A 144,179-nucleotide genomic window follows, 5' to 3' on the forward strand; every position below is an offset into this window, starting at 1 on the left:
TCATCCTGGGAGGGATAATACACTGCACTGCAATAGAAATAAAAATCCCTATCATCTATATCTCAATGGGTTCCATCTTTTCTTTTGTTCTTTTTTCTAATGCGGTTTTATAATCCCTGAGACAAGTAGTTCTGGCCCTAGAGTGTTATATATATTAGCTTCTGTAGCATGTATAAGGGACATGTTATCATACCTGTGTCTTTTTATAGGTGATTGATGCCCGGTGAGAGGGTGAAAGGGACCTATACCCCCGTCAGCTGCAGGAAAGGAACAAAGAGACAGGTAATTAATATTTATATTAATTACTGATAACAATCAGGCTAGATACAACATCTAAACCTGCAAAGATGTCATAGTCTCTACCTTATACATGAAGATATATGTGTTTTTAATAAGTATATCGTCTATAGACAGCTTCTTATATAACACAACCATGTCTCAGGTACAGAGATTGGGAACATTTATGATTTCTAATATCTGTTTTTTATTTGTAGTAATCCCTTTTTCAATAGACAGACAGCAGATTTAAGACATAACTGTACTGTAAAGAAAAATCTATAAGTTAATGTAATAAATCACATACTATAACTGATTATTGCCATTTAAAATTATGAAAAATACATTATGTTGATTATAAAACAGAAATACAGAATGGAGACAACCGTCTGTGGCTCAAGCTCGACTGCCCATTTCTTTGAGTGGCCCCTCAATGTTCTGGAAACGGGTGGAGGACATTGTCTCCATTAGAATGGGTCCCCCTACGATGCTTCGGCTGTTGATCTGAAGTGCATTCTGTGCTTTGGAATCTCAGGGGCAAACTGTATTTCTGTTATTAATTTTTAGTTTAGCAATTCCCACCGCAACATGGTTAACCTCTATCCTAAATTTCTGCACAAAATTGATAAAAGACATTCCAAGAAATATTTTGCCAAATAAAAATATATAAAATATTGATGAAATTGATGAATAATAATAACAACAAAAATAACAGTTTTTGATTAAAAAACAAATAAATAATAATAATTTATAAAATATTTTGCTCCTGCCCCCTTCCCCCAAAAATAAAAAACATATATTACCCTTAAAATTTATGAATAAAGAAACAAAAAATAACACATACCCCAAACATTGCAAACACTAAACCCCCAAAAACCTAACAATAGTGTCTGTCAACATCATCCTGGGAGGGATAATACACTGCACTACAATAGAAATAAAAATCCCTATCATCTATATCTCAATGGGTTCCATCTTTTCTTTTGTTCTTTTTTCTAATGCGGTTTTATAATCCCTGAGACAAGTAGTTCTGGCCCTAGAGTGTTATATATATTAGCGTCTGTAGCATGTATAAGGGACATGTTATCATACCTGTGTCTTTTTATAGGTGATTAATGCCCGGTGAGAGAGTGAAAGGGACCTATACCCCCGTCAGCTGCAGGAAAGGAACAAAGAGACAGGTAATTAATATTTATATTAATTACTGATAACAATCAGGCTAGATATAACATCTAGACCTGCAGAGATGTCATAGTCTCTACCTTATACATGAAGATATATGTGTTTTTAATAAGTATATCGTCTATAGACAGCTTCTTATATAACACAACTGTGTCTCAGGTACAGAGATTGGGAACATTTATGATTTCTAATATCTGTTTTTTATTTGTAGTAATCCCTTTTTCAATAGACAGACCGCAGATTTAAGACATAACTGTACTGTAAAAAAACATATCTATAAGTTAATGTAATAAATCACATACTATAACTGATTATTGCCATTTAAAACTATGAAAAATACATTATGTTGATTATAAAACAGAAATACAGAATGGAGACAACCGTCTGTGGCTCAAGCTCGACTGCCCCTTTCTTTGAGTGGCCCCTCAATGTTGTGGAAACGGGTGGAGGACATTGTCTCCATTAGAATGGGTCCCCCTACGATGCTTCGGCTGTTGATCTGAAGTGCATTCTGTGCTTTGGAACCTCGGGGGCAAACTGTATTTCTGTTATTAATTTTTAGTTTAGCAATTCCCACTGCAATATGGTTAACCTCTATCCTAAATTTCTGCCCAAAATTGATAAAAGACATTCCAAGAAATATTTTGCCAAATAAAAATATATAAAATATTGATTAAATTGATGAATAATAATAACAACAAAAATAACAGTTTTTGATTAAAAAACAAAAATAATTTATAAAATATTTTGCTCCTGCCCCCTTCCCCCAAAAATAAAAAAACATATATTACCCTTAAAATTTATGAATAAAGAAACAAAAAATAACACATACCCCAAACATTACAAACACAAAACCCCCCAAAACCTAACAATAGTCTCTGTCAACATCATCCTGAGAGGGATAATACACTGCACTGCAATAGAAATAAAAATCCCTATCATCTATATGTCAATGGGTTCCATCTTTTTTTTTGTTCTTTTTTCTAATGCGGTTTTATAATCCCTGAGACAAGTAAATCTGGCCCTAGAGTGTTATATATATTAGCGTCTGTAGCATGTATAAGGGACATGTTATCATACCTGTATCTTTTTATAGGTGATTAATGCCCGGTGAGAGGATGAAAGGGACGTATACCCCCGTCAGCTGCAGGAAAGGAACAAAGAGACAGGTAATTAATATTTATATTAATTACTGATAACAATCAGGCTAGATATAACATCTAGACCTGCAGAGATGTCATAGTCTCTACCTTATACATGAAGATATATGTGTTTTTAATAAGTATATCGTCTATAGACAGCTTCTTATATAACACAACCATGTCTCAGGTACAGAGATTAGGAACATTTATGATTTCTAATATCTGTTTTTTATTTGTAGTAATCCCTTTTTCAATAGATTGACCGCAGATTTAAGACATAACTGTACTGTAAAGAAAAATCTATAAGTTAATGTAATAAATCACATACTATAACTGATTGTTGCCATTTAAAACTATGAAAAATACATTATGTTGATTATAAAACAGAAATACAGAATGGAGACAACCGTCTGTGGCTCAAGCTCGACTGCCCATTTCTTTGAGTGGCCCCTCAATGTTCTGGAAACGGGTGGAGGACATTGTCTCCATTAGAATGGGTCCCCCTACGATGCTTGGGCTGTTGATCTGAAGTGCATTCTGTGCTTTGGAATCTCGGGGGCAAACTGTATTTCTGTTATTAATTTTTAGTTTAGCAATTCCCACCGCAACATGGTTAACCTCTATCCTAAATTTCTGCACAAAATTGATAAAAGACATTCCAAGAAATATTTAAATTTATGAATAAAGAAACAAAAAATAACACATACCCCAAACATTACAAACACAAAACCCCCAAAAACCTAACAATAGTCTCTGTCAACATCATCCTGGGAGGGATAATACACTGCACTGCAATAGAAATAAAAATCCCTATCATCTATATCTCAATGGGTTCCATCTTTTCTTTTGTTCTTTTTTCGAATGCGGTTTTATAATCCCTGAAACAAGTAGTTCTGGCCCTAGAGTGTTATATATATTAGCGTCTGTAGCATGTATAAGGGACATGTTATCATACCTGTGTCTTTTTATAGGTGATTAATGCCCGGTGAGAGGGTGAAAGGGACCTATACCCCCGTCAGATGCAGGAAAGGAACAAAGAGACAGGTAATTAATATTTATATTAATTACTGATAACAATCAGGCTAGATATAACATCTAGACCTGCAGAGATGTCATAGTCTCTACCTTATACATGAAGATAAATGTGTTTTTAATAAGTATATCGTCTATAGAGAGCTTCTTATATAACACAACTGTGTCTCAGGTACAGAGATTGGGAACATTTATGATTTCTAATATCTGTTTTTTATTTGTAGTAATCCCTTTTTCAATAGACAGACCGCAGATTTAAGACATAACTGTACTGTAAAGAAAAATCTCTAAGTTAATGTAATAAATCACATACTATAACTGATTATTGCCATTTAAAACTATGAAAAATACATTATGTTGATTATAAAACAGAAATACAGAATGGAGACAACCGTCTGTGGCTCAAGCTCGACTGCCCCTTTCTTTGAGTGGCCCCTCAATGTTGTGGAAACGGGTGGAGGACATTGTCTCCATTAGAATGGGTCCCCCTACGATGCTTCGGCTGTTGATCTGAAGTGCATTCTGTGCTTTGGAACCTCGGGGGCAAACTGTATTTCTGTTATTAATTTTTAGTTTAGCAATTCCCACTGCAACATGGTTAACCTATATCCTAAATTTCTGCACAAAATTGATAAAAGACATTCCAAGAAATATTTTACCAAACAAAAATATATAAAATATTGATGAAGTTGATGAATAATAATAACAGCAAAAATAACAGTTTTTGATTAAAAAACAAATAAACAATAATAATTTATAAAATATTTTGCTCCTGCCCCCTTCCCCAAAAATAAAAAAACATATATTACCCTTAAAATTTATGAATAAAGAAACAAAAATAACACATACCCCAAACATTGCAAACACAAAACCCCCAAAAACCTAACAATAGTGTCTGTCAACATCATCCTGGGAGGGATAATACACTGCACTGCAATAGAAATAAAAATCCCTATCATCTATATCTCAATGGGTTCCATCTTTTCTTTTGTTCTTTTTTCTAATGCGGTTTTATAATCCCTGAGACAAGTAAATCTGGCCCCAGAGTGTTATATATATTAGCGTCTGTAGCATGTATAAGGGACATGTTATAATACCTGTGTCTTTTTATAGGTGATTAATGCCCGGTGAGAGGGTGAAAGGGACCTATAACCCCGTCAGCTGCAGGAAAGGAACAAAGAGACAGGTAATTAATATTTATATTAATTACTGATAACAATCAGGCTAGATATAACATCTAGACCTGCAGAGATGTCATAGTCTCTACCTTATACATGAAGATATATGTGTTTTTAATAAGTATATCGTCTATAGACAGCTTCTTATATAACACAACTGTGTCTCAGGTACAGAGATTGGGAACATTTATGATTTCTAATATCTGTTTTTTATTTGTAGTAATCCCTTTTTCAATAGACAGACAGCAGATTTAAGACATAACTGTACTGTAAAGAAAAATCTCTAAGTTAATGTAATAAATCACATACTATAACTGATTATTGCCATTTAAAACTATGAAAAAATACATTATGTTGATTATAAAACAGAAATACGGAATGGAGACAACCGTCTGTGGCTCAAGCTCGACTGCCCCTTTCTTTGAGTGGCCCCTCAATGTTTTGGAAACGGGTGGAGGACATTGTCTCCATTAGAATGGGTCCCCCTACGATGCTTCGGCTGTTGATCTGAAGTGCATTCTGTGCTTTGGAACCTCGGGGGCAAACTGTATTTCTGTTATTAATTTTTAGTTTAGCAATTCCCACTGCAACATGGTTAACCTCTATCCTAAATTTCTGCACAAAATTGATAAAAGACATTCCAAGAAATATTTTGCCAAATAAAAATATAGAAAATATTGATGAAATTGATGAATAATAATAACAACAAAAATAACAGTTTTTGATTAAAAAACAAAAAACAAAAATAATTTATAAAATATTTTGCTCCTGCCCCCTTCCCCCAAAAATAAAAAAACATATATTACCCTTAAAATTTATGAATAAAGAAACAAAAAATAACACATACCCCAAACATTACAAACACAAAACCCCCAAAATCCTAACAATAGTCTCTGTCAACATCATCCTGGGATGGATAATACACTGCACTACAATAGAAATAAAAATCCCTATCATCTATATCTCAATGGGTTCCATCTTTTCTTTTGTTCTTTTTTCTAATGCGGTTTTATAATCCCTGAGACAAGTAGTTCTGGCCCTAGAGTGTTATATATATTAGCTTCTGTAGCATGTATAAGGGACATGTTATCATACCTGTGTCTTTTTATAGGTGATTGATGCCCGGTGAGAGGGTGAAAGGGACCTATACCCCCGTCAGCTGCAGGAAAGGAACAAAGAGACAGGTAATTAATATTTATATTAATTACTGATAACAATCAGGCTAGAAACAACATCTAAACCTGCAAAGATGTCATAGTCTCTACCTTATACATGAAGATATATGTGTTTTTAATAAGTATATCGTCTATAGACAGCTTCTTATATAACACAACCATGTCTCAGGTACAGAGATTGGGAACATTTATGATTTCTAATATCTGTTTTTTATTTGTAGTAATCCCTTTTTCATTAGACAGACAGCAGATTTAAGACATAACTGTACTGTAAAGAAAAATCTATAAGTTAATGTAATAAATCACATACTATAACTGATTATTGCCATTTAAAACTATGAAAAATACATTATGTTGATTATAAAACAGAAATACAGAATGGAGACAACCGTCTGTGGCTCAAGCTCGACTGCCCATTTGTTTGAGTGGCCCCTCAATGTTCTGGAAACGGGTGGAGGACATTGTCTCCATTAGAATGGGTCCCCCTACGATGCTTCGGCTGTTGATCTGAAGTGCATTCTGTGCTTTGGAATCTCAGGGGCAAACTGTATTTCTGTTATTAATTTTTAGTTTAGCAATTCCCACCGCAACATGGTTAACCTCTATCCTAAATTTCTGCACAAAATTGATAAAAGACATTCCAAGAAATATTTTGCCAAATAAAAATATATAAAATATTGATGAAATTGATGAATAATAATAACAACAAAAATAACAGTTTTTGATTAAAAACAAATAAATAATAATAATTTATAAAATATTTTGCTCCTGCCCCCTTCCCCCAAAAATAAAAAACATATATTACCCTTAAAATTTATGAATAAAGAAACAAAAAATAACACATACCCCAAACATTGCAAACACTAAACCCCCAAAAACCTAACAATAGTGTCTGTCAACATCATCCTGGGAGGGATAATACACTGCACTACAATAGAAATAAAAATCCCTATCATCTATATCTCAATGGGTTCCATCTTTTCTTTTGTTCTTTTTTCTAATGCGGTTTTATAATCCCTGAGACAAGTAGTTCTGGCCCTAGAGTGTTATATATATTAGCGTCTGTAGCATGTATAAGGGACATGTTATCATACCTGTGTCTTTTTATAGGTGATTAATGCCCGGTGAGAGGGTGAAAGGGACCTATACCCCCGTCAGCTGCAGGAAAGGAACAAAGAGACAGGTAATTAATATTTATATTAATTACTGATAACAATCAGGCTAGATATAACATCTAGACCTGCAGAGATGTCATAGTCTCTACCTTATACATGAAGATATATGTGTTTTTAATAAGTATATTGTCTATAGACAGCTTCTTATATAACACAACTGTGTCTCAGGTACAGAGATTGGGAACATTTATGATTTCTAATATCTGTTTTTTATTTGTAGTAATCCCTTTTTCAATAGACAGACCACAGATTTAAGACATAACTGTACTGTAAAAAAACATATCTATAAGTTAATGTAATAAATCACATACTATAACTGATTATTGCCATTTAAAACTATGAAAAATACATTATGTTGATTATAAAACAGAAATACAGAATGGAGACAACCGTCTGTGGCTCAAGCTCGACTGCCCCTTTCTTTGAGTGGCCCCTCAATGTTGTGGAAACGGGTGGAGGACATTGTCTCCATTAGAATGGGTCCCCCTACGATGCTTCGGCTGTTGATCTGAAGTGCATTCTGTGCTTTGGAACCTCGGGGGCAAACTGTATTTCTGTTATTAATTTTTAGTTTAGCAATTCCCACTGCAATATGGTTAACCTCTATCCTAAATTTCTGCCCAAAATTGATAAAAGACATTCCAAGAAATATTTTGCCAAATAAAAATATATAAAATATTGATGAAATTGATGAATAATAATAACAACAAAAATAACAGTTTTTGATTAAAAAACAAAAAAACAAAAATAATTTATAAAATATTTTGCTCCTGCCCCCTTCCCCCAAAAATAAAAAAACATATATTACCCTTAAAATTTATGAATAAAGAAACAAAAAATAACACATACCCCAAACATTACAAACACAAAACCCCCCAAAACCTAACAATAGTCTCTGTCAACATCATCCTGAGAGGGATAATACACTGCACTGCAATAGAAATAAAAATCCCTATCATCTATATCTCAATGGGTTCCATCTTTTCTTTTGTTCTTTTTTCTAATGCGGTTTTATAATCCCTGAGACAAGTAGTTCTGGCCCTAGAGTGTTATATATATTAGCGTCTGTAGCATGTATAAGGGACATGTTATCATACCTGTGTCTTTTTATAGGTGATTAATGCCCGGTGAGAGGGTGAAAGGGACCTATACCCCCGTCAGCTGCAGGAAAGGAACAAAGAGACAGGTAATTAATATTTATATTAATTACTGATAACAATCAGGCTAGATACAACATCTAGACCTGCAGAGATGTCATAGTCTCTACCTTATACATGAAGATATATGTGTTTTTAATAAGTATATCGTCTATAGACAGCTTCTTATATAACACAACTGTGTCTCAGGTACAGAGATTGGGAACATTTATGATTTCTAATATCTGTTTTTAATTTGTAGTAATCCCTTTTTCAATAGACAGACCGCAGATTTAAGACATAACTGTACTGTAAAGAAAAATCTATAAGTTAATGTAATAAATCACATACTATAACTGATTATTGCCATTTAAAACTATGAAAAATACATTATGTTGATTATAAAACAGAAATACAGAATGGAGACAACCGTCTGTGGCTCAAGCTCGACTGCCCATTTCTTTGAGTGGCCCCTCAATGTTCTGGAAACGGGTGGAGGACATTGTCTCCATTAGAATGGGTCGCCCTACGATGCTTCGGCTGTTGATCTGAAGTGCATTCTGTGCTTTGGAATCTCGGGGGCAAACTGTATTTCTGTTATTAATTTTTAGTTTAGCAATTCCCACCGCAACATGGTTAACCTCTATCCTAAATTTCTGCACAAAATTGATAAAAGACATTCCAAGAAATATTTTGCCAAATAAAAATATATAAAATATTGATGAAATTGATGAATAATAATAACAACAAAAATAACAGTTTTTGATTGAAAAACAAAAAAACAAAAATAATTTATAAAATATTTTGCTCCTGCCCCCTTCCCCCAAAAATAAAAAAACATAAATTACCCTTAAAATTTATGAATAAAGAAACAAAAAATAACACATACCCCAAACATTACAAACACAAAACCCCTAAAAACCCAACAATAGTCTCTGTCAACATCATCCTGGGAGGGATAATACACTGCACTGCAATAGAAATAAAAATCCCTATCATCTATATCTCAATGGGTTCCATCTTTTCTTTTGTTCTTTTTTCTAATGCGGTTTTATAATCCCTGAGACAAGTAGTTCTGGCCCTAGAGTGTTATATATATTAGCGTCTGTAGCATGTATAAGGGACATGTTATCATACCTGTGTCTTTTTATAGTTGATTGATGCCCGGTGAGAGGGTGAAAGGGACCTATACCCCCGTCAGCTGCAGGAAAGGAACAAAGAGACAGGTAATTAATATTTATATTAATTACTGATAACAATCAGGCTAGATACAACATCTAAACCTGCAAAGATGTCATAGTCTCTACCTTATACATGAAGATATATGTGTTTTTAATAAGTATATCGTCTATAGACAGCTTCTTATATAACACAACCATGTCTCAGGTACAGAGATTAGGAACATTTATGATTTCTAATATCTGTTTTTTATTTGTAGTAATCCCTTTTTCAATAGACTGACCGCAGATTTAAGACATAACTGTACTGTAAAGAAAAATCTATAAGTTAATGTAATAAATCACATACTATTACTGATTATTGCCATTTAAAACTATGAAAAATACATTATGTTGATTATAAAACAGAAATACAGAATGGAGACAACCGTCTGTGGCTCAAGCTCGACTGCCCCTTTCTTTGAGTGGCCCCTCAATGTTGTGGAAACGGGTGGAGGACATTGTCTCCATTAGAATGGGTCCCCCTACGATGCTTCGGCTGTTGATCTGAAGTGCATTCTGTGCTTTGGAACCTCGGGGGCAAACTGTATTTCTGTTATTAATTTTTAGTTTAGCAATTCCCACTGCAATATGGTTAACCTCTATCCTAAATTTCTGCCCAAAATTGATAAAAGACATTCCAAGAAATATTTTGCCAAATAAAAATATAGAAAATATTGATGAAATTGATGAATAAGAATAACAACAAAAATAACAGTTTTTGATTAAAAAACAAAAAAACAAAAATAATTTATAAAATATTTTGCTCCTGCCCCCTTCCCCCAAAAATAAAAAAACATATATTACCCTTAAAATTTATGAATAAAGAAACAAAAAATAACACATACCCCAAACATTACAAACACAAAACCCCCCAAAACCTAACAATATTCTCTGTCAACATCATCCTGAGAGGGATAATACACTGCACTGCAATAGAAATAAAAATCCCTATCATCTATATCTCAATGGGTTCCATCTTTTCTTTTGTTCTTTTTTCTAATGCGGTTTTATAATCCCTGAGACAAGTAGTTCTGGCCCTAGAGTGTTATATATATTAGCGTCTGTAGCATGTATAAGGGACATGTTATCATAACTGTGTCTTTTTATAGGTGATTAATGCCCGGTGAGAGGGTGAAAGGGACCTATACCCCCGTCAGCTGCAGGAAAGGAACAAAGAGACAGGTAATTAATATTTATATTAATTACTGATAACAATCAGGCTAGATACAACATCTAGACCTGCAGAGATGTCATAGTCTCTACCTTATACATGAAGATATATGTGTTTTTAATAAGTATATCGTCTATAGACAGCTTCTTATATAACACAACCATGTCTCAGGTACAGAGATTAGGAACATTTATGATTTCTAATATCTGTTTTTTATTTGTAGTAATCCCTTTTTCAATAGACAGACCGCAGATTTAAGACATAACTGTACTGTAAAGAAACATCTATAAGTTAATGTAATAAATCACATACTATAACTGATTATTGCCATTTAAAACTATGAAAAATACATTATGTTGATTATAAAACAGAAATACAGAATGGAGACAACCGTCTGTGGCTTAAGCTCGACTGCCCCTTTCTTTGAGTGGCCCCTCAATGTTCTGGAAACGGGTGGAGGACATTGTCTCCATTAGAATGGGTCCCCCTACGATACTTCGGCTGTTGATCTGAAGTGCATTCTGTGCTTTGGAATCTCGGGGGCAAACTGTATTTCTGTTATTAATTTTTAGTTTAGCAATTCCCACCGCAACATGGTTAACCTCTATCCTAAATTTCTGCACAAAATTGATAAAAGACATTCCAAGAAATATTTTGCCAAATAAAAATATATAAAATATTGATGAAATTGATGAATAATAATAACAACAAAAATAACAGTTTTTGATTGAAAAACAAAAAAACAAAAATAATTTATAAAATATTTTGCTCCTGCCCCCTTCCCCCAAAAATAAAAAAACATAAATTACCCTTAAAATTTATGAATAAAGAAACAAAAAATAACACATACCCCAAACATTACAAACACAAAACCCCTAAAAACCCAACAATAGTCTCTGTCAACATCATCCTGGGAGGGATAATACACTGCAATGCAATAGAAATAAAAATCCCTATCATCTATATCTCAATGGGTTCCATCTTTTCTTTTGTTCTTTTTTCTAATGCGGTTTTATAATCCCTGAGACAAGTAGTTCTGGCCCTAGAGTGTTATATATATTAGCGTCTGTAGCATGTATAAGGGACATGTTATCATACCTGTGTCTTTTTATAGGTGATTGATGCCCGGTGAGAGGGTGAAAGGGACCTATACCCCCGTCAGCTGCAGGAAAGGAACAAAGAGACAGGTAATTAATATTTATATTAATTACTGATAACAATCAGGCTAGATACAACATCTAAACCTGCAAAGATGTCATAGTCTCTACCTTATACATGAAGATATATGTGTTTTTAATAAGTATATCGTCTATAGACAGCTTCTTATATAACACAACCATGTCTCAGGTACAGAGATTAGGAACATTTATGATTTCTAATATCTGTTTTTTCTTTGTAGTAATCCCTTTTTCAATAGACTGACCGCAGATTTAAGACATAACTGTACTGTAAAGAAAAATCTATAAGTTAATGTAATAAATCACATACTATAACTGATTATTGCCATTTAAAACTATGAAAAATACATTATGTTGATTATAAAACAGAAATACAGAATGGAGACAACCGTCTGTGGCTCAAGCTCGACTGCCCCTTTCTTTGAGTGGCCCCTCAATGTTGTGGAAACGGGTGGAGGACATTGTCTCCATTAGAATGGGTCCCCCTACGATGCTTCGGCTGTTGATCTGAAGTGCATTCTGTGCTTTGGAACCTCGGGGGCAAACTGTATTTCTGTTATTAATTTTTAGTTTAGCAATTCCCACTGCAATATGGTTAACCTCTATCCTAAATTTCTGCCCAAAATTGATAAAAGACATTCCAAGAAATATTTTGCCAAATAAAAATATAGAAAATATTGATGAAATTGATGAATAAGAATAACAACAAAAATAACAGTTTTTGATTAAAAAACAAAAAAACAAAAATAATTTATAAAATATTTTGCTCCTGCCCCCTTCCCCCAAAAATAAAAAAACATATATTACCCTTAAAATTTATGAATAAAGAAACAAAAAATAACACATACCCCAAACATTACAAACACAAAACCCCCCAAAACCTAACAATAGTCTCTGTCAACATCATCCTGAGAGGGATAATACACTGCACTGCAATAGAAATAAAAATCCCTATCATCTATATCTCAATGGGTTCCATCTTTTCTTTTGTTCTTTTTTCTAATGCGGTTTTATAATCCCTGAGACAAGTAGTTCTGGCCCTAGAGTGTTATATATATTAGCGTCTGTAGCATGTATAAGGGACATGTTATCATACCTGTGTCTTTTTATAGGTGATTAATGCCCGGTGAGAGGGTGAAAGGGACCTATACCCCCGTCAGCTGCAGGAAAGGAACAAAGAGACAGGTAATTAATATTTATATTAATTACTGATAACAATCAGGCTAGATACAACATCTAGACCTGCAGAGATGTCATAGTCTCTACCTTATACATGAAGATATATGTGTTTTTAATAAGTATATCGTCTATAGACAGCTTCTTATATAACACAACTGTGTCTCAGGTACAGAGATTGGGAACATTTATGATTTCTAATATCTGTTTTTAATTTGTAGTAATCCCTTTTTCAATAGACAGACCGCAGATTTAAGACATAACTGTACTGTAAAGAAAAATCTATAAGTTAATGTAATAAATCACATACTATAACTGATTATTGCCATTTAAAACTATGAAAAATACATTATGTTGATTATAAAACAGAAATACAGAATGGAGACAACCGTCTGTGGCTCAAGCTCGACTGCCCATTTCTTTGAGTGGCCCCTCAATGTTCTGGAAACGGGTGGAGGACATTGTCTCCATTAGAATGGGTCGCCCTACGATGCTTCGGCTGTTGATCTGAAGTGCATTCTGTGCTTTGGAATCTCGGGGGCAAACTGTATTTCTGTTATTAATTTTTAGTTTAGCAATTCCCACCGCAACATGGTTAACCTCTATCCTAAATTTCTGCACAAAATTGATAAAAGACATTCCAAGAAATATTTTGCCAAATAAAAATATATAAAATATTGATGAAATTGATGAATAATAATAACAACAAAAATAACAGTTTTTGATTGAAAAACAAAAAAACAAAAATAATTTATAAAATATTTTGCTCCTGCCCCCTTCCCCCAAAAATAAAAAAACATAAATTACCCTTAAAATTTATGAATAAAGAAACAAAAAATAACACATACCCCAAACATTACAAACACAAAACCCCTAAAAACCCAACAATAGTCTCTGTCAACATCATCCTGGGAGGGATAATACACTGCACTGCAATAGAAATAAAAATCCCTATCATCTATATCTCAATGGGTTCCATCTTTTCTTTTGTTCTTTTTTCTAATGCGGTTTTATAATCCCTGAGACAAGTAGTTCTGGCCCTAGAGTGTTATATATATTAGCGTCTGTAGCATGTATAAGGGACATGTTATCATACCTGTGTCTTTTTATAGTTGATTGATGCCCGGTGAGAGGGTGAAAGGGACCTATACCCCCGTCAGCTGCAGGAAAGGAACAAAGAGACAGGTAATTAATATTTATATTAATTACTGATAACAATCAGGCTAGATACAACATCTAAACCTGCAAAGATGTCATAGTCTCTACCTTATACATGAAGATATATGTGTTTTTAATAAGTATATCGTCTATAGACAGCTTCTTATATAACACAACCATGTCTCAGGTACAGAGATTAGGAACATTTATGATTTCTAATATCTGTTTTTTATTTGTAGTAATCCCTTTTTCAATAGACTGACCGCAGATTTAAGACATAACTGTACTGTAAAGAAAAATCTATAAGTTAATGTAATAAATCACATACTATTACTGATTATTGCCATTTAAAACTATGAAAAATACATTATGTTGATTATAAAACAGAAATACAGAATGGAGACAACCGTCTGTGGCTCAAGCTCGACTGCCCCTTTCTTTGAGTGGCCCCTCAATGTTGTGGAAACGGGTGGAGGACATTGTCTCCATTAGAATGGGTCCCCCTACGATGCTTCGGCTGTTGATCTGAAGTGCATTCTGTGCTTTGGAACCTCGGGGGCAAACTGTATTTCTGTTATTAATTTTTAGTTTAGCAATTCCCACTGCAATATGGTTAACCTCTATCCTAAATTTCTGCCCAAAATTGATAAAAGACATTCCAAGAAATATTTTGCCAAATAAAAATATAGAAAATATTGATGAAATTGATGAATAAGAATAACAACAAAAATAACAGTTTTTGATTAAAAAACAAAAAAACAAAAATAATTTATAAAATATTTTGCTCCTGCCCCCTTCCCCCAAAAATAAAAAAACATATATTACCCTTAAAATTTATGAATAAAGAAACAAAAAATAACACATACCCCAAACATTACAAACACAAAACCCCCCAAAACCTAACAATATTCTCTGTCAACATCATCCTGAGAGGGATAATACACTGCACTGCAATAGAAATAAAAATCCCTATCATCTATATCTCAATGGGTTCCATCTTTTCTTTTGTTCTTTTTTCTAATGCGGTTTTATAATCCCTGAGACAAGTAGTTCTGGCCCTAGAGTGTTATATATATTAGCGTCTGTAGCATGTATAAGGGACATGTTATCATAACTGTGTCTTTTTATAGGTGATTAATGCCCGGTGAGAGGGTGAAAGGGACCTATACCCCCGTCAGCTGCAGGAAAGGAACAAAGAGACAGGTAATTAATATTTATATTAATTACTGATAACAATCAGGCTAGATACAACATCTAGACCTGCAGAGATGTCATAGTCTCTACCTTATACATGAAGATATATGTGTTTTTAATAAGTATATCGTCTATAGACAGCTTCTTAAATAACACAACCATGTCTCAGGTACAGAGATTAGGAACATTTATGATTTCTAATATCTGTTTTTTATTTGTAGTAATCCCTTTTTCAATAGACAGACCGCAGATTTAAGACATAACTGTACTGTAAAGAAACATCTATAAGTTAATGTAATAAATCACATACTATAACTGATTATTGCCATTTAAAACTATGAAAAATACATTATGTTGATTATAAAACAGAAATACAGAATGGAGACAACCGTCTGTGGCTTAAGCTCGACTGCCCCTTTCTTTGAGTGGCCCCTCAATGTTCTGGAAACGGGTGGAGGACATTGTCTCCATTAGAATGGGTCCCCCTACGATGCTTCGGCTGTTGATCTGAAGTGCATTCTGTGCTTTGGAATCTCGGGGGCAAACTGTATTTCTGTTATTAATTTTTAGTTTAGCAATTCCCACCGCAACATGGTTAACCTCTATCCTAAATTTCTGCACAAAATTGATAAAAGACATTCCAAGAAATATTTTGCCAAATAAAAATATATAAAATATTGATGAAATTGATGAATAATAATAACAACAAAAATAACAGTTTTTGATTGAAAAACAAAAAAACAAAAATAATTTATAAAATATTTTGCTCCTGCCCCCTTCCCCCAAAAATAAAAAAACATAAATTACCCTTAAAATTTATGAATAAAGAAACAAAAAATAACACATACCCCAAACATTACAAACACAAAACCCCTAAAAACCCAACAATAGTCTCTGTCAACATCATCCTGGGAGGGATAATACACTGCAATGCAATAGAAATAAAAATCCCTATCATCTATATCTCAATGGGTTCCATCTTTTCTTTTGTTCTTTTTTCTAATGCGGTTTTATAATCCCTGAGACAAGTAGTTCTGGCCCTAGAGTGTTATATATATTAGCGTCTGTAGCATGTATAAGGGACATGTTATCATACCTGTGTCTTTTTATAGGTGATTGATGCCCGGTGAGAGGGTGAAAGGGACCTATACCCCCGTCAGCTGCAGGAAAGGAACAAAGAGACAGGTAATTAATATTTATATTAATTACTGATAACAATCAGGCTAGATACAACATCTAAACCTGCAAAGATGTCATAGTCTCTACCTTATACATGAAGATATATGTGTTTTTAATAAGTATATCGTCTATAGACAGCTTCTTATATAACACAACCATGTCTCAGGTACAGAGATTAGGAACATTTATGATTTCTAATATCTGTTTTTTCTTTGTAGTAATCCCTTTTTCAATAGACTGACCGCAGATTTAAGACATAACTGTACTGTAAAGAAAACTCTATAAGTTAATGTAATAAATCACATACTATAACTGATTATTGCCATTTAAAACTATGAAAAATACATTATGTTGATTATAAAACAGAAATACAGAATGGAGACAACCGTCTGTGGCTCAAGCTCGACTGCCCCTTTCTTTGAGTGGCCCCTCAATGTTGTGGAAACGGGTGGAGGACATTGTCTCCATTAGAATGGGTCCCCCTACGATGCTTCGGCTGTTGATCTGAAGTGCATTCTGTGCTTTGGAACCTCGGGGGCAAACTGTATTTCTGTTATTAACCCCTTCCCGCAGAATGTCATATATAAACGCCGGGTTGTGCAGTGCGTTCGCGCATCCCGGCGTTTATAAATGACATGCAGTTAACCCGGCGATGCGCAGCATCGCACGGGTTAACTGGCAGAAGTCCCGCTGTTTCCAGCAGGGGACAACTTCTGCTTCACCCCCAGGACCATCAATTGATGGTCCTGGTCAGCGATCACTGTGATTGGTCCCTGTGGACCAATCACAGTTATCTGGGGTGAAAGTTCAGATCCCCCGCACTGCCCGCCCCTGGAAGTCGGGCAGAACGGGGGACGAAGGCTGCAGGGGCTCGCGGGGACCTGCGGCATTCGGGGGGAACACGTGGGGACCGGCGGACTTACCTGATCCAGCGGCGGGACCGAGGAGCAGCGGCAGGACCGGCCACGTGGACGAGCAGCGACGGGTAAGTATATGGTCCTCAGAGGCAGCAGTGAAGATCTTCACTGCTGCTTCTAGGAGTCTGAAAACTACAACTCCCAGCATGCCTAGACAGCTTTTGTAGTTTTGCAACATCTGGAGGGCCTCAGTTTGGAGACCATTGTATAATGGTCTCCAATCTGTGCTCTTCCAGCTGTTGCAAAACTACAACTCCCAGCATGCACTGACTGTCCAGGCATGCTGGGAGTTTTAGTTAAGCAACATCTGGCCCTTCAGATGTTGCCGAACTACAACTCCCAGCATGCCCTTCAGCTGTCTGGGCATGCTGGGAGTTGTAGTTTTGCAACAGCTGGAGACACACTGGTTGGGAAACATTGTTTCTAACTCAGTGTTTCCTAACCTGTGTGCCTCCAGCTGTTGCAAAACTATAACTCCCAGCATGCACTAAAAGACCATGCATGCTGGGAGTTGTAGTTTTGCAACATCTGGAGGGCCCCAGTTTGGAGACCATTGTATAATGGTCTCCAATCTGTGCTCTTCCAGCTGTTGCAAAACTACAACTCCCAGTATGCACTGACTGTCCAGGCATGCTGGGAGTTTTAGTTCAGCAACATCTGGCCCTTCAGATGTTGCCGAACTACAACTCCCAGCATGCCCTTCAGCTGTCTGGGCATGCTGGGAGTTGTAGTTTTGCAACAACTGGAGACACACTGGTTGGGAAACATTGTCTGTTTCTAACTCAGTGTTTCCTAACCTGTGTGCCTCCAGCTGTTGCAAAACTATGACTCCCAGCATGCACTAACAGACCATGCATGCTGGGAGTTGTGGTTTTGCAACAGCTGATGCAAGCCCCCCCCCCCCCCCGCCCCGCCACCCCCGTGAATGTACAGGGTACATTCACATGGGCGAGGCTTTTACAGTGGGTTTCTCGCATCTTGAGATGCAGTAAATTTTGCGCTGGGAAACTCGCTGTAATCCCCCGCCCATGTGACTGTACCCTAAAAACACTACACTACACTACACTAACACAAAATAAAATAAAAAGTTAAAAACACTACATATACACATACCCTTACACAGCCCCCCTCCTCCAATAAGAACGTCCGGTACACCACTGTTTCCAAAGCAGAGCCTCCAGCTGTTGAAAAACAACAACTTCCAGTATTGTCGGACAGCCGTTGACTGTCCAGGCATGCTGGGAGTTTTGCAACAGCTGGAGGCACCCTGTTTGGGAATCACTGGCGTAGAATACCCCTATGTCCACCCCTATGCAAATCCCTAATTTAGGCCTCAAATGCACATGGCGCTCTCACTTTGGAGCCCTGTCGTATTTCAGGGCAACAGTTTAGGGCGACATATGGGGTATCGCCGTACTCGGGAGAAATTGCGTTACAAGGTTTGGGGGGCTTTTTCTTCTTTAACCCTTCATGAAAAGGAAATGTTGGGGTCTACACCAGAATGTTAGTGTAAATTTTTTTTATTTTTTACATCAACATGCTGATGTTGCCCTATACTTTACATTTTCACAAGAGGTAAAAGGGAAAAAAGCCCCCCAAAATTTGTAACGCAATTTCTCCCGACTACAGAGATACCCCATATGTGAGCGCAAAGTGCTCTGGGGGCGCACAACAAGGCCCAGAAGGGAGAGTGCACCATGTACATTTGAGGTGATTTGCACAGGGGTGGCTGATTGTTACAGCGGTTTTGACAAACGCAAAAAAAACAAAACCCCACATGTGACCCCATTTCGGAAACGACACCCCTCACGGAATGTAATGAGGGGTGCAGTGAGAATTTACCCCCCACAGGTGTCTGACGGATCTTTGGAACAGTGGTCCATGAAAATGAAAACTTGTACAGCCCACTGTTCCAAAGATCTGTCAGACACCAGTGGGGGGCAAATGCTCACTGTACCCCTTGTTACGTTCCTCAAGGGGTCTAGTTTCCAAAATGGTATGCCATGTGTGTTTTTTTTTTGCTGTTCTGGCACCTTAGGGGCTTCCTAAATGCGACATGCCCCCCGAGCAAAATTTGCTTTCAAAAAGCCAAATATGACTCCTTCTCTTCTGAGCATTGTAGTTCGCCCATAGTGCACTTCAGGTCAACTTATGGGGTACCTCCATACTCAGAAGAGATGGGGTTACAAATTTTGGGGGGTATTTTCTGCTATTAACCCTTGCAAAAAGGTGAAATTAGGGGGGAAACACACATTATAGTGGAATTTTTTTTTTTTTTTTTTTACATATGCAAAAGTCATGAAACACCTGTGGGGTAATAAGGCTCACTTTATTCCTTATTACATTCCTCAAGGGGTCTAGTTTCCAAAATGGTATGCCATGTGGGTATTTTTTGCTGTTCTGGCACCATAGGGGCTTCCTAAATGCGACATGCCCCCCGAGCAAAATTTGCTCTCAAAAAGCCAAATATGACTCCTTCTCTTCTGAGCATTGTAGTTCACCCATAGTGCACTTCAGGTCAACTTATGGGGTACCTCCAAACTCAGAAGAGAAGGGGTTACAAATATTGGGGGGTATTTTCTGCTATTAACCCTTGGAAAAATGTGAAATTTTGGGGGGAAACACACATTTTAGTGAAAAAAAAAAAATTTTTTTACATATGCAAAAGTCGTGAAACACCTGTGGGGTATTAAGGCTCACTTTATTCCTTGTTACGTACCTCAAGCGGTCTAGTTTCCAAAATGGTATGCCATGTGAGGGTTTTTTGCTGTTCTGGCACCATAAGGGCTTCCTAAATGCAACATGCCCCCAAAAACCATTTCAGAAAAACGTACTCTCCAAAATCCCCTTATCGCTCTTTCCCTTCTGAGCCCTCTACTGTGCCCGCCGAACACTTTACATAGACATATGAGGTATGTGCTTACTCGAGAGAAATTGGGCTACAAATATAAGTATACATTTTCTCCTTTTACCCCTTGTAAAAATAAAAAAATTGGGCCTACAAGAACATGCGAGTGTAAAAAATGAAGATTGTGAATTTTCTCCTTCACTTTGCTTCTATTCCTGTGAAACACCTAAAGGGTTAAAATGATGACTGAATGTCATTTTAAATACTTTGGGGGGGTGCAGTTTTTATAATGGGGTCATTTGTGGGGTATTTCTAATAAGAAGACCCTTCAAATCCACTTCAAACCTGAACTGGTCCCTGAAAAATAGTGAGTTTGAAAATTTTGTGAAAAATTGGAAAATTGCTGCTGAACTTTGAAGCCCTCTGGTGTCTTCCAAAAGTAAAAACTTGTCACTTTTATGATGCAGACATAAAGTAGACATATTGTATATGTGAATAAAAATTTTTTTTATTTGTAATATACATTTTCCTTACAAGCAGAGAGCTTCAAAGTTAGAAAAATGCAAAATTTTCAAATTTTTCATCAAATTTTAGGATTTTTCACAAGGAAAGGATGCAAGTTACCACAAAAATTTACCACCATGTTAAAGTAGAATATGTCACAAAAAAACAATCTCGGAATCAGAATGATAACTAAAAGCATTCCAGAGTTATTAATGTTTAAAGTGACAGTGGTCAGATGTGCAAAAAACGCTCTGGTCCTTAAGGCCAAAATGGGCTTGGTCCTGAAGGGGTTAATTTTTAGTTTAGCAATTCCCACTGCAACATGGTTAACCTCTATCCTAAATTTCTGCACAAAATTGATAAAAGACATTCCAAGAAATATTTTGCCAAATAAAAATATAGAAAATATTGATGAAATTGATGAATAAGAATAACAACAAAAATAACAGGTTTTGATTAAAAAACAAAAAAACAAAAATAATTTATAAAATATTTTGCTCCTGCCCCCTTCCCCCAAAAATAAAAAAACATATATTACCCTTAAAATTTATGAATAAAGAAAAAAAAAATAACACATACCCCTAAACATTACAAACACAAAACCCCCAAAAACCTAACAATAGTCTCTGTCAACATCATCCTGGGTGGGATAATACACTGAACTGCAATAGAAATAAAAATCCCTATCATCTATATCTCAATGGGTTCCATCTTTTCTTTTGTTCTTTTTTATAATGCGGTTTTATAATCCCTGAAACAAGTAGTTCTGGCCCTAGAGTGTTATATATATTAGCATCTGTAGCATGTATAAGGGACATGTTATCATACCTGTGTCTTTTTATAGGTGATTGATGCCCGGTGAGAGGGTGAAAGGGACCTATACCCCCGTCAGCTGCAGGATAGGAACAAAGAGACAGGTAATTAATATTTATATTAATTACTGATAACAATCAGGCTAGATACAACATCTAAACCTGCAAAGATGTCATAGTCTCTACCTTATACATGAAGATATGTGTGTTTTTAATAAGTATATCGTCTATAGACAGCTTCTTATATAACACAACCATGTCTCAGGTACAGAGATTAGGAACATTTATGATTTCTAATATCTGTTTTTTATTTGTAGTAATCCCTTTTTCAATAGACTGACCGCAGATTTAAGACATAACTGTACTGTTAAGAAAAATCTATAAGTTAATGTAATAAATCACATACTATAACTGATTATTGCCATTTAAAACTATGAAAAATACATTATGTTGATTATAAAACAGAAATACAAAATGGAGACAACCGTCTGTGGCTCAAGCTCGACTGCCCATTTCTTTGAGTGGCCCCTCAATGTTCTGGAAACGGGTGGAGGACATTGTCTCCATTAGAATGGGTCCCCCTACGATGCTTCGGCTGTTGATCTGAAGTGCATTCTGTGCTTTGGAATCTCGGGGGCAAACTGTATTTCTGTTATTAATTTTTAGTTTAGCAATTCCCACCGCAACATGGTTAACCTCTATCCTAAATTTCTGCACAAAATTGATAAAAGACATTCCAAGAAATATTTTGCCAAATAAAAATATATAAAATATTGATGAAATTGATGAATAATAATAACAACAAAAATAACAGTTTTTGATTGAAAAACAAAAAAACAAAAATAATTTATAAAATATTTTGCTCCTGCCCCCTTCCCCCAAAAATAAAAAAACATATATTACCCTTAAAATTTATGAATAAAGAAACAAAAAATAACACATACCCCAAACATTACAAACACAAAACCCCCCAAAACCTAACAATAGTCTCTGTCAACATCATCCTGAGAGGGATAATACACTGCACTGCAATAGAAATAAAAATCCTTATCATCTATATCTCAATGGGTTCCATCTTTTCTTTTGTTCTTTTTTCTAATGCGGTTTTATAATCCCTGAGACAAGTAGTTCTGGCCCTAGAGTGTTATATATATTAGCGTCTGTAGCATGTATAAGGGACATGTTATCATACCTGTGTCTTTTTATAGGTGATTAATGCCCGGTGAGAGGGTGAAAGGGACCTATACCCCCGTCAGCTGCAGGAAAGGAACAAAGAGACAGGTAATTAATATTTATATTAATTACTGATAACAATCAGGCTAGATACAACATCTAGACCTGCAGAGATGTCATAGTCTCTACCTTATACATGAAGATATATGTGTTTTTAATAAGTATATCGTCTATAGACAGCTTCTTATATAACACAACTGTGTCTCAGGTACAGAGATTGGGAACATTTATGATTTCTAATATCTGTTTTTAATTTGTAGTAATCCCTTTTTCAATAGACAGACCGCAGATTTAAGACATAACTGTACTGTAAAGAAAAATCTATAAGTTAATGTAATAAATCACATACTATAACTGATTATTGCCATTTAAAACTATGAAAAATACATTATGTTGATTATAAAACAGAAATACAGAATGGAGACAACCGTCTGTGGCTCAAGCTCGACTGCCCATTTCTTTGAGTGGCCCCTCAATGTTCTGGAAACGGGTGGAGGACATTGTCTCCATTAGAATGGGTCCCCCTACGATGCTTCGGCTGTTGATCTGAAGTGCATTCTGTGCTTTGGAACCTCGGGGGCAAACTGTATTTCTGTTATTAACCCCTTCCCGCAGAATGTCATATATAAACGCCGGGTTGTGCAGTGCGTTCGCGCATCCCGGCGTTTATAAATGACGTGCAGTTAACCCGGCGATGCGCAGCATCGCACGGGTTAACTGGCAGAAGTCCCGCTGTTTCCAGCAGGGGACAACTTCTGCTTCACCCCCAGGACCATCAATTGATGGTCCTGGTCAGCGATCACTGTGATTGGTCCCTGTGGACCAATCACAGTGATCTGGGGTGAAAGTTCAGATCCCCCGCACTGCCCGCCCCTGGAAGTCGGGCAGAACGGGGGACGAAGGCTGCAGGGGCTCGCGGGGACCTGCGGCATTCGGGGGGAACACGTGGGGACCGGCGGACTTACCTGATCCAGCGGCGGGACCGAGGAGCAGCGGCAGGACCGGCCACGTGGACGAGCAGCGACGGGTAAGTATATGGTCCTCAGAGGCAGCAGTGAAGATCTTCACTGCTGCTTCTAGGAGTCTGAAAACTACAACTCCCAGCATGCCTAGACAGCCTTTGGCTGTCTGGGCATGCTGGGAGTTGTAGTTTTGCAACATCTGGAGGGCCTCAGTTTGGAGACCATTGTATAATGGTCTCCAATCTGTGCTCTTCCAGCTGTTGCAAAACTACAACTCCCAGCATGCACTGACTGTCCAGGCATGCTGGGAGTTTTAGTTAAGCAACATCTGGCCCTTCAGATGTTGCCGAACTACAACTCCCAGCATGCCCTTCAGCTGTCTGGGCATGCTGGGAGTTGTAGTTTTGCAACAGCTGGAGACACACTGGTTGGGAAACATTGTTTCTAACTCAGTGTTTCCTAACCTGTGTGCCTCCAGCTGTTGCAAAACTATAACTCCCAGCATGCACTAAAAGACCATGCATGCTGGGAGTTGTAGTTTTGCAACATCTGGAGGGCCCCAGTTTGGAGACCATTGTATAATGGTCTCCAATCTGTGCTCTTCCAGCTGTTGCAAAACTACAACTCCCAGTATGCACTGACTGTCCAGGCATGCTGGGAGTTTTAGTTCAGCAACATCTGGCCCTTCAGATGTTGCCGAACTACAACTCCCAGCATGCCCTTCAGCTGTCTGGGCATGCTGGGAGTTGTAGTTTTGCAACAACTGGAGACACACTGGTTGGGAAACATTGTCTGTTTCTAACTCAGTGTTTCCTAACCTGTGTGCCTCCAGCTGTTGCAAAACTATGACTCCCAGCATGCACTAACAGACCATGCATGCTGGGAGTTGTGGTTTTGCAACAGCTGATGCAAGCCCCCCCCCCCCCCCGCCCCGCCACCCCCGTGAATGTACAGGGTACATTCACATGGGCGAGGCTTTTACAGTGGGTTTCTCGCATCTTGAGATGCAGCAAATTTTGCGCTGGGAAACTCGCTGTAATCCCCCGCCCATGTGACTGTACCCTAAAAACACTACACTACACTACACTAACACAAAATAAAATAAAAAGTTAAAAACACTACATATACACATACCCTTACACAGCCCCCCTCCTCCAATAAGAACGTCCGGTACACCACTGTTTCCAAAGCAGAGCCTCCAGCTGTTGAAAAACAACAACTTCCAGTATTGTCGGACAGCCGTTGACTGTCCAGGCATGCTGGGAGTTTTGCAACAGCTGGAGGCACCCTGTTTGGGAATCACTGGCGTAGAATACCCCTATGTCCACCCCTATGCAAATCCCTAATTTAGGCCTCAAATGCACATGGCGCTCTCACTTTGGAGCCCTGTCGTATTTCAGGGCAACAGTTTAGGGCGACATATGGGGTATCGCCGTACTCGGGAGAAATTGCGTTACAAGGTTTGGGGGGCTTTTTCTTCTTTAACCCTTCATGAAAAGGAAATGTTGGGGTCTACACCAGAATGTTAGTGTAAATGTTTTTTATTTTTTACACCAACATGCTGATGTTGCCCTATACTTTACATTTTCACAAGAGGTAAAAGGGAAAAAAGCCCCCCAAAATTTGTAACGCAATTTCTCCCGACTACAGAGATACCCCATATGTGAGCGCAAAGTGCTCTGGGGGCGCACAACAAGGCCCAGAAGGGAGAGTGCACCATGTACATTTGAGGTGATTTGCACAGGGGTGGCTGATTGTTACAGCGGTTTTGACAAACGCAAAAAAAACAAAACCCCACATGTGACCCCATTTCGGAAACGACACCCCTCACGGAATGTAATGAGGGGTGCAGTGAGAATTTACCCCCCACAGGTGTCTGACGGATCTTTGGAACAGTGGTCCATGAAAATGAAAACTTGTACAGCCCACTGTTCCAAAGATCTGTCAGACACCAGTGGGGGGCAAATGCTCACTGTACCCCTTGTTACGTTCCTCAAGGGGTCTAGTTTCCAAAATGGTATGCCATGTGTGTTTTTTTTTTGCTGTTCTGGCACCTTAGGGGCTTCCTAAATGCGACATGCCCCCCGAGCAAAATTTGCTTTCAAAAAGCCAAATATGACTCCTTCTCTTCTGAGCATTGTAGTTCGCCCATAGTGCACTTCAGGTCAACTTATGGGGTACCTCCATACTCAGAAGAGATGGGGTTACAAATTTTGGGGGGTATTTTCTGCTATTAACCCTTGCAAAAAGGTGAAATTAGGGGGGAAACACACATTTTAGTGGAAATTTTTTATTTTTTTTTTACATATGCAAAAGTCATGAAACACCTGTGGGGCAATAAGGCTCACTTTATTCCTTATTACATTCCTCAAGGGGTCTAGTTTCCAAAATGGTATGCCATGTGGGTATTTTTTGCTGTTCTGGCACCATAGGGGCTTCCTAAATGCGACATGCCGCCCGAGCAAAATTTGCTCTCAAAAAGCCAAATATGACTCCTTCTCTTCTGAGCATTGTAGTTCACCCATAGTGCACTTCAGGTCAACTTATGGGGTACCTCCATACTCAGAAGAGAAGGGGTTACAAATATTGGGGGGTATTTTCTGCTATTAACCCTTGGAAAAATGTGAAATTTTGGGGGGAAACACACATTTTAGTGAAAAAAAAAAATTTTTTTACATATGCAAAAGTCGTGAAACACCTGTGGGGTATTAAGGCTCACTTTATTCCTTGTTACGTACCTCAAGGGGTCTAGTTTCCAAAATGGTATGCCATGTGAGGGTTTTTTGCTGTTCTGGCACCATAAGGGCTTCCTAAATGCAACATGCCCCCAAAAACCATTTCAGAAAAACGTACTCTCCAAAATCCCCTTATCGCTCTTTCCCTTCTGAGCCCTCTACTGTGCCCGCCGAACACTTTACATAGACATATGAGGTATGTGCTTACTCGAGAGAAATTGGGCTACAAATATAAGTATACATTTTCTCCTTTTACCCCTTGTAAAAATAAAAAAATTGGGCCTACAAGAACATGCGAGTGTAAAAAATGAAGATTGTGAATTTTCTCCTTCACTTTGCTTCTATTCCTGTGAAACACCTAAAGGGTTAAAATGATGACTGAATGTCATTTTAAATACTTTGGGGGGGGGTGCAGTTTTTATAATGGGGTCATTTGTGGGGTATTTCTAATAAGAAGACCCTTCAAATCCACTTCAAACCTGAACTGGTCCCTGAAAAATAGTGAGTTTGAAAATTTTGTGAAAAATTGGAAAATTGCTGCTGAACTTTGAAGCCCTCTGGTGTCTTCCAAAAGTAAAAACTTGTCACTTTTATGATGCAGACATAAAGTAGACATATTGTATATGTGAATAAAAATTTTTTTTATTTGTAATATACATTTTCCTTACAAGCAGAGAGCTTCAAAGTTAGAAAAATGCAAAATTTTCAAATTTTTCATCAAATTTTAGGATTTTTCACAAGGAAAGGATGCAAGTTACCACAAAAATTTACCACCATGTTAAAGTAGAATATGTCACGAAAAAACAATCTCGGAATCAGAATGATAACTAAAAGCATTCCAGAGTTATTAATGTTTAAAGTGACAGTGGTCAGATGTGCAAAAAACGCTCTGGTCCTTAAGGCCAAAATGGGCTTGGTCCTGAAGGGGTTAATTTTTAGTTTAGCAATTCCCACTGCAACATGGTTAACCTCTATCCTAAATTTCTGCACAAAATTGATAAAAGACATTCCAAGAAATATTTTGCCAAATAAAAATATAGAAAATATTGATGAAATTGATGAATAAGAATAACAACAAAAATAACAGGTTTTGATTAAAAAACAAAAAAACAAAAATAATTTATAAAATATTTTGCTCCTGCCCCCTTCCCCCAAAAATAAAAAAACATATATTACCCTTAAAATTTATGAATAAAGAAAAAAAAAATAACACATACCCCTAAACATTACAAACACAAAACCCCCAAAAACCTAACAATAGTCTCTGTCAACATCATCCTGGGTGGGATAATACACTGAACTGCAATAGAAATAAAAATCCCTATCATCTATATCTCAATGGGTTCCATCTTTTCTTTTGTTCTTTTTTCTAATGCGGTTTTATAATCCCTGAGACAAGTAGTTCTGGCCCTAAAGTGTTATATATATTAGCATCTGTAGCATGTATAAGGGACATGTTATCATACCTGTGTCTTTTTATAGGTGATTGATGCCCGGTGAGAGGGTGAAAGGGACCTATACACCCGTCAGCTGCAGGAAAGGAACAAAGAGACAGGTAATTAATATTTATATTAATTACTGATAACAATCAGGCTAGATACAACATCTAAACCTGCAAAGATGTCATAGTCTCTACCTTATACATGAAGATATGTGTGTTTTTAATAAGTATATGGTCTATAGACAGCTTCTTATATAACACAACCATGTCTCAGGTACAGAGATTAGGAACATTTATGATTTCTAATATCTGTTTTTTATTTGTAGTAATCCCTTTTTCAATAGACTGACCGCAGATTTAAGACATAACTGTACTGTTAAGAAAAATCTATAAGTTAATGTAATAAATCACATACTATAACTGATTATTGCCATTTAAAACTATGAAAAATACATTATGTTGATTATAAAACAGAAATACAAAATGGAGACAACCGTCTGTGGCTCAAGCTCGACTGCCCATTTCTTTGAGTGGCCCCTCAATGTTCTGGAAACGGGTGGAGGACATTGTCTCCATTAGAATGGGTCCCCCTACGATGCTTCGGCTGTTGATCTGAAGTGCATTCTGTGCTTTGGAACCTCGGGGGCAAACTGTATTTCTGTTATTAATTTTTAGTTTAGCAATTCCCACCGCAACATGGTTAACCTCTATCCTAAATTTCTGCACAAAATTGATAAAAGACATTCCAAGAAATATTTTGCCAAATAAAAATATATAAAATATTGATGAAATTGATGAATAATAAGAACAACAAAAATAACAGTTTTTGATTAAAAAACAAATAAATAATAATAATTTATAAAATATTTTGCTCCTGCCCCCTTCCCCCAAAAATAAAAAACATATATTACCCTTAAAATTTATGAATAAAGAAACAAAAAATAACACATACCCCAAACATTGCAAACACTAAACCCCCAAAAACCTAACAATAGTGTCTGTCAACATCATCCTGGGAGGGATATTACACTGCACTACAATAGAAATAAAAATCCCTATCATCTATATCTCAATGGGTTCCATCTTTTCTTTTGTTCTTTTTTCTAATGCGGTTTTATAATCCCTGAGACAAGTAGTTCTGGCCCTAGAGTGTTATATATATTAGCGTCTGTAGCATGTATAAGGGACATGTTATCATACCTGTGTCTTTTTATAGGTGATTAATGCCCGGTGAGAGGGTGAAAGGGACCTATACCCCCGTCAGATGCAGGAAAGGAACAAAGAGACAGGTAATTAATATTTATATTAATTACTGATAACAATCAGGCTAGATATAACATCTAGACCTGCAGAGATGTCATAGTCTCTACCTTATACATGAAGATATATGTGTTTTTAATAAGTATATCGTCTATAGACAGCTTCTTATATAACACAACTGTGTCTCAGGTACAGAGATTGGGAACATTTATGATTTCTAATATCTGTTTTTTATTTGTAGTAATCCCTTTTTCAATAGACAGACCGCAGATTTAAGACATAACTGTACTGTAAAAAAACATATCTATAAGTTAATGTAATAAATCACATACTATAACTGATTATTGCCATTTAAAACTATGAAAAATACATTATGTTGATTATAAAACAGAAATACAGAATGGAGACAACCGTCTGTGGCTCAAGCTCGACTGCCCCTTTCTTTGAGTGGCCCCTCAATGTTTTGGAAACGGGTGGAGGACATTGTCTCCATTAGAATGGGCCCCCCTACGATGCTTCGGCTGTTGATCTGAAGTGCATTCTGTGCTTTGGAACCTCGGGGGCAAACTGTATTTCTGTTATTAATTTTTAGTTTAGCAATTCCCACCGCAACATGGTTAACCTCTATCCTAAATTTCTGCCCAAAATTGATAAAAGACATTCCAAGAAATATTTTGCCAAATAAAAATATATAAAATATTGATGAAATTGATGAATAATAATAACAACAAAAATAACAGTTTTTGATTAAAAAACAAAAAAACAAAAATAATTTATAAAATATTTTGCTCCTGCCCCCTTCCCCCAAAAATAAAAAAACATATATTACCCTTAAAATTTATGAATAAAGAAACAAAAAATAACACATACCCCAAACATTACAAACACAAAACCCCCCAAAACCTAACAATAGTCTCTGTCAACATCATCCTGGGAGGGATAATACACTGCACTGCAATAGAAATAAAAATCCCTATCATCTATATCTCAATGGGTTCCATCTTTTCTTTTGTTCTTTTTTCTAATGCGATTTTATAATCCCTGAGACAAGTAGTTCTGGCCCTAGAGGGTTATATATATTAGCGTCTGTAGCATGTATAAGGGACATGTTATCATACCTGTGTCTTTTTATAGGTGATTAATGCCCGGTGAGAGGGTGAAAGGGACCTATACCCCCGTCAGCTGCAGGAAAGGAACAAAGAGACAGGTAATTAATATTTATATTAATTACTGATAACAATCAGGCTAGATATAACATCTAGACCTGCAGAGATGTCATAGTCTCTACCTTATACATGAAGATATATGTGTTTTTAATAAGTATATCGTCTATAGACAGCTTCTTATATAACACAACCATGTCTCAGGTACAGAGATTAGGAACATTTATGATTTCTAATATCTGTTTTTTATTTGTAGTAATCGCTTTTTCAATAGACTGACCGCAGATTTAAGACATAACTGTACTGTAAAGAAAAATCTATAAGTTAATGTAATAAATCACATACTATAACTGATTATTGCCATTTAAAACTATGAAAAATACATTATGTTGATTATAAAACAGAAATACAGAATGGAGACAACCGTACGTGGCTCAAGCTCAAGCATATGTTCAATGAATCTAGGGACTCCTTTCCTGGATCTAATAGAGTAAACGTGTTCCCTGAAGCCAGTGTTCATCGCTCGCTTTGTGCTTCCTACATAGAATCTCCCACAGGTACAGTTCATTGCATAAACCACCCACTGAGTTCTGCAAGTTATTAACATTTTAATAGGAATTTCTTCTCCTCCTACAAAGGCTGTCTTAAGGTGTGGGCACCAAATGCAAGAGCAACACCTGTGGTTACCCACAGGGCCGGCTCCAGTCAACGAATCTTTCTTTACAGATTTTGAAGTGAAGTTGCTACTAGTAACGACATCTTTCAAATTTTTGCAACGTCAGAATGTTACCAATGGTTTCTCATTCAAAATTTTACACAAATCATTATCATTCATAATAAGTGGCCAGTTCTTATGCACAGCAGATCTGATGATTTTCTCAAGGGGGCTAAATTTAAATGAAAAAGAAAAGCGAGGTCATTATTTTTGTATTCTACTTTTTTTAACGTTTTTTTTAAAAGGAGATTTCTCCTATCCTGAGCGAAAGCTCTCTCAAGGGCTTCATTCAACAATTTCTCAGGATACCCACGAGCCTCCATTCTCCTCTTCAGATCTCCAGTTTGTTTGTCATCAGTATTATTAATTCTCCGTAGGTGCAAAAATTGCCCATACGGCAGTGAAGTTTTTACGTGTTCAGGATGATAGCTGGAGAACTGAAGAAGGGAGTTGGAGGCTGTGGGCTTTCTAAATCCAGAGGTGCAGATATTACCATCCTTTAACTCCACCAATACATCTAGAAATTCCATTTCTTTTTTGTCAGCCTTACTAGTAAATTTGAGATTCATGTCATTGCTTGTGTTAAGATAATCCACAAACTTCCCGAAGTCCGCCAGTGTGCCATCCCAGGCTATGAAGACATCGTCAACGAACCTAAGATAGCACCTGATGGACTTGAGGAAGGGATTCTGATCAGAAAAAACAAATTTGTTTTCGAATGCAGCAACATACAGATTTGCAAAGGTACAGGCGATGGGGGTGCCCATGGCCACACCCCCGATCTGCCTGTACCACACTTCATCAAACTGGAATGTGTTGTTCTCCAAAATAAAGGAAAGGGATTCACATATAAAGTCAATAGTACTTTCTGTTTTATTTGTGTGTGTTAGTATCTCACGTATGCACTCTACACCTCTTTTTTGTGGTATACTAGTGTATAGGCTCTCTATATCGATCGAGGCTAAAATGATATTCTCAGAACAGGGTAGGTCTTGAATGCATACAAGGAACTGATTTGTATCCTTCACCAGCGATGGCACTTCTTGCAGAAGGGGTCGCAGCAGCCACTCCAGGTATTTAGAGAGTGGCTCTGTGACCGACCCCCTCCCCGAGACAATGGGGTGCCCGGGGGGGGTTCTGCAAGGTCTTGTGCACCGTCGGCAAGAAGTACCATCGCGGGTAGGATGGAAAAGATGGTATAAGATTCTCTGCTCTCCTTTTTGAAAGAATCCCTTTCTCTACATTTTTCCGCAACAAAGTTTGTAGATTTGTTTTAATTTTGGGGATGGAATTTGTGTGCAATCTCTGATATGTGAGGGGATCGCTCAGCTGACGCAGAGCTTCTTTTTGATAATATTCACTGGACATTACAACTACATGTCCGCCTTTGTCGGATTTTTTAATCACGACATCATTCATTTTTTTAAGGCGTTCAAGAGCAGTCCTCTCACCATATCTGAGATTGCAAACATCTTTTTTGTAAATAAGTGATTTTACATCATTTAACATTCGGTTATGAAACATATCCAAATTACTACCAGGAGTAACCTGGGGACAGCATGTAGATTTTATCCCTCCCTTAAATTCTTCCAACATTATCACATCCCTATCACCCTCTGGATTGTTCTCAAATCCTTCCTGCAAATCAATTAAGTAGTCTAAACATTCCAATTCTGTAGCAGTAGCATTCTGCAAGACACTAAAACCTAACGGTCCTATGACTATGGGAATTTTTCCCTCCAGTTGACTTTGATGGGTGTTTTTACTAGCATATATTTTCTTAAGATTTAACTTTCTAATGGATTTGAAAAGATCAACTTCAAAGTCCACCACATCAAAGTTCTCCGTCATGCAGAAGTTAAGGCCTCTTGACAAAAATGTAAGGGTGTCACTGTCCAAAATTTTATCTGTTAAATTAATTACTGCACACAGATCACTTGAATGTCACTTTACTTGTGCCATGTCACCTTCTTCTTGTCCTTCTTTACTTTCAACTTCTTTTGTTGGTTTTCCTCTTTTCTTTCTTCTTGGTCCCCGCTGGGGTTTCCTCCTAAAGGGTATCCTGCTTGTTGTTTATCATCATTTTTATTTTTAAATCTTGTTGTAACCTTGATTATTAAAAAAAATTTCAGATCTCTTTGGCTGCTGTTCATCGTAACTTTTTGTTTAAAATTATTGTTACGATTGCTTCTTGTTCGCTGTCTCCTCTGACTACTCGTTTGAAACACTCTGTCTGTGTTGTAATCAAGTTTGTCACAAATTAATTTATCTTTCTTTTGATCTTTTATTATAGCTTGCAATCCCACAATCTTTTTCTCTAATTTCTTTGTGAAAGACTGATATTGGTCTTCGGTCAGACGTGCCCGAAGCTCGGTTTTAGCTCTCATTAAGTCCTCGGTAGTTTTTGAATATTCATGTTCGTTTTTATCAATGATGGCCCTGAGCATTTGTAGGGAGTATTCTTGATGTATATTTTTCCACGTTTGTACAAAATCTGGATCGTCTGCGAACTACGAGGGTTCCTTATAGTTCCTCAGTCCCCTAGGGACACGTTCACACTCATTGTACAATCTCGGGGAATTCACAGTCCAAAAAAGCCTTGTTTCTTTCTCGGCTAAAGATGTCACTTTAAATTCCAGATTTTTAACACTGATAACTTGTAGCATATCTTTTGTGTTGCATTGACTGAAAAAGCTGATGGCCTCTTTCCGTCCGGCTCCCACTGCACTATCCGATCTATCCATTAGACTGCTTGCGGAATCATCTGAATCCATGATCACAATTCAATTTGTATTCTTATTCCTTTTCTTATTTGGGCTAATAGGTGTGCTCTGACCGCATGCAAGACTTCAATTATACAACAGGTGCAAGAAAACAGATTGGCCGGCACAGCTACCTCTAAAAAGCCTCTCAACTGGGTAACTCCAATAGCTGGCACGCATGGAGTTAAATTATGAAGCAGTCTTAGGCAACAATGAATACTGCAATCCTCTGGGTTCCCAGTCCCCCGGAGCAAGACTTTCAATCATCAAAGGCAAAGAAATAACGGGGACGTCACTCACCGGGATGCAGTGAAAACGTCTTTATTTCAAAAGTGCAGACATGCGGGCAGCACGGACATCCAGAGCCACAGCAGAACAGTCGTAAGCTGGGTTACAGCTGTATCGCGTGTGTTCACACGCTTCTTCAGACCCTACCTGTTCCGGTTACACGTCACCATTATAGCTACTCCTACCTTGTGACGTGTGTGGAACAGGTGTACAATTAAAGACATAAAATTCAAAATGTAAAAACAAATACAAAAAGCATTAGGCTGCAGCAATGCAACATGGATCCTTATACAAAATGGTACAATACTTGGATGTACGTATGCGGTATGCACTGCTGAGGGCAGTAATATGCGCAACTATACGCAGAAAAAACTCTATTTTTTTGTAAAACACCAGCCAGTGAATACTATTGTTTGGACTTTGACAGTATGTAGCCCCTTGACAGACTAACAAGTACAAAATGGTACAATACTTGGATGTACGTATGCAGTATGCACTGATGAGGGCAGTATATGCGCAACAATACGCAGAAAAAATAAGTATTTTTTAAAAACACCAGCATGTGATTACTTTTGCCAGGAGTCAGGACTTTCCCTCGATCTAGACTTGTTACAGATAAAGAATAGTAGACTGCTTTGATGTAGGCATGTGTTATGCACGTATGAGGGCAGACAAATGCAGTACAGTCCGCTGAAAAATAACGTATTTGTGAACAGCAGCAGGACCCAACAGTGCAGCACCACAAAAAAAAAATACAGGGATTAAACCCTAAATTGCACTCTGTCACACAATTCTGAACAGCAGATGATTTGTGGAGCAAAAAAAAACACTGAATTGCGCTGAAAAGATAAGGAGATAAGATGGTTGATAAAGTTCAGGCAGCCTGTTGATCTGTATGAGGCAGCTAACAGCTATCTGCCCCTCTTTGCTGCAATGCTCAATAACGTGAATAGGAGGTTTAACTATCAATGACCCTTCTCAGTGAGAACAGTAAAGCACTCTGCACTCCTGTCTTTTCCTAATGCTCATGTGACTAGCAGTTGCAGTGGTACGCTGTGGTATAAGCTAGTCACACACACGCAGTCCCGTTCTCTCTATCTCTGAGTGTATAGACGAAATGAAGAGAGGCAAGATGGCTGCCGATTATATAGGGCTGTGACATCACAGGGGTCAATGAATACTGATAGGCTGCATCTCACATGTGATTCAGGGTCTTCCCGCCTACCTTCATTCCTGCCGCTGTTTCCCGCCCTCCCATAATGCCCTGCCCCATGTACTCACATGTAAATTCGCCATTTTAGGTCTCCAATAGCTTGGAACACTGTAAAATGAAGTTTAATTAAATCAAATATTTTATGAAATTCGTAACGAATTCGGGTTCGTCAGCTTCGATTCGCTCATCTCTAGTTATAATGTATTATATTATGATCACTATTTCCCAGGTGTCCTTTTACCTGCACATTAGTTAATCTTTCAGCTCTGTTGGTTAATATTAAGTCTAGGAGGGCGCCCCCTCTGGTCGGGCTCTGCACCATTTGGGACAAATAATTGTATTTAGTTATAGTCAGAATCCTGTTTCCTTTATGAGATTCACAGGTCTCAGTCTCTCAGTTTATATCAGGATAGTTAAAGTCCCCCATTCTTATCACATCATTTTGATTTTCTCCCTTGTTTATTTGCCTCAGTGATAATGTGATAATTTTCCTCAGACATCAACCACTCCAGTTCGTCAGTTTTATTGGACAGACTTCTGGCATTAGTCATCATGCAATTAAGTGGTGTATGTTTTTTCTTCCTATGAAGCCTATCCCTATTAACTATTCTAACCCCCCCCCTCTACTCCACCCCAGGTACATTACTAAGTCCGTAGTGGATATCTGGTACAAATACTAATAAAGCCAGTTACGAATCAATGCATTGTTTAATATACAATATTAAAATATTAATCTAAAATATCTCTAAAGTTATGCCTCCGCAGGGCCCTTGCGGCATATAGGCTCACTTAAGAGAATATACTGACACAATTCTTCACAAATTATGTATTCAGTTCTTTGTATGCACCACTGAGGAAGGGGTCAGGATACCATCCAGGATACCCCGAAATGCGTTTGGTATTGCTACAAGTTCGCACCCGATGCAGTTCACCTGCGTTTTTATCTTAACTTTTTATTTTTTCACTATTTGCATTTTTTGCATTATTTCTTTATATGTTATAAAGGGACTATATTGGATCGATTGTCGGTTCATTTATATTACTGTCCGGGATAACTAGTAAATAAGGACTATAACCATCACCACCAGAAGGACTATAATCACCAGCAGACCTTTTGTGATCCACCAGCAAACTTCTGTGATTCAGCGTTAGCTACTGGACTCAACAACCATGTCCAGATTTTTCAGCCACTCTAAAACCTCCCGTCCGAAGTCAGGGTAAACTCCAACTTACGGGACATACTGGGATTGAGTGCAACCGAGGTCAGCTGACCTGCAATCAGCTGACCGATTACATCACACGCCGCTGCCTGTACACGCCGCTTACATCGGGCGGTATTCATCTCCACGCCTAAGCGAGCATTGCTATCATCTGTCGGCAGCGGTATTAGACTGTGAGAAGGGGCCTGACTCCATTACTGGTTGTCGCCACCTCCAGTCATAAAGTCACAACCCCGGGGAGATATACATCAAGACCTTGAGATCATCTAACCAAAGGGCGGTGAGTGGCACAGTTCGCCAAAACTTCTCTTCAACAGAATATTTACAAAGACATATTTACAACTAAAGATACAGTGTCTGCTGGGGAAAAACTATAAACTATATTGTATCAATTATTTAGAGAGTCAAAACAGGACACAATATTATTTATTCACAGGATGTGAATCAATAGGAATCATTGAAAAGACCCATATTTCTTTTTCAGGATACATTAATTGGATTCCATATTGTACATTTTGGATTTATTTTGCAACATATTTTTCAGGACTTTACTTCCACAGGATAATACATTACAGGACTTCATTTTTTTGGCAACATTATTATATTTATTTTTTACAGGTTTTTCTATGTAGTTTCATTTATTTACATTCCTTGAGTGAAGGAATTCAGTTAACCTCGTGTCCCTTAGTGTGAGCTCCACATACCATTTCTCCTTTCTTTCTACATTACTAAGTCCCCCTCTCTATCTACACTGTCTTCCCCCTCTATGTTATAGGTTCCCTCCCCCCCAGTCCCTAGTTTAAACACTCCTCCACCGTTGTAGCCATCTTCTCCCCGATCACAGCTGCACCCTCCCCATTGAGGTGCAGCCCGTCCCTACGGTAGAGCCGGTAACCAACAGCGAAGTCAGCCCAGTTCTCCATGAACCCGAACCCCTCCTTCCTACACCAGCTTCTGAGCAACTTGTTTACCTCCCTGATCTCCCGCTGCCTCTCTGGTGTGGCTCGTGGTACAGGTAATATTTCAGAAAATATTACCTTGGAGGTCCTTGCCTTAAGCTTGTGGCCTAAGTCCTGAAATCATTTTTTAGGACACTCCACCTACCTCTTACTTTGTCATTGGTGCCAATATGTACCATGACAGCTGGGTCTTCTCCAGCCCCACCCAGCAACCTGTCAACCCGATCCGCATTGTGCCGAACTCGAGCGCCCGGAAGACAACACACTGTTTGGCGATCCCGGTCTTTGTGACAGATCGCCCTGTCTGTCCCCCTAATAATTGAGTCCTCCACTACCAGTACTTGTCTAGCCTGCCCTGCACTCCTCCCTCTCTCCTTACTGGAGCAGACACCCCCCTGGTGGTCAGAGGCTGCTGTACTGCTAGCTCTGAAATGGCATCCCCCTCATCCGCCAACAGGGTAAACTTGTTGGGGTGTGCCAGTTCAGGACTAGCCTCCCTGACACTTTTCCCTCTACCCCGTTTTCTAACTGTAACCCAGCTAACTGCCTGACTGTCCTGAACCTCTGACCCACTCAGAGGTGGGTCACTCAGTATGCTTAATTCAGTATGCTTAATTGTTATCTAGATCAAGAGTTCTAGGGGTAAGTGTGTAGTACCGATAGACCCTAGTAGCTAAAGCATTGGGCAGAAAGCTTCAGGCAACCCAATCTGCAACCAGTGTATAACAAGGTAAATAATATGTGGTATTATATCAAATGTATGTCAAGGATAAAAAAGTAACAGTGAGATTGATTTCAGTATGTAGAAGCCTTACAGTCATTATACATACTTCATGTCAAGATATCAGTCAGAGATTTCATAGTCAAATATCTTTATGTCAGTCAAATGTCAAATGTCAGACATAAATCAAAAATCAAATGTTATGTGTTGATAAAATTTTCATCTATAGACGGATGTTACAGCTAGGATGTATTAATTAAATTTCATGCATAGTCAGTAGATGCATAAACTAAAGAAAAGTGGAGATACCAAAAGTACAATATAACAGGACAATTAGTATTGCTAGTACTATCCTGTTCATCCAGTTCGTTAATAAGTTCCAGCCATCCTGTTCGCGAATAAGCTCCATAGCATGTATGGACATTATTTAAATGCACAGAGACTCTCTATATATTTTTTCATCATTTTTGTTATCTTCAGCCTGAACTTGGACATTTGGATTAATGCTTCAGGACTGAATCTGGCCCTCTGGCCATTTCGACTCTTTTTAAGTAAGGGGGTTTGTAAGGGGGTTTGTGTTGTCCCGGTACAGAACCTTGTCCTGTTCCTCCCTTAGGTCCCCTCAGGAAGAGTCCCTGCAGTCCATAGGGCTCTCCTGCAGAGCTCACCCCTTGCTCACCTCATGTAAATATATTGTAAATGTATGGTGTATATTGTTCAGGGTATATAAAGTTGTACAAGTGTATAGGACCTTCCTGGGTCATGTGATACTGTCATGTGATGTACCCAGAGTTCCCTGGGTACAGGACCTACAGGCTTTGCAACCAATGTGCTGTAATCCAGCCTCCTTAGAATATAAGGGTCTGCAGTCTCTAAATTCACTTAATTCCTGGCACTCAAGCAAGCACAATCAGCATATACTACTCAATTCATCTCAGCTAGGCCAAAGCCTAAAGAACCTGCAGCCACTTCAAAACGTGAGTTATCAAGCTATATCTACAAATTCCTAGTGACTACTATTCAACTCAAGCATACAATTAGTAGCACAGTGGCCGGCAGAAATCTCAATACTACAAGTCCCAGCAAGCCTGCAAGGTATCTTGCATCCCGGTTGCCTCTAGGGAAACTGCATCATTGTAAAGACTGTTCCATGAGAAGTTTAAGTAAAAGTTCCAGTTATCTCATAATTCCTGCTGTGGACATTCCATTATTTCCTGCCGTTTTTGGGCTGGTTGTCGGCAGGGCCTTCTACAGAAAACAACCGCACCCTGGTGTCATGACAAAATAGGGGTTAATACCACCTTACCCCACAGGGTTAATACCACCAGACCCTGCAACACCATTGCCTCACCCCGCTTACCACACTTTACTTTTTTGAGACTTTATTGGTTTGGGTCTCACTTGCTTCTCTCCGCTCGCTGTAGTCGACCATTTTTCATTTTATTTGGGATGTCCTAGGTGTTTGCCAAGTTTTTGTTACAGTGGGTCGTAAAAATTAAAAATTTAAATTCTATTGTAACTCCTGATTTTTTATTTTTACAAGGGGTTAACGCAGAAAAAGCACCATAAAATTTGTTACCCAATTTCTCTTGATTCTGGAAATACCCCATATGTGGATGTAAGTTGGAGGCCATGTTGCCTTTACACAGCCCCCATGGTGTCAGAACAGCGGTAACCCCCCCACAAGTCACCCCAGTTTGGAAACTGCACCACTGCAATTAACATTTATACCCCACTTGCATTTGACAGATTTTTGGAAGATTGCTTTGCGTCCACATAAGGGGTATATCTGTACTTGGAAAAAATAGGGTTACAAATTTTGGGGGACTTTTTTCCTTTTGTCCCCTTATGAAAAAGAAAAGTTGGGGGTTGCACTAGCATGTTAGTGTAAAAAAAACATTTTTTTTACACTAATATGCTGCAGTTGACCCATACTTTTAATTACCACAAGCAGTAAAAGAAGAAAAAGACCCCCAAAATTTGTAACACAATTTCTCTCAAGTACGGATATACCTCATATGTGGACGTAAAGCGATCTGTGGGCACACAACAGGGCTCAGGAGTGAGAGAGCACCATGTTCATTTGAGGCCTAAATTAATGATTTGCACATGCATCCTTGCAGAGGTTCTAAAATAAACGCAATAGTAAAAACAACCACATTTGACCCCATTTCGGAAACCACACCCCTCAAGAAATGCAACAAGGGGTGCAGTGAGTATTTACACCGCACTGGTGTTCAACAGATTTTAAGAACAGTAGGCTGTGCATATGTAAAATTTTATTTTTCATATTACGGACCACCGTTCCAAAAATCTTTCAGACACCTGTGGGGCGTAAATGCTCACTGCACCCCTTGTAATATTCCTTGAGGGGTGTAGTTTCCAAAATGTGGTCACATATGGTATTCCACCCAAATCTCACACAAAATAAACTAAAATTTATTTATGTAAGAAACACTTTAAAGTAGGTAAATTTCCATGACCAATAATACTGGTATACAAGGAGTAAATATATACCACAACACAAAAACTGGATATTTTCTGATCTGCGGCGTCCTCTTTCCTTTTCTTCTTTGTCTGGATCAGACCACCATGTCGATCTCTTACCATCTACAGGGCAAACATGTCAGACTCTACATTTTTTCAGTGTCCTCCCATCTATAGGCCCACAAACTGTAATAATCCCCTTCAGGTAGGTAGGTAGCCAGGTAAATAGGTAACTAGGTAGGTAGATCAGGAAGCCAGATATGTAGGTAAGTGACTAGCCAGGTAGGTAGATAGGTAGGTAGGGGGCTAGCAAGGTAGTTAGGCAGCCATGTATGAAGGCCATGCATGTAGTTAGGTAGCCAGGTATGTAGGTAAGTAGTTAGGCATCCAGGTATAAAGTTAGGTAGCCCCCCCTTCCCTGTTGGTATAGACAGCGGAGTTAACCTCCCCTTACCTGTAGATATAGACAGCAGAGTTAACTCCCCTTCCTTGTAGGCATAGGCAGCAGAGTTAACCCCCTTCCCCATAGGTGTAGGCAGCAGATTTAACCCCCCTCCCCTGTAGGTATAGGAACAGAGTAGATCCCTCCCCCTTTCCCCACAGGTATAGGCATCAGTTAACTCCCCCTTTCCCCATAGGTATAGGCAGCTGTTCAAACCCCCCCCCCCCTCTTTCTCCATAGGAATAGACAGCAGTTAGTTCCCCCCCCCTCTCCCCATAGGTACAGGCATCAGTTAACACCCCTCCCCTTTCCCCATAGGTATAGGTAGCAGTTAACCCCCCTTTCCCCATAGGTATAGGTAGCAGTTATTTTTTTCCCCTTCAATATTTCTTTATTGAAAAAATTTATAATTTACATTTTAATAAATAACATTTTATACATTGAATTTCAAGATGTTATCTTTTTTCCCACCCCCCTCCCCTACCCTCACCTTTCTCCCCCATGACATATCTCCCCTTACTGGGTGGACGGGAGGCAGAGGGACAACACATTCCCATTCTATTAATATTTCCATTATACTATATCAATTCATTTTCTTTTCTCTTTGCTTTCCCTTCCCTTTCTCTCTCTTTTCTTTTCTTTTTATTTCCATTTTAGATCTTTTATTTGTATCTTCCCAATTATTTCTACCCGCTTTTATTCTTGTGTCCCCCTGATTCCCATCCCCCTCACATAATAATAATGAAATAATAATAATAAAAAAAACTCTAATTTCTTTCTTTTAACCAAATAACCTTCCTGTCACCTCCCTCCACTCCCATACCTCTGGTTTAGTTGGGGTCAGCCATCTCCTGATTATTAACCCCTTCATGACCCAGCCCATTTTCACCTTCATGACCTGGGCATTTTTTGAAAATCTGACCACTGTCACTTTAAACATTAATATCTCTGGAATGCTTTTACTTATCATTCTGGTTCCGAGATTGTTTTTTCGTGACATATTCTACTTTATGTTATCGGTAAAATCTCACTGATATTTGCATCCTTTCTTGGTAAAAAATCTAAAAATTTCATGAAAATTTTGAAAATTTAGCATTTTTCTAACTTTGAAAGTCTCTGCTTGAAAGGAAAATGGATATTCCAAATAAATTACATATTGATTCACATATACAATATGTCTACTTTGTGTTTGCATTAAAAAATTGACAAGTTTTTACTTTTGGAATACACCAGAGGGCTTCAAAGTTCCGCAGCAATTTTCCAATTTTTCTCAAGATTTTCAAAATCGTAATTTTTCAGGGCCCAGTTCAGGTTGGAAGTGGATTTTAAGGATCTTCATATTAGAAATACCCCATAAATGACCCCATTATAAAAACTGCACCCCCCAAAGTATTCAAAATGACATTCAGTAAGTGTTTTAACCCTTTAGGTGTTTCACAGGAATAGCAGCAAAGTGAAGGAGAAAATTCTAAATCTTCATTTTTTACACTCGCATTTTCTTGTAGACCCAATTTTTGAATTTTTACAAGGGGTAAAAGGAGAGAAATCACCCTAAAATTGGTAACCCAATTTCTCTTGAGTAAGGAAATACCTCATATGCGTATGTAAAGTGTTGGGCGGGCGCAGTAGAGGGCTCAGAAGGGAAGGAGCGACAATGGGATTTTGGAGAGTGAGTTTTTCTGAAAGGGTTTTTGGGGGGCATGTCCCATTTAGGAAGCCCCTATGGTGCCAGAACAGTGGACCCCCCCCCCACATGTGACCCCATTTTGGAAACTATACCCCTCATGGAATTTAATAAGGGGTGCAGTGAGCATTTACACCCCACTGGCATTTGACAGATATTTGAAACAGTGGACTGTGCAAATCAAAAATTTTATTTTTCATTTTCACAGACCACTGTTCCAAAAATCTGTCATACACCAGTGGGGTGTAAATGCTCACTGCACCTCTTATTACATTCCGTGAGGGGTGTAGTTTCCAAAATGGGGTCACATGTGGATATTTATTGTTTTGCGTTTGTCAGAACTGCTGTAACAATCAGCCACCCCTGTGCAAATCACCTCAAATGTACATGGTGCACTCTCCTTCTGGGCCTTGTTGTGCGCCCCCAGAGCACTTTGCGCCCACATATGGGGTATCTCCGTACTCAGGAGAAATTGCGTTACAAATTTAGAGGGTCTTTTTTCCCTTTTACCTCTTGTGAAAATGAAAAGTATAGGGCAACACCAGCATGTCAGTGTAAAAAATTTATTTTTTTACACTAACATGCTGGTGTAGACCCCAACTTCACCTTTTCATAAGGGGTTAAAGAAGAAAAAGCCCCCCAAAATTTGTAAGGCAATTTCTCCCGAGTACGGAGATACCCCATATGTGGCCCTAAACTGTTGCCTTGAAATACGACAGGGCTCCAAAGTGAGAGAGCGCCATGCGCATTTGAGGCCTGAATTAGGGATTTGCATAGGGGTGGACATAGGGGTATTCTATGCCAATGATTCCCAAACAGGGTGCCTCCAGCTGTTGCAAAACTCCCAGCATGCCTGGACAGTCAATGGCTGTCCGGCAATACTGGGAGTTATTATTTTGCAACGGCTGGAGGCTCCGTTTTGGAAACAGTAGCGTACCAGACGTTTTTCATTTTTTTGGGGAGGGGGGCTGTGTAGGGATATGTGTATATGTAGTGTTTTTTACTTTTTATTTTAGGTTAGTGTTAGTGTAGTGTTTTTAGGGTACAGTCACATGGGCAGAGGTTCACAGAAAGTTTGCCGCTGGAAGTTTGAGCTGCAGCGCAAAATTTGCGCCATCTCAAACTTGCAGCACTCACTGTAAACCTCCGCCCATGTGAGTGTACCCTGTACATTCACATTGGGGGGAGGGGGCAAACATCTAGCTGTTGCAAACTCCGAGCATGCCCTTTGGCTGTCCGTGCATGCTGGGAGTTGTAGTTTTGCAACAGCTGGAGGAACACTGGTTTGGAAACACTAAGTTAAGTAATAAACTTTCAAGTGTTTTTCAACCAAACTTAGTGTTTCCAAACCAGTGTGCCTCCAGCTGTTGCAAAACTACAACTCCCAGCATGCATGGTCTGTCAGTGCATGCTGGGAGTTATAGTTTTGCAACAATTGCAACAGCTGGAGGCACTGAGGTAGGAAACGGACAATGTTTCCCAACTAGTGTGCCTCCAGTTGTTGCAAAACTACAACTCCCAGCATGCCCAGACTGCCCAGGCATGCTGGAAGTTGTAGTTCGGCAATATCTGAAGGATCAGATGTTGCCGAACTACAACTTCCAGCATGCTTGGGCAGTCTGGGCATGCTGGGAGTTGTAGTTTTGCAACATCTGGAGGTCCACAGTTTGGAGACCACTGTATAATGGTCTCCAATCTGTGCTCTTCCAGATGTTAGAGAACTACAACTCCCAGCATGCCTGGACAGACTGAGCATGCTGAGATTTGTAGTTTTGCAACATCTGGAAGAGCACAGATTGGAGACCATTATACAGTGGTCTCCAAACTGTGGACCTCCAGATGTTGCAAAACTACAACTCCCAGCATGCCCAGAAAGCCAAAGGCTGTCTGGGCATGCTGGGAGTTGCAGTTTTGAAACTCTCAGAGGCAGCAGTGAGATCGCTTTACGGCGATCTCACTGCTGCCAATGAAGATGCCGCACTGCTGCCGGAAACTCACCTCCGGGACGCAGCGCAGCCAGGACCGCATGGAGGACGCCGGGACCGCACGGAGGACGCCGGGACCGCTCGGGACACCGCTCCGACGGGTAAGTGACGCCGGGGGACGGGTCAGGGACACTTAGCAGAGCAGTGTGGGTCCCGATCCCCATGATCCGGACTCACACACCGCGCTGCTAAGTATTCTGATAGCGAAACGCTGCTATCAGCTAGTCAGATTTGACCAGCTGATAGCAGCGATCGCTGGGGGGGGGGTGGGGGACGAAACCCCCCGTGGTCGCACGGTAAGATGGCTGGCTATCAGTGATAGCCACCATCTTTCCGGGCGCTGCAGGATGCCGCGAGTAGCGGAAGTAATGTCCATGACGTACCTGTATGTCATGGGTCGGGAACACCTTGCCACCCATGACGTACAGGTATGTCATAGGTCGGGAAGGGGTTAATAATCTAGCATAAAAGAGCATCATCAGTAGTGCCTTTCTTTCTTTTGTTGTTTTATTTACTTTTCTATCATCACCCAAGATAATCAAAGCTATATCATCTTTTATCGCATATTTAATTTTTCTCTCAATATCATCAATTATTGACACCAAATATTCTTGTATTTTTTTCACATTCCCATATAATATGCAGGAATCCCGCGTTTTTCATTTTATATCTTAGACAGTTGCCATTTTCCCTCCCACCAATCCTGAAGAGGAATTTTGGTGTATAATAAATTCTATATACTATGTTCCATTGTATCACTTGATGGTCTAAACTTGGGGAAATTCTTTTTATATTCCTGAATACAATCATCCAACCGCATTTATTTCTCTCACCTAATTCTTCGTCCCATTGTAGGAAGCATTTATCTTTTAAGTTATTTTTTTTATTTTCCATTATTTTGGTATAAATTACTGCCATAACTTTCTTTACAATTTTTCCCTCCTCCATTTTTCTTATAGTTTCAGTTACTTCCACTATCCGATTACCACTGTCTCTTAGTGACCCGCATATGGCACTTTTTAAACCCTGAAATTCCAACCACATACCTTTTCCTAATTTAAATTCTTCCTCTCTCCACTTTCTTAACTCTCCTTTTCTCCACACGTCTCTCAAAATGTTACATCCCCTACTTTGCAAGTTGTTAGCTTCCATCTTAGCTACCTCTTTCAAGTTTACATTATGCCAAATTGGCGCTGTCTCTAATATTCCCGTTTTTTTCATTTATTTTTTAAAGTTTTCCCAGGTTTTACAAATCCCTACTATTATAGCATTTTCCTTCCACCTCCCTTCTTTTAACTGGCCTGACTCAAGAACCTGATAACATTTTCGTATTTACCTTTTGTTTTTTCTTTGATATTTTTAAAGATTCCAAATCTCCTCCACTCCACCACATAGTACATCTGACTTTCTAAAAAATATCCCTGTATATCAGGAAATTTAAGTCCTCCTTTCTCTCTTCCTTTGCTTAAGTATTCTATTTTTATCCTCGTTCTTTTCCTTCCCCATATTAGGGTGTTTAGCATAGCTATTATCCTTCTAAAAATTCCTTTCTCGCACCAGATAGGGGCCGCTACAAAGATGTATAATAGTTTTGGTAGAATTACTGTTTTAATTAAGACTATCCTCTCTGCTCTCGTAAGATTCAGCTTATTCCATGTTCTTACCTTGTTTTCCAATTTTTTTTTTATCAATGGGGATGTGTTTATTTTGTGATATTCTCCTATTTTCCCAGATATCTGTACACCTAAATAAGAAAAACGTTCTCCTTTATCCAGGATTCTAAGCTCCTTAATGATTCCAAGTTCTACTTTACCTAATGGAAGTAGCACTGATTTCTCCCAGTTTATAACCAAACCTGCATAGTTCCCATATTCCCCAATCACTTCCATAACCTTCTCTATGGAGTTTTCAAGCTTTTTCAAATATAATAATAAGTCGCCTGCGTATATTGATATTTTATCCCCATTCCCCTCCACTCCAAATCCTTTTATTTGCTGATCTTCTCTGACTTTAACCGCTAGGGGTTCGAACACTAGCGCAAAAAGTAGAGGAGATAAGGGGCATCACTGTCTTGTACCCCGGGTCACTAAAAAACTCTCTGATCTTTTCCCTTCTATATTTATTCTAGCTTCCGCTCCATTATATAGCATCTTGATAATTTCTATATAATCCTTCTGACACCCATATTTTTCCAGTACTCCCCATAGGAACTCCCACTCCACCCTGTCAAACGCTTTACTTGCGTCAAGTGACATGATGGAGTGGGTTCCCTCTCTTCTCTCCACCGACTGTACTCCAGTAAGGGTCCTGTAGATATTATGCTTGGTCATCCTACCTGGGATAAATCCGCATTGATCTTCATGCACCAGTTCCCCTACCTTTTTTTCCAAACGCAATGCCAGAGCCTTCGCCAGGATCTTTACATCCGTGTTCAATAATGATATTGGACGATGTGATTCCATTTCTTTCTTAACTTTATTTGGTTTCAACAGTAATATTGTTTCTGCTTCTTTCATTGTTTCGGGTAAGGTTCCTGTTTTTAAAGAACTATTTATAGTTCTAGCAGGGCTGGGATAAGGATTCTCCTAAATTTCCTATATATTTCAAACGGGAACCCCTCCGTGCTGGGACTTGTGTTCCCTTTGATCTCATTTAAGCTTCTTCTAACTCCCTAAGGGTCATTGGGCCCCCCGTTTCTTTCTCTTGTTGTATTGATGTCACAGCGAGCCCTCTGGTCCCCGCCTCCGGACAAGAGCGCCCGCGTTCTCGCCTCCTCTCTCCGGGATCCCGGCGTCTCCCACTTGGACATACCGACCGGGAGCAGGGGATTCCTTGTGTCGGGGATGCGGCTGCCGTGGCGGCTAGTCCCCACTCACGCGCCGCGTCCCTGTCTAACTCACCCAGCACCTCGCTCCATACGCCGACTCGCTCTGCTTCTCGGCACGTGCGTCCCCGCTCTCTAGGGCGCGCGCACGCCGCCTTCAGTAAATTTAAATGGCCAGCGCACCATTGATTGGTGCGCTGGCTAATTGTTCCCTGCTCCTTCCCCATAAAAGTTACCTGCCCCTTCCTGCCCTTGCCAGATCTTTGTGCCCTAGTGCCTCTGAGAAAGCTTTCCATATTGTGTGTATTGCCTTGCCTGTTGCCGAACCCGTTGCTACCGCCTACTCGCCTTTGAACCCTTGCCGCCTGCCCTGACCTCTGCTTCGTCCGACTACGCTCCTGCCTGCTCCCTGTGTACCACGCCATATCAGCTGCCAGAGAGGTTGAGTTGCTACTGGAGGATACGACCTGGTGGTTACCGCTGCAGCAAGTCCATCCTGCCTTGCGGCGGGCTCTGGTGAAAACCAGTAACCACTTAAAACCGGTCCTCTGGTACAACCCGCACCTTCGCCTCTCTGGTCAAGAGGATCCACTACCAGTCCTGCCGGTAAGATCCGGCCATGGATCCCGCTGATGTTCCTCTGCCAAACCTAGCGGACCTCACCTTCATTGTGGCCCAGCAAGGTCAGCAGCTAGCCCAGCTAACCGCCATGCTGCAGCAGCTCCTGCCGTCTCAGCAACAGCCAGCTCCTCCGCTTGCATCTGCTGTATCTCCTCCGCCCGCAGTTGCCACCGGTTCCAGAGTCCGCCTATCCCTGCTGGACAAGTGTGACGGAGATCCTAAGCAGTGCCGAGGGTTCCTGTCACAGTGCTCTCTCCACCTCGAGATACTGTCTGACCAGTTTCCTTCCGAGCGAGCCAAGGTAGCCTTTATCCTCAGTCTGCTCTCCGGGAAGGCCCTGGCCTGGGCTACACCGCTATGGGACCGCGCTGATCCTGCCACCTCCTCCGTCCAGAGCTTCTACCAAGAGTTCCGGAATGTTTTCGAGGAACCTGCCCGGGTTACCTCCACAGAGACTGCCTTACTAAATTTGTCCCAGGGAGGCTCTACTGTGGGTGACTACGCCATTCAGTTTCGCACCCTAGCCTCAGAACTGAACTGGAACAATGATACCCTTTGTGCCACATTTAAAAAGGGACTTAACAGTGAAGTAAAGGACGGCCTGGCTGCACGTGAACTACCTTCCACCCTTAGTGACCTCATCTTGTTGGCCACTAGAATCGACAAGCGTTTCGCCGATAGGAACTCCTTCTTGAAAAAGGAAACGCTCAACCTAGACGCTACCCTCGTCTGGCTCCCGTTTTTCAGCGTCTACCTCAACCTCTCTCCGGGCCTCCAGCCGTGGAAGCCATGCAGGTGGATTGTTCACGCCTGACTCCGCAAGAACGAAGCCATCGCAGATACGAGAACCTGTGTATGTACTGCGCCAGTACTGAGCACTTCCTGCGAGACTGTCCTCTTCGTCCACCGCGTTCCAGAAAAGCTTGCACCTAATAAACATGGGAGAGGCGTTGCTAGGTGTGGATTCCTCCTCTCCACATCTCATCATATCCGTGCAGTTGTTCCTCTTGGATTCCGGTTCAACTTCATTCACGCCTCCTTGGTTGACAAGTACCGCATTCCGGTTGTCCGCCTAACTAAGCCTCTTTTTATTTCTACGGTTAATGGTGAGAGACTCTCTGTCACTGTGCAGTTCCGTACCCTGCCACTGCAGATGGATATTGGAATTTTTCATACAGAGACTCTAGAGTTCCTAGTCCTTCCCTTCTGCTCCTCCGAACTCCTCCTGGGTCTGCCATGGCTACAACGTCACAGTCTTGTTCTGAACTGGTCATCCGGTGAAATCCTGCATTGGGGCCCCTGATGTTCGGACCAGTGTCTCAAGCCTGCTCCTGTCAAGCGACTTTCGCAAGTTTCTCCGCCTCCAGGACTGCCTAAACCATATCATTGCTTTGCGGATGTCTTCTGCATAAAACAAGCCGAGGTCCTTCCTCCTCACAGACCCTATGATTGTCATATCGACCTTATGCCTGGTTCTACGCCATCCCGGGGTAGAATTTATCCTCTCTCACCTCCTGAGACTCTTGCCATGTCCGAATATATTCGTGAAAACCTACAGAGAGGATTCATAAGGAAGTCTTCTTCTCCTGCTGGGGCTGGTTTCTTCTTCGTGACCAAGAAGGACGGTTCCCTCCTCCCTTGCATAGACTACAGAGGACTCAATAAAATCACCATTAAGAACCGTTACCCTCTGCCCCTAATCTCAGAGTTATTTGATCGCCTACGTGGGGCAAAGATTTTCACCAAATTGGATCTTCGAGGGGCCTATAATTTGGTTCGTATCCGGGAGGGCGACGAGTGGAAGACCGCCTTTAACACAAGAGACGGTCACTTTGAGTACCTGGTGATGCCCTTCGGCCTCTGTAATGCACCAGCCGTCTTCCAGGAATTCGTCAACGATATCTTCAGGGACTTACTCTACTCCTGTGTGGTCGTATACTTGGATGACATCCTTGTCTTCTCCTCCGACCTGGACCAACACCGGGTCCATGTGCGACAAGTGCTTACCCGCCTGAGGAGAAATCGTCTATACGCCAAGATCGAAAAATGTCTTTTTGAGCAGTCCTCGTTGCCTTTTCTTGGGTTACATTATTTCTACTCAAGGACTTCAAATGGACCCCGCCAAGCTCTCTGCGGTTTTGGATTGGCCACGCCCCTCTGGACTCCGAGCCATACAAAGGTTTTTGCGCTTCGCTAATTATTACAGACAATTCATCCCTCACTATTCCACTCTGGTGTCCCCAATTGTGGCCTTGACTAAAAAGGGCGCTAACCCTAAATCCTGGCCTTCCCAAGCTGAAGAAGCCTTCCAGTCCCTGAAGGTCACCTTTGCCTCAGCACCGGTTCTCTCTAGACCTGATTCCACCAAGCCCTTCTCTCCCAAAGTGGATGCCTCCTTGGTGGGAGCCGGAGCCGGAGCCGTGCTCACACAGAAATCTTCCAAGGGCAAGATCCTTAACTTGTGGCTTCCTTTCTAAAACATTCTCTCCCGCGGAGAGAAATTATTCCATAGGGGACAGAGAACTGTTGGCTATTAAATTAGCACTGGAGGAATGGAGACATCTTCTTGAGGGAGCCACCCATCCTGTGAATATCTTTACGGACCACAAGAACCTGGCCTATCTCCAGTCTGCTCAAAGACTAAATCCTCGTCAGGCTCGCTGGTCTCTGTTCTTCGCCCGTTTTAATTTTGAGATCCATTTCCGTCCGGCTTCTAAGAACATTAGGGCAGACGCTCTGTCTCGCTCTTCTGATGTGGCGGGCGACGAGTTAACACCTCAACACATTATCCCACCAGAACGCCTGATTGCAGTCGCTCCTGCGGAACTGAGCCATCTTCCTCCTGGCAAATCCTACGTAGTTCCACATCACCGGTGCAAATTCTCAAGTGGGGCCACGCTTCTCATGTCGCTGGTCATCCCAAAGGTATTGGTGGCCTTCTCTTGAAAAGGATGTCTCGGACTTCGTCCAAGCCTGTATGATTTGTGCCCGAGATAAGTCGCCTGGAATGAGACCTGCAGGCCTCTTCTTACCTCTTCCTGTTACAGAGATTCCCTGGTCTCATATCGCTATGGACTTTGTTACTGATCTTCCCACCTCCCATAGCAACTCCGTTATTTGGGTCGTGGTAGACCGCTTCTCCAAGATGGCTCACTTTGTGCCCTTGCCCGGTCTTCCCTCTGCACCCGTGTTGGCCAAACAGTTCATTCAACACATCTTCCGCCTCCATGGCCTCCCTAAACATATTGTCTCTGATCGTGGCGTGCAGTTTGTCTCCAAGTTCTGGAGAGCCCTATGTGGTCTGCTCGGGATCAAGTTGGACTTTTCCTCTTCATACCATCCACAGTCTAACGGCCAAGTGGAACGGGTGAACCAAATTTTGGGGAACTATCTGCGTCACTTTGTATCCTCACGCCATGACGATTGGGCGGATCTACTTCCATGGGCGGAGTTCTCCTACAACTACAAACAATCTTCTGCTTCCAACAAGTCTCATTTCTTTGTAGTTTTTGGCCATCATGCTCTTCCTCCTCTGCCACGATATCCCACTCCTTCTTCCGTGCCTGCCGTTAACACTCTGGTACAGGATTTTTCCTCCATCTGGCGAGAGACTCACGTTGCCCTCCTCATGTCTTCCTCCCGTCTGAAACTTCAAGCAGACAAGAAACGCAGAGCTCCTCCGGATTTCCGCCCAGGCGACAAAGTATGGCTGTCCTCCAAGTACATTCGTTTTAGGGTCCCGAGTTACAAATTGGGTCCACGCCATATCAGCTGCCAGAGAGGTCGAGTTGCTACTGGAGGATACGACCTGGTGGTTACCGCCGCATTAAGTCCATCACCTCTCTGGTCAAGAGGATCCACTACCAGTCCTGCCGGTACGTGACAACCTCTCATTCTTAACCGCTTTTCCCCCAAGGTCACCGCTCCTGCTCCTGTCACTGGGTCCTCTGACGTCTTCTCGGTAAAAGAAATCCTCGCCTCCTAGGTCATCAGAGATAAAAAAAAAATTTGTTGACTGGGAGAATTGTGGCTCCGAAGAGAGGTCTTGGGAGCCTGATAACAATATCTTCAACAAGGAGCTCATCCATAGGTTCCTGGGCTCCAAAAAGAGGGAGAGACCTAAGGGGGGGGGGTACTGTAACACCGAGCGCTCCGGGTCCCGCGGCTTCCCCGGAGCGCTCACGGTGTTCGGCTTGTAGCAGCGCTCTGGTCACTGTCCCTGACCGGGAGCGCTGTCCCCCTGCCTGCGGCGGGGATGCGATCCGCTTGGTGGTCTGTCCCCGCCCGCAGGTCGCATCCCAAGTGACTTACCAGTCGGGTCCTGCTGTGTCTTCCTCTAATTGTGTCTTCCACTAATTGGTGCCTGGCCCAATTAAGTTAAATGCATAAATACTCACTTCCTTTTCCTCCCCTTGCCGGATCTTGTTACCTTGTGCCAGAGAAAGCGTTTCTTGTGTCCCTTTGCCTGTGTATCCAGACCCTTTGCCGTTGCCCCTGACTACGAAACGTTGCTGCCTGCCTTGACCTTCTGCTACGTCTGACCTCGCCTTGCCTTGTCCCTTTGTACCGCGCCTGTCTCAGCTCTCAGTGAGGTTGAGTCGCTATTGGGTAGAATGACCTGGGGGTTACCTGCCGCAGCGAGTCCATCCCGCTTTGCGGCGGGCTCTGGTGAAAACCAGTAACCTCTTAGATTCCGTTCCCCTGGTATGGCCCACGCCATCGCCTCACTGACACAGGGGATCCACTCCTGAGTCCTTCCTGCATACCAGTCCGGATCCTGACACCTGGCTACCCTGTGGGAAGCCCATAAATTTGTAGTCATTGCATTGCTCTGGGATCCCGCCTCAAGAAGGATGCTTTGGCTCTCTCCCGGGATCTTAAGGCAGAGATTCGTAGATTAGAGGCATTGTTACTATCCTCGCCCTCCCTCGCCCTCCCTTTCCCTCGCCCTCCATTACCGTGCTGCTGCCCAGTCTCCCTCGGCTCTCAGGAACTCTTCTGGCACTCTTCACTATCACCCGGATGATGTCTTCCTTCTCTCTATTACCTCCCCTCTCAACTCCAGTCTGACCTGGTGGAGTGTGATCTCTCCTTTCTGTGGGCCTGTGACCTGCCATTCCTGTCAGCTAATGATGGAGCCTCCTTAAATGCTCCAATCACCTTGCAGGAGCTTCAGGAGGTGGTTCAGTCCCTTCCTTCAGGGCAATCTCCTGGGCCAGACGGGTTCACTTATCTCTACTATCGGACGTTTGCTTCTCAACTTCTTCCTGGATGGGTGAGAGGTCCTGCAGTCGTTTTTATATTCCCTGATCACTCTCATTCCTAAACTGGACAAGGATCCTCATGATTGTTCAAGCTATCGGACTATCGCTCTCCTTAATGCTGATTTAAAGGTGTTTGCCAAGGTTTTTGCTAACTGTCTGTGCTGTTTTCTTCCCTCCCTTATCCATAAGCACCAGGTGGGTTTCATCCCCAGTCGTCAGGGTGCGGACAACACTAGGAGAGTGGTGGGTCTAATAGACTTGGTCAATCGGTGCTCGGAGCAGGCTTTGGTGCGGAAAAGGCCTTAAATAGGCTAGGTTGCGCCGAGGGGCCTCTACTCCTGCCCTACTGCCACTATCAAACTTCCTCATGTCACTTCCTCTAGCTTTCCTCTTTATAATGGCACTCGACAGGGGTGTCCGCTGTCTCCCCTGATTTTTGCTCTTTGTATTGAGCTTCTGGCTGCTCTAATCCGGGAGACCTGGATATCTCGGATTTGTAGCTGCATGATTTCAAAAGCTCTCTTTTCACTACAATGCTAGTTTTCCCCCAAATTTTAAATTTTTACATGGGATAATAGGACAAAATGACCCCGAAAATGTGTAACCCCATCTCTTCTGAGTATGGAAATACCCCATGTGTGGACGTCAAGTGCTCTGCTGGCGCACTACAATGCTCAGAAGAGAAGGAGTCACATTTGGCTTTTGAAAAGCGAATTTAGCTGAAATGGTTTTTTGAGGGCATGTAGCATTTAGGAAGCCCCTATGGTGCCAGGAGAGCAAAAAAAAAAAAAAACATGGCATGCTATTTTGGAAACTACACCCCTCAAGGAATGCAACAAGGGGTACGGTGAGCCTAAACACTTCACAGGTGTTTAACGACTTTTTGTTAAAGTCGGATGTGTCAATGAAAAAAACCATTTTTTTTCACTAAAATGCTGTTTTTCCCCCCAAATTTTACATTTTTACAAGTGGTAATAGGAGAAAATGACCCTCAAAATTTATAACCCCATTTCTTCTGAGTATGGAAATACCCAATGTGTGGATGTCAAGTGCTCTGCTGGTGCACTACAATGCTCAGAAGAGGAGGAGCACCATAGAGCTTTTAGAGAATTTGGTTGGAATAGAAGCTGGGGGCCATGTGCGTTTACAAAGCCCCCCGTGGGGCCAGAACAGTGGAACCCCCCCACATGTGACCCCATTTTGCAAACTACACCCCTCACAGAATTTAATAAGGGGTGCAGTGAGTATTTACACCCCACTGGCATTTGACAGATCTGTGGAACAGTGGGATGTGCAAATGAAAAATTAAATTTTTCATTTTCACGGACCACTGTTCCAAAAATCTGTCAGACACCTGTGGGGCGTAAATGCTCACTGTACCCCTTATTACATTACGTGAGGGATTTAATTTCCAAAATGGGGTCAAATGTGAGAGCCAGAACAATGGACCAGAGCCAGAACAATGGACCCCCCCCCCCCTTCCATTGTTCTGGCTCTATGGGGGCTTTGTAAACACACGTGTCCTTCAATTCCGGACAAATCCTAATGGCGCTCCTTCTCTTCTGAGCATTGTAGTGCACCAGCAGAGCACTTTACATCCACATATGTGGTATGTTCTTACTCAGAAGAGATGGGGTTGCAAATTTTGGTGGGCTTTTTATCCTATTTTTCCTTGTGAAAATGAAAAATTTAGGGTAACACCAGCATTCTAGTGAAACAAATTTTTTTTTTCATTTTTCCATCCAACTTTGAAGAATTTTCATTAAACACCTGTGGGGTGTTTAGGCTCACTATACCCCTTGTTACGTTCCGTGAAGGGTGTAGTTTCCAAAATGGGGTCACATGTGGGTATTTCTTTTTTTGCGTTTATGGCAGAACCACTCTAAAATCAGCCACCCCTGTGCAAATCACCAATTTAGGCTTCAAATGTACATAGTGTGCTCTCACTCCTGAGCCTTGTTGTGCACCCGCAGAGCATTTTACGCCCACATCTGGGGTATTTCCGTACTCAGGAAAAATTGTGTTACAATTTTTTTTTTTTTCCTTTTAACACTTGTGATAATAAAAAGTATGGGGCAACATCAGCATGTCAGTGGAATTTTTATTTATTTTTTTACACTAACAGGCTGGCGCATTACAATGCTCAGGCACACTACACCGATGGGTAAGTGGATCTTCGGCGCCCGGTCCCCTTTGGTTTCCCGTTCTGCCCAGCCTATTGTGGGTAGCCCAACTTTTCCTTTTCATAAGGGGTTAAAGGAGAAAAAGCCCCCCAAAATTTGTAGTGCAATTTCTCCCGAGTACGGAAATACCCCATATGTGGCCCTAAACTGTTTCCTTGAAATACGGCAGGGCTCCGAAGTGAGAGAGCGCCATGCGCATTTGAGGACTAAATTAGGGATTGCATAGGGGTGGACATAGGGGTATTCTACACCAGTGATTCCCAAACAGGGTGCCTCCAGCTGTTGCTAAACTCCCAGCATGCCTGGACAGAAAGTGGCTGTCCAGAAATGCTGGGAGTTGTTGTTTTGCAACAGCTGGAGGCTCCATTTTGGAAACACTGATGTACAATAAGTTTTTCATTTTTATTGGGGGGGGGGCAGTGTAAGGGGGTGTATATGTAGTGTTTTCCCTTTATTATGTGTTAGTGTATTGTAGTGTTTTTAGGGTACGTTCGCACTGGCAAAGGTTTACATTGAGCTTCCCGGGGACCGAAATTCCCATGGGCGTACAGGTACGCCCTGGGTCCTTAAGACCCAGGTACAGAAGGCGTATCCATACACCCTGGGTCCTGTACGGGTTAAGTATCTAAGTGTCCTCCTTACCCCTTGATAGTCTTCCTTTTATTCCACTAACTTCCCTCCTTTGTTCAGTGCCCTTAGGACGTTAATTATTTCGTTAATTAGGACGTTATATTTCATTTTTTGTCCGTATTGCAGCAGTTAAAATGATGGTCCTTCCCATGCTACTTTACATTTTTGAGACTTTATCGGTCTGGGTCCCACTTGCTGCTCTCCGCTCGCTGTACTCAACCATTTTTTATTTTATTTGGGATGTCAAGCGGGACCGTTTGCTTATGTCCTAGTTGTTTGCCAAGTTTTTGTTACAGTGGGTCGTAAAAATAAAAAAATTTAATTCTGTTGTAACCCCTGATTTTTTATTTTTACAAGGGGTTAATGCAGAAAAAGCTCCATAAAATTTGTTACCTAATTTCTCTTGATTCTGGAAATACCCATATCTGGATGTAAGTCGGGGGGCCATGTCGCCTTTACACAGCCCCCATGGTGCCAGAACAGTGGAAACTCCCCACAAGTCACCCCAGTTTGGAAACTGCACCCCTGCAGTGAGCATTTACACCCCACTTGCATTTGACAGATTTTTGGAAGATTGCTTTGCGTCCACATATGGGGTATATCTGTAAAAGTTGGGGGCTGCACTAGTTGGGGGCAACACCACCATGTTAGTGTAAACATTTTTTTTTTTTACACTAACATGCTGTTGTTGCCCCATACTTTTAATTTTCATAAGCAGTAAAAGAAGAAAAAGACTCCCAAATTTTGTAACACAATTTCTCTCAAGTACTGATATACCCCATATGTGGACGCAAAGCGTTCTGCGGGCACACAACAGGGCTCAGGAGTGAGAGAGCACCATGTTCATTTGAGGCCTAAATTAGTGATTTCCACATGGATCCTTGCAGAGGTTCTAAAATAAACGCAATAGAATAAACAACCACATGTGACCCCATTTTGGAAACCACACCCCTCAAGAAATGTAACAAGGGGTGCAGTGAGCATTTACACCACACTGGTGTTCAACAGATTTTTTGGAACAGTAGGCTGTGCATATGTAAATTACATTTTTGATACTACAGACCACTGTTCCAAAAATCTTTAGTTTCGAAAATGGGGTCACATATGCTTTTTTTTTTTATTGTTTTTTTTTTTTTTTTGCGCTTATGTCAGAAGCCACCCCTGAGCAAATCACCAATTTAGGCCTCAAATGTACATTTGCTGTCTCCTGAGGCATGTTGTGCACCCACACAGGGACGTGCACAGACATTTTGAAGGGCAGGGGCTCAAGTAAAAAAAAGAGGGCACTTTTCATAAATTAAAAAACATCTGCCAGACTTAATGGGCAGATGTACTGCGGCCCAGGGACACAGTGGACTCCCGCCGGGCCTCCTCGACATTCCTATGCCCATAAAAGTTGGTATTTTTGTAAAATCGAGTCAAGAACAGTTTCTATGAAGGTCTGCCATGTGTATATACACTTTGGCTGTGCTGTCAGTCTTATTTACAGAAAACATGTGACAGCTGCCCTATAATATACTGTATTATAGATTAGATTTCAAACAAAGAAGTGTATAGTCCAGCTCACTCCCTCAGCCCGTCGCGCCAGGACCGGCGTGGGCAACGCCGACTGGAATTGACAAGAAGAAGCAGAATGTCCAGCGCGAATGAAAAGGAACTGGATGTTTATTCCAATAGCCAAAAAGACACGTAGAACATGACAAGGTGACGCGTTTCGGTCCTAAGGTTGGACCTTAGTCATACACTAGTATACAGTGAGTACAAACCTTATATAGGTGGCCCTTCAAACGCCGACCAGTAATCCGGCCGCATCTGAATAGGGTCCTCCTCCTCTCTCCGTGACGTGGGGGGGATGAGTAAAGCCCGGAGAGAAGAATGAAAAAGTGAAAAGAAAAAAGCGGAGACAAAAAAGCAAGGAAAAGAAAAAGAAAAAGAAGGTGGAACAAGAAAAGGAAGAAGAAGAAGAAGAAAAAGGACCATACGTAATCGCCCCCACGTGACGGAGAAAGGTTACAATCTTAGACAATACAAAAGGTCAATAAAAACAATAACGTTTTATTACATGTAAATGAAATATTTTTTAAAAAAAAAGATCAATAATACAACACATAATCTTATTCTAAGACTACTCCCAAAAGGGAGAGAAGAAATGAAAGGAATGTACTATGTTTGGGGTTTCATGAGGAAAAGAAATGGAAAAAGAAATTATTAAACGATAAACAGTAAATTAAATGGTATTACTAATTTTTTTATATATAATAAAAAGATGTAATTCACTATATATAAGTAAACACATGATATAATGAAATAGTATATACCAATAACTTTCTCACAAGAGAAAGAATACTGTATCCTATGAAACCCTGACATAGATACTCGTACAGAATCAGCAAGTAGCTAGACTAGTCTGGGGTACTGGAACCGGTCAGGGAAAAGGATTGGGGGAGGGGACAGGGGAAAAAGACAAAAGAGATAAGAAAGCCCATGGTAAAATGGTCATGAGCATCCTGATTGAGAGGAACAAGGGAAATTTAAATAGGAAAGGCAACACCAATTAAATGGAGGGAGCAAAACATAAATAAACTTGAGTATGGGGTACCCGTACAAAAATGAGTATTTCAATAAAGCAAATAGGAGGAACAGAGCTAAATGAATCTCCAGCCAAAAATCACTAATAATGGAGAATGGTGTCCATCCTTTTATTAAGGCCCCGAGGGACGCGACTGTCCAATCTCAAAATCCAATAGACCTCTCGGTCCAGGAGTTTGAGCTTGACATTACCACCCCTCACAGGTGGGCTGACTCGTTCTAGCCCCTGTAGTATAAGGGATGACGTATTGCCGGCATGCACCTCGGCTATATGTCTCGAGACCATAGAGATATGTCTTGAATTAAAATGGGGTATATCCGAGATGTGTTTTCGGATACGGACTTTCAGTGGGGTGGAAGTGCACCCCACGTATTGTAAATTACAGTCTCTGCAGGTAAGGACATAAACAACGTACGGTGTGTTGCAGTTGATATAAGCATTAATTTTATGGGTGTCGCCCGTAGTAGTTGAAACCACCGAATTTGAATTTTGCATAAAGCCGCAACACACGCACCTGTTGTGTCCACACCTGTAGGACCCCATATAGCGTAACCAGGTTGGTTGTGATTTCTGCTGTGTGGAAAATAGACTGGGTGAAATGCTCTGACCGATAGTCGGGGCCCTTCTGGATATACATTTATATCCTGTAGGGAATACCCCTTGAAAGGCAGGATCACATAAGACAATGGGCATATATTTGTGTATGATGTTACAGATCCGTTTATATTCAAGACTATACTTGGTGCAGAAGACCACCGGAGAATCAGGGGTCTTCTGGGTACCTCGTGTCTTATTGTAGGAAGGAGAAATCAACAGCGCCCTATTTTTATTAGAGGCAATATTAATGCCCCTCTCTATGTCCCGAGACTGGTACCCACGGGCTTGGAGACGGGAAGAGATTTCACATATATCCCGTCTAAAATCTGGGTCGGCCGAGCAGTTTCGGCGGGCTCTCACCATCTCACCCGTGGGCAAGTTACGAGTTACATGTGATGGGTGGCACGAGGACGCGTGTAATATTGAATTTACTGCAGTTTTTTTACGAAATGTAGCAGTTTTCACACAGCATCCCTCATTGTCACCCATCAAATGCAAGTCAAGAAAACTAACCATGGATACCTCCTGATTAAGAGTGAACCTCAAGTTAAGAAAATTCTCATTGATGTACGTGCAGAAATCCGGTATGGCCGCCACATCGGAACTCCAGATGATAAGAATATCATCTATGTAGCGGCCATACCAGATCATGCACGACAAAAATGGGTTGGATGGGGAGAAGATTGTCCCCCTCTCCCACCAACACATATAAATGTTAGCGAGAGAGGGGGAGAACTTCGCCCCCATAGATGCTCCCGTCACCTGCAAAAAGAAATGGTGATCAAACATAAAGAAATTATGGTGTAACAGGTAGTCCACCGCCTGAATGATATACTCTTGTACTGTATGAGAATAATCAGAGTATGTGATAAGGAACCATGTTAGAGCCTGAAGAGCCAGGGAGTGGGGGATAACAGAATATAGTGAGACAACATCAGTTGTAATCCATCGGTATGAATCACTCCACTTTATCTGGTTCATCATATGTAGAACATGGCCGCTGTCCTTGATGTATCCCGGCATATGTGCAATCAAAGGCTGCAGGGAAACATCAACCCAAGCGCAAAGGCGTTCGTTGAGGGAAGATATCCCCGCAACGATAGGCCTCATAGGGGGAGGAAAAATACACTTGTGGATCTTGGGTAAGGAGTGGAAAATGGGGACCACGGGGTCCTCCACAATCATATATTCCGCCTGCTTTTTGGAAAAAATATTATGCTTAACTCCAAGATCCACAAGTGCACCTAGTTCACGTTTATAGATTTGAGTGGGGTCACTCCGGAGTGGCCTGTATGTATCAATGTCAGATAGCATAGACATATTGACTTTAGCATACAGACCAGCATCCAGAATGACCACAGCTCCCCCCTTGTCCGCCTGGCGGACAATTATGTCTCCCATATCTGTTAATTGTGATAGAGCTGTTCTCTCCCTGTGAGTGAGATTGTGGTTAAATTTCCCTGTATTAGCCTGTCTGGCCAATTTAGTAAGATCCCTCTCCACAGCTTCCTGGAATAAATCCAGTGAAGCGGTACGAGAGCCAATGGGGTAGAAGTCCGGATTCGGTGTCGGAAATGCAGGAGGTCCGGACCGAAATTCGGAAGACCGGAGCTCCTGCAGCTCAGAGACCGAAACCAGATCCCTAAAGGTAAGTGCAACCCCCCCACTATTGCAAACAGGCGAGGGCAAACATGGGGGAATGGATGACACAAAACTAGGATCATCATGCATAGATAATATATTGGAGGTCTCACAATCAGATTCTACAGGGGTAGGTTGCATGTCATTATACAGGTCCGTGCTGGCATCGACCCACGTATCAGGATTACTTTTAGAGATATTATAAAAATGTCTCTTGACGGTAATGTTACGGACAAACTTATTGATGTCCAAGAGAGTCCGATATAGATCAAAGTGTACCGAGGGAGCAAACGTCAGTCCTTTAGACATAACAGATAGTTGATCGGCCGTGAACACCTTTGCAGACAAGTTGTAAATAGGTATGGTGGTTACCTCTTGTTCCTTTGTGATCTCCGGACGTCTTGACCTGTGTTTCTTCCCCGCCCTCCGGCGTTTTTTGGACGGACAGATGCATACTGGTCCCGGGTCGTTATGGGTGCTGGTGTGCTCTGTGAGGCTTGTTGCATATCCTTATGTTGCTGGAATGAATCCTCAGCCTCAGATGCGGAGGTGATAGACTCGGCGTCTGTGTCACAGAAGCTAACTTTTCTGGCACGAGCTTTACGCCCACGTTTCTTGTTCCTATTATTATTTTTAAGGATAGAGCGTGGCGTTGATTGACCCATCTGTGTATTCGGCCATAGAAAAACACTGTCCGTTTTGTAGTCTTGTAGATCGCGAAGAAATTTTTTGTGTTTAATGTCCGTAATACTTTCCTCCATCTGTGCCAAATTAGCAGTGATTTTGGCGTTTAATTCAGCATACAGAGGATGTTGTTCAAATGGGGTAAGTTCCTGCTTCAGGGCTTGGATTTGATCATTAACCCCTTGTAGAGCGGTTTCCTCATGTGCTATAATCAAGCGCATAAACCGTAGAGAAAAGTCCGATAACAACTGGTTCCATTCGGACCGGAATTGTTCCGAAAATATTGTTGTAGGAAATTTTCTTATACGGAGCCCTCTAGGGATCATCTGTTGCTCTTCGTATTTTTTAAGAGTAGACAGGTCCCACCAGATCCTGGTTTCAGTGGAGAGGGCTTCCTCTAGCTTATTCATGCTGATCCGTAAGTCAATGTTCTCACATGTGCTTTGATCTGTGGCGTTAAAAATCTTCATCATCCGTTCCGATCTTGTCGGGCGGACCTCTGGTGGTACATGGTCTAATTCTTCGGCCATGACGCTAGTAATTCGAATCTCCAGAGGTCGGGAGGAGCAAGGGCTAGGCCCCACGTGTGACTGCAAACAAAGAAGTGTATAGTCCAGCTCACTCCCTCAGCCCGTCGCGCCAGGACCGGCGTGGGCAACGCCGACTGGAATTGACAAGAAGAAGCAGAATGTCCAGCGCGAATGAAAAGGAACTGGATGTTTATTCCAATAGCCAAAAAGACACGTAGAACATGACAAGGTGACGCGTTTCGGTCCTAAGGTTGGACCTTAGTCATACACTAGTATACAGTGAGTACAAACCTTATATAGGTGGCCCTTCAAACGCCGACCAGTAATCCGGCCGCATCTGAATAGGGTCCTCCTCCTCTCTCCGTGACGTGGGGGGGATGAGTAAAGCCCGGAGAGAAGAATGAAAAAGTGAAAAGAAAAAAGCGGAGACAAAAAAGCAAGGAAAAGAAAAAGAAAAAGAAGGTGGAACAAGAAAAGGAAGAAGAAGAAGAAGAAAAAGGACCATACGTAATCGCCCCCACGTGACGGAGAAAGGTTACAATCTTAGACAATACAAAAGGTCAATAAAAACAATAACGTTTTATTACATGTAAATGAAATATTTAAAAAAAAAAAAAGATCAATAATACAACACGTATTTATGTCCTTACCTGCAGAGACTGTAATTTACAATACGTGGGGTGCACTTCCACCCCACTGAAAGTCCGTATCCGAAAACACATCTCGGATATACCCCATTTTAATTCAAGACATATCTCTATGGTCTCGAGACATATAGCCGAGGTGCATGCCGGCAATACGTCATCCCTTATACTACAGGGGCTAGAACGAGTCAGCCCACCTGTGAGGGGTGGTAATGTCAAGCTCAAACTCCTGGACCGAGAGGTCTATTGGATTTTGAGATTGGACAGTCGCGTCCCTCGGGGCCTTAATAAAAGGATGGACACCATTCTCCATTATTAGTGATTTTTGGCTGGAGATTCATTTAGCTCTGTTCCTCCTATTTGCTTTATTGAAATACTCATTTTTGTACGGGTACCCCATACTCAAGTTTATTTATGTTTTGCTCCCTCCATTTAATTGGTGTTGCCTTTCCTATTTAAATTTCCCTTGTTCCTCTCAATCAGGATGCTCATGACCATTTTACCATGGGCTTTCTTATCTCTTTTGTCTTTTTCCCCTGTCCCCTCCCCCAATCCTTTTCCCTGACCGGTTCCAGTACCCCAGACTAGTCTAGCTACTTGCTGATCCTGTACGAGTATCTATGTCAGGGTTTCATAGGATACAGTATTCTTTCTCTTGTGAGAAAGTTATTGGTATATACTATTTCATTATATCATGTGTTTACTTATATATAGTGAATTACATCTTTTTATTATATATAAAAAAATTAGTAATACCATTTAATTTACTGTTTATCGTTTAATAATTTCTTTTTCCATTTCTTTTCCTCATGAAACCCCAAACATAGTACATTCCTTTCATTTCTTCTCTCCCTTTTGGGAGTAGTCTTAGAATAAGATTATGTGTTGTATTATTGATCTTTTTTTTTAAAAAATATTTCATTTACATGTAATAAAACGTTATTGTTTTTATTGACCTTTTGTATTGTCTAAGATTGTAACCTTTCTCCGTCACGTGGGGGCGATTACGTATGGTCCTTTTTCTTCTTCTTCTTCTTCCTTTTCTTGTTCCACCTTCTTTTTCTTTTTCTTTTCCTTGCTTTTTTGTCTCCGCTTTTTTCTTTTCACTTTTTCATTCTTCTCTCCGGGCTTTACTCATCCCCCCCACGTCACGGAGAGAGGAGGAGGACCCTATTCAGATGCGGCCGGATTACTGGTCGGCGTTTGAAGGGCCACCTATATAAGGTTTGTACTCACTGTATACTAGTGTATGACTAAGGTCCAACCTTAGGACCGAAACGCGTCACCTTGTCATGTTCTACGTGTCTTTTTGGCTATTGGAATAAACATCCAGTTCCTTTTCATTCGCGCTGGACATTCTGCTTCTTCTTATAGATTAGATTTATACAAAACCTGTGCAGAGAAAGAGCGGTGCAGTCGCCCATAGCAACCAATCAGATCGTTTTGCAGAGGGCTTTTCCTCTGCAAAGGTTTTAATAAATCTCCCCCTATATGCCCCCACCTGAGCTCTATATGACAGAACCCATCACCAATCACCCAGGACCCATCACCAATCACCCAGCACCAATCACCCAGCACCCATCCCCAATCACTCAGCACCCATCAACAATCACCCAGCACCCATCACCAATCACCCAGCACCCATCACTCAGCACCAATCACCCAGCACCAATCACCCAGCACCAATCACCCAGCACCAATCACCCAGCACCCATCACCAATCACCCATCACCAATCACCCATCACCAATCACCCAGCACCCATCACCAATCACCCAGCACCCATCACCAATCACCCAGCACCAATCACCCAGCACTTATCACCAATCATCCAGCACCAATCACCCAGCACGCAGCACCAATCACCCAGCACCAATCACCCAGCACCCAGCACCAATCACCCAGCACCAATCACCCAACACCCATCACCCAGCACCAATCACCCAGCACCAATCACCCAGCACCCATCACCCAGCACCCATCCCCAATCACCCAGCACCCATCTTATGCAGGAATCTTCTCACAGCCCTGGTTCTTACACTGAAGAGATGGACACCTCACTAATATATACGTACAGTCTACAATATATTAGAGTTGGCAAAAAAAGAATTATAAATATACAAAGACGTCCATGCATAGCACAGCATACAGGATGGAGGCAGGGAAGCTCCGCCTCCATTGCGCACAAGACTGACTTCGCATACTAGCAATGTGGGGCAATATCTAGAAAATGGAAAGACCAATTTTTGTATACTGCACTGTAACCTAGTGCATTGGGTTTAGTGCGAATAAACAGCCTGTCAGTTTCCCTTTAATTATATACCTTACCCCCCTTAATGATCTATATACTGTGCCACCAATCATCTATTGATTCCCTATATACTATGCCACCATTAATGAACTATATACTGTGCCACCATTAATGAACTATATACTGTGCCACCATTAATGAACTATATACTGTGCCACCATTCATCTATTAATTCCCTATATACTGTGCCACCATTAATGAACTATATACTGTGCCAGCATTAATGAACTATATACTGTGCCACCATTAATGAATTATATACTGTGCCACCATTCATCTATTAATTCCCTATATACTGTGCCACCATTAATGAACTATATACTGTGCCACCATTAATGAATTATATACTGTGCCACCATTCATCTATTAATTCCCTATATACTGTGCCACCATTAGTTAACTATATACTGTGCCACCATTAATGAATTATATACTGTGCCACCATTTATCTATTAATTCCCTATATACTGTGCCACCATTAATGAACTATATACTGTGCCACCATTAATGAACTATATACTGTGCCAGCATTAATGAACTATATACTGTGCCACCATCAATTAACTATATACTGTGCCACCATTAATGAACTATATACTGTGCCACCATTAATGAACTATATACTGTGCCAGCATTAATGAACTATATACTGTGCCACCATTAATGAACTATATACTGTGCCACCATTAATGAACTATATACTGTGCCACCATTAATGAACTATATACTGTGCCACCATTAATGAACTATATACTGTGCCACCATTAATGAACTATATACTGTGCCACTATTATTTAACTATACTGTGCCACCACTAAGGGTGCGTTCACACGTGCATATTTTCTGCTGCAGATCTGCTGCAGATTTGCTTTAGCAGATTTCTCTACCCATTGTCAATGGGAAGGCACATACATTACATAGGTCATATACACACATACAGTACATAGGTAATATACACACATACAGTACATAGGTAATATACACACATACAAAGAGACACTGACACATACATACAGGTACAAATATACATTAAGAAACATAAATACACAGACACACATATAACATGGAATATATACTAAAAGATACAGCCGATAAGCACATCATACATACAGGTACACACATACAATCACTCACAGATATATACACACATACATACATACACACACAAACACATACATACACACATACAGATTCACTTGCTCATATACATTCACACATACATAGATTCACTTGCTCATATATATACACACACACACATATACATACATACACACATACATAGATTCACTTGCTCATATATATATACACACACACATACATAGATAGATTCACTTGCTCACATATACACACACATATACATACCAGTGGCGTTGCGACCCGGGTGCGGGGGGTGCGGCCCTAACCTAATAGGGTGACACCAAGACGCTCCGCAGCACCCCCCTCCCCAGCTACACTGACACCCCCCTACTGTGCCCGACCGGCCTCCCATCCGTCAGCACCCCCCCCCCCCCGCCTTCACCTGCGCTGTATGTGTGCGGTGCGCCCGTCCATCAGCAACCCCCCCCTTTCAGTGCGCCCGTCCATCATCACACCACCCCTCTCACCTTCACCAGCACTGTGCCCGGCCTCCGCTCCCACGTCTGCGCCGGCCTGACGTCACACCGCATGGCCGCGCAGGGGGACGTCAGTTACGTCACTCGCAGGGCGCCCAGTGAGAAGGATCGCTGCGCTGGATGGGTGAGTGTGTGTGTCTGTCTCTCTGTCTGTCTGTCTCTATCTATGTTTGTGTGTGTGACTCTGTGTGTGTGTGTGACTGTGTGACTCTCTGAGTGTGTGTGTGTGACTGTGTGTGTGTGTGTTTGTGCGACTCTGTGTGTTTGTGTGACTGTGTGTGTGACTGTGTGTTTGTGTGACTCTCTGAGTGTGTGTGTGACTTTGTGTGTGTGTGTGTGTGACTGTGTTTGTGTGACTGTGTGTGTGACTATGTGTGTGTCTGTCTGTGAGTGTGTGTGTCTCTGACTGTGTGTGTGTTTGTGTGTGTGTCTCTCTGTGTTGTATGTGTTTTTTTTTTGTGTGTGCGTGTGTGTGTGTGTGGGGGGGGGGGGGGGGTTGAACCAGCGATCTAATGTGGGGAGAATTTGACCCATTGTGGGGAACCTGCAAGGGAACATGCGGCCTAATGTGGGGAAACTACTACCTAATGTGGGGAGTCTTTTCTACCTAATGTGGGGAGTCTATTCTACCTAATGTGGGGAATCTGTGCTACCGAATGTGGGGAATCTATGCTACCTAATGTGGGGAAACTGCTACCTAATGTGGGGAATCTGTGCTACCTAATGTGTGGAAATTGCTACCTAATGTGGGGTAACTGGTACCTACCCAATGTGGGGGAACTGGTACCAAATGTGGAGAATCTATGCTGCCTAATGTGGGGAAAAGATGCTACCTAATGTGGGGAAACTGCTACCTACCTAATGTGGGGGAACTGCTGCCTACCTAATGCTTCCCCCTGGCAGTAGCACCCTCATCATCCACCAGCAACACCCCCCCCCCCCCCAGCAGCACCTCCATCAGCAGATCCAGTCAGGAGGATGATCCTGCCGATGGATGATGGGGGTAATACTGCCAGGGGGGATGGCCAGTAGCACCCTAATCATCCTCCAGCAACACCCCCCCCCCAGTAGTAGCACCCCCATCATCCACCAGCAACACCACCAATACCTCCCTCCCGTGGTAATAGCATCAGCTAACGGATGTTGAGGGGTGTTACTGCTGTTGTGGTATTATATTTAGAGGGTGCACTGTATGGCAACGTTATATTCAGAGGGCGCAGTTTGTGGTAGTATTATATTCAGAGGGCGCAGTTTGTGGTAGTATTATTAGAGATGAGCGAACGTACAGTAAATTCGATTTGTCACGAACTTCTCGGCTCGGCAGTTGATGTCTTATCCTGCGTAAATTAGTTCAGCCTTCAGGTGCTCCGGTGGGCTTGAAAAGGTGCATACAGTCCTAGGAAAGAGTCTCCTAGGACTGTATCCACCTTTTCCAGCCCACCGAAGCACCTGAAAGCTGAACTAATTTATGCAGGAACTGCATCAACTGCCGAGCTGAGAAGTTTGTGACGAGTTGAATTTACTGTAGTTCGCTCATCTCTAAGTATTATATTCAGAGGGCGCAGGGGGTGGTAGTATTATATTCAGAGTGTACAGTATGTGTTGGTATTATATTCAGAGGGTACAGTATGTGGTAGTATTATATTCAGTGGGTACAGTATGTGGCTGTATTATATTCAGGGGTAAAGTATGTGGCAGATTTATATTCAGAGTGTACAGTGTCTGTTGGCATTATATTCAGAATGTACAGTGTGTGGTAGTATTATATTCAGTGGGTATGGTGTATGGAAGGTTTATAATCAAAGAGTATAGTGTATAGTAGTATTATATTTAGAGGATACAATGTCTGGCAGGTTTATAATAATAATTTTTTTCATATAGAGGATGAGAATGCGCTGACATAGTGAGGAGACGTCTGGGCGTCACATTCTACAGACAGAAGTTTTAGCTGGACCAGGCGTTATGTACCATCTGAATTAGATAAGGGAAGACTATAGAGAAGACGTCACCTGTAGTCACTGATATCATTGTTCATTGTCCTCTCTATGTCCTATCAGACCTGTAGTCCCTTGTCAGTTCTACAGTTAGGTCAGTGAAACTACAACTCCCAGCATAACCTCACCACTGCTCAAAGGGGTACTCTACTGGAAAACATTTTTTTTAATTAACTGGTGCTACAAAGTTAAACAGATTTGTAAATTACTTCTATTTAAAAATCTTAATCCTTCCAGTACTTATTAGCTGCTGTATAAGCGATTCACAGGAAGTTATTTTCTTTTTTAATTTATTTTCTGTCTGACCACAGTGCTCGGTGCTGACACCTCTGTCCATGTCAAGAACTGTCCATAGTAGGAGCAAATCCCCATAGCAAACCTCTCCTGCTCTGGACAGTTCCTGACATGGACAGAGGTGTCAGCAAATAGCACTGTGGTCAGACTGGAAATAACTACACAACTTCCTGTGGAGCATACACCAGCTTATAAGTACTGTAAGTATTAAGATTTTAAATAGAAGTAATTTAAAAATCTGTTTAACTTTCTGGCACCAGTTGATATAAAAGTAAATGTTTTCCAGTGGAGTACCCCTTTAAGTAATTCTGGGAGCAGTATATTTAAAGGACAACTGTAGTGGTCAAAAATCCCTGCCCAAATGTTCCCCAAACAAAAGTTATACAATTCAGTTAATTAGTCCTATTTACCTATATGCAGCCGTTTCTGAGATATTAGAGTTGCCAGCATAGCCCAGTAGTCCTGCGTCCGTCCCCTATTCATTACATTGCAGCTGCCATCTTGGGGACGGAGATCTCTTCCTCCCAGCAGTGTTTGTGCTCCCCCTAGCCTCTGTCAGCTCCTCCCTCTTATGCATATGCATGAGCGGGTGCTTTCTGAGGCAGCCATAGGCTCATCCTCAGAAACGCCCCTATCTGTAAGATTCAAGCAGGGGGAGAATGAGGACGTCCACAGCTCCTCCCCCCTCCCCTGCTCTGTCTACATAGGACCTCACTTCTCACGGGGAGGTTTCAAGTTTTCATGGGGGAAACACAGAGCAGGGAGGGGACGACGTGTGTGTGAAGGAGACATATTATACTGCACGGGCTGGTGGTGTATAGACTACAGGGAATAAATATCATACTGATTCTGTGTGTGAGAGGGGGGGAGGGGGACTACTGAGTGACACATGCTGGGAGTTGTAGTCCCTGTTGTGGGTGTGTATGCCAGTGTTTCCCAACCAGGGAATGCTGGGAGTAGTAGTTTTGCAACATCTGGAGGCACCCTGGTTGGGAAACACTGGTGTATGAACTACAACTCCCAGGAGATTACAGAGATACAATAGAGGTGTTGGTGAACTACAACCCCCAGGAAACTACAGAGATACAATAGAGGTGTTGGTGAACTACAACTCCCAGGAGACTCCTGATACAATAGAGGTGTTGGTGAACTACAACACCCAGGAGACTACAGAGATACAATACAGGTGTTGGTAAACTACAACTCCCAGGAGACTACAGAGATACAATAGAGTTGTTGGTGAACTACAACTCCCAGGAGACTACAGAGATACAATATAGGTGTTGATGAACTACAACCCCCAGGAGACTACAGAGATACAATATAGGTGTTGATGAACTACAACCCCCAGGAGACTACAGAGATACAATAGAGGTGTTGGTGAACTACAACCCCCAGGAGACTACAGAGATACAATATAGGTGTTGGTGAACTACAACACCCAGGAGACTACAGAGATACAATATAGGTGTTGGTGAACTACAACCCCCAGGAGACTACAGAGGTACAATAGAGGTGTTGGTGAACTACAACACCCAGGAGACTACAGAGATACAATAGAGGTGTTGGTGAACTACAACCCCCAGGAGACTACAGAGGTACAATAGAGGTGTTGGTAAACTACAACTCCCAGGAGACTACAGAGATACAATAGAGGTGTTGGTGAACTACAACTCCCAGGAGACTACAGAGATACAATATAGGTGTTGATGAACTACAACCCCCAGGAGACTACAGAGATACAATATAGGTGTTGGTGAACTACAACCCCCAGGAGACTACAGAGATACAATATAGGTGTTGGTGAACTACAACCCCCAGGAGACTATAGAGATACAATAGAGGTGTTGGTGAACTACAACTCCCAGGAGTCTCCTGATACAGTAGAGGTGTTGGTGAACTACAACTCCCAGGAGTCTCCAGATACAGTAGAGGTGTTGGTGAACTACAACTCCCAGGAGTCTCCTGATACAGTAGAGGTGTTGGTGAACTACAACTCCTTTATACACTCAAACAGCAGAAAGCTGACACGGCATGCTTGGATGTATAGTCTTACAACAGCTGGAGTCACCTCTGCAACTCCAAGCATGCACATACAGCAGAAAGCTGACAGGGCATGCTGGGATTTGTAGTCTTGCAACAGCTGGAGGCACCACTGGAATTCCCAGCATGCCCGAACAGCATATAAAATAACTGGGCATGCTTGGAGTTGTAGTTGTGAAAAAGATGGAGGGACCCCTATCAGGACAGTTTTATAGACAAACAATTATGTTTTTTTTTTACCATTTTTACTTTCACTCTCCACTCTCCAGTGTCCACACTACAGTGAGCACGGAGGCAGCTGCTTCATCACTGGACAGGAGCAGCATGGGGAGGGGGAGATGAGCAGAAGGGGAGGGTGTATGCATAGGGAAGGGAGATGTGGGCGTTACAATATAATAATTTGCTCGGGGGGATAGAACAGGGGGAGGGCAGCAGCTTACAGGAAGTAAGCACAAGGCATGATGGGAGATGTAGTTTTATTTTCACTTCTCCTCCGTAATTCGTGTGCTGATAACGGGAGAAAGACTGGGCCAATTTTGATGGGGGAGACATCGTTGGAAAGGTCTTTCAAAGACCTATTAAATGAGGTAAAAAAAAAAGTTTTTTTGCCCAGCACTGCAGATGTCCTTTAAATGATGAAAACTTCTTTAACTCTTTCCCATTCTGTGGCAACTGGTATATCTGATTATTATACTGGAATTTCTCACAATGCACTACAACAGTGGTGTCTGTCACAACAGGCTAAAAACTTACTGGGGGGAGGAGGGAGGTATGGGAGGGACACCATTTTCTACCGCACCGGGTGACACCAACCCTAGCAATGCCACTGTATACATACATACATATACATAGATTCACTTGCTCATATATATATATATATATACACATATACATAGATTCACTTGCTCACATATATATATATATATATATATATACACACACACACACACACACACACACACACACACATACGCACACATACATACATACACATATACATAGATTCACTTGCTCACATATATAGGCACATACATAGAGATAGACACACACACAAACACACATATATATGCACCTCACACTGACATACAGTCACTCACATATATACACAGTCACTTACACTAAGGCCCCAGCCATCCCTCTCTGCACAGGCACATACATAGAGATACACACAAACACATACACACAAATATATATACATACACACACACACTGACATACAATCACTCACATATACACACACACACTTAGACACAATCACTCACATATATTTACAGTCACTTACAGTAAGGGCTGCATAGACTGAATTTTGTGTCTGGACATGCAGTGGGCGGGGCTTCTCTCTGCCTCCGCTGCTCCTGTCTCCTCCATGTGGAGAGAAGCAGAGAAATGGCAGATAATGACAGGGTGAGTGGCGCCCCTTGCTGCAGGGAGGGCACAGCACCCTCCATTAAACCACATACAAATCTCCCCAGCAATGGATCCTTTTTACTTCACCTGTCACCCTGCAGCTCTTTTTGTGAGGGCACTAGAGGGGCAGGTGAGGAAAAGGGCAGGGGCTCCAGCCCCCCTTTCACTCCTATGTGTGCACGTCCCTGCACCCACACATTGCTTTGTGTTCACATATGGAGTCAGGGGTGGACTGACAACACTTGGGGCCCCTGGACCAAAAAAAGGAAGGGCCCACTGCCTCCTCAGTCTTCTACCACGTCCCTTTTCCACCCAAATCTCCCACATAATAAACTAAAATGTATTTATATAAGAAACACTTTAACGTAGGCAAATTTCCATGACCAATAATACTGGTATACAAGGAGTAAATATATACCACTGATCTGCAGCGTCCTCTTTCCTTTTCTTCTCTGTCTGGATCAGACCACCATGTCAATCTCTTACCATCTGCAGGGCAAACATGTCAGACTCTGCATTTTTTCAGTGTCCACCCATCTATAGACCCACAAACTGTAATAATCCCCTTCAGGTAGATAGGTATCCACGTAAATAAGTAACTAGGTAGGCGGATCAGGAATCCAGATATGTAGGTAGGTGACTAGCCAGGTAGGTAGGTAGGGGGCAAGCAAGGTAGTTAGGCAGCCATGTATGAAGGCCAGACATGTACATAGTTAGGTAGCCAGGTATGTAGGTAGTTAGATAGCCCGGTATGTAGGTAAGTATTTAGGCATACATATAAAGTTAGGTAGCCCCCCCCCCTTCCCTGTTGGTATAGACAGCAGAATTACCCCCCCCCCTCTTCCTTGTAGGTATAGGCAGCAGAGTTAACCCCCCTTCCCTGTAGGCATAGGCGGTAGAGTTAACCCCCCTTCCCCATAGGTTTAGGAAGCAGAGTTAACCCTCCCCCCTGTAGGTATAGGAACAGAGTAGACCCCTCCCCCTTTCCCCATAGGTATAGGCAGCAGTTAACCCCCCCCCTCTCCTCATAGGTATAGGCAGCAGTTAACCTCCCTTTCCCCATAGGAATAGACAGCAGTTAGCCCCCCCCCCTTTCCCATAGGTATAGGCATCAGTCAACACCCCCCCCTTTCCCCATAGATATAGGCAGCAGTCAACCCCCCTTTCTCCATAGGTATAGGTAGCAGTTAACACCTCCCCCCCCTTTCCCCATAGGTATAGGCAGCAGTTAACCCCCCCCCCCCCCGCTTTCCACATAGGTATAGGTAGCAGTTAACCCCTCTTTCCCCATAGGTATTGGCAGAAGTTAATTCGCCCCCCCCCCCCTTTCCCCATAAGTATAAGCAGCAGTTAACACCCCCCATTTCCCCATGGGTATAGGCAGCAGTTAAACTCCCCACCCCTTTCCCCATATCGTTAAGCCCCCTAACCCTTTGCCCATATAGGCAGCAATTAAACCCCCACCCTTTCCGCTACGATGGTTAAGAAAAAATGATGCTCACCTGATATCCCACGCAGCGATCTCCTCAGCAGCAGGGCCCATGTCTTCTCTCCTTCACAGTGCAGGCACCGATGAGTGACGTCATCGGCGCCTGCACTGCATGTTGCATGGGGGGGGGGGGGCGGAGGTCACGTCTCCTCCGTGTGTAGGCCGCAGATACGGCTCGCACAGAGGAGATGCGTTCTGTTGTATGTGCGTGTACCGCACATACAGGTGTGGTGGCCCAGTACGGGAGGTGTTTCTCCAGGCTTCCCCAGGTCCCCCTGCATTAGTTTCTCAATGGTAAATATGTTGTACTGTATAAAATGTGTTATCACCTTAAGAGTTATACCATGTGATATGCCATGTGCTTGTTACCCAGGAGGTACCAGTTACCAGGTGATTCCAGGGGTGACCTATGGGCTCCCTGCTAGTCTCCCCCATATAAGCCCTGGGTGGAGCTAGCCTCTCTCTCTGCTCTTCTGCTAAGCTGAGGTCCACTGCAGTCGTGCCTAGTGTGTGTGTCCAGAGGGTTGGTAACCTCAAAGTCAAGTCCTGCAGCCACCATCAAGTCAAGTAAGCTAAAGTTACAGCTTTATGAGTCAAGTCAGTCCCTGTCATTTGTCAATTCAGCGTGGTTTGCATTTAATTGTCCTGTCCTACTACGAGTCCTAGCAAGCCCTTAAGGTCTCTGCGTCACTGGTCAACTCCTTGTGCCGTGGCTGAACTGTATAGACTTTACCAACTGTCTACCCTCAGTAAAGCTACCGTTGTCAGTAACTTGGCGTCGGAGTCTTTATTGCCCCCGTGCCTAGCCCAGGATCCAGCAGTATACCTTTGGTTGGTTTTAGGCTAAACCACGCACTGGCATCATGAATACAAGGGGTTAATGCCATCTGCCCCTAGGGTAACAATATCTGCCCTTATCACACCCCGCTACCACACAGGAGAAAGCAGCGCTGTCTGCCGGGATGAGTGTCTCGGATCCTTAGTAGCGGCGGGCCCTTTACCCGGCCGGGCCCTCAGACAACGTCTGATCCGACCATCCGGTCAGTCCTCCCCTGTATGGAGTATTTCCGTATTCAGGGGAAATTGTGTTATAAATTTTGGGGGTCTTTTTCTCCTTTTACCTCCTTGTGAAAATGAAAGGTATTGGGGAACACCAGCATGTGAGTGTAAAAAGTGAATTTCTCTTACACTAACATGCTGGTGTAGCCCCCAACTTTTCTTTTTCATAAGGAGTAAAAGTAGCAAAACTCCAAAATTTGTAACACAAATTTTCCTGAGTATGTAAATACCCCATTTGTGGCCCTAAACTGATGCTTTGAAATACGACAGGGCTCCAGAGAGAGCTCCATGCGCATTTTAGGCATAAATTAGGGATTTGCATAGGAGTGGACTCCTATGCAACCATTGTGCTTGCCTCTTCCACTAAAAGTACCCTACAGCAGTGTTTCCCAAACAGGATGCCTCCAGCTGTTGCAACACTACAACTCCCAGCATGTTTGGACAGTCAATGGCAGTTCGGCCACGCTGTGGAGTTGTTCATTTGCAATAGCTGGAGGCTGCATTTAGTAAACAGTGCCGTATGAGCTGTTATTAATTTTTATTGGGGGGTTGGGTCGGGAGGTAATGATGCAAAGGTGTGTGTCTATGTAGTGTTTTACTCTTTATTTTTGTGTTAGTGAAGTGTAGGTGATTTTTCTGTACGAACACACAGTCGGGTTTACAACAAGTTTTCCGCTACAAGTTTGATCCACGGCAAATTTCTCACAACTCAAACTCGGAACGGGGAACTTACGGCACCGATCTCTTTTTTTTCCAGGCCATTGGGTCACCAGAGATCCGAATGGCCTGGAAATGTCATATGGAAGGTCACAGTTTAGAGACCACTGCACAGTGGTCACCAAACTGTGGCCCTCCAGATGTTGCAAAACTACAACTTTCAGCATCCCCAGACAGCCAACCCCATGTTTCCTGCTGTGAGTTTGAAGAGGAGCAGGCTCTCTGTGCCAAATTTTTGGCAGCAAATTTCTGCTGATGAAAATCCACCTCAACCCCTATTTTATAATGCAGATCTGTCACAAATATGCAGCAAAATGAGCATAATGAGCGGCTGTTCTGACTCGGATTTAACTAAGGTTCATTATTTTTCTCTAGGATACAGCATGGCGGCAGCAGCTACATCATAAGTATTTAAAATATTTTTAATGCTGCCCCCCAGGTTCCTGGTTGAAAATATAGCCCAGTGTGTCTGAAATGTGACAGACCCTATTTAACTCTTCCCATTTCATTTATTTTCTTTTTTTTTTTCTTCTTCCCTGCCTTCTAAGATAACTTTTTATTTTTCCACCAACAGAGTCGTATAATGGGGATTTTTTTTATTTATAGCACAACATTCTTTAATATTTTGTCTTGTAAAATGTTAGATATCACAATGGAAGCCTAACAGATCCCATTAAAAATAACACTATAAAATCATACAGTGGCCTTACCAGCTTTCTTTCTTAACCTTCCCTTATGACATCACACATGTGACATCAGTCTTTGGTTGATACCTTTACCAGCCACTAGTACAGTTCAGGCCTTAGGTATCAGAGGGAGCGCACACAAAGAGCAGGAGATGAGGAAGAGGACAAGATGACACAGGAGAGGTACATCAATCCTAAATATTGATCAGAATACATCTAGAGTTCTAGACTTGCAAATAATGACTAGATCTTTTAAATATAATGTGTCACAATAATAGTGTTAATTGTATTAAATCTAGTTATTTAACTATACACTTTGCTGATGATCACAAATGACCAAGTATATACTGTTTATATTCAATTCTATTATACAAAGAGTTGGGGGGGTGTATGTCCTGTATGGGTATATTAAGTCTATGGGGGAGAATCATCAAAACCTGTGGAGAGGAAGAGTGGAGCATCAGATCAGATCGCTTCTTTCAGTTTTTAGAGGCCTTTTTAAAATGAAAGAATCAATCTTATTGGTTTCTACGGGCAACTGGTCAACATTTCCTCTGCGCTGGTGTTGATAAATCTCCCCCTATATGTATAGTTTTCTATACTAAGAAAGTCAAAAGCACCTAAATGTCTAAAACACACCTATATGTTCAGTGTATGTGACCTACTAATGGGGGTGACAGGGAAGTAATGTAAGAGATGTCTGACCTTAAACATGACCTCCTGTTATAACCTAAAACAAGAAATTAGGCTGAAATAACGTATATTTCACTATTATAATGCTGGATTTCTTGTATGACTATTAGTACTGAATCATAAAAAGAAATGCATACATTGAATTTTCTTTAACATGATTGTCCCACAGAGCAAATTTGGTAAAATCAGATGTGTGCCCCATACATATATGTAAAGGGGTACAAAAATAATTGATATCCCTGTAGAGTTCTTCTCCCTCATGGATCTGATCCCCTAGTATCCTCTCTGAGCTGTAACCCTACCGTTGCCAGGCAACTTTCCCCCAATCCCCCTTGCTTATAAGCACAGTGGAAACAAACTGCCATTACCTTCAGGACACTGCAGTTGAACTGAGCATGTGTTAGGGTGCATTCACACCACGTTTTAGCTATACAGGGACCTGATTTGGCTGGGGGCAGTGAAAACCAGGTGCTCCCTTATCCCAGCCGGACCTGGCCCCCTTCTCATTCATTTGAATGATCTGACCAGAGTCAAACTGCGGTTTTCAGTTGGTTCAGAAAAACGGATATGGGGCAAAAATGAGCCGACCGGAGACATTGTTTGACTCCGGTTGGCTCATTTAAATGAATGAGAAGGGGGCCGGGACCGGCTGGGATATGGGAGCGCCCGGTTTTCACTCCCCCCAGCTGGATCCGGTCCCCATATAGCTAAAACGTGGTGTGAACCCACCCTTACCCCGACTTAGTGGGTCGTAACCAACAGTTATCAATACAATGCAGGTACATGGAGAATTAGTAATCTTATATCTCTCAAACAATATTGTAATCCTGGTAAATTTAAATATGTTAAATGTCACATAATGCATTAGTATAGAACTTTTTTTTGTTGGTATTTTTTTTTTTTAATGAGGCAACTTCTTTAACCCCTTAAGGACCCAGCCATTTTACACCTTAGGACCAGGCCATATTTTGCACATCTGACCACTGTCACTTTAAACATTAATGACTCTGGAATGCTTTTAGTTATCATTCTGATTCCGAGATTGTTTATTCATGACATATTCTACTTTAACATAGTGGTAACATTTTGTGGTAACTTGCATCCTTTCTTGGGGAAAAATTCCAAAATTTGATGAAAAATTTGAAAATTTAGCATTTTTCTAACTTTGAAGCTCTCTGCTTGTAAGGAAAATGGATATTCCAAATATTTTTTTTATATTCACATATGCAATATGTCCACTTTATGTTTGCATCATAAAATTTACGTGTTTTCACTTTTGGAAGACACCAGAGGGCTTCAAAGTTCCAAACTCACAATTTTTCAGGGACCAGTTCAGGTTTGAAGTGGATTTGAAGGGTCTTCATCTTAGAAATACCCCACAAATGACCCCATTATAAAAACTGCAACCCCCAAAGTATTCAAAATGACATTCAGACAGCGTTTTAACCCCTTTAGGTGTTTCACAGGAATAGCAGCAAAGGGAAGGAGAAAATTCACAATTTTAATTTTTTACACTCGCATGTTCTTGTAGACCCAATTTTTGAATTTTTACAAGGGGTAAAAGGAAAAAATGTATACTTATATTTGTAGCCCAATTTCTCTCGAGTAAGCACATACCTCATATGTCTATGTAAAGTGTTCGACGAGCGCAGTAGAGGGCTCAGAAGCGAAGAAGGGGGTTTTGGAGAGTACGTTTTTCTGAAATGGTTTTTGGGGGGCATGTTGCATTTAGGAAGCCCCTATGGTGCCAGAACAGCAAAAAAAAAAAAACACATGCCATACCATTTTGGAAACTAGACCCCTTGAGGAGCGTAACAAGGAATTAAGTGAGCCTTAATACCCCACAGGTTTTTCACCACTTTTGCATATGTAAAAAAATAAATAAAAAATTCACTAAAATGTGGGTTTCCCCCCAAATTTCACATTTTTGCAAGGGTTAATAGCAGAAAATACCCCCCAAAATTTGTAACCCCATCTCTTCTGAGTATGGAGGTACTCCATAAGTTGACCTGAAGTGCACTACGGGTGAGAAGAGAAGGAGTCATATTTGGCTTTTTGAGAGCAAATTTTGCTCGGGGGGCATGTCGCATTTAGGAAGCCCCTATGGTGCCAGGACAGCAAAAGAAAAAACACATGGCATACCATTTTGGAAACTAGACCCCTTGAGAAATGTAACAAGGAATCAAGTGAGCCTTAATACCCCACAGGGGTTTCACGACTTTTGCATACGTAAAAAAAAAAAATTTCACTAAAATGTGTGTTTCTCCCCCAAAATTTCACATTTTTGCAAGGGTTAATAGGGGAAGCCCCTATGGTGCAAGGACAGCAAAATAACCCTCACATAGCATACCATTTTGGAAACTAGACCCCTTGAGGAACGTAACAAGGGGTACAGTGAGCACTTACCCCCCCCCCCCCCCCCCCACTGGTGTCTGTCAGATCTTTGGAACAGAGGGCTGTGTACAAAATGTTTTATTTGCACAACCCACTGTTCCAAAGATCTGTCAGACACCAGTGGGGTGTAAATTCTCACTGCACCCCTCATTACATTCCGTGAGGGGTGTAGTTTCCGAAATTGGGTCACATGTGGGGTTTTATTTTTTTTGCGTTTGTCAAAACCGCTGTAACAATCAGCCACCTCTGTGCAAATCACATCAAATGTACATGGTGCACTCTCCCTTCTGGGCCTTGTTGTGCGCCCCCAGAGCACTTCACGCGCACATATGGGGTATCTCCGTAGTCGGGAGAAATTGGTTTACAAATTTTGCGGGGCTTTTTTCCCTTTTACCTCCTGTCAAAATGAAAAGAATAGGGCAACATCAGCATGTTAGTGTAAAAAATTTATTTTTTTACACTAACATGCTGGTGTAGACCCCAGCTTCACCTTTTCATAAGGGGTGAAAGGAGAAAAAGCCCCCCAAAATTTGTTAGGCAATTTCTCCCGAGTACGGTGATACCCCATATGTGGCCCTAAACTGTTGCCTTGAAATACGACAGGGCTCCGAAGTGAGAGAGCGCCATGTGCATTTGAGGCCTGAATTAGGGATTTGCATAGGGGTGGACATAGGGGTATTCTACGCCAGTGATTCCCAAACAGGGTGCCTCCAGCTGTTGCAAAACTCCCAGCATGCTTGGACAGTCAACGGCTGTCTGGCAATACTGGGAGTTGTTATTTTGCTACAGCTGGAGGCTCCATTTTGGAAACAGTGGCGCACCAGACGTTTTTCATTTTTATTGGGGAGGGGAGGGGGGCTGTGTAGGGGTATGTGTATATGTAGTGTTTTTACTTTTTATTTTATTTTGTGATAGTATAGTGTAGTGTAGTGTTTTTAGGGTACAGTCACATGGGCGGGGGATTACAGCGAGTTTCCCGCTGCGAGTTTGAGCTGCCAGGCAAAATTTGCTGCATTGCAAACTTGCAGCCTGATACTCACTGTAAGCCCCCTGCCCATGTGAATGTACCCTGTACATTCACAGGGGGGCCTCCAGCTGTTGCAAAACTACAACTCCCAGCATGCACTGTCTATCAGTGCATGCTGGTAGGTATAGTTTTGCAACAGCTGGAGGCACACGGGTTGGGAAACACTGAGTTAGGAAACAGACAATGTTTCCCAACCAGTGTGCCTCCAGTTGTTGCAAAACCACTACTCCCAAACATTCTCAGGCATGCTGGAAGTAGATGTTCTGCAACATCTTTAGAGCCAGATGTTGCCGAACTACAACTCCCAGCATGCTTGGAGTTGTAGTTTTGCAACATTTGGAGGACTACAGTTTGCAGACCACTAATACAGTGGTTCCCAATCTGTGCCCTTCCAGATGTTGCAAAACTACAACTTCCAGTATGCCAAAACTGTCCAGGCATGCTGGGAGTTGTAGTTCTGCAACATCTGAAGGGCCAGATGTTACAGAACTACAACTCCCAGCATGCCTGGACAGTAATGGCATGCTGAGGATGTGTAGTTTTGCAACATCTGGAAGGGCACAGTGGTCTCCAAACTGTGGACCTCCAGATGTTGCAAAACTGCAACTCCCAGCATGCCCAGGGCATTTGCCCTGGATGCCTGCTGAAGCATTTCAGCAGGCATCTGCTTCTGATCTCAGCCCGGCGCGCGGCAGGGACCGGAAAACGCCAGGACGTACGGGGACGTCCTGGGTCCTTAAAGCCCAGGGTGCGGGGACGTCCCCGTACGTCCTGGGTCCTTAAGGGGCTAAAGGTGTACTCCGCCCATAGACATCTTATCCCTTATCCAAAACATTGTGGATGAGATGTCTGATCCTGGAGTGGGTCTGGCCACTGGGACCCCCCACGATATCTGGGCCGACTCTTCGGAATCTGTGGCAATCCATATCGCCAAACCACACCCCCTCTATTCATGTCTATGGGAGGGGGCGTGACGGCACAGAGATCGCGGGGGTTCCCAGTGGCAAGACACCTGCCATCAGACATCTTATTCCCTATCCTTTCTATAGCGGATAAGATGTTCAGGGGCAGAGTACCACTTTAAAGGGAATTTATCAACTCTATTTGCTCCAAAGAACTTCAGACCCTATTGTACCTTTTTTTTTTTTTTTAGCTGATAATTGTTGCCTAATTTGTAAAATCAGTGTTCAATTTTTCAGCCAAGTTCCAAAGAGGTGGGGTTAATCTGCTGAAGTGCCGAAGCTTGGCACACCTCCTCGCTTGCTCCCACCTCCCAGGCCCTCCTTGATTGATGTTCTGAGCCCGGTTTTTCAATCAAGAAGGAGCTGGAGGGGAGAGCAAGTAAGTGGATGTGCCGGGATGAGACACTTGAGCAGCTTAGATCAGCCTCTTTGCACCCTACATTTGTGTATTACACCTGAATATTAGACAATACTGGATTAAACTATGTGGAATGTTGATTTAGGGATCTATCCAATTGCTAGCAGGCCATAGACACAAGATTACATATAAGATAAGGTTATATGCCGACCAGGTATTATATTGTAGTTCCCAGCGAATTGAATCTAACTTTGAAGGGGAAGTGCCTTTAGGCACTTCCCCCTTCAAAGTTAGCGGGTCATGTAGAAATTTTTCTGTACCATGTCTATGACAATCATGGGTGCTTTTTGCCTTCCTTAGGTTGTAGGGCTATTGTTACCATTAAAATTGTCAGAACCCTAAAATAAACCCTAACAGACCCAACTAAACTAAGGAATACATGTTCATAGTTATTAAAAAGAGGAAACACACCCTTCAAGGAACATAACAAGGGGTACAGTGAGCCTTAACACCCCACAGGTGTTTGATGACTTTTTGTAAAATTTGGATGAGTAAATAAAAAAAATAGGAGGAAATACGAGAAAATGCCCCTCAAAATTTGTAACCCCATTTCTTCTGGGTTTGGAAGTCTTCCATGTATGGATGTAAAGTGCTCTGCTATCAAACTACAATGATCAGAAGAGAAGAAGCGCCATTGGGCTTTTGGAGAGAGAATTCGTCTGGAATTCAAGTCAGGGGACATGTGCGTTTACAAAGCCCCCATGGTGCCAGAACAGTGGACCCCCACCACATGTGACTGTATTTCGGAAACAACACCCCTCACAGAATGTAACAATGGGTGCAGTGAGCATTTACACCCCACTGACGTTTGACAGACTTTTGGAACAGTGGGCTGTGCAAATGAAAACTTAAATTTTTCATTTTCATGGACCCCTGTTCCAAAAATCTGTCAGACACCAGTAGGGCATAAATGCTCACTGCACCCCTTATTACATTCCATGAGGGGTGTAGTTTCCAAAATGGGGTCACATGTTGGAGGGGGTTCCGCTGTTCTGGCACCATAGGGGCTTTGTAAACGCACATGGCCTTCAATTTTAGCCAAATTCTCTCTCCAAAAGTCCAATAGCGCTCCTTCTCTTCTGAGCCCTGTAGTGAGCCAGCAGAGCACTTTATGTCCACACATGGGGTATTTATATATTCAGAAGAAATGGTGATACAAATTATGGGGGGCTTTTTCTCAATTACCCCTTGTGAAAATGAAAAATTTGGGATAACATTAGAAATTAGAAATATTAGCAATAAATTCATCATAAAATATACTTACTGTTAAATACTTTAACTCAATATAAAATAAAAATAAAAACAATAAAAATTAATAAAATTTAAAAATATATATATATAAAAAATATGTATAGAAAAATCTAAAATCACTAACTAAAAAATAAAATACACAAAATACATAAAAAATACAAATAATAACATAAATAAATATAACAAAAATAAAATATAGCACCAATCACTAATAATAAATAAAGATTATACAAGCAAGTACTTTCTGAATAAGATAACGTTTTTTCACTTCCATCTACTGTATATATATATATATATATATATATATATATATAATTCCCTCTGCTTCCCTTCTCCCTTCCTTATTACCCCACCCCTCCCTTGCAACTTACATGCTACTCAAGAAATCCATATCTTAGGACATCATATATCCCAGACTACCATAGCTTATTACATAACAAACAGAATAAATAGCAGTCTATACCGATTCACAGAATATAAATAAATAAAATATTTTTTTCTTTTAAAATTGCATGAGTTACAAGATAATTTACATGAGAATATAATTACTCATGTTAATAACACACTTTTACATACTCCATGGTCTGCACTATGGATAATTTGGAACATACCCTACACAGTCTAAGTCCCATAACATGCGCAGTAGTACTCTAGAAGTGAAATACAGACAAAGTCCGAAGTCATGCGCACAGGTCCAGCAATATGTAGATATCGCGAAAAGTGAATCATCCATCATGAGGCTTGCGCATTGATTACCAATGCGCGGACATGCGTACCTACTGTGACATCACATGTAAACAAAGGTGGTGATAGGCGCAGACGCTAAACACATGCCAGACCATAACAAACTGTATGATTAGTTGCGACTTTTCGCAGGATTGGTACACAACTATTGCGGGACACAAGATTGTGATGTGCGGCCATCTGATTGGCGATAGCACGTCACAGGAAATGAACGCAATGTGAGATTATATAAAGCCTACCTAGCGTCCGGGGCACCATTAGCCTCAAAGCCCTTGACCAAGCTGGTTTATTGAGCGAAACGTCGAGGAGGCTAGCCATGTTTTAATACAGCGTGTGTTCACTGTTAGTAATGTTAATGCAGCATGCATACTCACCTACTAGTGCACAGATCATAGTGCACAATATATATTAATTGTTGAGCACTAACAGAAACTTAGTAGCTAGGAGAGGTTTTCCTTTCCCATAAAAAATTCTGTGACACCGCCGATAATTTTAAACCGTGTGTTTCATAAGGGTAGCTTTTTAGTTTGTGAATTGAATAAAGTTTAAAAGTTTTAGGGGGGCTTCTAGTAAGGGTTTTCCCCAGAAGGGGTAGCCCCTTTAAGGTTGATATTGCACTATTACCCTGGAACCTTCAGGGATCCTTTTTTGTTTAATTCACTGACCATAGAAGGAAAGTAAACATTGCTGGTTAGCTCAATGGTGCTGATCGGGACCTCCGCGATAAAATCGTGGCGTCCCGAACAGCTTGCAGGACGCGAGGAGGATCCCTACCTGCCTCCTCGTTGTCCGATCGCCAAATGACTGCTCCATGCCTGAGATCCAGGCAGGAGCAGTTGAGTGGCAATAACACTGATCAATGCCATGCTAAAAGAAACAAAAAATAACACATACCCCAAACATTGCAAACACAAAACCTCCAAAAACCTGTCAATAGTCTCTGTCAACATCATCCTGAGAGGGATAATACACTGCACTACAATAGAAATAAAAATCCCTATCATCTATATGTCAATGGGTTCCATCTTTTCTTTTGTTCTTTTTTCTAATGCGGTTTTATAATCCCTGAGACAAGTAGTTCTGGCCCTAGAGTGTTATATATATTAGCGTCTGTAGCATGTATAAGGGACATGTTATCATACCTGTGTCTTTTTATAGGTTATTGATGCCCGGTGAGAGGGTGAAAGGGACCTATACCCCCGTCAGCTGCAGGAAAGGAACAAAGAGACAGGTAATTAATATTTATATTAATTACTGATAACAATCAGGCTAGATATAACATCTAGACCTGCAGAGATGTCATAGTCTCTACCTTATACATGAAGATATATGTGTTTTTAATAAGTATATCGTCTATAGACAGCTTCTTATATAACACAACCATGTCTCAGGTACAGAGATTAGGAACATTTATGATTTCTAATATCTGTTTTTTATTTGTAGTAATCCCTTTTTCAATACACTGACCGCATATTTAAGACATAACTGTACTGTAAAGAAAAATCTATAAGTTAATGTAATAAATCACATACTATAACTGATTATTGCCATTTAAAACTATGAAAAATACATTATGTTGATTATAAAACAGAAATACAGAATGGAGACAACCGTCTGTGGCTCAAGCTCGACTGCCCATTTCTTTGAGTGGCCCCTCAATGTTCTGGAAACGGGTGGAGGACATTGTCTCCATTAGAATGGGTCCCCCTACGATGCTTCGGCTGTTGATCTGAAGTGCATTCTGTGCTTTGGAATCTAGGGGGCAAACTGTATTTCTGTTATTAATTTTTTGTTTAGCAATTCCCACCGCAACATGGTTAACCTCTATCCTAAATTTCTGCAAAAAAATTGATAAGACATTCCAAGAAATATTTTGCCAAATAAAAATATATAAAATATTGATGAAGTTGATGAATAATAACAGCAAAAATAACAGTTTTTGATTAAAAAACAAATAAACAATAATAATTTATAAAATATTTTGCTCCTGCCCCCTTCCCCAAAAATAAAAAAACATATATTACCCTTAAAATTTATGAATAAAGAAAAAAAAATAACACATACCCCAAACATTGCAAACACAAAACCCCCAAAAACCTAACAATAGTGTCTGTCAACATCATCCTGGGAGGGATAATACACTGCAACTACAATAGAAATAAAAATCCCTATCATCTATATCTCAATGGGTTCCATCTTTTCTTTTGTTCTTTTTTCTAATGCGGTTTTATAATCCCTGAGACAAGTAGTTCTGGCCCTAGAGTGTTATATATATTAGCGTCTGTAGCATGTATAAGGGACATGTTATCATACCTGTGTCTTTTTAAAGGTGATTTATGCCCGGTGAGAGGGTGAAAGGGACCTATACCCCCGTCAGATGCAGGAAAGGAACAAAGAGACAGGTAATTAATATTTATATTAATTACTGATAACAATCAGGCTAGATATAACATCTAGACCTGCAGAGATGTCATAGTCTCTACCTTATACATGAAGATATATGTGTTTTTAATAAGTATATCGTCTATAGACAGCTTCTTATATAACACAACTGTGTCTCAGGTACAGAGATTGGGAACATTTATGATTTCTAATATCTGTTTTTTATTTGTAGTAATCCCTTTTTCAATAGACAGACCGCAGATTTAAGACATAACTGTACTGTAAAGAAAAATCTCTAAGTTAATGTAATAAATCACATACTATAACTGATTATTGCCATTTAAAACTATGAAAAATACATTATGTTGATTATAAAACAGAAATACAGAATGGAGACAACCGTCTGTGGCTCAAGCTCGACTGCCCATTTCTTTGAGTGGCCCCTCAATGTTGTGGAAACGGGTGGAGGACATTGTCTCCATTAGAATGGGTCCCCCTACGATGCTTCGGCTGTTGATCTGAAGTGCATTCTGTGCTTTGGAACCTCGGGGGCAAACTGTTTTTCTGTTATTAATTTTTAGTTTAGCAATTCCCACTGCAACATGGTTAACCTCTATCCTAAATTTCTGCACAAAATTGATAAAAGACATTCCAAGAAATATTTTACCAAACAAAAATATATAAAATATTGATGAAGTTGATGAATAATAATAACAGCAAAAATAACAGTTTTTGATTAAAAAACAAATAAACAATAATAATTTATAAAAAATTTTGATCCTGCCCCCTTCCCCAAAAATAAAAAACATATATTACCCTTAAAATTTATGAATAAAGAAACAAAAAATAACACATACCCCAAACATTACAAACACAAAAAAAACCAAAACCTAACAATAGTCTCTGTCAACATCATCCTGAGAGGGATAATACACTGCACTGCAATAGAAATAAAAATCCCTATCATCTATATCTCAATGGGTTCCATCTTTTCTTTTGTTCTTTTTTCTAATGCGGTTTTATAATCCCTGAGACAAGTAAATCTGGCCCTAGAGTGTTATATATATTAGCGTCTGTAGCATGTATAAGGGACATGTTATCATACCTGTGTCTTTTTATAGGTGATTAATGCCCGGTGAGAGGGTGAAAGGGACCTATACCCCCGTCAGCTGCAGGAAAGGAACAAAGAGACAGGTAATTAATATTTATATTAATTACTGATAACAATCAGGCTAGATATAACATCTAGACCTGCAGAGATGTCATAGTCTCTACCTTATACATGAAGATATATGTGTTTTTAATAAGTATATCGTCTATAGACAGCTTCTTATATAACACAACCATGTCTCAGGTACAGAGATTAGGAACATTTATGATTTCTAATATCTGTTTTTTATTTGTAGTAATCCCTTTTTCAATAGACAGACCGCAGATTTAAGACATAACTGTACTGTAAAGAAAAATCTATAAGTTAATGTAATAAATCACATACTATAACTGATTGTTGCCATTTAAAACTATGAAAAATACATTATGTTGATTATAAAACAGAAATACAGAATGGAGACAACCGTCTGTGGCTCAAGCTCGACTGCCCATTTCTTTGAGTGGCCCCTCAATGTTCTGGAAACGGGTGGAGGACATTGTCTCCATTAGAATGGGTCCCCCTACGATGCTTCGGCTGTTGATCTGAAGTGCATTCTGTGCTTTGGAATCTCGGGGGCAAACTGTATTTCTGTTATTAATTTTTAGTTTAGCAATTCCCACCGCAACATGGTTAACCTCTATCCTAAATTTCTGCACAAAATTGATAAAAGACATTCCAAGAAATATTTAAATTTATGAATAAAGAAACAAAAAATAACACATACCCCAAACATTACAAACACAAAACCCCCCAAAACCTAACAATAGTCTCTGTCAACATCATCCTGGGAGGGATAATACACTGCACTGCATTAGAAATAAAAATCCCTATCATCTATATCTCAATGGGTTCCATCTTTTCTTTTGTTCTTTTTTCTAATGCGGTTTTATAATCCCTGAGACAAGTAGTTCTGGCCCTAGAGTGTTATATATATTAGCGTCTGTAGCATGTATAAGGGACATGTTATCATACCTGTGTCTTTTTATAGGTGATTAATGCCCGGTGAGAGGGTGAAAGGGACCTATACCCCCGTCAGATGCAGGAAAGGAACAAAGAGACAGGTAATTAATATTTATATTAATTACTGATAACAATCAGGCTAGATATAACATCTAGAACTGCAGAGATGTCATAGTCTCTACCTTATACATGAAGATATATGTGTTTTTAATAAGTATATCGTCTATAGACAGCTTCTTATATAACACAACTGTGTCTCAGGTACAGAGATTGGGAACATTTATGATTTCTAATATCTGTTTTTTATTTGTAGTAATCCCTTTTTCAATAGACAGACCGCAGATTTAAGACATAACTGTACTGTAAAGAAAAATCTCTAAGTTAATGTAATAAATCACATACTATAACTGATTATTGCCATTTAAAACTATGAAAAATACATTCTGTTGTTTATAAAACAGAAATACAGAATGGAGACAACCGTCTGTGGCTCAAGCTCGACTGCCCCTTTCTTTGAGTGGCCCCTCAATGTTTTTGAAACGGGTGGAGGACATTGTCTCCATTAGAATGGGTCCCCCTACGATGCTTCGGCTGTTGATCTGAAGTGCATTCTGTGCTTTGGAACCTCGGGGGCAAACTGTATTTCTGTTATTAATTTTTAGTTTAGCAATTCCCACTGCAACATGGTTAACCTCTATCCTAAATTTCTGCACAAAATTGATAAAAGACATTCCAAGAAATATTTTGCCAAATAAAAATATAGAAAATATTGATGAAATTGATGAATAATAATAACAACAAAAATAACAGTTTTTGATTAAAAAACAAAAAAACAAAAATAATTTATAAAATATTTTGCTCCTGCCCCCTTCCCCCAAAAATAAAAAAACATATATTACCCTTAAAATTTATGAATAAAGAAACAAAAAATAACACATACCCCAAACATTACAAACACAAAACCCCCAAAAACCTAACAATAGTCTCTGTCAACATCATCCTGGGAGGGATAATACACTGCACTGCAATAGAAATAAAAATCCCTATCATCTATATCTCAATGGGTTCCATCTTTTCTTTTGTTCTTTTTTCTAATGCGGTTTTATAATCCCTGAGACAAGTAGTTCTGGCCCTAGAGTGTTATATATATTAGCGTCTGTAGCATGTATAAGGGACATGTTATCATACCTGTGTCTTTTTATAGGTGATTGATGCCCGGTGAGAGGGTGAAAGGGACCTATACCCCCGTCAGCTGCAGGAAAGGAACAAAGAGACAGGTAATTAATATTTATATTAATTACTGATAACAATCAGGCTAGATACAACATCTAAACCTGCAAAGATGTCATAGTCTCTACCTTATACATGAAGATATATGTGTTTTTAATAAGTATATCGTCTATAGACAGCTTCTTATATAACACAACCATGTCTCAGGTACAGAGATTGGGAACATTTATGATTTCTAATATCTGTTTTTTATTTGTAGTAATCCCTTTTTCAATAGACAGACAGCAGATTTAAGACATAACTGTACTGTAAAGAAAAATCTATAAGTTAATGTAATAAATCACATACTATAACTGATTATTGCCATTTAAAACTATGAAAAATACATTATGTTGATTATAAAACAGAAATACAGAATGGAGACAACCGTCTGTGGCTCAAGCTCGACTGCCCATTTCTTTGAGTGGCCCCTCAATGTTCTGGAAACGGGTGGAGGACATTGTCTCCATTAGAATGGGTCCCCCTACGATGCTTCGGCTGTTGATCTGAAGTGCATTCTGTGCTTTGGAATCTCAGGGGCAAACTGTATTTCTGTTATTAATTTTTAGTTTAGCAATTCCCACCGCAACATGGTTAACCTCTATCCTAAATTTCTGCACAAAATTGATAAAAGACATTCCAAGAAATATTTTGCCAAATAAAAATATATAAAATATTGATGAAATTGATGAATAATAATAACAACAAAAATAACAGTTTTTGATTAAAAAACAAATAAATAATAATAATTTATAAAATATTTTGCTCCTGCCCCCTTCCCCCAAAAATAAAAAACATATATTACCCTTAAAATTTATGAATAAAGAAACAAAAAATAACACATACCCCAAACATTGCAAACACTAAACCCCCAAAAACCTAACAATAGTGTCTGTCAACATCATCCTGGGAGGGATAATACACTGCACTACAATAGAAATAAAAATCCCTATCATCTATATCTCAATGGGTTCCATCTTTTCTTTTGTTCTTTTTTCTAATGCGGTTTTATAATCCCTGAGACAAGTAAATCTGGCCCTAGAGTGTTATATATATTAGCGTCTGTAGCATGTATAAGGGACATGTTATCATACCTGTGTCTTTTTATAGGTGATTAATGCCCGGTGAGAGGGTGAAAGGGACCTATACCCCCCTCAGCTGCAGGAAAGGAACAAAGAGACAGGTAATTAATATTTATATTAATTACTGATAACAATCAGGCTAGATATAACATCTAGACCTGCAGAGATGTCATAGTCTCTACCTTATACATGAAGATATATGTGTTTTTAATAAGTATATCGTCTATAGACAGCTTCTTATATAACACAACCATGTCTCAGGTACAGAGATTAGGAACATTTATGATTTCTAATATCTGTTTTTTATTTGTAGTAATCCCTTTTTCAATAGATTGACCGCAGATTTAAGACATAACTGTACTGTAAAGAAAAATCTATAAGTTAATGTAATAAATCACATACTATAACTGATTGTTGCCATTTAAAACTATGAAAAATACATTATGTTGATTATAAAACAGAAATACAGAATGGAGACAACCGTCTGTGGCTCAAGCTCGACTGCCCATTTCTTTGAGTGGCCCCTCAATGTTCTGGAAACGGGTGGAGGACATTGTCTCCATTAGAATGGGTCCCCCTACGATGCTTCGGCTGTTGATCTGAAGTGCATTCTGTGCTTTGGAATCTCGGGGGCAAACTGTATTTCTGTTATTAATTTTTAGTTTAGCAATTCCCACCGCAACATGGTTAACCTCTATCCTAAATTTCTGCACAAAATTGATAAAAGACATTCCAAGAAATATTTAAATTTATGAATAAAGAAACAAAAAATAACACATACCCCACACATTACAAACACAAAACCCCCAAAAACCTAACAATAGTCTCTGTCAACATCATCCTGGGAGGGATAATACACTGCACTGCAATAGAAATAAAAATCCCTATCATCTATATCTCAATGGGTTCCATCTTTTCTTTTGTTCTTTTTTCTAATGCGGTTTTATAATCCCTGAGACAAGTAGTTCTGGCCCTAGAGTGTTATATATATTAGCGTCTGTAGCATGTATAAGGGACATGTTATCATACCTGTGTCTTTTTATAGGTGATTGATGCCCGGTGAGAGGGTGAAAGGGACCTATACCCCCGTCAGCTGCAGGAAAGGAACAAAGAGACAGGTAATTAATATTTATATTAATTACTGATAACAATCAGGCTAGATACAACATCTAAACCTGCAAAGATGTCATAGTCTCTACCTTATACATAAAGATATATGTGTTTTTAATAAGTATATCGTCTATAGACAGCTTCTTATATAACACAACTGTGTCTCAGGTACAGAGATTGGGAACATTTATGATTTCTAATATCTGTTTTTTATTTGTAGTAATCCCTTTTTCAATAGACAGACCGCAGATTTAAGACATAACTGTACTGTAAAAAAACATATCTATAAGTTAATGTAATAAATCACATACTATAACTGATTATTGCCATTTAAAACTATGAAAAATACATTATGTTGATTATAAAACAGAAATACAGAATGGAGACAACCGTCTGTGGCTCAAGCTCGACTGCCCCTTTCTTTGAGTGGCCCCTCAATGTTGTTGAAACGGGTGGAGGACATTGTCTCCATTAGAATGGGTCCCCCTACGATGCTTCGGCTGTTGATCTGAAGTGCATTCTGTGCTTTGGAACCTCGGGGGCAAACTGTATTTCTGTTATTAATTTTTAGTTTAGCAATTCCCACTGCAATATGGTTAACCTCTATCCTAAATTTCTGCCCAAAATTGATAAAAGACATTCCAAGAAATATTTTGCCAAATAAAAATATATAAAATATTGATGAAATTGATGAATAATAATAACAACAAAAATAACAGTTTTTGATTAAAAAACAAAAAAACAAAAATAATTTATAAAATATTTTGCTCCTGCCCCCTTCCCCCAAAAATAAAAAAACATATATTACCCTTAAAATTTATGAATAAAGAAACAAAAAATAACACATACCCCAAACATTACAAACACAAAACCCCCCAAAACCTAACAATAGTCTCTGTCAACATCATCCTGAGAGGGATAATACACTGCACTGCAATAGAAATAAAAATCCCTATCATCTATATCTCAATGGGTTCCATCTTTTCTATTGTTCTTTTTTCTAATGCGGTTTTATAATCCCTGAGACAAGTAAATCTGGCCCTAGAGTGTTATATATATTAGCGTCTGTAGCATGTATAAGGGACATGTTATCATACCTGTGTCTTTTTATAGGTGATTAATGCCCGGTGAGAGGGTGAAAGGGACCTATACCCCCGTCAGCTGCAGGAAAGGAACAAAGAGACAGGTAATTAATATTTATATTAATTACTGATAACAATCAGGCTAGATATAACATCTAGACCTGCAGAGATGTCATAGTCTCTACCTTATACATGAAGATATATGTGTTTTTAATAAGTATATCGTCTATAGACAGCTTCTTATATAACACAACCATGTCTCAGGTACAGAGATTAGGAACATTTATGATTTCTAATATCTGTTTTTTATTTGTAGTAATCCCTTTTTCAATAGACAGACCGCAGATTTAAGACATAACTGTACTGTAAAAAAACATATCTATAAGTTAATGTAATAAATCACATACTATAACTGATTATTGCCATTTAAAACTATGAAAAATACATTATGTTGATTATAAAACAGAAATACAGAATGGAGACAACCGTCTGTGGCTCAAGCTCGACTGCCCCTTTCTTTGAGTGGCCCCTCAATGTTGTGGAAACGGGTGGAGGACATTGTCTCCATTAGAATGGGTCCCCCTACGATGCTTCGGCTGTTGATCTGAAGTGCATTCTGTGCTTTGGAACCTCGGGGGCAAACTGTATTTCTGTTATTAATTTTTAGTTTAGCAATTCCCACTGCAATATGGTTAACTTCTATCCTAAATTTCTGCCCAAAATTGATAAAAGACATTCCAAGAAATATTTTGCCAAATAAAAATATATAAAATATTGATGAAATTGATGAATAATAATAACAACAAAAATAACAGTTTTTGATTAAAAAACAAAAAAACAAAAATAATTTATAAAATATTTTGCTCCTGCCCCCTTCCCCCAAAAATAAAAAAACATATATTACCCTTAAAATTTATGAATAAAGAAACAAAAAATAACACATACCCCAAACATTACAAACACAAAACCCCCCAAAACCTAACAATAGTCTCTGTCAACATCATCCTGAGAGGGATAATACACTGCACTGCAATAGAAATAAAAATCCCTATCATCTATATCTCAATGGGTTCCATCTTTTCTTTTGTTCTTTTTTCTAATGCGGTTTTATAATCCCTGAGACAAGTAAATCTGGCCCTAGAGTGTTATATATATTAGCGTCTGTAGCATGTATAAGGGACATGTTATCATACCTGTGTCTTTTTATAGGTGATTAATGCCCGGTGAGAGGGTGAAAGGGACCTATACCCCCGTCAGCTGCAGGAAAGGAACAAAGAGACAGGTAATTAATATTTATATTAATTACTGATAACAATCAGGCTAGATATAGCATCTAGACCTGCAGAGATGTCATAGTCTCTACCTTATACATGAAGATATATGTGTTTTTAATAAGTATATCGTCTATAGACAGCTTCTTATATAACACAACTGTGTCTCAGGTACAGAGATTGGGAACATTTATGATTTCTAATATCTGTTTTTTATTTGTAGTAATCCCTTTTTCAATAGACAGACCGCAGATTTAAGACATAACTGTACTGTAAAAAAACATATCTATAAGTTAATGTAATAAATCACATACTATAACTGATTATTGCCATTTAAAACTATGAAAAATACATTATGTTGATTATAAAACAGAAATACAGAATGGAGACAACCGTCTGTGGCTCAAGCTCGACTGCCCCTTTCTTTGAGTGGCCCCTCAATGTTGTGGAAACGGGTGGAGGACATTGTCTCCATTAGAATGGGTCCCCCTACGATGCTTCGGCTGTTGATCTGAAGTGCATTCTGTGCTTTGGAACCTCGGGGGCAAACTGTATTTCTGTTATTAATTTTTAGTTTAGCAATTCCCACTGCAACATGGTTAACCTCTATCCTAAATTTCTGCACAAAATTGATAAAAGACATTCCAAGAAATATTTTGCCAAATAAAAATATAGAAAATATTGATGAAATTGATGAATAATAATAACAACAAAAATAACAGTTTTTGATTAAAAAACAAAAAAACAAAAATAATTTATAAAATATTTTGCTCCTGCCCCCTTCCCCCAAAAATAAAAAAACATATATTACCCTTAAAATTTATGAATAAAGAAACAAAAAATAACACATACCCCAAACATTACAAACACAAAACCCCCAAAAACCTAACAATAGTCTCTGTCAACATCATCCTGGGAGGGATAATACACTGCACTGCAATAGAAATAAAAATCCCTATCATCTATATCTCAATGGGTTCCATCTTTTCTTTTGTTCTTTTTTCTAATGCGGTTTTATAATTCCTGAGACAAGTAGTTCTGGCCCTAGAGTGTTATATATATTAGCGTCTGTAGCATGTATAAGGGACATGTTATCATACCTGTGTCTTTTTATAGGTGATTGATGCCCGGTGAGAGGGTGAAAGGGACCTATACCCCCGTCAGCTGCAGGAAAGGAACAAAGAGACAGGTAATTAATATTTATATTAATTACTGATAACAATCAGGCTAGATACAACATCTAAACCTGCAAAGATGTCATAGTCTCTACCTTATACATGAAGATATATGTGTTTTTAATAAGTATATCGTCTATAGACAGCTTCTTATATAACACAACCATGTCTCAGGTACAGAGATTGGGAACATTTATGATTTCTAATATCTGTTTTTTATTTGTAGTAATCCCTTTTTCAATAGACAGACAGCAGATTTAAGACATAACTGTACTGTAAAGAAAAATCTATAAGTTAATGTAATAAATCACATACTATAACTGATTATTGCCATTTAAAACTATGAAAAATACATTATGTTGATTATAAAACAGAAATACAGAATGGAGACAACCGTCTGTGGCTCAAGCTCGACTGCCCATTTCTTTGAGTGGCCCCTCAATGTTCTGGAAACGGGTGGAGGACATTGTCTCCATTAGAATGGGTCCCCCTACGATGCTTCGGCTGTTGATCTGAAGTGCATTCTGTGCTTTGGAATCTCGGAGGCAAACTGTATTTCTGTTATTAATTTTTAGTTTAGCAATTCCCACCGCAACATGGTTAACCTCTATCCTAAATTTCTGCACAAAATTGATAAAAGACATTCCAAGAAATATTTAAATTTATGAATAAAGAAACAAAAAATAACACATACCCCAAACATTACAAACACAAAACCCCCAAAAACCTAATAATAGTCTCTGTCAACATCATCCTGGGAGGGATAATACACTGCACTGCAATAGAAATAAAAATCCCTATCATCTATATCTCAATGGGTTCCATCTTTTCTTTTGTTCTTTTTTCTAATGCGGTTTTATAATCCCTGAGACAAGTAGTTCTGGCCCTAGAGTGTTATATATATTAGCGTCTGTAGCATGTATAAGGGACATGTTATCATACCTGTGTCTTTTTATAGGTGATTAATGCCCGGTGAGAGGGTGAAAGGGACCTATACCCCCGTCAGATGCAGGAAAGGAACAAAGAGACAGGTAATTAATATTTATATTAATTACTGATAACAATCAGGCTAGATATAACATCTAGACCTGCAGAGATGTCATAGTCTCTACCTTATACATGAAGATATATGTGTTTTTAATAAGTATATCGTCTATAGACAGCTTCTTATATAACACATCCGTGTCTCAGGTACAGAGATTGGGAACATTTATGATTTCTAATATCTGTTTTTTATTTGTAGTAATCCCTTTTTCAATAGACAGACTGCAGATTTAAGACATAACTGTACTGTAAAAAAACATATCTATAAGTTAATGTAATAAATCACATACTATAACTGATTATTGCCATTTAAAACTATGAAAAATACATTATGTTGATTATAAAACAGAATTACAGAATGGAGACAACCGTCTGTGGCTCAAGCTCGACTGCCCATTTCTTTGAGTGGCCCCTCAATGTTCTGGAAACGGGTGGAGGACATTGCCTCCATTAGAATGGGTCCCCCTACGATGCTTCGGCTGTTGATCTGAAGTGCATTCTGTGCTTTGGAATCTCAGGGGCAAACTGTATTTCTGTTATTAATTTTTAGTTTAGCAATTCCCACCGCAACATGGTTAACCTCTATCCTAAATTTCTGCACAAAATTGATAAAAGACATTCCAAGAAATATTTTGCCAAATAAAAATATATAAAATATTGATGAAATTGATGAATAATAATAACAACAAAAATAACAGTTTTTGATTAAAAAACAAAAAAAAAAAAAATAATTTATAAAATATTTTGCTCCTGCCCCCTTCCCCCCCTTCCCCCAAAAATAAAAAACATATATTACCCTTAAAATTTATGAATAAAGAAACAAAAAATAACACATACCCCAAACATTGCAAACACTAAACCCCCAAAAACCTAACAATAGTGTCTGTCAACATCATCCTGGGAGGGATAATACACTGCACTACAATAGAAATAAAAATCCCTATCATCTATATCTCAATGGGTTCCATCTTTTCTTTTGTTCTTTTTTCTAATGCGGTTTTATAATCCCTGAGACAAGTAGTTCTGGCCCTAGAGTGTTATATATATTAGCGTCTGTAGCATGTATAAGGGACATGTTATCATACCTGTGTCTTTTTATTGGTGATAAATGCCCGGTGAGAGAGTGAAAGGGACCTATACCCCCGTCAGCTGCAGGAAAGGAACAAAGAAACAGGTAATTAATATTTATATTAATTACTGATAACAATCAGGCTAGATATAACATCTAGACCTGCAGAGATGTCATAGTCTCTACCTTATACATGAAGATATATGTGTTTTTAATAAGTATATCGTCTATAGACAGCTTCTTATATAACACAACTGTGTCTCAGGTACAGAGATTAGGAACATTTATGATTTCTAATATTTGTTTTTTATTTGTAGTAATCCCTTTTTCAATAGACAGACTGCAGATTTAAGACATAACTGTACTGTAAAAAAACATATCTATAAGTTAATGTAATAAATCACATACTATAACTGATTATTGCCATTTAAAACTATGAAAAATACATTATGTTGATTATAAAACAGAAATACAGAATGGAGACAACCGTCTGTTGCTCAAGCTCGACTGCCCCTTTCTTTGAGTGGCCCCTCAATGTTGTGGAAACGGGTGGAGGACATTGTCTCCATTAGAATGGGTCCCCCTACGATGCTTCGGCTGTTGATCTGAAGTGCATTCTGTGCTTTGGAACCTCGGGGGCAAACTGTATTTCTGTTATTAATTTTTAGTTTAGCAATTCCCACTGCAATATGGTTAACCTCTATCGTAAATTTCTGCCCAAAATTGATAAAAGACATTCCAAGAAATATTTTGCCAAATAAAAATATATAAAATATTGATGAAATTGATGAATAATAATAACAACAATAATAACAGTTTTTGATTAAAAAACAAAAAAACAAAAATAATTTATAAAATATTTTGCTCCTGCCCCCTTCCCCCAAAAATAAAAAAACATATATTACCCTTAAAATTTATGAATAAAGAAACAAAAAATAACACATACCCCAAACATTACAAACACAAAACCCCCCAAAACCTAACAATAGTATCTGTCAACATCATCCTGAGAGGGATAATACACTGCACTGCAATAGAAATAAAAATCCCTATCATTTATATCTCAATGGGTTCCATCTTTTCTTTTGTTCTTTTTTCTAATGCGGTTTTATAATCCCTGAGACAAGTAAATCTGGCCCTAGAGTGTTATATATATTAGCGTCTGTAGCATGTATAAGGGACATGTTATCATACCTGTGTCTTTTTATAGGTGATTAATGCCCGGTGAGAGGGTGAAAGGGACCTATACCCCCGTCAGCTGCAGGAAAGGAACAAAGAGACAGGTAATTAATATTTATATTAATTACTGATAACAATCAGGCTAGATATAACATCTAGACCTGCAGAGATGTCATAGTCTCTACCTTATACATGAAGATATATGTGTTTTTAATAAGTATATCGTCTATAGACAGCTTCTTATATAACACAACCATGTCTCAGGTACAGAGATTAGGAACATTTATGATTTCTAATATCTGTTTTTTATTTGTAGTAATCCCTTTTTCAATAGATTGACCGCAGATTTAAGACATAACTGTACTGTAAAGAAAAATCTATAAGTTAATGTAATAAATCACATACTATAACTGATTGTTGCCATTTAAAACTATGAAAAATACATTCTGTTGATTATAAAACAGAAATACAGAATGGAGACAACCGTCTGTGGCTCAAGCTCGACTGCCCCTTTCTTTGAGTGGCCCCTCAATGTTGTGGAAACGGGTGGAGGACATTGTCTCCATTAGAATGGGTCCCCCTACGATGCTTCGGCTGTTGATCTGAAGTGCATTCTGTGCTTTGGAACCTCGGGGGCAAACTGTATTTCTGTTATTAATTTTTAGTTTAGCAATTCCCACTGCAACATGGTTAACCTATATCCTAAATTTCTGCACAAAATTGATAAAAGACATTCCAAGAAATATTTTACCAAACAATAATATATAAAATATTGATGAAGTTGATGAATAATAATAACAGCAAAAATAACAGTTTTTGATTAAAAAACAAATAAACAATAATAATTTATAAAATATTTTGCTCCTGCCCCCTTCCCCAAAAATAAAAAAACATATATTACCCTTAAAATTTATGAATAAAGAAACAAAAATAGCACATACCCCAAACATTGCAAACACAAAACCCCCAAAAACCTAACAATAGTGTCTGTCAACATCATCCTGGGAGGGATAATACACTGCACTACAATAGAAATACAAATCCCTATCATCTATATCTCAATGGGTTCCATCTTTTCTTTTGTTCTTTTTTCTAATGCGGTTTTATAATCCCTGAGACAAGTAAATCTGGCCCTAGAGTGTTATATATATTAGCGTCTGTAGCATGTATAAGGGACATGTTATCATACCTGTGTCTTTTTATAGGTGATTAATGCCCGGTGAGAGGGTGAAAGGGACCTATAACCCCGTCAGCTGCAGGAAAGGAACAAAGAGACAGGTAATTAATATTTATATTAATTACTGATAACAATCAGGCTAGATATAACATCTAGACCTGCAGAGATGTCATAGTCTCTACCTTATACATGAAGATATATGTGTTTTTAATAAGTATATCGTCTATAGACAGCTTCTTATATAACACAACTGTGTCTCAGGTACAGAGATTGGGAACATTTATGATTTCTAATATCTGTTTTTTATTTGTAGTAATCCCTTTATCAATAGACAGACAGCAGATTTAAGACATAACTGTACTGTAAAGAAAAATCTCTAAGTTAATGTAATAAATCACATACTATAACTGATTATTGCCATTTAAAACTATGAAAAATACATTATGTTGATTATAAAACAGAAATACAGAATGGAGACAACCGTCTGTGGCTCAAGCTCGACTGCCCCTTTCTTTGAGTAGCCCCTCAATGTTTTGGAAACGGGTGGAGGACATTGTCTCCATTAGAATGGGTCCCCCTACGATGCTTCGGATGTTGATCTGAAGTGCATTCTGTGCTTTGGAACCTCGGGGGCAAACTGTATTTCTGTTATTAATTTTTAGTTTAGCAATTCCCACTGCAACATGGTTAACCTATATCCTAAATTTCTGCACAAAATTGATAAAAGACATTCCAAGAAATATTTTACCAAACAAAAATATGTAAAATATTGATGAAGTTGATGAATAATAATAACAGCAAAAATAACAGTTTTTGATTAAAAAACAAATAAACAATAATAATTTATAAAATATTTTGCTCCTGCCCCCTTCCCCAAAAATAAAAAAACATATATTACCCTTAAAATTTATGAATAAAGAAACAAAAATAACACATACCCCAAACATTGCAAACACAAAACTCCCAAAAACCTAACAATAGTGTCTGTCAACATCATCCTGGGAGGGATAATACACTGCACTACAATAGAAATACAAATCCCTATCATCTATATCTCAATGGGTTCCATCTTTTCTTTTGTTCTTTTTTCTAATGCGGTTTTATAATCCCTGAGACAAGTAAATCTGGCCCTAGAGTGTTATATATATTAGCGTCTGTAGCATGTATAAGGGACATGTTATCATACCTGTGTCTTTTTATAGGTGATTAATGCCCGGTGAGAGGGTGAAAGGGACCTATAACCCCGTCAGCTGCAGGAAAGTAACAAAGAGACAGGTAATTAATATTTATATTAATTACTGATAACAATCAGGCTAGATATAACATCTAGACCTGCAGAGATGTCATAGTCTCTACCTTATACATGAAGATTTATGTGTTTTTAATAAGTATATCGTCTATAGACAGCTTCTTATATAACACAACTGTGTCTCAGGTACAGAGATTGGGAACATTTATGATTTCTAATATCTGTTTTTTATTTGTAGTAATCCCTTTATCAATAGACAGACAGCAGATTTAAGACATAACTGTACTGTAAAGAAAAATCTCTAAGTTAATGTAATAAATCACATACTATAACTGATTATTGCCATTTAAAACTATGAAAAATACATTATGTTGATTATAAAACAGAAATACAGAATGGAGACAACCGTCTGTGGCTCAAGCTCGACTGCCCCTTTCTTTGAGTGGCCCCTCAATGTTTTGGAAACGGGTGGAGGACATTGTCTCCATTAGAATGGGTCCCCCTACGATGCTTCGGCTGTTGATCTGAAGTGCATTCTGTGCTTTGGAACCTCGCGGGCAAACTGTATTTCTGTTATTAATTTTTAGTTTAGCAATTCCCACTGCAACATGGTTAACCTCTATCCTAAATTTCTGCACAAAATTGATAAAAGACATTCCAAGAAATATTTTGCCAAATAAAAATATAGAAAATATTGATGAAATTGATGAATAATAATAACAACAAAAATAACAGTTTTTGATTAAAAAACAAAAAAACAAAAATAATTTATAAAATATTTTGCTCCTGCCCCCTTCCCCCAAAAATAAAAAAACATATATTACCCTTAAAATTTATGAATAAAGAAACAAAAAATAACACATACCCCAAACATTACAAACACAAAACCCCCAAAAACCTAACAATAGTCTCTGTCAACATCATCCTGGGAGGGATAATACACTGCACTGCAATAGAAATAAAAATCCCTATCATCTATATCTCAATGGGTTCCATCTTTTCTTTTGTTCTTTTTTCTAATGCGGTTTTATAATCCCTGAGACAAGTAGTTCTGGCCCTAGAGTGTTATATATATTAGCGTCTGTAGCATGTATAAGGGACATGTTATCATACCTGTGTCTTTTTATAGGTGATTAATGCCCGGTGAGAGAGTGAAAGGGACCTATACCCCCGTCAGCTGCAGGAAAGGAACAAAGAGACAGGTAATTAATATTTATATTAATTACTGATAACAATCAGGCTAGATACAACATCTAAACCTGCAAAGATGTCATAGTCTCTACCTTATACATGAAGATATATGTGTTTTTAATAAGTATATCGTCTATAGACAGCTTCTTATATAACACAACCATGTCTCAGGTACAGAGATTAGGAACATTTATGATTTCTAATATCTGTTTTTTATTTGTAGTAATCCCTTTTTTAATAGACTGACCGCAGATTTAAGACATAACTGTACTGTAAAGAAAAATCTATAAGTTAATGTAATAAATCACATACTATAACTGATTATTGCCATTTAAAACTATGAAAAATACATTATGTTGAATATAAAACAGAAATACAGAATGGAGACAACCGTCTGTGGCTCAAGCTCGACTGCCCATTTCTTTGAGTGGCCCCTCAATGTTCTGGAAACGGGTGGAGGACATTGTCTCCATTAGAATGGGTCCCCCTATGATGCTTCGGCTGTTGATCTGAAGTGCATTCTGTGCTTTGGAATCTCGGGGGCAAACTGTATTTCTGTTATTAATTTTTAGTTTAGCAATTCCCACTGCAACATGGTTAACCTCTATCCTAAATTTCTGCACAAAATTGATAAAAGACATTCCAAGAAATATTTTGCCAAATAAAAATATATAAAATATTGATGAAATTGATGAATAATAATAACAACAAAAATAACAGTTTTTGATTAAAAAACAAAAAACAAAAATAATTTATAAAATATTTTGCTCCTGCCCCCTTCCCCCAAAAATAAAAAAACATAAATTACCCTTAAAATTTATGAATAAAGAAACAAAAAATAACACATACCCCAAACATTACAAACACAAAACCACCAAAAACCCAACAATAGTCTCTGTCAACATCATCCTGGGAGGGATAATACACTGCACTGCAATAGAAATAAAAATCCCTATCATCTATATCTCAATGGGTTCCATCTTTTCTTTTGTTCTTTTTTCTAATGCGGTTTTATAATCCCTGAGACAAGTAGTTCTGGCCCTAGAGTGTTATATATATTAGCGTCTGTAGCATGTATAAGGGACATTTTATCATACCTGTGTCTTTTTATAGGTGATTGATGCCCGGTGAGAGGGTGAAAGGGACCTATACCCCCGTCAGCTGCAGGAAAGGAACAAAGAGACAGGTAATTAATATTTATATTAATTACTGATAACAATCAGGCTAGATACAACATCTAAACCTGCAAAGATGTCATAGTCTCTACCTTATACATGAAGATATATGTGTTTTTAATAAGTATATCGTCTATAGACAGCTTCTTATATAACACAACCATGTCTCAGGTACAGAGATTAGGAACATTTATGATTTCTAATATCTGTTTTTTATTTGTAGTAATCCCTTTTTCAATAGACTGACCGCAGATTTAAGACATAACTGTACTGTAAAGAAAAATCTATAAGTTAATGTAATAAATCACATACTATAACTGATTATTGCCATTTAAAACTATGAAAAATACATTATGTTGATTATAAAACAGAAATACAGAATGGAGACAACCGTCTGTGGCTCAAGCTCGACTGCCCATTTCTTTGAGTGGCCCCTCAATGTTGTGGAAACGGGTGGAGGACATTGTCTCCATTAGAATGGGTCCCCCTACGATGCTTCGGCTGTTGCTCTGAAGTGCATTCTATGCTTTGGAACCTCGGGGGCAAACTGTATTTCTGTTATTAATTTTTAGTTTAGCAATTCCCACTGCAACATGGTTAACCTCTATCCTAAATTTCTGCACAAAATTGATAAAAGACATTCCAAGAAATATTTTGCCAAATAAAAATATAGAAAATATTGATGAAATTGATGAATAAGAATAACAACAAAAATAACAGGTTTTGATTAAAAAACAAAAAAACAAAAATAATTTATAAAATATTTTGCTCCTGCCCCCTTCCCCCAAAAATAAAAAAACATATATTACCCTTAAAATTTATGAATAAAGAAACAAAAAATAACACATACCCCAAACATTACAAACACAAAACCCCCAAAAACCTAACAATAGTCTCTGTCAACATCATCCTGGGTGGGATAATACACTGAACTGCAATAGAAATAAAAATCCCTATCATCTATATCTCAATGGGTTCCATCTTTTCTTTTGTTCTTTTTTCTAATGCGGTTTTATAATCCCTGAAACAAGTAGTTCTGGCCCTAGAGTGTTATATATATTAGCGTCTGTAGCATGTATAAGGGACATGTTATCATACCTGTGTCTTTTTATAGGTGATTAATGCTCGGTGAGAGGGTGAAAGGGACCTATACCCCCGTCAGATGCAGGAAAGGAACAAAGAGACAGGTAATTAATATTTATATTAATTACTGATAACAATCAGGCTAGATATAACATCTAGACCTGCAGAGATGTCATAGTCTCTACCTTATACATGAAGATATATGTGTTTTTAATAAGTATATCGTCTATAGACAGCTTCTTATATAACACAACTGTGTCTCAGGTACAGAGATTGGGAACATTTATGATTTCTAATATCTGTTTTTTATTTGTAGTAATCCCTTTTTCAATAGACAGACCGCAGATTTAAGACATAACTGTACTGTAAAAAAACATATCTATAAGTTAATGTAATAAATCACATACTATAACTGATTATTGCCATTTAAAACTATGAAAAATACATTATGTTGATTATAAAACAGAAATACAGAATGGAGACAACCGTCTGTGGCTCAAGCTCGACTGCCCCTTTCTTTGAGTGGCCCCTCAATGTTGTGGAAACGGGTGGAGGACATTGTCTCCATTAGAATGGGTCCCCCTACGATGCTTCGGCTGTTGATCTGAAGTGCATTCTGTGCTTTGGAACCTCGGGGGCAAACTGTATTTCTGTTATTAATTTTTAGTTTAGCAATTCCCACTGCAATATGGTTAACCTCTATCCTAAATTTCTGCCCAAAATTGATAAAAGACATTACAAGAAATATTTTGCCAAATAAAAATATATAAAATATTGATGAAATTGATGAATAATAATAACAACAAAAATAACAGTTTTTGATTAAAAAACAAAAAACAAAAATAATTTATAAAATATTTTGCTCCTGCCCCCTTCCCCCAAAAATAAAAAAACATATATTACCCTTAAAATTTATGAATAAAGAAACAAAAAATAACACATACCCCAAACATTACAAACACAAACCCCCCCAAAACCTAACAATAGTCTCTGTCAACATCATCCTGAGAGGGATAATACACTGCACTGCAATAGAAATAAAAATCCCTATCATCTATATCTCAATGGGTTCCATCTTTTCTTTTGTTCTTTTTTCTAATGCGGTTTTATAATCCCTGAGACAAGTAGTTCTGGCCCTAGAGTGTTATATATATTAGCGTCTGTAGCATGTATAAGGGACATGTTATCATACCTGTGTCTTTTTATAGGTGATTAATGCCCGGTGAGAGGGTGAAAGGGACCTATACCCCCGTCAGCTGCAGGAAAGGAACAAAGAGACAGGTAATTAATATTTATATTAATTACTGATAACAATCAGGCTAGATACAACATCTAAACCTGCAAAGATGTCATAGTCTCTACCTTATACATGAAGATATATGTGTTTTTAATAAGTATATCGTCTATAGACAGCTTCTTATATAACACAACCATGTCTCAGGTACAGAGATTAGGAACATTTATGATTTCTAATATCTGTTTTTTATTTGTAGTAATCCCTTTTTTAATAGACTGACCGCAGATTTAAGACATAACTGTACTGTAAAGAAAAATCTATAAGTTAATGTAATAAATCACATACTATAACTGATTATTGCCATTTAAAACTATGAAAAATACATTATGTTGATTATAAAACAGAAATACAGAATGGAGACAACCGTCTGTGGCTCAAGCTCGACTGCCCATTTCTTTGATTGGCCCCTCAATGTTCTGGAAACGGGTGGAGGACATTGTCTCCATTAGAATGGGTCCCCCTATGATGCTTCGGCTGTTGATCTGAAGTGCATTCTGTGCTTTGGAATCTCGGGGGCAAACTGTATTTCTGTTATTAATTTTTAGTTTAGCAATTCCCACCGCAACATGGTTAACCTCTATCCTAAATTTCTGCACAAAATTGATAAAAGACATTCCAAGAAATATTTTGCCAAATAAAAATATATAAAATATTGATGAAATTGATGAATAATAATAACAACAAAAATAACAGTTTTTGATTAAAAAACAAAAAACAAAAATAATTTATAAAATATTTTGCTCCTGCCCCCTTCCCCCAAAAATAAAAAAACATAAATTACCCTTAAAATTTATGAATAAAGAAACAAAAAATAACACATACCCCAAACATTACAAACACAAAACCCCCAAAAACCCAACAATAGTCTCTGTCAACATCATCCTGGGAGGGATAATACACTGCACTGCAATAGAAATAAAAATCCCTATCATCTATATCTCAATGGGTTCCATCTTTTCTTTTGTTCTTTTTTCTAATGTGGTTTTATAATCCCTGAGACAAGTAGTTCTGGCCCTAGAGTGTTATATATATTAGCGTCTGTAGCATGTATAAGGGACATGTTATCATACCTGTGTCTTTTTATAGGTGATTGATGCCCGCTGAGAGGGTGAAAGGGACCTATACCCCCGTCAGCTGCAGGAAAGGAACAAAGAGACAGGTAATTAATATTTATATTAATTACTGATAACAATCAGGCTAGATACAACATCTAAACCTGCAAAGATGTCATAGTCTCTACCTTATACATGAAGATATATGTGTTTTTAATAAGTATATCGTCTATAGACAGCTTCTTATATAACACAACCATGTCTCAGGTACAGAGATTAGGAACATTTATGATTTCTAATATCTGTTTTTTATTTGTAGTAATCCCTTTTTCAATAGACTGACCGCAGATTTAAGACATAACTGTACTGTAAAGAAAAATCTATAAGTTAATGTAATAAATCACATACTATAACTGATTATTGCCATTTAAAACTATGAAAAATACATTATGTTGATTATAAAACAGAAATACAGAATGGAGACAACCGTCTGTGGCTCAAGCTCGACTGCCCATTTCTTTGAGTGGCCCCTCAATGTTGTGGAAACGGGTGGAGGACATTGTCTCCATTAGAATGGGTCCCCCTACGATGCTTCGGCTGTTGCTCTGAAGTGCATTCTATGCTTTGGAACCTCGGGGGCAAACTGTATTTCTGTTATTAATTTTTAGTTTAGCAATTCCCACTGCAACATGGTTAACCTCTATCCTAAATTTCTGCACAAAATTGATAAAAGACATTCCAAGAAATATTTTGCCAAATAAAAATATAGAAAATATTGATGAAATTGATGAATAAGAATAACAACAAAAATAACAGGTTTTGATTAAAAAACAAAAATAATTTATAAAATATTTTGCTCCTGCCCCCTTCCCCCAAAAATAAAAAAACATATATTACCCTTAAAATTTATGAATAAAGAAACAAAAAATAACACATACCCCAAACATTACAAACACAAAACCCCCAAAAACCTAACAATAGTCTCTGTCAACATCATCCTGGGTGGGATAATACACTGAACTGCAATAGAAATAAAAATCCCTATCATCTATATCTCAATGGGTTTCATCTTTTCTTTTGTTCTTTTTTCTAATGCGGTTTTATAATCCCTGAAACAAGTAGTTCTGGCCCTAGAGTGTTATATATATTAGCGTCTGTAGCATGTATAAGGGACATGTTATCATACCTGTGTCTTTTTATAGGTGATTAATGCTCGGTGAGAGGGTGAAAGGGACCTATACCCCCGTCAGATGCAGGAAAGGAACAAAGAGACAGGTAATTAATATTTATATTAATTACTGATAACAATCAGGCTAGATATAACATCTAGACCTGCAGAGATGTCATAGTCTCTACCTTATACATGAAGATATATGTGTTTTTAATAAGTATATCGTCTATAGACAGCTTCTTATATAACACAACTGTGTCTCAGGTACAGAGATTGGGAACATTTATGATTTCTAATATCTGTTTTTTATTTGTAGTAATCCCTTTTTCAATAGACAGACCGCAGATTTAAGACATAACTGTACTGTAAAAAAACATATCTATAAGTTAATGTAATAAATCACATACTATAACTGATTATTGCCATTTAAAACTATGAAAAATACATTATGTTGATTATAAAACAGAAATACAGAATGGAGACAACCGTCTGTGGCTCAAGCTCGACTGCCCCTTTCTTTGAGTGGCCCCTCAATGTTGTGGAAACGGGTGGAGGACATTGTCTCCATTAGAATGGGTCCCCCTACGATGCTTCGGCTGTTGATCTGAAGTGCATTCTGTGCTTTGGAACCTCGGGGGCAAACTGTATTTCTGTTATTAATTTTTAGTTTAGCAATTCCCACTGCAATATGGTTAACCTCTATCCTAAATTTCTGCCCAAAATTGATAAAAGACATTCCAAGAAATATTTTGCCAAATAAAAATATATAAAATATTGATGAAATTGATGAATAATAATAACAACAAAAATAACAGTTTTTGATTAAAAAACAAAAAACAAAAATAATTTATAAAATATTTTGCTCCTGCCCCCTTCCCCCAAAAATAAAAAAACATATATTACCCTTAAAATTTATGAATAAAGAAACAAAAAATAACACATACCCCAAACATTACAAACACAAACCCCCCCAAAACCTAACAATAGTCTCTGTCAACATCATCCTGAGAGGGATAATACACTGCACTGCAATAGAAATAAAAATCCCTATCATCTATATCTCAATGGGTTCCATCTTTTCTTTTGTTCTTTTTTCTAATGCGGTTTTATAATCCCTGAGACAAGTAGTTCTGGCCCTAGAGTGTTATATATATTAGCGTCTGTAGCATGTATAAGGGACATGTTATCATACCTGTGTCTTTTTATAGGTGATTAATGCCCGGTGAGAGGGTGAAAGGGACCTATACCCCCGTCAGCTGCAGGAAAGGAACAAAGAGACAGGTAATTAATATTTATATTAATTACTGATAACAATCAGGCTAGATACAACATCTAAACCTGCAAAGATGTCATAGTCTCTACCTTATACATGAAGATATATGTGTTTTTAATAAGTATATCGTCTATAGACAGCTTCTTATATAACACAACCATGTCTCAGGTACAGAGATTAGGAACATTTATGATTTCTAATATCTGTTTTTTATTTGTAGTAATCCCTTTTTTAATAGACTGACCGCAGATTTAAGACATAACTGTACTGTAAAGAAAAATCTCTAAGTTAATGTAATAAATCACATACTATAACTGATTATTGCCATTTAAAACTATGAAAAATACATTATGTTGATTATAAAACAGAAATACAGAATGGAGACAACCGTCTGTGGCTCAAGCTCGACTGCCCATTTCTTTGATTGGCCCCTCAATGTTCTGGAAACGGGTGGAGGACATTGTCTCCATTAGAATGGGTCCCCCTATGATGCTTCGGCTGTTGATCTGAAGTGCATTCTGTGCTTTGGAATCTCGGGGGCAAACTGTATTTCTGTTATTAATTTTTAGTTTAGCAATTCCCACCGCAACATGGTTAACCTCTATCCTAAATTTCTGCACAAAATTGATAAAAGACATTCCAAGAAATATTTTGCCAAATAAAAATATATAAAATATTGATGAAATTGATGAATAATAATAACAACAAAAATAACAGTTTTTGATTAAAAAACAAAAAACAAAAATAATTTATAAAATATTTTGCTCCTGCCCCCTTCCCCCAAAAATAAAAAAACATAAATTACCCTTAAAATTTATGAATAAAGAAACAAAAAATAACACATACCCCAAACATTACAAACACAAAACCCCCAAAAACCCAACAATAGTCTCTGTCAACATCATCCTGGGAGGGATAATACACTGCACTGCAATAGAAATAAAAATCCCTATCATCTATATCTCAATGGGTTCCATCTTTTCTTTTGTTCTTTTTTCTAATGTGGTTTTATAATCCCTGAGACAAGTAGTTCTGGCCCTAGAGTGTTATATATATTAGCGTCTGTAGCATGTATAAGGGACATGTTATCATACCTGTGTCTTTTTATAGGTGATTGATGCCCGCTGAGAGGGTGAAAGGGACCTATACCCCCGTCAGCTGCAGGAAAGGAACAAAGAGACAGGTAATTAATATTTATATTAATTACTGATAACAATCAGGCTAGATACAACATCTAAACCTGCAAAGATGTCATAGTCTCTACCTTATACATGAAGATATATGTGTTTTTAATAAGTATATCGTCTATAGACAGCTTCTTATATAACACAACCATGTCTCAGGTACAGAGATTAGGAACATTTATGATTTCTAATATCTGTTTTTTATTTGTAGTAATCCCTTTTTCAATAGACTGACCGCAGATTTAAGACATAACTGTACTGTAAAGAAAAATCTATAAGTTAATGTAATAAATCACATACTATAACTGATTATTGCCATTTAAAACTATGAAAAATACATTATGTTGATTATAAAACAGAAATACAGAATGGAGACAACCGTCTGTGGCTCAAGCTCGACTGCCCATTTCTTTGAGTGGCCCCTCAATGTTGTGGAAACGGGTGGAGGACATTGTCTCCATTAGAATGGGTCCCCCTACGATGCTTCGGCTGTTGCTCTGAAGTGCATTCTATGCTTTGGAACCTCGGGGGCAAACTGTATTTCTGTTATTAATTTTTAGTTTAGCAACTCCCACTGCAACATGGTTAACCTCTATCCTAAATTTCTGCACAAAATTGATAAAAGACATTCCAAGAAATATTTTGCCAAATAAAAATATAGAAAATATTGATGAAATTGATGAATAAGAATAACAACAAAAATAACAGGTTTTGATTAAAAAACAAAAAAACAAAAATAATTTATAAAATATTTTGCTCCTGCCCCCTTCCCCCAAAAATAAAAAAACATATATTACCCTTAAAATTTATGAATAAAGAAACAAAAAATAACACATACCCCAAACATTACAAACACAAAACCCCCAAAAACCTAACAATAGTCTCTGTCAACATCATCCTGGGTGGGATAATACACTGAACTGCAATAGAAATAAAAATCCCTATCATCTATATCTCAATGGGTTTCATCTTTTCTTTTGTTCTTTTTTCTAATGCGGTTTTATAATCCCTGAAACAAGTAGTTCTGGCCCTAGAGTGTTATATATATTAGCGTCTGTAGCATGTATAAGGGACATGTTATCATACCTGTGTCTTTTTATAGGTGATTAATGCTCGGTGAGAGGGTGAAAGGGACCTATACCCCCGTCAGATGCAGGAAAGGAACAAAGAGACAGGTAATTAATATTTATATTAATTACTGATAACAATCAGGCTAGATATAACATCTAGACCTGCAGAGATGTCATAGTCTCTACCTTATACATGAAGATATATGTGTTTTTAATAAGTATATCGTCTATAGACAGCTTCTTATATAACACAACTGTGTCTCAGGTACAGAGATTGGGAACATTTATGATTTCTAATATCTGTTTTTTATTTGTAGTAATCCCTTTTTCAATAGACAGACCGCAGATTTAAGACATAACTGTACTGTAAAAAAACATATCTATAAGTTAATGTAATAAATCACATACTATAACTGATTATTGCCATTTAAAACTATGAAAAATACATTATGTTGATTATAAAACAGAAATACAGAATGGAGACAACCGTCTGTGGCTCAAGCTCGACTGCCCCTTTCTTTGAGTGGCCCCTCAATGTTGTGGAAACGGGTGGAGGACATTGTCTCCATTAGAATGGGTCCCCCTACGATGCTTCGGCTGTTGATCTGAAGTGCATTCTGTGCTTTGGAACCTCGGGGGCAAACTGTATTTCTGTTATTAATTTTTAGTTTAGCAATTCCCACTGCAATATGGTTAACCTCTATCCTAAATTTCTGCCCAAAATTGATAAAAGACATTCCAAGAAATATTTTGCCAAATAAAAATATATAAAATATTGATGAAATTGATGAATAATAATAACAACAAAAATAACAGTTTTTGATTAAAAAACAAAAAACAAAAATAATTTATAAAATATTTTGCTCCTGCCCCCTTCCCCCAAAAATAAAAAAACATATATTACCCTTAAAATTTATGAATAAAGAAACAAAAAATAACACATACCCCAAACATTACAAACACAAACCCCCCCAAAACCTAACAATAGTCTCTGTCAACATCATCCTGAGAGGGATAATACACTGCACTGCAATAGAAATAAAAATCCCTATCATCTATATCTCAATGGGTTCCATCTTTTCTTTTGTTCTTTTTTCTAATGCGGTTTTATAATCCCTGAGACAAGTAGTTCTGGCCCTAGAGTGTTATATATATTAGCGTCTGTAGCATGTATAAGGGACATGTTATCATACCTGTGTCTTTTTATAGGTGATTAATGCCCGGTGAGAGGGTGAAAGGGACCTATACCCCCGTCAGCTGCAGGAAAGGAACAAAGAGACAGGTAATTAATATTTATATTAATTACTGATAACAATCAGGCTAGATACAACATCTAAACCTGCAAAGATGTCATAGTCTCTACCTTATACATGAAGATATATGTGTTTTTAATAAGTATATCGTCTATAGACAGCTTCTTATATAACACAACCATGTCTCAGGTACAGAGATTAGGAACATTTATGATTTCTAATATCTGTTTTTTATTTGTAGTAATCCCTTTTTTAATAGACTGACCGCAGATTTAAGACATAACTGTACTGTAAAGAAAAATCTATAAGTTAATGTAATAAATCACATACTATAACTGATTATTGCCATTTAAAACTATGAAAAATACATTATGTTGATTATAAAACAGAAATACAGAATGGAGACAACCGTCTGTGGCTCAAGCTCGACTGCCCATTTCTTTGATTGGCCCCTCAATGTTCTGGAAACGGGTGGAGGACATTGTCTCCATTAGAATGGGTCCCCCTATGATGCTTCGGCTGTTGATCTGAAGTGCATTCTGTGCTTTGGAATCTCGGGGGCAAACTGTATTTCTGTTATTAATTTTTAGTTTAGCAATTCCCACCGCAACATGGTTAACCTCTATCCTAAATTTCTGCACAAAATTGATAAAAGACATTCCAAGAAATATTTTGCCAAATAAAAATATATAAAATATTGATGAAATTGATGAATAATAATAACAACAAAAATAACAGTTTTTGATTAAAAAACAAAAAACAAAAATAATTTATAAAATATTTTGCTCCTGCCCCCTTCCCCCAAAAATAAAAAAACATAAATTACCCTTAAAATTTATGAATAAAGAAACAAAAAATAACACATACCCCAAACATTACAAACACAAAACCCCCAAAAACCCAACAATAGTCTCTGTCAACATCATCCTGGGAGGGATAATACACTGCACTGCAATAGAAATAAAAATCCCTATCATCTATATCTCAATGGGTTCCATCTTTTCTTTTGTTCTTTTTTCTAATGTGGTTTTATAATCCCTGAGACAAGTAGTTCTGGCCCTAGAGTGTTATATATATTAGCGTCTGTAGCATGTATAAGGGACATGTTATCATACCTGTGTCTTTTTATAGGTGATTGATGCCCGCTGAGAGGGTGAAAGGGACCTATACCCCCGTCAGCTGCAGGAAAGGAACAAAGAGACAGGTAATTAATATTTATATTAATTACTGATAACAATCAGGCTAGATACAACATCTAAACCTGCAAAGATGTCATAGTCTCTACCTTATACATGAAGATATATGTGTTTTTAATAAGTATATCGTCTATAGACAGCTTCTTATATAACACAACCATGTCTCAGGTACAGAGATTAGGAACATTTATGATTTCTAATATCTGTTTTTTATTTGTAGTAATCCCTTTTTCAATAGACTGACCGCAGATTTAAGACATAACTGTACTGTAAAGAAAAATCTATAAGTTAATGTAATAAATCACATACTATAACTGATTATTGCCATTTAAAACTATGAAAAATACATTATGTTGATTATAAAACAGAAATACAGAATGGAGACAACCGTCTGTGGCTCAAGCTCGACTGCCCATTTCTTTGAGTGGCCCCTCAATGTTGTGGAAACGGGTGGAGGACATTGTCTCCATTAGAATGGGTCCCCCTACGATGCTTCGGCTGTTGCTCTGAAGTGCATTCTATGCTTTGGAACCTCGGGGGCAAACTGTATTTCTGTTATTAATTTTTAGTTTAGCAATTCCCACTGCAACATGGTTAACCTCTATCCTAAATTTCTGCACAAAATTGATAAAAGACATTCCAAGAAATATTTTGCCAAATAAAAATATAGAAAATATTGATGAAATTGATGAATAAGAATAACAACAAAAATAACAGGTTTTGATTAAAAAACAAAAAAACAAAAATAATTTATAAAATATTTTGCTCCTGCCCCCTTCCCCCAAAAATAAAAAAACATATATTACCCTTAAAATTTATGAATAAAGAAACAAAAAATAACACATACCCCAAACATTACAAACACAAAACCCCCAAAAACCTAACAATAGTCTCTGTCAACATCATCCTGGGTGGGATAATACACTGAACTGCAATAGAAATAAAAATCCCTATCATCTATATCTCAATGGGTTTCATCTTTTCTTTTGTTCTTTTTTCTAATGCGGTTTTATAATCCCTGAAACAAGTAGTTCTGGCCCTAGAGTGTTATATATATTAGCGTCTGTAGCATGTATAAGGGACATGTTATCATACCTGTGTCTTTTTATAGGTGATTAATGCTCGGTGAGAGGGTGAAAGGGACCTATACCCCCGTCAGATGCAGGAAAGGAACAAAGAGACAGGTAATTAATATTTATATTAATTACTGATAACAATCAGGCTAGATATAACATCTAGACCTGCAGAGATGTCATAGTCTCTACCTTATACATGAAGATATATGTGTTTTTAATAAGTATATCGTCTATAGACAGCTTCTTATATAACACAACTGTGTCTCAGGTACAGAGATTGGGAACATTTATGATTTCTAATATCTGTTTTTTATTTGTAGTAATCCCTTTTTCAATAGACAGACCGCAGATTTAAGACATAACTGTACTGTAAAAAAACATATCTATAAGTTAATGTAATAAATCACATACTATAACTGATTATTGCCATTTAAAACTATGAAAAATACATTATGTTGATTATAAAACAGAAATACAGAATGGAGACAACCGTCTGTGGCTCAAGCTCGACTGCCCCTTTCTTTGAGTGGCCCCTCAATGTTGTGGAAACGGGTGGAGGACATTGTCTCCATTAGAATGGGTCCCCCTACGATGCTTCGGCTGTTGATCTGAAGTGCATTCTGTGCTTTGGAACCTCGGGGGCAAACTGTATTTCTGTTATTAATTTTTAGTTTAGCAATTCCCACTGCAATATGGTTAACCTCTATCCTAAATTTCTGCCCAAAATTGATAAAAGACATTCCAAGAAATATTTTGCCAAATAAAAATATATAAAATATTGATGAAATTGATGAATAATAATAACAACAAAAATAACAGTTTTTGATTAAAAAACAAAAAACAAAAATAATTTATAAAATATTTTGCTCCTGCCCCCTTCCCCCAAAAATAAAAAAACATATATTACCCTTAAAATTTATGAATAAAGAAACAAAAAATAACACATACCCCAAACATTACAAACACAAAACCCCCCAAAACCTAACAATAGTCTCTGTCAACATCATCCTGAGAGAGATAATACACTGCACTGCAATAGAAATAAAAATCCCTATCATCTATATCTCAATGGGTTCCATCTTTTCTTTTGTTCTTTTTTCTAATGCGGTTTTATAATCCCTGAGACAAGTAAATCTGGCCCTAGAGTGTTAAATATATTAGCGTCTGTAGCATGTATAAGGGACATGTTATCATACCTGTGTCTTTTTATAGGTGATTAATGCCCGGTGAGAGGGTGAAAGGGACCTATACCCCCGTCAGCTGCAGGAAAGGAACAAAGAGACAGGTAATTAATATTTATATTAATTACTGATAACAATCAGGCTAGATACAACATCTAGACCTGCAGAGATGTCATAGTCTCTACCTTATACATGAAGATATATGTGTTTTTAATAAGTATATCGTCTATAGACAGCTTCTTATATAACACAACTGTGTCTCAGGTACAGAGATTGGGAACATTTATGATTTCTAATATCTGTTTTTAATTTGTAGTAATCCCTTTTTCAATAGACAGACCGCAGATTTAAGACATAACTGTACTGTAAAGAAAAATCTATAAGTTAATGTAATAAATCACATACTATAACTGATTATTGCCATTTAAAACTATGAAAAATACATTATGTTGATTATAAAACAGAAATACAGAATGGAGACAACCGTCTGTGGCTCAAGCTCGACTGCCCATTTCTTTGAGTGGCCCCTCAATGTTCTGGAAACGGGTGGAGGACATTGTCTCCATTAGAATGGGTCCCCCTACGATGCTTCGGCTGTTGATCTGAAGTGCATTCTGTGCTTTGGAATCTCGGGGGCAAACTGTATTTCTGTTATTAATTTTTAGTTTAGCAATTCCCACCGCAACATGGTTAACCTCTATCCTAAATTTCTGCACAAAATTGATAAAAGACATTCCAAGAAATATTTTGCCAAATAAAAATATAGAAAATATTGATGAAATTGATGAATAAGAATAACAACAAAAATAACAGGTTTTGATTAAAAAACAAAAAAACTAAAATAATTTATAAAATATTTTGCTTCTGCCCCCTTCCCCCAAAAATAAAAAAACATATATTACCCTTCAAATTTATGAATAAAGAAACAAAAAATAACACATACCCCAAACATTACAAACACAAAACCCCCAAAAACCTAACAATAGTCTCTGTCAACATCATCCTGGGTGGGATAATACACTGAACTGCAATAGAAATAAAAATCCCTATCATCTATATCTCAATGGGTTCCATCTTTTCTTTTTGTTCTTTTTTCTAATGCGGTTTTATAATCCCTGAAACAAGTAGTTCTGGCCCTAGAGTGTTATATATAATAGCGTCTGTAGCATGTATAAGGGACATGTTATCATACCTGTGTCTTTTTATAGGTGATTGATGCCCGGTGAGAGGGTGAAAGGGACCTATACCCCCGTCAGCTGCAGGAAAGGAACAAAGAGACAGGTAATTAATATTTATATTAATTACTGATAACAATCAGGCTAGATACAACATCTAAACCTGCAAAGATGTCATAGTCTCTACCTTATACATGAAGATATGTGTGTTTTTAATAAGTATATTGTCTATAGACAGCTTCTTATATAACACAACCATGTCTCAGGTACAGAGATTAGGAACATTTATGATTTCTAATATCTGTTTTTTATTTGTAGTAATCCCTTTTTCAATAGACTGACCGCAGATTTAAGACATAACTGTACTGTAAAGAAAAATCTATAAGTTAATGTAATAAATCACATACTATAACTGATTATTGCCATTTAAAACTATGAAAAATACATTATGTTGATTATAAAACAGAAATACAAAATGGAGACAACCGTCTGTGGCTCAAGCTCGACTGCCCATTTCTTTGAGTGGCCCCTCAATGTTCTGGAAACGGGTGGAGGACATTGTCTCCATTAGAATGGGCCCCCCTACGATGCTTCGGCTGTTGATCTGAAGTGCATTCTGTGCTTTGGAACCTCGGGGGCAAACTGTATTTCTGTTATTAATTTTTAGTTTAGCAATTCCCACCGCAACATGATTAACCTCTATCCTAAATTTCTGCACAAAATTGATAAAAGACATTCAAAGAAATATTTTGCCAAATAAAAATATATAAAATATTGATGAAATTGATGAATAATAAGAACAACAAAAATAACAGTTTTTGATTAAAAAACAAATAAATAATAATAATTTATAAAATATTTTGCTCCTGCCCCCTTCCCCCAAAAATAAAAAACATATATTACCCTTAAAATTTATGAATAAAGAAACAAAAAATAACACATACCCCAAACATTGCAAACACTAAACCCCCAAAAACCTAACAATAGTGTCTGTCAACATCATCCTGGGAGGGATAATACACTGCACTACAATAGAAATAAAAATCCCTATCATCTATATCTCAATGGGTTCCATCTTTTCTTTTGTTCTTTTTTCTAATGCGGTTTTATAATCCCTGAGACAAGTAGTTCTGGCCCTAGAGTGTTATATATATTAGCGTCTGTAGCATGTATAAGGGACATGTTATCATACCTGTGTCTTTTTATAGGTGATTAATGCCCGGTGAGAGGGTGAAAGGGACCTATACCCCCGTCAGATGCAGGAAAGGAACAAAGAGACAGGTAATTAATATTTATATTAATTACTGATAACAATCAGGCTAGATATAACATCTAGACCTGCAGAGATGTCATAGTCTCTACCTTATACATGAAGATATATGTGTTTTTAATAAGTATATCGTCTATAGACAGCTTCTTATATAACACAACTGTGTCTCAGGTACAGAGATTGGGAACATTTATGATTTCTAATATCTGTTTTTTATTTTTAGTAATCCCTTTTTCAATAGACAGACCGCAGATTTAAGACATAACTGTACTGTAAAAAAACATATCTATAAGTTAATGTAATAAATCACATACTATAACTGATTATTGCCATTTAAAACTATGAAAAATACATTATGTTGATTATAAAACAGAAATACAGAATGGAGACAACCGTCTGTGGCTCAAGCTCGACTGCCCCTTTCTTTGAGTGGCCCCTCAATGTTGTGGAAACGGGTGGAGGACATTGTCTCCATTAGAATGGGTCCCCCTACGATGCTTCGGCTGTTGATCTGAAGTGCATTCTGTGCTTTGGAACCTCGGGGCCAAACTGTATTTCTGTTATTAATTTTTAGTTTAGCAATTCCCACTGCAACATGGTTAACCTCTATCCTAAATTTCTGCACAAAATTGATAAAAGACATTCCAATAAATATTTTGCCAAATAAAAATATAGAAAATATTGATGAAATTGATGAATAATAATAACAACAAAAATAACAGTTTTTGATTAAAAAACAAAAAAACAATAATAATTTATAAAATATTTTGCTCCTGCCCCCTTCCCCAAAAATAAAAAAAAACATATATTACCCTTAAAATTTATGAATAAAGAAACAAAAAAAAACACATACCCCAAACATTGCAAACACAAAACCCCCAAAAACCTAACAATAGTGTCTGTCAACATCATCCTGGGAGGGATAATACACTGCACTACAATAGAAATAAAAATCCATATCATCTATATCTCAATGGGTTCCATCTTTTCTTTTGTTCTTTTTTCTAATGCGATTTTATAATCCCTGAGACAAGTAGTTCTGGCCCTAGAGGGTTATATATATTAGCGTCTGTAGCATGTATAAGGGACATGTTATCATACCTGTGTCTTTTTATAGGTGATTAATGCCCGGTGAGAGGGTGAAAGGGACCTATACCCCCGTCAGCTGCAGGAAAGGAACAAAGAGACAGGTAATTAATATTTATATTAATTACTGATAACAATCAGGCTAGATATAACATCTAGACCTGCAGAGATGTCATAGTCTCTACCTTATACATGAAGATATATGTGTTTTTAATAAGTATATCATCTATAGACAGCTTCTTATATAACACAACCATGTCTCAGGTACAGAGATTAGGAACATTTATGATTCTAATATCTGTTTTTTATTTGTAGTAATCGCTTTTTCAATAGACTGACCGCAGATTTAAGACATAACTGTACTGTAAAAAAACATATCTATAAGTTAATGTAAGAAATCACATACTATAACTGATTATTGCCATTTAAAACTATGAAAAATACATTATGTTGATTATAAAACAGAAATACAGAATGGAGACAACCGTACGTGGCTCAAGCTCAAGCATATGTTCAATGAATCTAGGGACTCCTTTCCTGGATATAATAGAGTAAATGTGTTCCCTGAAGCCAGTGTTCATCGCTCGCTTTGTGCTTCCTACATAGAATCTCCCACAGGTACAGTTCATTGCATAAACCACCCACTGAGTTCTGCAAGTTATTAACATTTTAATAGGAATTTCTTCTCCTCCTACAAAGGCTGTTTTGCCTATCTTAAGGTGTGGGCACCAAATGCAAGAGCAACACCTGTGGTTACCCACAGGGCCGGCTCCAGTCAACGAATCTTTCTTTACAGATTTTGAAGTGAAGTTGCTACTAGTAACGACATCTTTCAAATTTTTGCAACGTCAGAATGTTACCAATGGTTTCTCATTCAAAATTTTACACAAATCATTATCATTCATAATAAGTGGCCAGTTCTTATGCACAGCAGATCTGATGATTTTCTCAAGGGGGCTAAATTTAAATGAAAAAGAAAAGCGAGGTCATTATTTTTGTATTCTACTTTTTTTTAACGTTTTTTTGAAAAGGAGATTTCTCCTATCCTGAGCGAAAGCTCTCTCAAGGGCTTCATTCAACAATTTCTCAGGATACCCACGAGCCTCCATTCTCCTCTTCAGATCTCCAGTTTGTTTGTCATCAGTATTATTAATTCTCCGTAGGTGCAAAAATTGCCCATACGGCAGTGAAGTTTTTACGTGTTCAGGATGATAGCTGGAGAACTGAAGAAGGGAGTTGGAGGCTGTGGGCTTTCTAAATCCAGAGGTGCAGATATTACCATCCTTTAACTCCACCAATACATCTAGAAATTCCATTTCTTTTTTGTCAGCCTTACTAGTAAATTTGAGATTCATGTCATTGCTTGTGTTAAGATAATCCACAAACTTCCCGAAGTCCGCCAGTGTGCCATCCCAGGCTATGAAGACATCGTCAACGAACCTAAGATAGCACCTGATGGACTTGAGGAAGGGATTCTGATCAGAAAAAACAAATTTGTTTTCGAATGCAGCAACATACATGTTACGCCGAGCGCTCCGGGTCCCCATTCCTCCCCGGAGCGCTCGCCTCATCCTCGTTACTGCAGCGCCCCGGTCAGATCCACTGACCGGGTGCGCTGCGGTACCGCCTCCAGCCGGGATGCGATTCGCGATGCGGGTGGCGCCCGCTCGCGATGCGCACCCCGGCTCCCGTACCTGACTCGCTCTCCGTCGGCCCTGTCCCGGCGCGCGCGGCCCCGCTCCCTAGGGCGCGCGGACGCCGGGTCTCTGCGATTTAAAGGGCCACTGCGCCGCTGATTGGCGCAGTGGTTCTAATTAGTGTGTTCACCTGTGCACTGCATATATATACCTCACTTCCCCTGCACTCCCTGGCCGGATCTTGTTGCCCTTGTGCCTAGTGAAAGCGTTCCCTTGTTTGTTCCTAGCCCGTGTTCCAGACCTCCTGCCGTTGCCTCTGACTACGACCCTTGCTGCCTGCCCTGACCTTCTGCTACGTCCGACCTTGCTCTTGCCTTATCCCTTGTACCATGCCTATCTCAGCAGTCAGAGAGGTTGAGCCGTTGCCGGTGGATACGACCTGGTTGCTACCGCCGCTGCAAGACCATCCCGCTTTGCGGCGCGCTCTGGTGAAAACCAGTAGCGACTTAGAACCGGTCCACCGACACGGTCCTCGCCAAACCCTCTCTGACACAGAGGATCCACCTCCAGCCTGCCGATCCGTGACAGTAGATCCGGCCATGGATTCCGCTGAGGTGCCGCTGTCAAGTCTTGCCGACATTTCCACGGTGATCGCCCAGCAAGCCCTAAAGATCGCCCAACGAAATCACCAGCTGGCATACTTGACCTCCGTGACACTGCATCTTCAGTCACAGATACAGCAGCTGCAGCCGCAGATACAGCAACTTCTGTCACAGACACAGCAGCTGCAACAACCATCTCCTCCGCCGGCTCCTGCAACTCCTCCGCAGCAACCGGCCGCTCCTAACCCCTGCTTGTCCCTGCCGGACAAATTTGATGGGGACTCTAGACTCTGCCGTGGTCTCCTTTCTGGAAAGGCCTTGTCTTGGGCCACACCGCTCTGGGACCGCAATGATCCTGCCACAGCCACAGTCCAGTCCTTCTTCGCTGAGGTCCGTGGTGTCTTCGAGGAGCCTGCCCGAGCTTCTTCTGCCGAGACTGCCCTGCTGAACCTGGCCCAGGGTGTTTCTTCCGTTGGCGAGTACGCCATTCAGTTCCGTGCTCTTGCTTCCGAGTTGTCCTGGAATAGTGAGGTCCTCTGCGCGACCTTTAAAAAAGGCCTATCCAGCAACATTAAAGATGTTCTGGCCGCACGAGAAACTCCTGCTAACCTACATGAACTCATTCATCTTGCCACTCGCATTGACATGCGTTCTTCCGGATGGCGTCTGGAGCTCCGCCTGGATATGGACTTTGTTCGCACGAGGCGTTTTTTCCCCCCGGCTCCTCTCTCCTCTGGTCCTCTGCAATCCGTTCCTGTGCCTCCCGCCGTGGAGGCTATGCAAGTTGACCGGTCTCGCTTGACACCTCAAGAGAGGACACGACGCCGCATGGAGAATCTTTGCCTGTACTATGCCGGTACCGAACACTTCCTGAAGGATTGTCCTATCCGTCCTCCCCGCCTGGAAAGACGTACGCTGACTCCGCACAAAGGTGACACAGTTCTTGATGTCAACTCTGCTTCTCCACGCCTTACTGTGCCTGTGCGGATATCTGCCTCTACCTTCTCCTTCTCTACTATGGCCTTCTTGGATTCCGGATCTGCAGGAAATTTTTTTTTGGCCTCTCTTATCAACAGGTTCAACGTCCCTGTGACCAGTCTCGCCAGACCCCTCTACATCAATTGTGTTAACAATGAAAGATTGGACTGTGCCGTGCGTTACCGCACGGAACCCCTCCTAATGTGCATCGGACCTCATCACGAAAAAATTGAGTTTTTGGTCCTCAGGTTCTTTGGCCCCAAGAAGAGGGGGAGACCCAAGGGGGGGGGGTACTGTTACGCCGAGCGCTCCGGGTCCCCGTTCCTCCCCGGAGCGCTCGCCTCATCCTCGTTACTGCAGCGCCCCGGTCAGATCCACTGACCGGGTGCGCTGCGGTACCGCCTCCAGCCGGGATGCGATTCGCGATGCGGGTGGCGCCCGCTCGCGATGCGCACCCCGGCTCCCGTACCTGACTCGCTCTCCGTCGGTCCTGTCCCGGCGCGCGCGGCCCCGCTCCCTAGGGCGCGCGCGCGCCGGGTCTCTGCGATTTAAAGGGCCACTGCGCCGCTGATTGGCGCAGTGGTTCTAATTAGTGTGTTCACCTGTGCACTGCATATATATACCTCACTTCCCCTGCACTCCCTGGCCGGATCTTGTTGCCCTTGTGCCTAGTGAAAGCGTTCCCTTGTTTGTTCCTAGCCCGTGTTCCAGACCTCCTGCCGTTGCCCCTGACTACGACCCTTGCTGCCTGCCCTGACCTTCTGCTACGTCCGACCTTGCTCTTGCCTTATCCCTTGTACCATGCCTATCTCAGCAGTCAGAGAGGTTGAGCCGTTGCCGGTGGATACGACCTGGTTGCTACCGCCGCTGCAAGACCATCCCGCTTTGCGGCGGGCTCTGGTGAAAACCAGTAGCGACTTAGAACCGGTCCACCGACACGGTCCTCGCCAAACCCTCTCTGACACAGAGGATCCACCTCCAGCCTGCCGATCCGTGACAATACAGATTTGCAAAGGTACAGGCGATGGGGGTGCCCATGGCCACACCCCCGATCTGCCTGTACCACACTTCATCAAACTGGAATGTGTTGTTCTCCAAAATAAAGGAAAGGGATTCACATATAAAGTCAATAGTACTTTCTGTTTTATTTGTGTGTGTTAGTATCTCACGTATGCACTCTACACCTCTTTTTTGTGGTATACTAGTGTATAGGCTCTCTATATCGATCGAGGCTAAAATGATATTCTCAGAACAGGGTAGGTCTTGAATGCATACAAGGAACTGATTTGTATCCTTCACCAGCGATGGCACTTCTTGCAGAAGGGGTCGCAGCAGCCACTCCAGGTATTTAGAGAGTGGCTCTGTGACCGACCCCCTCCCCGAGACAATGGGGTGCCCGGGGGGGGGGTTCTGCAAGGTCTTGTGCACCGTCGGCAAGAAGTACCATCGCGGGTAGGATGGAAAAGATGGTATAAGATTCTCTGCTCTCCTTTTTGAAAGAATCCCTTTCTCTACATTTTTCCGCAACAAAGTTTGTAGATTTGTTTTAATTTTGGGGATGGAATTTGTCTGCAATCTCTGATATGTGAGGGGATCGCTCAGCTGATGCAGAGCTTCTTTTTGATAATATTCACTGGACATTACAACTACATGTCCGCCTTTGTCGGATTTTTTAATCACGACATCATTCATTTTTTTAAGGCGTTCAAGAGCAGTCCTCTCACCATATCTGAGATTGCAAACATCTTTTTTGTAAATAAGTGATTTGACATCATTTAACATTCGGTTATGAAACATATCCAAATTACTACCAGGAGTAACCTGGGGACAGCATGTAGATTGTATCCCTCCCTTAAATTCTTCCAACATTATCACATCCCTATCACCCTCTGGATTGTTCTCAAATCCTTCCTGCAAATCAATTAAGTAGTCTAAACATTCCAATTCTGTAGCAGTAGCATTCTGCAAGACACTAAAACCTAACGGTCCTATGACTGTGGGAATTTTTCCCTCCAGTTGACTTTGAGGGGTGTTTTTACTAGCATATATTTTCTTAAGATTTAACTTTCTAATGGATTTGAAAAGATCAACTTCAAAGTCCACCACGTCAAAGTTCTCCGTCATGCAGAAGTTAAGGCCTCTTGACAAAAATGTAAGGGTGTCACTGTCCAAAATTTTATCTGTTAAATTAATTACTGCACACAGATCACTTGAATGTCACTTTACTTGTGCCATGTCACCTTCTTCTTGTCCTTCTTTACTTTCAACTTCTTTTGTTGGTTTTCCTCTTTTCTTTCTTCTTGGTCCCCGCCGGGGTTTCCTCCTAAAGGGTATCCTGCTTGTTGTTTATCATCATTTTTATTTTTAAATCTTGTTGTAACACCTTGATTATTAAAAAAAATTTCAGATCTCTTTGGCTGCTGTTCATCGTAACTTTTTGTTTAAAATAATTGTTACGATTGCTTCTTGTTCGCTGTCTCCTCTGACTACTCGTTTGAAACACTCTGTCTGTGTTGTAATCAAGTTTGTCACAAATTAATTTATCTTTCTTTTGATCTTTTATTATAGCTTGCAATCCCACAATCTTTTTCTCTAATTTCTTTGTGAAAGACTGATATTGGTCTTCGGTCAGACGTGCCCGAAGTTCGGTTTTAGCTCTCATTAAGTCCTCGGTAGTTTTTGAATATTCATGTTCGTTTTTTATCAATGATGGCCCTGAGCATTTGTAGGGAGTATTCTTGATGTATATTTTTCCACGTTTGTACAAAATCTGGATCGTCTGCGAACTACGAGGGTTCCTTATAGTTCCTCAGTCCCTTAGGGACACGTTCACACTCATTGTACAATCTCGGGGAATTCACAGTCCAAAAAAGCCTTGTTTCTTTCTCGGCTAAAGATGTCACTTTAAATTGCAGATTTTTAACACTGATAACTTGTAGCATATCTTTTGTGTTGCATTGACTGAAAAAGCTGATGGCATCTTTCCGTCCGGCTCCCACTGCACTATCCGATCTATCCATTAGACTGCTTGCGGAATCATCTGAATCCATGATCACAATTCAATTTGTATTCTTATTCCTTTTCTTATTTGGGCTAATAGGTGTGCTCTGACCGCATGCAAGACTTCAATTATACAACAGGTGCAAGAAAACAGATTGGCCGGCACAGCTACCTCTAAAAAGCCTCTCAACTGGGTAACTCCAATAGCTGGCACGCATGGAGTTAAATTATGAAGCAGTCTTAGGCAACAATGAATACTGCAATCCTCTGGGTTCCCAGTCCCCCGGAGCAAGACTTTCAATCATCAAAGGCAAAGAAATAACGGGGACGTCACTCACCGGGATGCAGTGAAAACGTCTTTATTTCAAAAGTGCAGACATGCGGGCAGCACGGACATCCAGAGCCACAGCTGAACAGTCGTAAGCTGGGTTACAGCTGTATCGCGTGTGTTCACACGCTTCTTCAGACCCTACCTGTTCCGGTTACACGTCACCATTATAGCTACTCCTACCTAGTGACTAGTGTTGCTCGCGAATATTCGCAATGCGAATATTATTCGCGAATATCGCATATTCGCGAATTCGCGAATTTCGCGAATATAGCGCTATAAATTCGTAATTACGAATATTTGTTTTTTTTTTTTTTTTTTTTCACAGTACTCATCACAGTGATCATCCCTCTCTGCTTCCAGCTTGTGTGGTGTAAAGAAGGCTGTAATACCACTGTATGAGACCGGCGTGCGAAAATTCGCATATGCGAAAATTCGCATATGTTAATATTCGCATATGCGAATTTCCACATATGTAATTTTCGCATACGCGTATTTTCGCATATGCGAAAATAAAACGAGAATATCACGAATATGCGAATATTCGCGAATATATGACGAATATTCGTCCATATATTCGCGAATATTCGCGAATTCGAATATGGCCTATACCGCTCAACACTACTAGTGACGTGTGTGGAACAGGTGTACAATTAAAGACATAAAATTCAAAATGTAAAAATAAATACAAAAAGCATTAGGCTACAGCAATGCAACATGGATCCTTATACAAAATGGTACAATACTTGGATGTACGTATGCGGTATGCACTGCTGAGGGCAGTAAAATGCGCAACTATACGCAGAAAAAACTCTATTTTTTTGTAAAACACCAGCCAGTGAATACTATTGTTTGGACTTTGACAGTATGTAGCCCCTTGACAGACTAACAAGTACAAAATGGTACAATACTTGGATGTACGTATGCAGTATGCACTGATGAGGGCAGTATATGCGCAACAATACGCAGAAAAAATAAGTATTTTTTAAAAACACCAGCATGTGATTACTTTTGCCAGGAGTCAGGACTTTCCCTCGATCTAGACTTGTTACAGATAAAGAATAGTAGACTGCTTTGATGTAGGCATGTGTTATGCACGTATGAGGGCAGACAAATGCAGTACAGTCCGCTGAAAAATAACGTATTTGTGAACAGCAGCAGGACCCAACAGTGCAGCACCACAAAAAAAAAAATACAGGGATTAAACCCTAAATTGCACTCTGTCACACAATTCTGAACAGCAGATGATTTGTGGAGCAAAAAAAACACTGAATTGCGCTGAAAAGATAAGGAGATAAGATGGTTGATAAAGTTCAGGCAGCCTGTTGATCTGTATGAGGCAGCTAACAGCTATCTGCCCCTCTTTGCTGCAATGCTCAATAACGTGAATAGGAGGTTTAGCTATCAATGATCCTTCTCAGTGAGAACAGTAAAGCACTCTGCACTCCTGTCTTTTCCTAATGCTCATGTGACCAGCAGTTGCAGTGGTACGCTGTGGTATAAGCTAGTCACACACATGCAGTCCCGTTCTCTCTATCTCTGAGTGTATAGACGAAATGAAGAGAGGCAAGATGGCTGCCGATTATATAGGGCTGTGACATCACAGGGGTCAATGAATACTGATAGGCTGCATCTCACATGTGATTCAGGGTCTTCCCGCCTACCTTCATTCCTGCCGCTGTTTCCCGCCCTCCCATAATGCCCTGCCCCATGTACTCACATGTAAATTCGCCATTTTAGGTCTCCAATAGCTTGGAACACTGTAAAATGAAGTTTAATTAAATCAAATATTTTATGAAATTCGTAACGAATTCGGGTTCGTCAGCTTCGATTCGCTCATCTCTAGTTATAATGTATTATATTATGATCACTATTTCCCAGGTGTCCTTTTACCTGCACATTAGTTAATCTTTCAGCTCTGTTGGTTAATATTAAGTCTAGGAGGGCGCCCCCTCTGGTCGGGCTCTGCACCATTTGGGACAGATAATTGTATTTAGTTATAGTCAGAATCCTGTTTCCTTTATGAGATTCACAGGTCTCAGTCTCTCAGTTTATATCAGGATAGTTAAAGTCCCCCATTCTTATCACATCATTTTGATTTTCTCCCTTGTTTATTTGCCTCAGTGATAATGTGATAATTTTCCTCAGACATCAACCACTCCAGTTCGTCAGTTTTATTGGACAGACTTCTGGCATTAGTCATCATGCAATTAAGTGGTGTATGTTTTTTCTTCCTATGAAGCCTATCCCTATTAACTATTCTATTACTTAACTATTCTTAACTATTATTTCTTTATATGTTATAAAGGGACTATATTGGAACGATTGTCGGTTCATTTATATTACTGTCCGGGATAACTAGTAAATAAGGACTATAACCATCACCACCAGAAGGACTATAATCACCAGCAGACCTTTTGTGATCCACCAGCAAACTTCTGTGATTCAGCGTTAGCTACTGGACTCAACAACCATGTCCAGATTTTTCAGCCACTCTAAAACCTCCCGTCCGAAGTCAGGGTAAACTCCAACTTACGGGACATACTGGGATTGAGTGCAACCGAGGTCAGCTGACCTGCAATCAGCTGACCAATTACATCACACGCCGCTGCCTGTACACGCCGCTTACATCGGGCGGTATTCATCTCCACGCCTAAGCGAGCATTGCTATCATCTGTCGGCAGCGGTATTAGACTGTGAGAAGGGGCCTGACTCCATTACTGGTTGTCGCCACCTCCAGTCATAAAGTCACAACCCCGGGGAGATATACATCAAGACCTTGAGATCATCTAACCAAAGGGCGGTGAGTGGCACAGTTCGCCAAAACTTCTCTTCTCTTCAACAGAATATTTACAAAGACATATTTACAACTAAAGATACAGTGTCTGCTGGGGAAAAACTATAAACTATATTGTATCAATTATTTAGAGAGTCAAAACAGGACACAATATTATTTATTCTCAGGATGTGAATCAATAGGAATAATTGAAAAGACCCATATTTCTTTTTCAGGATACATTAATTGGATTCCATATTGTACATTTTGGATTAATTTTGCAACATATTTTTCAGGACTTTACTTCCACAGGATAATCCATTACAGGACTTCATTTTTTTGGCAACATTATTATATTTATTTTTTACAGGTTTTTCTATGTAGTTTCATTTATTTACATTCCTTGAGTGAAGGAATTCAGTTAACCTCGTGTCCCTTAGTGTGAGCTCCACATACCATTTCTCCTTTCTTTCTACATTACTAAGTCCCCCTCTCTATCTACACTGTCTTCCCCCTCTATGTTATAGGTTCCCTCCCCCCCAGTCCCTAGTTTAAACACTCCTCCACCGTTGTAGCCATCTTCTCCCCGATCACAGCTGCACCCTCCCCATTGAGGTGCAGCCCGTCCCTACGGTAGAGCCGGTAACCAACAGCGAAGTCAGCCCAGTTCTCCATAAACCCGAACCCCTCCTTCCTACACCAGCTTCTGAGCAACTTGTTTACCTCCCTGATCTCCCGCTGCCTCTCTGGTGTGGCTCGTGGTACAGGTAATATTTCAGAAAATATTACCTTGGAGGTCCTTGCCTTAAGCTTGCGGCCTAAGTCCTGAAATCATTTTTTAGGACACTCCACCTACCTCTTACTTTGTCATTGGTGCCAATATGTACCATGACAGCTGGGTCTTCTCCAGCCCCACCCAGCAACCTGTCAACCCGATCCGCATTGTGCCGAACTCGAGCGCCCGGAAGACAACACACTGTTTGGCGATCCCGGTCTTTGTGACAGATCGCCCTGTCTGTCCCCCTAATAATTGAGTCCTCCACTACCAGTAGTTGTCTAGCCTGCCCTGCACTCCTCCCTCTCTCCTTACTGGAGCAGACACCCCCCTGGTGGTCAGAGGCTGCTGTACTGCTAGCTCTGAAATGGCATCCCCCTCATCCGCCAACAGGGTAAACTTGTTGGGGTGTGCCAGTTCAGGACTAGCCTCCCTGACACTTTTCCCTCTACCCTGTTTTCTAACTGTAACCCAGCTAACTGCCTGACTGTCCTGAACCTCTGACCCACTCAGAGGTGGGTCACTCAGTATGCTTAATTCAGTATGCTTAATTGTTATCTAGATCAAGAGTTCTAGGGGTTAGTGTGTAGTACCGATAGACCCTAGTAGCTAAAGCATTGGGCAGAAAGCTTCAGGCAACCCAATCTGCAACCAGTGTATAACAAGGTAAATAATATGTGGTATTATATCAAATGTATGTCAAGGATAAAAAAGTAACAGTGAGATTGATTTCAGTATGTAGAAGCCTTACAGTCATTATACATACTTCATGTCAAGATATCAGTCAGAGATTTCATAGTCAAATATCTTTATGTCAGTCAAATGTCAAATGTCAGACATAAATCAAAAATCAAATGTTATGTGTTGATAAAATTTTCATCTATAGACGGATGTTACAGCTAGGATGTATTAATTAAATTTCATGCATAGTCAGTAGATGCATAAACTAAAGAAAAGTGGAGATACCAAAAGTACAATATAACAGGACAATTAGTATTGCTAGTACTATCCTGTTCATCCAGTTCGTTAATAAGTTCCAGCCATCCTGTTCGTGAATAAGCTCCATAGCATGTATGGGCATTATTTAAATGCACAGAGACTCTCTATATATTTTTTCATCATTTTTGTTATCTTCAGCCTGAACTTGGACATTTGGATTAATGCTTCAGGACTGAATCTGGCCCTCTGGCCATTTCGACTCTTTTTAAGTAAGGGGGTTTGTAAGGGGGTTTGTGGTGTCCCGGTACAGAACCTTGTCCTGTTCCTCCCTTAGGTCCCCTCAGGAAGAGTCCCTGCAGTCCATAGGGCTCTCCTGCAGAGCTCACCCCTTGCTCACCTCATGTAAATATATTGTAAATGTATGGTGTATATTGTTCAGGGTATATAAAGTTGTACAAGTGTATAGGACCTTCCTGGGTCATGTGATACTGTCATGTGATGTACCCAGAGTTCCCTGGGTACAGGACCTACAGGCTTTGCAACCAATGTGCTGTAATCCAGCCTCCTTAGAATATAAGGGTCTGTAGTCTCTAAATTCACTTAATTCCTGGCACTCAAGCAAGCACAATCAGCATATACTACTCAATTCATCTCAGCTAGGCCAAAGCCTAAAGAACCTGCAGCCACTTCAAAACGTGAGTTATCAAGCTATATCTACAAATTCCTAGTGACTACTATTCAACTCAAGCATACAATTAGTAGCACAGTGGCCGGCAGAAATCTCAATACTACAAGTCCCAGCAAGCCTGCAAGGTATCTTGCATCCCGGTTGCCTCTAGGGAAACTGCATCATTGTAAAGACTGTTCCATGAGAAGTTTAAGTAAAAGTTCCAGTTATCTCATAATTCCTGCTGTGGACATTCCATTATTTCCTGCCGTTTTTGGGCTGGTTGTCGGCAGGGCCTTCTACAGAAAACAACTGCACCCTGGTGTCATGACAAAATAGGGGTTAATACCACCTTACCCCACAGGGTTAATACCACCAGACCCTGCAACACCATTGCCTCACCCCGCTTACCACACTTTACTTTTTTGAGACTTTATTGGTTTGGGTCTCACTTGCTTCTCTCCGCTCGCTGTAGTCGACCATTTTTCATTTTATTTGGGATGTCCTAGGTGTTTGCCAAGTTTTTGTTACAGTGGGTCGTAAAAATTAAAAATTTAAATTCTATTGTAACTCCTGATTTTTTATTTTTACAAGGGGTTAACGCAGAAAAAGCACCATAAAATTTGTTACCCAATTTCTCTTGATTCTGGAAATACCCCATATGTGGATGTAAGTTGGGGGCCATGTTGCCTTTACACAGCCCCCATGGTGTCAGAACAGCGGTAACCCCCCCACAAGTCACCCCAGTTTGGAAACTGCACCACTGCAATTAACATTTATACCCCACTTGCATTTGACAGATTTTTGGAAGATTGCTTTGCGTCCACATAAGGGGTACTTGGAAAAAATAGGGTTACAAATTTTGGGGGACTTTTTTCCTTTTGCCCCTTATGAAAAAGAAAAGTTGGGGGTTGCACTAGCATGTTAGTGTAAAAAAAACATTTTTTTTACACTAATATGCTGCAGTTGACCCATACTTTTAATTACCACAAGCAGTAAAAGAAGAAAAAGTTTGTAACACAATTTCTCTCAAGTACGGATATACCTCATATGTGGACGTAAAGCGATCTGTGGGCACACAACAGGGCTCAGGAGTGAGAGAGCACCATGTTCATTTGAGGCCTAAATTAATGATTTGCACATGCATCCTTGCAGAGGTTCTAAAATAAACGCAATAGTAAAAACAACCACATTTGACCCCATTTCGGAAACCACACCCCTCAAGAAATGCAACAAGGGGTGCAGTGAGTATTTACACCGCACTGGTGTTCAACAGATTTTAAGAACAGTAGGCTGTGCATATGTAAAATTTTATTTTTCATATTACGGACCACCGTTCCAAAAATCTTTCAGACACCTGTGGGGCGTAAATGCTCACTGCACCCCTTGTAATATTCCTTGAGGGGTGTAGTTTCCAAAATGTGGTCACATATGGTATTCCACCCAAATCTCACACAAAATAAACTAAAATTTATTTATGTAAGAAACACTTTAAAGTAGGTAAATTTCCATGACCAATAATACTGGTATACAAGGAGTAAATATATACCACAACACAAAAACTGGATATTTTCTGATCTGCGGCGTCCTCTTTCCTTTTCTTCTTTGTCTGGATCAGACCACCATGTCGATCTCTTACCATCTACAGGGCAAACATGTCAGACTCTACATTTTTTCAGTGTCCTCCCATCTATAGGCCCACAAACTGTAATAATCCCCTTCAGGTAGGTAGGTAGCCAGGTAAATAGGTAACTAGGTAGGTAGATCAGGAAGCCAGATATGTAGGTAAGTGACTAGCCAGGTAGGTAGATAGGTAGGTAGGGGGCTAGCAAGGTAGTTAGGCAGCCATGTATGAAGGCCATGCATGTAGTTAGGTAGCCAGGTATGTAGGTAAGTAGTTAGGCATCCAGGTATAAAGTTAGGTAGCCCCCCCTTCCCTGTTGGTATAGACAGCGGAGTTAACCTCCCCTTACCTGTAGATATAGACAGCAGAGTTAACTCCCCTTCCTTGTAGGCATAGGCAGCAGAGTTAACCCCCTTCCCCATAGGTGTAGGCAGCAGATTTAACCCCCCTCCCCTGTAGGTATAGGAACAGAGTAGATCCCTCCCCCTTTCCCCATAGGTATAGGCATCAGTTAACTCCCCCTTTCCCCATAGGTATAGGCAGCTGTTAACCCCCCACTTTCGCCATAGGAATAGACAGCAGTTAGTTCCCCCCCCCCTCTCCCCATAGGTACAGGCATCAGTTAACACCCCTCCCCTTTCCCCATAGGTATAGGTAGCAGTTAACCCCCCTTTCCCCATAGGTATAGGTAGCAGTTATTTTTTTCCCCTTCAATATTTCTTTATTGAAAAAATTTATAATTTACATTTTAATAAATAACATTTTATACATTGAATTTCAAGATGTTATCTTTTTTCCCACCCCCCTCCCCTACCCTCACATTTCTCCCCCATGACATATCTCCCCTTACTGGGTGGACGGGAGGCAGAGGGACAACACATTCCCATTCTATTAATATTTCCATTATACTATATCAATTCATTTTCTTTTCTCTTTGCTTTCCCTTCCCTTTCTCTCTCTTTTCTTTTCTTTTTATTTCCATTTTAGATCTTTTATTTGTATCTTCCCAATTATTTCTACCCGCTTTTATTCTTGTGTCCCCCTGATTCCCATCCCCCTCACATAATAATAATGAAATAATAATAATAAAAAAAAAAACTCTAATTTCTTTCTTTTAACCAAATAACCTTCCTGTCACCTCCCTCCACTCCCATACCTCTGGTTTAGTTGGGGTCAGCCATCTCCTGATTATTAACCCCTTCATGACCCAGCCCATTTTCACCTTCATGACCTGGGCATTTTTTGAAAATCTGACCACTGTCACTTTAAACATTAATATCTCTGGAATGCTTTTACTTATCATTCTGGTTCCGAGAGTGTTTTTTCGTGACATATTCTACTTTATGTTATCGGTAAAATCTCACTGATATTTGCATCCTTTCTTGGTAAAAAATCTAAAAATTTCATGAAAATTTTGAAAATTTAGCATTTTTCTAACTTTGAAAGTCTCTGCTTGAAAGGAAAATGGATATTCCAAATAAATTACATATTGATTCACATATACAATTTGTCTACTTTGTGTTTGCATTAAAAAATTGACAAGTTTTTACTTTTGGAAGACACCAGAGGGCTTCAAAGTTCCGCAGCAATTTTCCAATTTTTCTCAAGATTTTCAAAATCGTAATTTTTCAGGGCCCAGTTCAGGTTGGAAGTGGATTTTAAGGATCTTCATATTAGAAATACCCCATAAATGACCCCATTATAAAAACTGCACCCCCCAAAGTATTCAAAATGACATTCAGTAAGTGTTTTAACCCTTTAGGTGTTTCACAGGAATAGCAGCAAAGTGAAGGAGAAAATTCTAAATCTTCATTTTTTACACTCGCATTTTCTTGTAGACCCAATTTTTGAATTTTTACAAGGGGTAAAAGGAGAGAAATCACCCTAAAATTGGTAACCCAATTTCTCTTGAGTAAGGAAATACCTCATATGCGTATGTAAAGTGTTCGGCGGGCGCAGTAGAGGGCTCAGAAGGGAAGGAGCGACAATGGGATTTTGGAGAGTGAGTTTTTCTGAAAGGGTTTTTGGGGGGCATGTCCCATTTAGGAAGCCCCTATGGTGCCAGAACAGTGGACCCTCCCCCACATGTGACCCCATTTTGGAAACTATACCCCTCATGGAATTTAATAAGGGGTGCAGTGGCGTTTGACAGATATTTGAAACAGTGGACTGTGCAAATCAAAAATTTTATTTTTCATTTTCACAGACCACTGTTCCAAAAATCTGTCATACACCAGTGGGGTGTAAATGCTCACTGCACCCCTTATTACATTCCGTGAGGGGTGTAGTTTCCAAAATGGGGTCACATGTGGATATTTATTGTTTTGCGTTTGTCAGAACTGCTGTAACAATCAGCCACCCCTGTGCAAATCACCTCAAATGTACATGGTGCACTCTCCCTTCTGGGCCTTGTTGTGCGCCCCCAGAGCACTTTGCGCCCACATATGGGGTATCTCCGTACTCAGGAGAAATTGCGTTACAAATTTAGAGGGTCTTTTTTCCCTTTTACCTCTTGTGAAAATGAAAAGTATAGGGCAACACCAGCATGTCAGTGTAAAAAATTTATTTTTTTACACTAACATGCTGGTGTAGACCCCAACTTCACCTTTTCATAAGGGGTTAAAGAAGAAAAAGCCCCCCAAAATTTGTAAGGCAATTTCTCCCGAGTACGGAGATACCCCATATGTGGCCCTAAACTGTTGCCTTGAAATACGACAGGGCTCCAAAGTGAGAGAGCGCCATGCGCATTTGAGGCCTGAATTAGGGATTTGCATAGGGGTGGACATAGGGGTATTCTATGCCAATGATTCCCAAACAGGGTGCCTCCAGCTGTTGCAAAACTCCCAGCATGCCTGGACAGTCAATGGCTGTCCGGCAATACTGGGAGTTATTATTTTGCAACGGCTGGAGGCTCCGTTTTGGAAACAGTAGCGTACCAGACGTTTTTCATTTTTTTGGGGAGGGGGGCTGTGTAGGGATATGTGTATATGTAGTGTTTTTTACTTTTTATTTTAGGTTAGTGTTAGTGTAGTGTTTTTAGGGTACAGTCACATGGGCAGAGGTTCACAGCAAGTTTGCCGCTGGAAGTTTGAGCTGCAGAGCAAAATTTGCACCATCTCAAACTTGCAGCACTCACTGTAAACCTCCGCCCATGTTAGTGTACCCTGTACATTCACATTGGGGGGAGGGGGCAAACATCTAGCTGTTGCAAACTCCGAGCATGCCCTTTGGCTGTCCGTGCATGCTGGGAGTTGTAGTTTTGCAACAGCTGGAGGAACACTGGTTTGGAAACACTAAGTTAAGTAATAAACTTTAAAGTGTTTTTCAACCAAACTTAGTGTTTCCAAACCAGTGTGCCTCCAGCTGTTGCAAAACTACAACTCCCAGCATGCATGGTCTGTCAGTGCATGCTGGGAGTTATAGTTTTGCAACAATTGCAACAGCTGGAGGCATTGAGGTAGGAAACGGACAATGTTTCCCAACTAGTGTGCCTCCAGTTGTTGCAAAACTACAACTCCCAGCATGCCCAGACTGCCCAGGCATGCTGGAAGTTGTAGTTTTGCAAGGATCAGATGTTGCCGAACTACAACTTCCAGCATGCTTGGGCAGTCTGGGCATGCTGGGAGTTGTAGTTTTGCAACATCTGGAGGTCCACAGTTTGGAGACCACTGTATAATGGTCTCCAATCTGTGCTCTTCCAGATGTTAGAGAACTACAACTCCCAGCATGCCTGGACAGACTGAGCATGCTGAGATTTGTAGTTTTGCAACATCTGGAAGAGCACAGATTGGAGACCATTATACAGTGGTCTCCAAACTGTGGACCTCCAGATGTTGCAAAACTACAACTCCCAGCATGCCCAGAAAGCCAAAGGCTGTCTGGGCATGCTGGGAGTTGCAGTTTTGAAACTCTCAGAGGCAGCAGTGAGATCGCTTTACGGCGATCTCACTGCTGCCAATGAAGATGCCGCACTGCTGCCGGAAACTCACCTCCGGGACGCAGCGCAGCCAGGACCGCATGGAGGACGCCGGGACCGCACGGAGGACGCCGGGACCGCTCGGGACACCGCTCCGACGGGTAAGTGACGCCGGGGGACGGGTCAGGGACACTTAGCAGAGCGGTGTGGGTCCCGATCCCCATGATCCGGACTCACACACCGCGCTGCTAAGTATTCTGATAGCGAAACGCTGCTATCAGCTAGTCAGATTTGACCAGCTGATAGCAGCGATCGCTGGGGGGGGGGGTGGGGGACGAAACCCCCCGTGGTCGCACGGTAAGATGGCTGGCTATCAGTGATAGCCACCATCTTTCCGGGCGCTGCAGGATGCCGCGAGTAGCGGCAGTAATGTCCATGACGTACCTATATGTCATGGGTCGGGAACACCTTGCCACCCATGACGTACAGGTATGTCATAGGTCGGGAAGGGGTTAATAATCTAGCATAAAAGAGCATCATCAGTAGTTCCTTTCTTTCTTTTGTTGTTTTATTTACTTTTCTATCATCACCCAAGATAATCAAAGCTATATCATCTTTTATCGCATATTTAATTTTTCTCTCAATATCATCAATTATTGACACCAAATATTCTTGTATTTTTTTCACATTCCCATATAATATGCAGGAATCCCGCGTTTTTCATTTTATATCTTAGACAGTTGCCATTTTCCCTCCCACCAATCCTGAAGAGGAATTTTGGTGTATAATAAATTCTATATACTATGTTCCATTGTATCAGTTGATGGTCTAAACTTGGGGAAATTCTTTTTATATTCCTGAATACAATCATCCAACCGCATTTATTTCTCTCACCTAATTCTTCGTCCCATTGTAGGAAGCATTTATCTTTTAAGTTATTTTTTTTATTTTTCATTATTTTGGTATAAATTACTGCCATAACTTTCTTTACAATTTTTCCCTCCTCCATTTTTCTTATAGTTTCAGTTACTTCCACTATCCGATTACCACTGTCTCTTAGTGACCCGCATATGGCACTTTTTAAACCCTGAAATTCCAACCACATACCTTTTCCTAATTTAAATTCTTCCTCTCTCCACTTTCTTAACTCTCCTTTTCTCCACACGTCTCTCAAAATGTTACATCCCCTACTTTGCAAGTTGTTAGCTTCCATCTTAGCTACCTCTTTCAAGTTTACATTATGCCAAATTGGCGCTGTCTCTAATATTCCCGTTTTTTTCATTTATTTTTTAAAGTTTTCCCAGGTTTTACAAATCCCTACTATTATAGCATTTTCCTTCCACCTCCCTTCTTTTAACTGGCCTGACTCAAGAACCTGATAACATTTTCGTATTTACCTTTTGTTTTTTCTTTGATATTTTTAAAGATTCCAAATCTCCTCCACTCCACCACATAGTACATCTGACTTTCTAAAAAATATCCCTGTATATCAGGAAATTTAAGTCCTCCTTTCTCTCTTCCTTTACTTAAGTATTCTATTTTTATCCTCGTTCTTTTCCTTCCCCATATTAGGGTGTTTAGCATAGCTATTATCCTTCTAAAAATTCCTTTCTCGCACCAAATAGGGGCCGCTACGAAGATGTATAATAGTTTTGGTAGAATTACTGTTTTAATTAAGACTATCCTCTCTGCTCTCGTAAGATTCAGTTTATTCCATGTTCTTACCTTGTTTTCCAATTTTTTTTTTATCAATGGGTATGTGTTTATTTTGTGATATTCTCCTATTTTCCCAGATATCTGTACACCTAAATAAGAAAAACGTTCTCCTTTATCCAGGATTCTAAGCTCCTTAATGATTCCAAGTTCTACTTTACCTAATGGAAGTAGCACTGATTTCTCCCAGTTTATAACCAAACCTGCATAGTTCCCATATTCCCCAATCACTTCCATAACCTTCTCTATGGAGTTTTCAAGCTTTTTCAAATATAATAATAAGTCGCCTGCGTATATTGATATTTTATCCCCATTCCCCTCCACTCCAAATCCTTTTATTTGCTGATCTTCTCTGACTTTAACCGCTAGGGGTTCGAACACTAGCGCAAAAAGTAGAGGAGATAAGGGGCATCACTGTCTTGTACCCCGGGTCACTAAAAAACTCTCTGATCTTTTCCCTTCTATATTTATTCTAGCTTCCGCTCCATTATATAGCATCTTGATCATTTCTATATAATCCTTCTGACACCCATATTTTTCCAGTACTCCCCATAGGAACTCCCACTCCACCCTGTCAAACGCTTTACTTGCGTCAAGTGACATGATGGAGTGGGTTCCCTCTCTTCTCTCCACCGACTGTACTCCAGTAAGGGTCCTGTAGATATTATGCTTGGTCATCCTACCTGGGATAAATCCGCATTGATCTTCATGCACCAGTTCCCCTACCTTTTTTTCCAAACGCAATGCCAGAGCCTTCGCCAGGATCTTTACATCCGTGTTCAATAATGATATTGGACGATGTGATTCCATTTCTTTCTTAACTTTATTCGGTTTCAACAGTAATATTGTTTCTGCTTCTTTCATTGTTTCGGGTAAGGTTCCTGTTTTTAAAGAACTATTTATAGTTCTAAGTAGGGCTGGGATAAGGATTCTCCTAAATTTCCTATATATTTCAAACGGGAACCCCTCCGTGCTGGGACTTGTGTTCCCTTTGATCTCATTTAAAGCTTCTTCTAACTCCCTAAGGGTCATTGGGCCCCCCGTTTCTTTCTCTTGTTGTATTGATGTCACAGCGAGCCCTCTGGTCCCCGCCTCCGGACCAGAGCGCCCGCGTTCTCGCCTCCTCTCTCCGGGATCCCGGCGTCTCCCGCTTGGACATACCGACCGGGAGCAGGGGATTCCTTGTGTCGGGGATGCGGCTGCCGTGGCGGCTAGTCCCCACTCACGCGCCACGTCCCTGTCTAACTCACCCAGCACCTCGCTCCATACGCCGACTCGCTCTGCTTCTCGGCACGTGCGTCCCCGCTCTCTAGGGCGCGCGCACGCCGCCTTCAGTAAATTTAAATGGCCAGCGCACCATTGATTGGTGCGCTGGCTAATTGTTCCCTGCTCCTTCCCCATAAAAGTTACCTGCCCCTTCCTGCCCTTGCCAGATCTTTGTGCCCTAGTGCCTCTGAGAAAGCTTTCCATATTGTGTGTATTGCCTTGCCTGTTGCCGTACCCGTTGCTACCGCGTACTCGCCTTTGAACCCTTGCCGCCTGCCCTGACCTCTGCTTCGTCCGACTACGCTCCTGCCTGCTCCCTGTGTACCACGCCATATCAGCTGCCAGAGAGGTTGAGTTGCTACTGGAGGATACGACCTGGTGGTTACCGCTGCAGCAAGTCCATCCTGCCTTGCGGCGGGCTCTGGTGAAAACCAGTAACCACTTAAAACCGGTCCTCTGGTACAACCCGCACCTTCGCCTCTCTGGTCAAGAGGATCCACTACCAGTCCTGCCGGTAAGATCCGGCCATGGATCCCACTGATGTTCCTCTGCCAAACCTAGCGGACCTCACCTTCATTGTGGCCCAGCAAGGTCAGCAGCTAGCCCAGCTAACCGCCATGCTGCAGCAGCTCCTGCCGTCTCAGCAACAGCCAGCTCCTCCGCTTGCATCTGCTGTATCTCCTCCGCCCGCAGTTGCCACCGGTTCAAGAGTCCGCCTATCCCTGCTGGACAAGTGTGACGGAGATCCCAAGCAGTGCCGAGGGTTCCTGTCACAGTGCTCTCTCCACCTCGAGATACTGTCTGACCAGTTTCCTTCCGAGCGAGCCAAGGTAGCCTTTATCCTCAGTCTGCTCTCCGGGAAGGCCCTGGCCTGGGCTACACCGCTATGGGACCGCGCTGATCCTGCCACCTCCTCCGTCCAGAGCTTCTACCAAGAGTTCCGGAATGTTTTCGAGGAACCTGCCCGGGTTACCTCCACAGAGACTGCCTTACTAAATTTGTCCCAGGGAGGCTCTACTGTGGGTGACTACGCCATTCAGTTTCGCACCCTAGCCTCAGAACTGAACTGGAACAATGATACCCTTTGTGCCACATTTAAGAAGGGACTTAACAGTGAAGTAAAGGACGGCCTGGCTGCACGTGAACTACCTTCCACCCTTAGTGACCTCATCTTGTTGGCCACTAGAATCGACAAGCGTTTCGCCGATAGGAACTCGTTCTTGAAAAAGGAAACGCTCAACCTAGACGCTACCCTCGTCTGGCTCCCGTTTTTCAGCGTCTACCTCAACCTCTCTCCGGGCCTCCAGCCGTGGAAGCCATGCAGGTGGATCGTTCACGCCTGACTCCGCAAGAACGAAGCCATCGCAGATACGAGAACCTGTGTATGTACTGCGCCAGTACTGAGCACTTCCTGCGAGACTGTCCTCTTCGTCCACCGCGTTCCAGAAAAGCTTGCACCTAATAAACATGGGAGAGGCGTTGCTAGGTGTGGATTCCTCCTCTCCACATCTCATCATATCCGTGCAGTTGTTCCTCTTGGATTCCGGTTCAACTTCATTCACGCCTCCTTGGTTGACAAGTACTGCATTCCGGTTGTCCGCCTAACTAAGCCTCTTTTTATTTCTACGGTTAATGGTGAGAGACTCTCTGGTACTGTGCAGTTCCGTACCCTGCCACTGCAGATGGATATTGGAATTTTTCATACAGAGACTCTAGAGTTCCTAGTCCTTCCCTTCTGCTCCTCCGAACTCCTCCTGGGTCTGCCATGGCTACAACGTCACAGTCTTGTTCTGAACTGGTCATCCGGTGAAATCCTGCATTGGGGCCCCTGATGTTCGGACCGGTGTCTCAAGCCTGCTCCTGTCAAGCGACTTTCGCAAGTTTCTCCGCCTCCAGGACTGCCTAAACCATATCATTGCTTTGCGGATGTCTTCTGCATAAAACAAGCCGAGGTCCTTCCTCCTCACAGACCCTATGATTGTCATATCGACCTTATGCCTGGTTCTACGCCATCCCGGGGTAGAATTTATCCTCTCTCACCTCCTGAGACTCTTGCCATGTCCGAATATATTCGTGAAAACCTACAGAGAGGATTCATAAGGAAGTCTTCTTCTCCTGCTGGGGCTGGTTTCTTCTTCGTGACCAAGAAGGACGGTTCCCTCCTCCCTTGCATAGACTACAGAGGACTCAATAAAATCACCATTAAGAACCGTTACCCTCTGCCCCTAATCTCAGAGTTATTTGATCGCCTACGTGGGGCAAAGATTTTCACCAAATTGGATCTTCGAGGGGCCTATAATTTGGTTCGTATCCGGGAGGGCGACGAGTGGAAGACCGCCTTTAACACAAGAGACGGTCACTTTGAGTACCTGGTGATGCCCTTCGGCCTCTGTAATGCACCAGCCGTCTTCCAGGAATTCGTCAACGATATCTTCAGGGACTTACTCTACTCCTGTGTGGTCGTATACTTGGATGACATCCTTGTCTTCTCCTCCGACCTGGACCAACACCGGGTCCATGTGCGACAAGTGCTTACCCGCCTGAGGAGAAATCGTCTATACGCCAAGATCAAAAAATGTCTTTTTGAGCAGTCCTCCTTGCCTTTTCTTGGGTTACATTATTTCTACTCAAGGACTTCAAATGGACCCCGCCAAGCTCTCGGCGGTTTTGGATTGGCCACGCCCCTCTGGACTCCGAGCCATACAAAGGTTTTTGCGCTTCGCTAATTATTACAGACAATTCATCCCTCACTATTCCACTCTGGTGTCCCCAATTGTGGCCTTGACTAAAAAGGGCGCTAACCCTAAATCCTGGCCTTCCCAAGCTGAAGAAGCCTTCCAGTCCCTGAAGGTCACCTTTGCCTCAGCACCGGTTCTCTCTAGACCTGATTCCACCAAGCCCTTCTCTCCCGAAGTGGATGCCTCCTTGGTGGGAGCCGGAGCCGGAGCCGTGCTCACACAGAAATCTTCCAAGGGCAAGACCTTAACTTGTGGCTTCCTTTCTAAAACATTCTCTCCCGCAGAGAGAAATTATTCCATAGGGGACAGAGAACTGTTGGCTATTAAATTAGCACTGGAGGAATGGAGACATCTTCTTGAGGGAGCCACCCATCCTGTGAATATCTTTACGGACCACAAGAACCTGGCCTATCTCCAGTCTGCTCAAAGACTAAATCCTCGTCAGGCTCGCTGGTCTCTGTTCTTCGCCCGTTTTAATTTTGAGATCCATTTCCGTCCGGCTTCTAAGAACATTAGGGCAGACGCTCTGTCTCGCTCTTCTGATGTGGCGGGCGACGAGTTAACACCTCAACACATTATCCCACCAGAACGCCTGATTGCAGTCGCTCCTGCGGAACTGAGCCATCTTCCTCCTGGCAAATCCTACGTACTTCCACGTCACCGGGTGCAAATTCTCAAGTGGGGCCACGCTTCTCATGTCGCTGGTCATCCCAAAGGTATTGGTGGCCTTCTCTTGAAAAGGATGTCTCGGACTTCGTCCAAGCCTGTATGATTTGTGCCCGAGATAAGTCGCCTGGAATGAGACCTGCAGGCCTCTTCTTACCTCTTCCTGTTACAGAGATTCCCTGGTCTCATATCGCTATGGACTTTGTTACTGATCTTCCCACCTCCCATGGCAACTCCGTTATTTGGGTCGTGGTAGACCGCTTCTCCAAGATGGCTCACTTTGTGCCCTTGCCCGGTCTTCCCTCTGCACCCGTGTTGGCCAAACAGTTCTTTCAACACATCTTCCGCCTCCATGGCCTCCCTAAACATATTGTCTCTGATCGTGGCGTG

Source organism: Hyla sarda, chromosome 3, assembly GCF_029499605.1.
Source record: "Hyla sarda isolate aHylSar1 chromosome 3, aHylSar1.hap1, whole genome shotgun sequence".
NCBI classification, from domain to species: Eukaryota; Metazoa; Chordata; class Amphibia; order Anura; family Hylidae; genus Hyla; species Hyla sarda.